General features: G+C 37.9%; 1 long non-coding RNA gene across 2 annotated transcripts; it reads right to left on the bottom strand.

Moving 5' to 3' along the window:
- Positions 1-36,177: 36,177 nt before the first annotated feature.
- On the bottom strand, positions 36,178-99,039 carry LOC134510569 (uncharacterized). 2 transcript variants are annotated; one of them, XR_010069660.1, is made up of 5 exons: positions 98,780-99,039; positions 86,685-86,777; positions 50,587-50,784; positions 47,462-47,598; positions 36,178-36,653 (listed from the first exon to the last, which is right to left on the bottom strand). It is a non-coding gene; the product is annotated as an uncharacterized LOC134510569 (long non-coding RNA). The 2 variants fall into 2 exon arrangements; XR_010069661.1 differs by having other exon boundaries at positions 47,462-47,595.
- Positions 99,040-144,179: the final 45,140 nt, after the last annotated feature.

Raw genomic sequence — 144,179 nt, 5'->3', positions numbered from 1 at the left:
ACCTCCTTGAAGAAGCTATAACTTTATAACTGCCTAGTCTAGAAGGTGATTTACACATATTCTGAAAAATAGGCTTTGTTTCTTATGCTTATTTAAAGCGATAGCTCTTAGTGTCGCTGATGCTAGCCTCTCCACAATGAGCAGGCAATGTCAGTTGTCTCGTTCACAGTAGGCACCATGTACTTGGATTTTGTCACCTGGGCAACAGTGCACATATTTCTGTTTCCAAGGGCACTTCAGAAAGCAGTCTCTGCTGCTGTTATAAAGGACTTCCTACTGGACTTTCCCCTGTTTCTGTGTTCCACCAACTCATGCTGGTTCCAGTAATTCATATTCTCGTATTTTCAGCATTATTTCACTCAACTTGAAACCTTTTTTAGGAGGTGTAAATCAGAGAATTCTGCGCTATCCCACTTTAAAGCTGGAACAAGGAACTACAGAGCTAGGTCTGCTGTCTTTTGAAAATTTTGGTGAGAAGTTCATGCTGGGGTATTGCCTGTTATGAAAAGTCCTAGAGAAGCTGTCAGAAATGAAAACAATATGCTCTGATGGAAAGAAGAGTCTATAAAAATACTGTACAGTCAAAACTGTCCAGTTCCAATGACGGTTTCTGATGGTACTTCTTGACTATCTCAAAGCAGATGTTTTGAATACAGAGGACCGCTGCAGCTCTTGTTATTTAGCATTCTCAGTCTGCTAACACCATAAAGCCACCCTGAAGTTGTTTTAGGAGCTGTTTAAACAAACACTCTGAATTTGTAGACTCACATATAAAACCACAGAAAAATTATAATTCTCTATTACACAGAAGAGAATGTTTCTATAAGTGGTTATTATCCAGATGATAGAGTTCCACGATGAACTTCTCGTCTTAGCATAAATTTGCACCCTACTGCAAGGTACATTCAGTGTCTCCTTACCAGACACTGAATTAAGGCTTGCAGGATTCGACAGCTCATGCCTCTCTGCCCTCTTTGTGGCTGCTGCATGCAGCTAATTCCTCCTGGGAAAAGAAGCAGGCCATCAGTTTGTTTACCATCCAGTAAAGATACCTGGCAGTTTCCTTGCACAAAATGAGCTGCTCTCTTGTCAGGAAGATGTTTGATCCTCTCACAAGCTCTGCCATCTGTTGAATAAATATAGGCATGTGAAAGTTCAAAGTGTTACTGTGCGTAATAACAGGCAGTGGAACGGTGCATAGTATCGACTGGTGGAATTAAGACACATACAGTCCCCAATTATGCCAGAGTTACAATGCTGCTGGGAACAAGACAAACTCTTTAAAAGAGTCACCCCCTCAAATTTCTTTAAAGAAAAAAAATATAGATCGATATTTTCTGTTGGCTATCACATGGATTTTGTACTTAACTGCCAATTTAGCTCTGCCAACACAAAATTCATTCACAGTCTGTTTAATTTACTTCAGCACACTGGACTGACCTAAAAAAAAAATCCTTAAAAATGCAAAGTTAAAGATATACTAAATTAGAATGGATGAAGTGGCAATTTTCAGTTTGTTTCTTAGTCCCAGACAGACAGTGAAATCTTTTGCGCAAACTGTTTAGTACTGATTAATGTGTTTGGGTTTGTTTCCATTTCAGCGTTCACAGAAAAAAGCACCTCATATTATTCTGCACACAAGCAAAATTTTCTCTAGCCTTTTTTGACACTGTTTGTAAATATTCAAGTAGATGTTTTTTTATTGTTGATATAAACTTACTCATTATTATTTCCAATAGTAAGTGGAAAAATTTTGAGAACGAATGTTTCATAGACATATCAGTGTTTAATATAGCTTATGAAGGCATTTTCAAAATACTCCTGTAAGACTATGTTATTACATTATGAGCCTTTGTTGGGCTAGGAAATGCCCATAACTTTGAAGCTCTGATTCAGCAAGACATTTAAACACTTCCTTTCCATAGTCCGAAATGAGAACATGCCTAAGAGATTTGCCATACTGGCTCAGAATCTGTCACCGTTAAGCCGTTATAAGATCTTTTGTTGTTGTAGTACAAGTTGTCACATAATAAGGCGAGAGAACATTAAAATGAATATTTATTATACCTCTTATAATTAATATTATGATATGCTAATGTGATTTTCATTGTCTTTGTGCTTTGTGGTTTTGCAGAAATACTCATATTTTCAGGACAGGGTTCTTGAAAAGATGCAATGGCAGTATGGTCCCAGCCCTGGGAAAGATCACAATCCCATTATTAGTCAAGAAGCAGCAGAAATCAGGGGGAAGCTTATAACAAACAAGGTGGGAAAGGAAAATAGGAGACAATTATTAGTTTAAGGTGGGGTCACAGGCTACTAAAAGTAGGAGTTATCTGACAACGTAGAAATCTGCATGTGACACCTAAACAGTCTAGCTGATGGAATATTTTAACTGGTGTATGACTTTCCTCACAAATTTTACCCAGGTTTATTTGCATATCTTCTAAATTAGTTGCCTATGTATCCTTTATTGTCAAGAGAGAGGCACATCCAGAGGCTATTTATTTCCACACTAAAAACGGTGCATAAGATAGGAGTCATGGATTGTTCTCAGCAGCTGCCTCTCTCTTTCCACTGACTTAAGAAGAGCACAGAGGACTAATTAAGTTTAGATAAGTTGTAGACAGCTGAGGTTGGCTCAGCAGAATATAACCCTTAACTTGCAGCTGATTTTAATTATCTGATGATTGAAATATCAGTGACTACTCTGTTCTCTGATTATTTCATTGACAGAGCAAATGGATATCTGATTCTTTCCCCTACAGGTGTGCTTTAAGGAATAACTCTGCCATAGTTCACACACATGCCCTTGCGATAAACAGATATGAGTTGTGACCTGTGGAGCTTTGTCAGTTGTTTGCTAATAGATGAGGATTAGCAGACAATAAGGAGAACTACTGATACATCCTAGCAAGAAGACAGACCTTACTACAGTATAAATCCAGAGCAAGTGGTTGCTTTAGTTCCATACAAATTTATAAACTATATCCTCCAAGCTATTCAACACAAATATATATCTGCAGGCTCCAGAAATCCTTGTAAATCATCTCAGTTCTGTCAATGCTCAAAGTACCACTCGTGAGGAGTTTGTGACCCCATTTTCGACATTAGTTTGTTAAATAACTTTGGCTAGTCATTCCCCACCACGCATTCCATATTTTCCCACCTGTATGGAGGATCTAGGAGTCATTACTTCTGTAACATGCCTTAAGACCTTGAGCTAAAAAGCGCTTTTTAAAGGATAAATATGATGTTACCGACTCAAAATACTAACCTGCTCATTTTCTGCAAATGCAGGTGATGTTCTCAACCTTCAGAGCTAAGCAGCTCATCGCTAATGTAAGAAAAACACCAAAACCAAATATAAAATATAAGATTTTGCTGCTGTAATGTCACCAGAGTATTAGGGTGGTGGCTGTGTTCTTGATTCAGGCATAAAATATTGACAGCTGTTGATTTTTAACAGGATTTGGTTGGGTGGGAATTTTTTTTCTCTTTCCCGGAGGAAAAAGCTAATGGTCCTTAAAGCAAATTTTATTCCTCTGTGGCCTGACTCCATTATTTTTCTCTTGGCTAAATTTTATTTGTCTGCTGATGGGACACACTTTAAAAAATGATTATGGTGTTGATATTCTTGCAGTAAAATCTTGCATGCTGTTGACACATGACAAAAGGGATAAAGAGCAGGGAAAATAAGTTTAGTGTGAAGTGAAAAATGATTTAATATTAAGCTATGTTGTTGCTTTCTGTGGTAATCTTTTTTTCTGGTTCATACAACTGTCAACGCAGATGACTATCCTTATACTTTTATGGCCCAGATTGTCTAAAATTTCTTCCTGGTTTGTGGCTATTATGTTGAGTCTGCACTTTGTTATACCCAATATTTGCATATGCAATTCACTTAGGTAGTTATACTGATCCCAGGGAAACGTCCAGTGAACATTTGCTGTGACTGAGTTTGAATGAATAATGAAATGCTAATGGAAAAATGTGGGCCCACCTGATAGCAACTGAACTTTGCTCACCATAAAATGGGCTGGATCAAAGGTCTCCATAAAAAAATTTGTTCCTATACCATATTTAGAACACATTAAGATTTGACTGTAATTTTACATAGGTAATACAAGTAAATCTCCTAAACCTGCTTCCTTCAAATTTTATCATTTGATTCCTGTTCACAGGGAATGAGGGTGGTGTACAAATCACTGGGTTTCCTTCTCCTTTTAACTATAGCACAGGAGAAGGGGAAGTGTAATGCCACCCTTCCCTTTCCTTATTTCTTCAAGATTTGTGAGCTGATAATAATTCAAAATTGCTATCTTAAAATTCAGATTATACAGGGAGGGTGAAATCTAACCAATTCCCAAGTGATTTTCTGACCGAAATAGCAACGATGGTTAGGCACTGCCTATTTTTTATTTGTCATTGATATGCTATTCAGATTTTTGCATTGCTTTTTTAAAAAAAGAAATAAAAGTGGCTATGTCTACACACTGTTTTACAGCCAGACTACTGGTTCATACATGTGGGCTTGTTCTTCTCCCAGCACCATACCTGGTAGTGTATAGCTGCATTATCTGAGAACAGTGGCCAAGCTAGTCCTACTGTATGGTTTGTCTCATAAGCTTGAGTGTACCAGCATGACAGCGTGGCTGCTGCCTTCACATCTCCCAGGTGTCACATTCCAATAACAGGAACAAAAAAAAATCCCTTCACACCAGCAGAAGATACCCTTCAGCAAGCACGACATGAAGGAGGCGTGTGTTATAGCTGCCCTTACCTTCCACTCCGTCCCCCACAGATTGTGGCTAAAGATGCCAATCCTCCCACTTTGGTGGGAAGTGCTGAGAGGGTGACTATTGAAATATTGTTGTTTAGTACTAGTAGGAAAAAGCCTTGGAACAGCACAACATGAGATCAAAAACTTTTCAGGATGATTACAGAGAAACAAGAAAGGGAATACATCTTTCTCTGAAGGGAAATTAGCTAGCGTACCAAAAAAATGAAGCATAAGGGAATTTGCTGTACGTGCCAACCGCAGGCTTAAGACATGGATTGCAAAGGCACAGGTGAGCACAGGTTGGGGAGGAGTTTGGAGGAGAGGCTTTAGTTTCAGGCATTCCTTGGCTCTGTGGACTCTCTCAGAGGCCAGGCAGGAGAGGGACAGTAACCGTGATGGCAGTTCTACAACCCCCAGCATCAGCCGAAGTGACCTGCCTTGAAAGAATATAAAAGAATATTTGCTTCTCAGTAGCTCTTAGTTATCCTTGCCATGTCTTACTTAGGTTGTATTTTCTTTTACTATCTACGTAGCAGCTCAATGAGCACCTGGAAGCACAGGAGCTGTTGGGAGAAAGGAGCACGGCATTGCTAAGCTCTGCCCTTTCTCTTCTCCTGACTGAGTGGGAGCTGAACTGCTGAGCCACTCTGCCCTCTGCAGAGACACTGGCAGCTTCGGGCAAGGCACAGTTCAATAGTTAATTTACAGAAGAGAACAGCTAAGAGAACGGCTGAGCCCCAGTAGCACAGCTGGCAATGGACTTTCAGCCCACTGGAATTCAGTCGTGCTTGGTCAATGCAAAATATTCAGAGAATCACTTTGAACTACTGTGCCTCAGTCATGCATGAGGCAGAGTTTAAAAAAAAATATTGTGCTACCTCATACTTATTCTTATGTTAAAAGGGTGACTTGTGCTGGTAAACGTTATTTAAAAAAGACAATTATGTCAATATTTTTTTCCTGGCAACTAGGTACAAAAAGACAAGCTTCATTCCCAAACCTCCAAGTGATGAGTGAGTGGTATTTCTGTTCCCACATAATTCAATGATTTTTTTTATTTAACAAAAGCCATCAGAGATGTGTTAGCATGCCATCCTGATGTCTTTTTCAGAAAGGAGGGAAGGACAGTGGCCCAAACTTATCCTGAACTTATAACATCTACCAACTTATAACATCTACCATACAGGTTCAGTCAGTGACTCCTTGTGGTGATTTGTATGAGTCATTTTTCTTCATAAACTGGCTGCAGCAGCTAAGCAGGTAATCCAATGATCTGCGTGAGATATTTTTATTATTCACAAAACTTGGGGAATACAAGACCAAAAACAAGCTACAGCTGTTTTTGACTAACTGTAATTCATGCATTGCATTACAATAATGTAGTCTGTTTTACAAGAGTAACATTTCAATCCTCCATTAAAAGTGTGCATTTCTACTGTAAAAATGACATTTGCTCCTGACTACCAGGGGTAGCACATTTTCTTTTAAGGTAGTCCATTGCCTTTTAGTAGGAAGTAGTATCAGGACCAGTTTTTCTCTTCCATGTGCTCTAGACTTTGTGGTTTCCCTCTATAATATACTTAATAATACAAAAGACCTCATTACACTGAGGTAAGGATACCCATAACATAGGATTCCCTATGTTGTACCCACATTTTTCTGAACTCTGGTTTCATTAATTTACTCCTTAAACTACCTGTAAATCGTTCTGCTTATGTCCCACAAATAGTTGTAGCTGTTTAAGATATCGTTACTCACCGTCTGATCAAGTTACATTTGGAGTCATTCCAGTGAGTTTAGACTGTTAGGGCCTTGCTCAAATCTGTTCTGATTTGACAATGTACTTCTGACGGCTGGTGTGTTCAGACGCATACGTAATATTCTTGCTAGTAAATTTTAGCCATCTGTAGTCTTCTTTGAGCTATCTGTAAAAGCCTGATAAGCAGCTCCTGGCTAGTCCTTCCTGCTAAGTCACCAAATAGACTCTCATTTGTCTGTCTGATAGAGTGGTCATTTGTTTTGGCTTTTTTTTTTTAATCAAAACTAGGTTAGTTTGCACTTTCCTAGTATATTTGGATTGATTTTTGATAAAGGGTGTGCAGTCAGTGAGTGGAAAGAATATTCCTTTTCAAGAATTAATATTCTCTTCATCTTACTCAGACTGTTGTTTAAGGCTTCAACTGTAGTAGGTCAAACAATAATTTCAGCTTCTCACAGTTGTTTGCCTCCTCCCTGTGTGAAATGTTGATATGTCATTACTCTTAATTTACAGATTTTCAGACTCTACAGTCAGTGATCAAATCAGATTATATTAATTTTTCAATTATAATTTTATGCAAGCATTTTATTAACTCAAGCTACATCTGGAACTCTTGGTAGTAAGTGAGATGTGACTTGAAGTTTCCTGATAATAAGGAAGATGTATGACAATATTATTTGATCTACCGCAGCAGAAAAATGCAGAACATTAATTATACAGCACTTTAGATATTAACCACATAATCACAACTTTTACAGCAAGATTCCTGCCTTTCCATTTTCAGGTGGCCTTTTTAGCTGTGAGGATGATGCAGTTAAGGGATCTTTCAGAAATTAGTTACTCCATTAATGGTAAAAGAATCAACTTTTTCTATCTCTAGGTTTTACACTGAAATGTGGACTGATGTAATCTGAATGAGGATCAAAAATGACAATTTTTTAGGTGCTTTAGGAGAGGATGAATTCCCTCAATGAAAGAAGCTCCATACATTTTCTGTGGTGGATTCCTTATCTACAATAATAATTTTGAACATTTTTGCTAATCAGAACAATGTTTTCCATCCTATACCTTGCTAAAAGATAATTCAAGAATAACAGTTACAGAGTTGTCCACCAGCACAGAAGGGAGAGAACAGATCCTTACTGTTAAAATTTCTAAAAGCTCAAAAACTTGAGCTTCATTTTTCTCATCTGTATATTAGTGTGTATTGCACTGCCTAAGACGGGTGGCGTGAGATGTAGTTGCTATGTAAGCAATGTTGTGATCCTCATATAACAGTAGGAGTAATAGCTATTATATGCAATAGCAGTCCCGAGTGACGGATGTATTAACGTCTTTTTACCCACTCCTCCAGCCAGTCGAATTACCAGTGTTTTGTGTTTCTAAGTCAGGAAGTGTGAGAAGAATCTGACCTTCCTTCTGCTGTAGAAAGAATTTTAAAAAGTGGAAATTATTGTTCTCGAAGTGTAATGCTACCCGAGTTGCAGGTTTTTTGCTTCCAAACTAAATGAAATGCATGATCTGTTGCCTAACATCTGATTACAAAATGTGTTAACACCTATCCACATACAAACCGTATTAAGTTTAACCTAGTTTTCTCTCTGGGACAAAGGACAAATTATATAAAGCAAACTCTTGTGTAACAAATACATTATGTTCTCTAAAAGCTGCCAGTCTCCAATACAGGCTTTACAGCTATGAAGAAAGTCAGGCAATACTTTCTCTGGAAGAGTAACAGCACTAAGCACCCTTGATCTTCCTGGTTTTCAAATGTATGTTACAAATGAAATCACAAATATAAAATAGGTACAGCATCATAAGAGGTAGAGTAGAGAGTAGACACACTCTCCAAACTTTTTATATATTTTAAATATACATATATATATAAAAAGATAAAAACAGTTTTATCAGGAAACTTCTGTGTTTGGCCAAAATATGTTTCCTTACACCTCTAGGTAAGGAAAACAGTTCTGCCCATATTTAAAAAAATAGAGAGGGTGAGAGAGAAATGTCCAGTCTTCTAGCTGAGAGAAAAGTTGGCAGGCATGAAATCCAGTCTTGAAAACCAGACTGTAAATAGAAAAGAACCTGAGATCTATTAGTTTTATAAAATTTCGTCCTTTAATATCACACTTCAGGAACCCGTCCTTACCTGCAGTTACTTAAAAGCCTGGCTCACAGTACATGATTTATAAACTGATGATAGGGTATTATAGGCAGAACAGAAGAAACACTCGGGGTTTTTTGTAGCTGAATAACACAGAGCAAACATTAAGTAATCCATCTAGTAAAGGACAAAGATGTCTGAAAGTTAGCACCAGTCTGTGACTGTTTGGGTCTGGACCAGCAGTCAGACTTTCTGCTGTTTCCTAAAAATCCTTCCCAATGCAGTGGGTGGGAAGAGTTAGGGGAGTAGTATCCCAAACCAATCAAGAACCTCAGCAATGTACTACCTCGGGGTGGCCAAAAGATGTCTCGAAAAGAGGTCTCATGGCCTCAATGGAGTTTAAATAATCCATCCCAGGGTGTAAGAAAGTGCTGCCATATGCTTGCAATTCTGTTTTAGTGGGTCAGAATCTTTCTTTCAAGGAAATTAGCCTATACTTTTTTTCCTCTGGAAAAATGTCGCCAGAATTTCAGTAGTTGAAAATCTTTTCCATCCAAATTCCCTTTGAGTTCCTTTGGCAATAAAATGCATGAAGAAAGTTTCACAGATGATGAAATACATACACCTATAATTTAAGATTATTACACAGTTTAGAGAGATGCTAAAACGGTTACTTACTGATGGTTTGGTGAAATATTAAGAAATGTGGCTTATTTCCTGAAGAAAAGAAGGAACTGAATTCCAAAACAAACTGCAAAATGTAAAAGAGCAGCAACTGAAACATTTATTTACTCCTCATGCTGTCCTCTTTCTCTTTTCTCTCTTCATAATTTTTCTAAATCACATTAATTTCTTCAGATGTTACAATGCTTTTAATCATATATGTTCCATTATTTGTACATTATTTTCATAAATAAATCTACATCATACCTTGTGTAAGGATGGATCTCCGGGAATTCTTTGGGATTCTGTGTATTTCCAGACTCATTCTCTCCCTTTGCAAATATATTTTTTTTTTTTTTAAATAGAAAAGTATGGCATTGCAACACTTAAAGAGAAAATAATGTTAAAATACTTGTGTACCCTCTGTAAAGTAAGAGTATCCACAGGGCTCTTTTGAAAATAATAGGTTTAGGGAAATTATCCATTTTCTGATAAGTTTAACTTGCTAGTTTAGACCACAATCTCACAAGACAAACACATTATTTTTTAAGTGTTAAGTAAAGCATATGCATAAATAAAAGGAAATAACTTACTTGAGATCAATTTAACTAGAATAATTCCATAATATAGGCAGAAAAAGATAGTTCACTAAAGTACAGGTAAAAATAATATCTAACTGCAATGATAGGGTCAATTTTTGTATTTCTGTGTTGTTTCCCATGTGCTTTTATCTGGTGGGGGTTTTTTTGGCATAGAATCAAAGGGTAGTTTAGGTCAGAAGGGACCTCTGGATGTCAGCTAACCTAGGCCCCTGTTCAAAAGAGGTCTAATTAAAACCTGCTTGCTTAGGGCCATGTCCAGATGAGTCCTGCACACCTCCAAGAATGAAGATTTCGCAGCCTCTCTGTGCAACATCTTCTGTGTTTGACCACCCTCATAATAATTTTTTTCCTTAGATCTAATTGAAATTTTGTGTTGCCCAAGTTGTGTCTGTTGCCTCTTGTCACACCGCTGTGCACTGTGAAGAAGAGTGTGCTCTGTGTTCCCTACATCCTTGCATTAGGTATTTTGCAGACAGCAAGAAGATCCCCCCTTAGCCGTCTCTTCTGAAGACGGAACAGATCCACTTATCCTCTTCTCAGAATGCCTCAGTCCCCTAACCGTTTCATGGCTCTACACTGGTCTTGCTCCAAAATGCTGATGTGATTCTTGTCCAGGCTCAAGATCGAACAGTCACTAGTCAGTCCCTTCTCCTTTAATAATATCTTTGGTTTTCCTCTGCTGCTGATCCCTGCATCCTTGGAAATTATTGGATGCTTTGTGCCACATTTCTTCCATATAAGCTGTTCAAACATTGAGTATTGAAATGTCCCTGCACATCTATTACACCTTTCCTATGAGTTTCTGCATTCAGAAAACAGTTTTTCTAAAAGACATGGCAATGTTTGACTTCTGCACTGGTGGAAAGCTTTTCTGTGCTGCAGAGTCCCTTCCCCATCACCTCCTTCACTGAACCTGGAATGCCTTTAGGGTCAGATGTAAACATTCTGAAATGAAAAGTTAATAGAAATTCAGTCAGATTTTCTCTGATTGTAGAACTCTTACTCAGCCCAGGGGAGATAAAACTTATCTTAACTCAAGTGGTTAGAAACAGGGAGTGCTTTTTGTGAAAATTCCACATGGTAATAGGATAATAACCATGCCTGTAACACCCACAGTAAGCTCCAGCTCCATCTGTTGCCAGGCGGACACTCCTGGCCTTCTGGTACCTTCTTTCCATGGTTTCCACATTAGACAAGTTTCTTGACTGTGTTTTCATAAAGAATTGAACTACTTTTATTTTTATTCCTTTTTTTTTCCTGTCTGTCATCCACATACTGCTATTCTACTCATCAGGAGATCACAAAGCCATAACCTCCCATCTTATTAACAATAGAGCTAGTAATTATTTAATACAGAACACTGACAGGCATCATTACACAACAAGTGAGTTCACATTTTAATCCCTTAACACATCATTTATCTTACTCATTTACAAATCCACATTTCACAACCCCTTACATATTCTTTTATCAGTGAGTTATTTCTTTGAGCATTAACTTTTTGGTTATTCACTAAAACAGATACCTGGCATTTAATAAGGCCTACATATCCTTATCAACATCCATAATACGTCTGGTGATGCAGCCTTTTACTAGGATAAAGGGCTTTACTCTTGCCAGGCTGCATTTGGGATGGGAAATATAGTCCATTAATCAAGCATCTATAATAGCAGCACTGACAGTGCCAGAGCAGACAGAGAATAAACACCCTATTGACTCCTTGAATTATTTGAGAACAGGAACAGGTCAGCACAAGGAGGTCTCTGAAATGACTTTTCCTCTTTTGTTGCATTTCTCCCATTTTGCACCACCTTTGAGTAGTTGTCCCAAATAATGCACAAAAAGTCATTCCAGATCTTGTACTGGAATGAATGAGACGAGTAGGAACTCGAGGAATTCAAGGTCAAGCCCAAGGCAAAGATTAAAGCAGAAGCTTTGTTTTTCATTTACATTTTAGCTCCACCTCAACTGAATCAGATGGAGCAACCAAGGCAATCAGCTACTTTACAAAATTAATAGTCAGAAACAATCTGGCTCACTTTGCTGTGAGGGCAAATTTTTCCACACTTGATTCAACAGAGAGTATATTTGTGGAGAGAAGCCAACCCAATGCTTACTTTTAAGGACTGAAGAAAAAAAAAATATTCAAAAGTTTGACATTAAACCTTTAGCTTTATATTATGAGAACTGAAAGATATAATGAAGTGTATATGTGGCACTGTGGTTTGCAGCTAGATTCTGAAATTCCCCAGTCTCTTTTATGTCACCCATCATTGCATAAAAATGCAAAAACTTGAGAATTTTGGGTGAATTTTTTGCTGCTTGCTACCCTGAAAGCTAAAAATTTCAGTCTCTACTTTAGTCTGGAGCTCAGTAGAACAAAGTAATTGGTTCTTTCCCACAAGATCCTACACACACTCAGCCTCTGTACATGCTGGCTTCACGTATCCTTTCCTAATATTGCCTTGTAAAGAGACACATACTCATATACCTGCAAAGTGTGACTGAGAAGAGTATGATATGCACATTTTTTTCCTTTGTGCATTGCCCTCCTTAATGTTTTACCAGCCCTGCCAAAGCCAAGTTCTGACCTGCTCTTAATTTAGGTTAGGCTATCAGGACTGCCCAGGACTCATCCTTGCAGTCAGAAGTAATCACAGTAAGACAGCACTAAAGCTATGTATCATTACCATCACCCAGACTTTGTGTCTGGGCTTAAGTCAGGCCACAGGAAAAGAAACCAATAGGCTTGTGGTTCTTGTTTCTGAGTAGATTTGAGATATCGAAAGTTTGGTTATATTTTTGCAAAGGCATTTTGGTTTGGAGAAGCTTCCAGTAAATCCCATTAACAAAGAGAGCTCCAAGAAAAAAAATAGGCCAGTAAAACCTAAGATAGTTTAAATGCAATTTACCATGACCAGCCATATGATTTACACTATTAACTGTATCTTCCATCATTCCAAGAACATGCAATCTAAATTTGTCAACACTGGGCAAAAATAGTGCATAGCTATAGCCAAGTCATTGGGTACAGAAATATTGGCAAAGTTAGAAGAGCACATCCCATTCTAGGATCTTGAGTCATGTAAATATATCTGTTGGTAAGAAAGCATATAATTTTAACTAAGAATTATATATATATTGTAGAAGTATGACTTTAAATTAATTCTGTGTAATCCAATTCTTCTTTCCTTATTGGTAAGATGCCAAAAAAGGCTTATTAATTCCAGAGAGTGGACCCAAGATTTCTTGACGATCATTCCTAATATTGGTGGACACAGGGATGCTAAAAGCAAGCTAATGGTGAACAAAAATCATCTAAAAGCCAATACCAACATGGGCCAGCATCAGCCCTTGCTGATCTCTAATACAATCCATGGATGAAAGCCTCTTTAATCTTACATTTCTAATGAGAAACAGTATTAAAGGATAAATTGCACAGCAGATATTCAGCTAGGGACAAATCTTCAGTTCCAGGGAAGATTCAGAATACCTCCACGTGGTCTTAGACATAAAAAATGCATCGAACAAAGTGACATTTTAATTACAAATGTTCTTTCAGAACCAAAAAATAAATTGCCAAAATGATATTTGAGACAAAACCAGTAGCATAGGTATGAATAATTTGTCATTTTAGAACATACAGTATTCTTTATTCTTTCTTTTTGCCATCAGCAGCAGGGCAGGCACTGTTGCATTCACTCGCTCTTTGCTTTGCCAGTGAGTCACTCGATAGCCATCTGCATTCCTCTTGCTGGGTCACTACTTGCACAGTGGTAGAAACTGTACTTGCGTTTTGATGGATGTTTTGCACACGTATAAGATCCCACTTCCTGGGCAACCTTCACATATATATTGTAATGATAAGAAAATTTACAGTCTATGTAATCTTAGCCTCTCAGAATCTCTCTCATGTATAGCTTTTTAAGTACAATTAATTTAAGAATGAACCACTTATTCTCACACACTGTATGAATTTAAATTCCTTCTGCATCTCTCCTGAGCCTAATACAATGTCTTTGACTAAAATGTACATTCTGAAAGGAATCCAACCAAAGTTCAGGATCTCACAGCTATTCCAAATAAGTTGTTTCATTAATTAAGCAATCTCTCAGTTGGAAAAGTATGCTTAATTTCCAATTTTAATTCCTCAGGCTGCTCACCTTGTGCCCTTGCTAAGCATGATGGTACAAAGGTAAAAGGAGAAGTAATAACTCTTAAAGATGGTATCAGCATTGCCAATCAGAGCGCAGAAGGAAATTGTAGCTAGAGAAGAATTTGTGAGGAATAGAGATTATTAGTCAGACTGTGAAATTTAGGTTGCTTTTCTTACTTTATCCACCAAATTCTCAGGTAGACTTAAGAACTCTATTTAACTATTTTTATTTTTTTGGTTTTGCTTGTAACACTTGAAGATAATCCCCTTCCTATAAAACAATAGCAAGTATTTCAGAGTCCTTCACGTACACAATGCAACAAATGCCAGCATTTAGTTCCCTGTCTTGGACTGTCAGCAAACTGGAAGATTACTGCACTTACTGTTTTTGCTGGGGTATGTGGCAGTTTTGAATGTGTCCTTTCACAAATTATTAAAGAACTGTTTCATATAATGATTTATAACACACTGTCAATTTGCCACTCTTTCATTTTGATGGTCTAAGTAGTTTTGTTAAACTAAACTAGGTAAGGAATTGAGACAGAAGTGGAGAAGAGCGATCAACTCACACAACAGAGCTGCGATACAGCTGCAAGACTTCTAAAATCCGTGGTCAAGGCTTTAATATACTCTGCTCTTTTGTACAGATAAAATTAATGCATAGTTCTGGCACAACTGGGATCAGAAGTAGCACAATTGTCTGCATGATCAATATGATCACTCCTTAGTGAATTTTTTTTTTCAATTGAATTGGGAACTGAGACCTCATTGGATTAAAAAAAACCAAGTTCCTGGAAGTGGTGATGAAGCATGTAGTTATGTCTGTAAAACCCTGAATTATACAGTTAATGAACACATTTGTCCCTGAAAGTAATGACTGGGTGCCTTTTATAGGGAATATTTGACTGCTCCCTTCTTTAGTGTTTGCTTTGCAAAGACATGCAGAACACGACCTAAAGATTGAAGGAGGAAGTTAAGTTAATAATATTTTTAAATGGTTTCTGATTTTTATTTCTCAAACAAAAAAATCAAGTTGCTTGTTCTTTGAACTTCCATCAATTGTCAATGTTTTACTAAGAGTTTTCCAGGACAGTCAAAAAGGAAACTGGACCAGAACAATGGGTAACATAAGCATTTATCTCCACTACCGTGCATGCTGATAAGGAAAAGCCAAGTAACTGCTCTCTCTCATCTTGTTAATTTTCTGTTTATTACCTCCTGAAGTATTTTGCTCCATTTAACACAAAGAATAAGATATTTTGGTCTGTAAATTTCCCCTTCTTGTCATCTTATTATCCCATCTGCTTATTCTTTGTCCTGCACAGAAGAAGTAAATGCATTTTTAATTGGTAACAATGTTCTTTTAGATATTTTGCATCTTTATGTCCAAATTTTTCCAAAGCCAGGGGGCAATGGAAATTTTCTCATAAGATAGTATAACTGCATATCACGGAGAGCACCTCTTAAGTTCAAAAGACCTTTCATGAGTGAACAGATACAGTATTTGTACACTTGCCTGCTTTAACTGAACCAGAACACAGTTGTTTTCATTTTTTAATGAGTTTTGACATCTAATAATAGCCCTAGGTGCCTTAAATTTTAGATTTACTGTGTCAGATATCATTAATGGACTTGGATCTCCGAAAGTGGATATGCAGCACAACGTGGATAAAGGCCTCTGCGATGCCACCCAGGAACTGGTTATGCTGAAAATTCCTCTGGTGAAGGGTAGGAAAACATCTCTCCACATCCCTGAGGGGCCTTGGCCTCTCAGGCGTGCTCAGACCATGCTTAACTTGCTTGGACAGCCTCAAGCTTGGTTTAAAATACACCTGGGTGCCCGCTGCCTTTTGGGTATAATAGCCCAGGGGAAATCTAATACGCCCATCTTCAGCATGTATGTGCCTAAAGCATGCTGGCTTGATGGGAGTGGCAAATTTCAGTCCTCTTGAAATAAACTCAAGTTCATCATCTCAGCTCTGAGATATTCAAAGTGTCTGTCCATTTTTTTGAAACCTATGTCAAAAATCCAAAATGCAGTTGTATCCCTAGACCTTTCATTCTACTAAATGTATAGTTGATGCCATTTTTGAAACTAGGATAATTACTGTTGCTATGTAAACTATTACTAAAGCTCGATTATTTTCATGGGATTCTTGTGTCTGCGACCCCACAGTCCTGAAGCAAATATAGTGTGACAAAGAGGTGCTCCTCTCCTCTGTTGATCACCCCTTTTTCAGTTACTCTAAAATGTCTTAACAAAGTTCAGTGCGTAGAAGATAGAGGTGGTGTCTGGGCATTCAAGGTTCATATTTACAGTATCAGTACCAGGATTTTTGAACACCAATTGTTTTCAAAAAGGAGTGAGGATTGTCTAAGTGCTGCCTAGCTGATTAGGACCTAAATCAAAACCGCTCTTAGAATATAAAACTGCATAATACAGCATCAGCAGATTGGTATTTACCACATCAAGCAGTGGAATAAAATTATTAACAATGCCTCAAAATTTTTTTTATTGTGTACATTTGAAATAATTCAGATTATATAAAGCCTAAACAGAGCTAACAACATGGTACACATTGGGAGCGTTTTATGCTTTCAGCTCCAAAAATACTAAGAGACACTTTAAATGGTGGCTTTTCATTCTGTATGGCTCTGTTCCACAGCAGAAGAGGATAAGTTTGCAGATCCAAAGGCAGAAATTCTCAGGACTTCCTGCCATCCAACACAGTTGGGTACTGTCTTTCTCCTTTTCATGATCACTAAAGAAGGTTAAACGGTGATTCACTAAGATCATGAAGGAATGCCACCATTTCTTCAGACTAAGCTGTCCTGAGGTCCCCTGAGAGCTACCTTTTAAAACAGTTGTGACTACATTACACAGAGACTGGCCATAGAACACTTCTTCACAGGAAAGAAACCCAAATAATGGTTTCATTAGAAAGCCATAAGTTTATGACAGGCAAATCTAAATAACTTAATGAAACGTCAGGCTATTTAAAACTAATTTATATTTATAAGGTTCTTGAGGGGATACATATTTGGTATACAACAAAATTTTGACATTAGCCAAATATTTATGGGGAACTCTTAAGGAGTTTAACATTCACCTCAAACCACCTAAATGGTGTTTCAGGAATGCATATTCAGTTCATATGTGCAAATAAAGAATGAAGGACCTCAGGATATGCGTGCAAAAATGGCGATGCCCCAAGTCAGCCTCTGCTTTTGAAGATGTTGGTATAAATAATTGCTAAATTTACTTGGGGCCCTCAGTCTTTCTCATGTTGAACTGCATTTCACTCCATGATTAAAAAAAAAGAACACATAAAGCACTGTCCTGTGTCATCTTGTTCCCCCCTCCACCAACAATTTTGCCAGAGGTATATCTAAAATAACAAACTGAGGGCCAGAGTACAGTTTCAAGCAGTCTCCCACATTGTTAAGATTCATTAACTGTTAGTCTTCTGCCTGGCACAAAGCTTGTGTTAGGACTTTCCCAGACATACCTGAGTGTGGTTCAGGGCATAGCAGAGGCCACATACTGTTCACAACACACAGTCTAGGTGAAGGCAAAAGAAAAGACTTTGCCTGTACAGATGTGAGCAATACAGTCTTATTTTGAGTGAGGGAGTAGCCCTTCATCTGTTTTATTTACCCAACCTCTAAGGGCAGGTCTACATGAAGGCCTTTTGCACAAAGACCTGAGCTTGCAGTGCTCACACTCAGACTGGCTGAAATTATGTCTCTTCCGTTAGTGTGGTGCCCTCTTGAGCTAGTAAGTCCTGTTGAGAAGCTGTTAGAGTGACAAAGATAGCCCTCAAAGAAATAACAGCCTTTAAAAATGCAACTTCCCATTCCTCAAATGTGAGATATAACAGTAGTGCAAAAAACAGGCTAAGCAAAGAGAACCTGAAGGAACCAGCCCCACCTTATTCTGTGGCTACAGAATGAGCAATAGTTGAACCAAAGTAAACAGATTGTGCTTGCCCCATCTTGCTGTAATACAGATTGTACTATGCAAATTATCTTTAGGCCCACACACAGATACACTAGTAAGAATACAGGAATTATCATCCAGGACAATCTAATTTACTGTTATTGAATTAGCTTAAAACTTTCACAACTTTTAAAGAGTTTCTCATCTGTGAAGTGATGTTGGAATATAAACTAATATCTGATGATCTATGTTCTGTGAACACGAAGGAAGCCCAGCATGCTTACAGCATTGTGTTTAATATATTTAATAACTTTCTTTTTTTTTGTTAGTTTTACTCAGATTTACCATTCCACTTCCAAATTTTCTTTTGAAGAGCTTTGCATTTTAAAGGTTATGTGTATGAGAAAGATACAAAGAGAAAGTTAGAAACTTAGGGATTTCTTATTTGTTTGAATCTCTATATTTTCTCTTACTAATACTGTAGTCTGTGAATTGCCTGCAATATCTTAGTTTTAAAAAATTAGTTTAGTCATGGCAGGACTACTACTTCCTTGTAGACTCACTGAGGCATTTTTAGCTTTCCCTGTAAATTCACTCACACTCTAACAGTTCTCTGTGGACTTGTTGGGGCACATTTTGGCCATCATTAACTGTGACGGGGAGTTTTACACCACTGTATCGCCCATTATCTATACATCCCTGGAACATGGATTTGGGTGCACACGAGAGAGCAGGTGCAGCCAGGCAGGGAGTGGTAAGGTGGGTGGAAGGTCTTGCCTCATCATTTCCCACATGATACAAAGCCTACATGGCATGTCGGAAATGATGTAATTGTGGGTGTGTGTAATTTGCTACAGGTTTACTCCAGCACCAAACTAGTATTTAGGTGCCCAAATGGTAATTTGGGCGCCTAGATTCAGGAGAGTGATCCAAAAAACCACACCTAATGTGTTTAGGTGCCCGACATGGCAAAGTAACTATTTTTGATCTCATCCTAAACTGCTACCTTCCAGATTGAAGGGAAGGCACAGAGAAAGTGTTACCTCAATGCTGTGCAGCACCTCAGAGAGATACCTCAGAGGTAATGCCCAATGCCTTATGTCCAAGTCACAAAGTAGGACACACAAATCAGAAAAGGATGAAATGTCTTTCTTCTTCATGGTCACATCCTCCTTCTCTGGCACCTACTTTCTAGTAGAAAGTTTGAGACATTTTTTTCTCACATTGGGCTTAAATATTCCTCCTCTAAATTTCATTCCAGTGCATGAATGAACTCCCTCTAATTTCTACAGATCTTTCTACATTGGAGCATGAGGGGCTTCTTCCTGGTGTTACTTTAGTGGGAAAAGTATTACAAATCATTCACCCCATCGTCAGGTGAACATCATAAAATAAATACCCTTTTGTGAGGAAAAAAATATCAGTTAACTACATGCAGAAATCAAAATACTCAGAGCCCAAACGAAAACATAGCTCTGGACTGCTCTGCAGTTAAAAGAGATGATGGAAAGATAATGATGTGGGAGAGGAATGTTTCTTTGTGGAATTAGATTTGGTGGAATAAGTTCAATAACCTAAAATTAGGACATGGCTCCAGCTGGAGGAGAAAGAAGAAAATTATATTAAAGATAAAATTAGTGTGTGAAGACTATTCAAAGGCACCGAGTTTCTGCAGGAAGATTATTTTTTAGGTAGAGCCTAAAGAAAGAAAAATAGTCAATGGTCTGTAACATAAATGGAGACCTGGGAATGGAAACTATCACAGAGGGATTTGGGATGCATGAAAAAGGAACAGGTTATTCCTGGCTCTCCTGACGAAAAAGGAGGGACGAGTACTCAAACTTTAAAACTAGGAAACTACATCAACATGGGTTGGGTTGTTTTGAGGAGCAGTTAGGTCAGATGGCAAATTCAGAAGGAAGGAAGAAGGGAAATGATCTATGTAGTGTGGCAGACATCGCATTCTAGTCTGGGGAGTACAAATGAAAAGTGACTACATTTCAGTGACAAGTGCGTCTTTGTGTGTTTAACTGTAGTGATCTTTTTGCTATGATTTGACACTGCAAACTAATACATCTACTTCATACTCATACACATATGCACAACGTATGTGTGTATACACACCCAACAATACAACTGTGTATTTTTACATGTGTGCATATATATGTACAACACATAAACATATTGTGCTTTCTCTCCACCAGAATTTTTTAGAATTTAGAAGCACTTCCATATATATTCTACCTCCAACACATGTATCATCATTTTTGATTTTTTTTAAATCTGGGTAGAAAGAATTAACTTGGATTTCTTTTAAATTAATTGTTGGTTTATTTCTTGGCAGTAGGTCAATTAAATTTGTTCTAATCCCCGTTTGCTTTATCTCTACTCACTTTTACACAGTTGCTCACACTTCAGGTATATATTTCAGCAACAGTAATTAATTGATACAAAACGTTCAAATGCTAAACTAAGTGGTGATGAGCAGGGACAGATTTTGGCCTGAAACTGAAAATCTAAGCAAGCTAGCTATGCACAGCATGGGAAAGGAAGATACACTGAAACAGAGGGCAGTGTCTGTGGAACTAGGAGTATCTAACTGCATATAATCTGTCTGTGTGAATAATTTTCTTATATTGGGTATATGTAGGTTTGGGTGCGAAGAACTGAAAGAAATGATAAGGAAAGTTTGAAATAGCTTCTACAGGTGCCCATCAAGAGACAGACCCCAGCCGGGAGGAATTCACTCTGTATGATTAAGATGTTACAGAGATGGGAGGTGATGCGCACTCTGATGACACCGGTTCCTCTCTGTGATGTGAAGATTAGGAAGTCGTAATCCTGGACTAGACAGCCATGGGGTAGATGGCTAAAATTGGTCAAGAAGAAAACATTCTTAACCCAGCTCTTTAAAAAACACAGAACCTCTTTAATTCATAACATCAATAATCTGAGACTAAAATTTGATATAAAAAAATACTGCCAACTTTCATCTTTTTAAAATTTGTTCTCCTCATGAGAAGAGAACAATAGCATCATAGAATCATAGAACTGTTAGGGTTGGAAGGGACCTTAAAGATCATCTAGTTCCAATCCCCCTGCCATGGGCACGGACACCTCCCACTAGATCAGGTTGCTCAGAGCCCCATCCAGCCTGACCTTAAAAACTTCCAGGGATGGGGCTTCCACCACCTCTCTGGGCAACCTGTTCCGGTGTCTTACCACCGTCATGGTGAAGAACTTCTTCCCAACGTCCAGCCTGAATCGTCCCATCTCGAGTTTTAATCCATTCCCTCTAGTTCTACCATTATCTGACATCCTAAAAAGTCCCTCACCAGCTTTCTTGTAGGCCCCCTTAAGACAAAATCATGCTGCGAGTTACTTTCTGAGGGCTGCAGCATACGTTACCCTTCTTGCTACAATATTACTGAAAGGATCATAGGGATGTGTAGATCAAATATTCCAGGCTAGAAAGCCAACAGGTGTCTTTGATAGTGTCAATACTTCCATTATAAACCCTTTTCCACTTCCCAGGAGTGGCTGGCTAAGCCACAAGAATTCACCTTTGCTGAAAGAATATAGAAATATTCTCAGGAATTATTTCCCTTTTATTGTTTGTTGAAATGTTTTGGCTCTACCTAAGCTAGAAGGTTTTTCGTGCTGAAGAAAGTAGCTCTTCAGTGACTATAATTAAAACGTTAAAATCGATTCAGAAAACATTCTCAAAGTAACAGAGTCTAAGCCAGCTTCTCTTGGTCAAGTCCATGACTTGTGCCATCAGTGGGTGTATGTAGGCCAGTAGAAAGGGCTTTTGACAAAAGTACACAATTATTACCTTGTGATGAAAACCATCACACTGACACGAAGCTGGATTTGGGAACTTTACGGGGCTTATAGGTGGGCAGAGGTGGAACATTGGATGAATCAAATTCCACACTTCATGTGATGCAGTCACACTGGGTGAGCTACAGATTTCTCTGTAGTGTTGGTTGGAGTCATATTACCAGTAGATGTAGAGGGATTTGTTTTGTGGCTGTGATTCCAGAGCGGATTTTTGTGCAGACCAGCATACATGGCACAGATTGTCCTTCTGCAGCACGTATCATGAGACTTCCAGAAAATCCTCTCACACAAATGCTTTGAGTGACAAAACCAACCTTCTGCTGACACTGCATTGTAGGTAATGGAGCCTACTTTTAGCAGCGATGTGTGAAAATTATCCTCCAGGCACTGACCCAAATTGGACTATCCACATTAATAAGCAATCTACTGGCACGAATGAGGGATCCACAGCATGGCCTCATATTGTCCATAATCAAAATTTTAATAAACAGGTATTTTGTCAAAGTGTTATGATAAAAAAATAAGAAAATTGTTAAAAAAAACACCACTTAGATAATACAGATTCATTTTGAGGGGAGTAAATAGTGTATCTGTGATTGGTAATGAAAATAAAACCTTTGGCTAGTTTAGATAACAAATATTTAAATGGAATCAATAGTTTTTCGGAAGAAGATTTGTTTTTCAAAAGACAAGTACTTCCCATGCTGTACTGTTTTGTATCTAGTGGAATGCTCACATTGTTTCTATTCTTATAGTTAATTGTTAGGAGAAACCCTGTTTGTATTTTCACGGCAGTAACTGGATGTCAGTAAGAACTCCTCAGGACTGTTTGCTTGGCGACCTCTTGGGCTTTTTAGCTAATGCACAACTAAGATAAGAATAATCAACTTAAATATTTACATTGGACATTTCCAATGGTTAGTTCCAATTTACAATTTTCCAAGGGGCTGGAAAAGACACTGCACTGTGGATTGAAGTGTGTATCTTGAAAGCCTTTTAGTTGTTAATGTTCCCATTCACAATGTGATACTGAAAACCCTTAAGACCTTAATGACATACCCGAAAAGGCAGGCAGACTTGTGGATGTCTACGTGCGGCTAATGAAATAGCATTGTTGAGAACAGAAAAACGCTGCAGCTCAGCTGCTCAGGGTATCACAGCCCTCTTTATTTCTGTATTATTTTCTTCCTGTGAATGTTATTACCCCCATTTACTAGATCTCCCTCGTAAGCACTTTGAACGAGTTCAGTAGCAGCAGATTTTACATCAAACACATTCAGAATTTCAAACTGACTAAAGAGACCAAAAGTTCCTTATTTTTTAGGGGTTCCTTATTAGAGAATAGATCACATAACAGACACTTTAAGGTAATTCTCAAATACCCCTTGCGTGAAGAAATCAACCTGTACAGAAACACAACCAGAACAAACAATGAACAACAGTGAGTGCTTGGCACCCAGGTCTCTTTGCAAAACAGAACAGTATTTTTGGGACACCATATAAGATTTGAAACATTTGAGCTTTTCAACATTGTACTGCTACAAGCAGGACATTTTTTCAAGGTGAAAAGGTATCAGAAAGGAAAGAAATTTAATTATCGGATAACTAGGAAGTGGACACACGTTACCAGATGGTGCATTAACTTCCATTTTTTGTTAAATGTCTTTGAACAATTTAACCTGGGCATGTAACCTACTCCTACTCAGAAGGAGGCTGTATACAGCTCCGCAGTGCAATAATTTTGCGTCTTTTCTGGGGGTGCTACTTCTTAATACCCTTGTTCATTCTGACTGCAAGGGGGCTGAGAGTGCTCAGCCATGTGGGGTAGTGTTTCAGCAGGAATAGATATCTCATTAATTACCCCAGAAATGGTGTTTGCTTCCGTTAAACTCAAGCCCTTCTGTGCATTCTTAATATCTTCATCACCCTTGAAATGGGCAATTCCAAAGCTACTATCTTGACAGCCAGGCATTTTCTTATGTTATATTTTTGTCCTCTGAGTAATTAAATCTATTCCTGTACACAGCATCCCTGCTTTCATTGTCTTACAACATGCAACATATGGCCCGATGAATTGAGAGTCAATTTGTCTGTATTCCTTTGAAAGCTACTTGATATCCCATTCCTCCCAAATTATAACAAACAGTAGAGTATGTCAGATTGCAGATTACGCCTCCAAACAAAAGCTAAATTGGCCCATCACAGTAAGTGACATTTGAAGCATTTATAATATTCTGGCTGAATTCTGACTTGAATACCCCAACTTGTAGTGGGCCAGATTGCACTTTGTAAGGGAGATGTTGTTTGTACTTTTGTGTGCCAACGTGCCCTTTAGTGAGATGTCATTGATGTTGCTCCTCAGAGTTTTAGTCTGCACTACAAAAGTTTACATTTTGGTTCTTATTTCATTACAGGTTTCTTAGAATCATACAATAATAGAACAGTTTGAGTTGGAAGGGACCTTCAAAGGTCATCTAGTCCAACCCCCCCCTGCACTGAGCAGGGACACCTTCAACTAGATCAGGTTGCTCAGAGCCTGTTACAACCCGACCTTGAATGTTTCCAGTGACGGGGCATCTACCACCTCTCTGGGCAACCAGTGTTTCACCACCCTCATTGTAAAACATTTCTTCCTTATTTCTAGTCTAAATCTTACCTCGTTTAGTTTAAAATCATTACCCTTTGCTCTATCGCAACAGGGCCTGATAAAAAGTTTCTCCCCATCTTTCTTATAAGACTCCTTTGAGTATTGAAGGGCCACAATAAGATCTCCCTGGAGACCTCTCTTCTCCAGGTTGAACAATCCCAACTCCTATGCTGAGAGCTCCAGAGCTGGATGCAGTACTCCAGGTGGGGTCTCGCCAGAGCGGAGGGGCAGAATCACTTCCCTCGACCTGCTGGCCATGCTTCCTTTGATGCAGCCCAGGATACAGTTGGCCTTCTGGGCTGCAAGTGCACATTGTTGGCTCATGTCCAGCTTTTCATCCACCAGTACTCCCAAGTCCTTCTCCTTAGGGCTGCTGTCAATCCCTTTATCCCCCAGCCTCTATTGATACTAGAGGATTGCCCCAACCCAGGTGCAGGACCTTGAACTTGGCCTTGTTGAACCTCATGAGGTTCACATGGGCGCGCTTCTTGAGCCTGTTCAGGTCCCTCAGGATGGCATCCCATCCCTCAGTTATGTCAACCACACCACTCAGCTTGGTGTCATCTGCAAATTTTCTGAGGGTGCACTTGATCCCACTGTCTATGTCATTGATGGAGATATTGCCCTGAGGGACACCACTTGTCACCGATCTCCATCTGGGTATTGAGACATTGACCACTACCCTCTGGATACAACCATCCGACCAATTCCTCCTCCACCGAACAGTCCACCCATCAAATTCATACCTCTTCAATTTAGAGAGCAGGATGTTGTGGAGGACTGTGTCAAAGGCCTTACAGAAGTCCAGATAGATGACATCCGTAGCTCTTCCCTTGTCCACTGATTCAGTCGCTCCATCATAGAAGGCTACTAGGTAGGTCAGACAGGAGTTGCCATTGAGGAAGCCAAGCTGGCTGTCTCAAATCACTTCCCTGTCCTTCGTGTGCATTAGCATAGCTTCTAGGAGGATCTGTTCCATGATCTTCCCAGGCGCAGAGGTGAGACTGACAAGTTGGTTGTTCCCAGGATACTCCTTTCTACTCTTTTTAGATATGGGTGCAATGTTTCCTTTTTTCCAGTCACTGAGGGCTTCACCTGACTGCCATGACTTTTCAAATATCATGGAGAGTGGCTTGGCAACTACATCAGCCAATTCCCTCAGGACTCTGGGATGCATCTCGTCAGGTCTCATAGATTTCTGTACTTTCGGGTTCCTCAGGTGGTCACGAACTTGATCTTCTCTTCCAGTGGGAGAGACTTTTCTCCTCCCAGTCCCCATGCTCAAATCTGAAAGACATTTTTCTGACAAAGAATAAGGTCAAACTTTGGCAGAGCTGAAGAGAAAATGTTATTTTACTTTGTTTTCATCATTTAAAATGCAAATTGTTTTATTTTGGCAGAGTGTGTACAGATGATAATGAGATCACGCAGTGACCCAAATTTAGCTGTTAATGTCTAGTAAATATGTAGAAATTTAAAACAGGAAGCCTGACTATTTTCAGAAAATCAATCCAACCAACCAACCAATGAACCAAATATTCTGTTTTCAGGGCCAATTTTTTTTCTGCAATACTGTCTATGAATCCAGTGTTGTCTTTACTCAAATCACTGTGAGAGATTCTTTCTCCATGTCAGAAGCTGTGATGCAGAACAGATGCTGAGACATAATAGAGCCATCCATAAATCCTTAAACTAAGATCTGTGACCAACTATACTCTCTATGTAGGAGGCTCAGTCTGTGTTCATATATAGTTTCCTCACTCAGATGCCAAATCTGTGTCCCGTTTCTATCCCGTTGTGACTGAGAGGTGGAATGAAAACTACTCAGTTCCAAAAGAGTTATATATTACCCCTGAAAGCCCTCTTCGTAGCTCATTTCTACCCCTAACTAGTGAATTCATGATAATTCAGCTACTTTCTGGAGACATGGACGGTTGTGCAAGAAATACAGTTGTGTACAGTTTTTTTTTTTCCTGTTTGAATCTAAAACTTGACAAATTAGGTCTATTCCCAAAGCTCAAATTCCAGTATTAAAATAAGTGAGCTGGAACAGAATCCAGTGTATTAATATTAACATGAGAACACCAGGCATTTTGTCTTGCATCCATATTCCCAGAGGTCCAGTCTGTACTCTTGGCATAACTGACAGCTTAATAAAGTAAGTCCCTCCTCCCTATTCATCTCAACTAGCTCAGAAAGAGGAAAAATGGTCTATGTAATTAAGGATGAACTTACATAGCCGGTTAACTCTGATGCTCTTGTCTTGGGTTGTGATCTAGATGTGGAGGACTCTAATACAACAGAGCATCAAGACCCAAGCACAATTAACTGGATGACTGATGACATGTTCGCTTGCATCCGACTGGTATCAGCACTCACACATAAGTGAGTCTCTGAAGGCCTAATATCATGGTTGCCTTGCAAACAAATGTTTGTCTTAATATGAAGTTATAGTTGAAGTCACTATTAGAATACGGTTCTGCAATGGGCCCAGGTGAAAATGTAATTAAAAATACTGTAGTTTTAAGGCAGAGCATTGATGCTGCTGAGCATTGATGTTGATGAGTTAAAGCTGATGATTGTGAGAGAGATGAGAAAATAAACAGGAAACTTAAAACTTAATGAGACACCATTTGAGAAACAAAAAAATACATATAAAAAATAAATAAAATAAATATAAAGCAGCAGTAGTAATGGTAGTCTCTTGCCATTACTTTTCCTGCCAGGTTACTCACTTACACGCTCCACTCCTAAATCCATCTCTCAAGGCGGTTTTATGTGGTATCTCTAAATTTGGCCTGATAGTCACCTGTTTCAGTCCTGTTTTGATTTGTCCATAAGGACCAATCTAACAGGTATCCAGTAAGTATCCACTAAATCCTGAAGATCTTACTAACAATACTTCATCCCTTGAAGTCATCCACAGAATTAATTTGACTTAATTATCTATCCTCGTTCAGAGAAAAAAAGTCAGGGGTAAAAGCTGTTCTCCAGATCGTCTAAATAATAATTTCAACTCCCTCAATCTTCAGCTTGGCCTCATCTTACCCTGAATCTTTTCTAGAAGAGACTGTTTTCAAACTGTCTTGAAATATCCATGACCGTATTTTTCAAATGCTAAAAGGAGTGCAGTGCTAACATAAACACTGGCTTATCTGGGACTGCTCTGAGGATGTATGTGATTTCCTGAGCATATCCTGAGCTTGTATCTGCTCACTTACCAACTGATAAGTAACATGGCACTTCTGAAATGAAAATAACAGCATTTAAATAGATCCCTTTAAAACAAGAATACTAAGATATAAATATATTTGAGATTTCTGTCCCAAATCTGTTTTGTATCTGCATCTGTTGTATTGGAAAATTAGAACAAAAAGAAAACACGCACACAGAGGTGGAATAATGCATAGAATGAGATGAAATATCTGTTGCTCGGCAAAATGACCAGCAATGACAGATATAGTAACTACAAAATCCTGTGTAGACATTCGAAATCTTTAACACAGTAAGGGAGGTAGTAGAAGGGGTGAATAGGAAAAAATTAAGAAAACAATGTATGGAACAAAGTAGCAATAGTAACTTCCCGCCCATTAGATCCATGCAAGTGTTTGATTTTGCTGCTTTTACAATGAATATTACATTAAGGTCAAGAAACTACACCATATTTGATTTTAGCTGCTATATTTACTGTCCAGTATTTTGTGTCAGTTCCTAAGCAAAGGTACAGAAGAGTGAAAGCATAGTCAGATAATTGTACATGTGAAAAATTTGAAGTAAAATATGAATGTACATATTTATTTCTACCAGGAGGCTTAATCTCCATTTGCTTCTGGATCACTAGTGTCCTGCAAAGATTTTCATGTTTGCAGGCAGTCCAGTTAGGCAGATTATTTAGATGTGTATTACATAGGTGCCTGGAGCCTTAGACAGACCTGTACACAGACTTTAGAGCAAATACTGGCATGAAAGCAATTTAAAGATTAAGGCTGCACATTATTACAATGTAATAATAAGTATAAATGTAATGAAACAAGGCTCCTGACCTCTAGGATGGTGTGAATACAACCACAAATCATTCTTCAAACATCAGTAAATATGAACATACGTATCATATGATGCTGCTATTTATGAAGACATATATTACTAGCAATTTTACCTGCTTGCACTCATCAGGAGCCCTTGTGAGATGGAAAGCAGCTGTGGGTGCTTTAAAACTTAATATGTGGGGGTAAATTTGGGAACATCTAAAATGGAAATTAGAGTCTTACCTTTGCAAAGAAGTTAATCTGTAGGCTGACATCAGTTAATTTGCTAATTTACATGTCAAATTGCACAGGTAAAAATCCTGTTTCTGTCTTAAGGACCCCTGAAGCATTCATACCCTCTGTTTTAAGTGTTTCTGATGGTTTCACATTGGGATGGAGAGGGACATAATATGAAAAATTATATTTGAAATAAGAATGTAAGATACGGTTTTGGCTGCTTATGGTACTACATACAACATGGAGCAAAATACCCCTAAGAAACATACTGGAAGAATAAATTAAATAAGTGTAGCAATCCACTAATACAGACAAGCACATGACAACTGGATTTGTTTTTAGGTTACTCTGAAAGCTAGAAATCTTATTTCTATTAAAGTTATGTTTCAATTTATCATTTTTACTTAGCATATAATTGTGTCTAATCATTTCTTATTTTACTATGTTTGGTACCTGTGACATTTCACAAACACACAGGATGACAAATTCTCTATTTGGGGTAGTACGCAATAAACAGCAGACGGTTCTCTTGAAAAGGAGTTTTATTGCAAAAGAAAATGGAAAACACTATTAGAGTGAGATCAGTATTAGAGTGAGAGACAAATCAGGAAGAGATATTCTGGGCTAAAAGCACTGAAGAGCCATGAGGAAAGAATCTGGGAGCTTATATATAAAGAATGTGTCTCAGTGTCTCAATGACAAAAAACCTTTTAGGGAAAAAAGTCATGCAAGAGACAGACTTTTATATCTCATATGCAGTACCCTTGGAAAAGGGAGTTCAGAAGACTAGCCGAGAGAAACAGATCACTTTTAGTGCAAATAATAAATTCAGCTGAGGAGAAACACTGATTGTTAGAATATGATTGACATTGGCTCTGGAGGCAGATGTCCTCCTGCCCTCCCAGCTGGAAAGGCCGGCTGGGTGGAGCTCCTTTAGAAAACTGGCTGCTGTCATTGTACAGCTAAAAGAAGAGTGGACACACAGAGGTAAATTTTCAAAGCAGTGTGTTTATTAACTACCCATTGACAAATACAGGCAATTGTTAGTGAACCTCCTGCACATCCCTTTGAAAACCTACCCGGTTTGTCTGAGATGATATCTCACCATTTATGCCAGAAAAGGTGGCTTCCAAGATAGAGGTGGGCCTTTCTTGACAATGGATAAAATGGGTGATCTCAGGAACCCTTCGCCTTTTTAAAAAGCCGTGTGAGGTCTCCCATACTACAATTCACATTCAATTTAGGTTTTTTTCTCTTCTCGCAAGATCAAAGAATTTTTTCTTATGTCATCACACATGACATGGGTAATGAAAGGTTTGAGAAGCTAGAACTGACAGTTTCCAGCATGGCCTCTATCTAATTCTGTAGCTTTTCAGTATTCTCATTTATACGGGGGCGAGAGGGGGGAAATGATTAAGAATACTTCACCTGGCAGTCCTTGAACACTCACCATTGTGAGCTGAGAACAAGCATAGCCTCACTATTATTATGCTTTACCCATGTATACTTACAATGAATAGAGCAGCACTCTGAGTGTTTCTTCATTATAGCCATGGTTTGCTTTACAAAGTGCTGGAGAATGTACGAGCTAGCTATAAATCAAATAAGTGAGAAGTTTTGGATCCCATGCAAAAATCTCTGTGAAGTAAAAGTTGCACAACAGAAATCGATAAATTCAAACTTTCAAATCATTCCATTAGCATGTGGTAGGACACATTGCTGTCTGAACATAAGTGTTGACTGGCTGGCTGGAACTTAGTAACATCAGATCATGGCTAAATCTCACATGAAAAATGACACTGTCATTATTTAAAGGGTTGATATTATTTAATGTGGGGATTTTCCCCTTCTTTTTCTTTTTGTTTCTGGCAACGTCTCTATGGTGTGCAAGCAATTATACAAGACCATGTGTAGCAAAACAACAGTCATCAAGGAGTGAAGACGATCACCAGTTAAAATTGTGCACTACACTGTCATACTCGGCAGAAGCAATTCTCTGGCCTCTACGTACATTCTTCTCGTTCTCAGTATCACAGGAGGAAAGAATAATGAGGTATACATTTTCACAACATCCACCAGCTTAAGTGTGATTCGGTCCATTACATTTTGGTTGTGTTTTTGAGGAGCCTGTTTTAATTGTGCTGATGAGGTTTGTAGTGGCACAGCAAGTGCCACTCAAATTTTTATATGTGCAAGGTTAAATTGGTCTGGGCGTATCTCCAGATAAAATGGTCTTTTCATTTGTATTATGTGGAACTGACCCAATATGAGGCAGCATGTGAGATGAAACTAAGAAAAGAGACTGGATATATTGTGTAAATACAGTAATAAGAATTCCAATGTGGGTGAAGACTGTGATCAGTATTGTGTTATATGTCAACTAGATATCTGCATTTCTATTAAAATGCCTACAAATGTTCAGAAATCTTTTTGTTTCATACTGAGATGGGAAATAAAATATCAAAATACTTGATTGAAAATAAATGGTAACAATTTGGGAATGCCACGACGCTCAGCTTTGATTTTAGTATGAAATACTAAATTGTTATGTACTGATTCTCTGCTTTTGTTTTGTCTCAATTTGATATTGATTGCTGTCTTTCACAGCTATTGTAGTATTATGAAAATATAGTTTCATTGCTGCATGGCTCTGTTTTTACCTCCAGAAGTGGAGTCAAGTTCCCATGATAGATAAATTTCTTGAAATCCTGTGGATCCAACATGTAGGAAATTTGAGACCATTATGGGAAAAGAAGACTGACAGGAAACCTAAATGGAAGAGATCTTGGAACAGCAGAGTTGTTATGAGACCTAAGTTTCCTTAACTTTGCTTGGTTATAAACATTTATAGAAATGGAAAAAATTTAAATCCTAAATTTTCAGTTTTAAAAATTTGGTCTGTTAGAATATCATTTTAGGTAAGAAATATTTGAAAAGAAAATCCTAATCCTTGAGTTCCAAAGTTTAGGTTGCTTGCAACAGTATGCAGGTGCACAAAGAATGCCAATTACAGCTTCATTACAAGCCAGACAGGACTTGTCCTTTACAAAATGATATTCTAGATAGTTTTGAAAACATAGCATAGGAATCCTGGAAATACAAATAGAAAATTATCTTTTAAAATTAATTTCTCATTTTAGTGAAGTTCTTCAATATCACAAGATAATTGAGTGGATGTTGTTAGCAATGTGAAAAATGGTTTTGAGGTAGAAGGAAGCCTGTTCAGTCAAGGATCTTAAAAAGAAAAAAAATCCCATTGTTACATTGAAGGAAGAGTTGTTGGTTTTTTTTTTGGTGGATTGATAGCTGAAAAGACACTGAGGGTGTTGTTTCTCAAGAAACTAGGAATCTTAGAAGACACTTACTTAGAGTACAGTCACACAGCTGCTAAGGAAGCTGGGTGTATATAATAAATTTGTTTACCATATACTGTTGCCTTCTGTGATGTGAACACAAGAAATTTGAAGAAAGAATACTTGGTTTCTCATGTTATATTGTTTAAAAATAATATGTTTAGTTTGGGGAATGAACATAACCAGAACATCTTCGTTATCTCTTTCCCACTTTTCATCCCATAAAGCTGTTTCCAACAACCTTTCTTTACACGTTTAAGTTTCTTTTACAGAAGCTAATTTGAGAATCATTGGACAGCTCCCAAGTCCTCATTTTTTCCCTCCGGTTTCTTCGTGGAAACAGCTTAGCTGAATAATTTGACATAGTCTGAACGTCAGTGCAAACATCCCACAAATACTGAGTGACTGTTTAACCTAAAAAACATAGAGTGTACTTTGAAAACTTTATTAGCAATCTTTCACTCTCAAGTATTTTTATAAACTGTTTCCCAGTGAAAATGAGACGGTCCCTTAAATTGAAAAATGATTAATTATACAAACTACGTGACAGAAATGTTTATCTTTATAAAAGAAAAACATTTACAGAGCGATTTCAGTAGTTTATAGTAAGGAAAGATAATTAATAGTTTGTTGCTATTCTATGATTTTTCAGTGAGATAATCCATAGCTGGTGGTGTGGGGAATAGCTTCTATTTCTCAGTTCACCAAACAGAAGAAACCTCCACTGAGTGGTTTATCTTAATACCAGACATCTGTCTGTTTTTCATTATTCACATGGTAAAGAAGAAAGATCTTTGTGCTGCTTAGGAGAGCCTTAATGTAGCATATAGTCTTAAAGTAACAGCAGATACAGCAGGAAGCTTTTCCACCACTCATATCTTGCACTTAATGCACACAGGGTTAGTGGAAAATCCTTCAGAACTGTGATAAGTGTTGTTGTGAAGAAGCCTTTTGTAGAAAACAACACGGTGTTCTGAAAGCCTCGGCGAGCAGGACTATCTTGGGAAGGGATGCATCCCAGCAAGCGATGTGTCCTGTGGTCCTAATGCCTGCGCTGACACAGTGTCTCCTGGACAGGTGTGGGTGAGAAGCCAGATGTCCAAGTCCCTGTGCCGAGGAGTGAATGCCTGAGCATGCTCTAGTACTGCTAGTCAAAGTCACAGTAAAATTCAAGTCCATGGCCCTTGCGCTCAAGTTATGACAGCCTCTGGCTTGAATGTCTTTTCAGAATGGGTCTCCATGAGGACTCTTTCCTCACCAAAGATGGAAGGGGAAAACAGCTTTTAGTGAAAAATAATAATGATTTTGTCAATATGTGCCTCAGCACTTCTTGCTGGTCACCATAAGCAGGGCAGTAGTTACAAGTTCCCTCCTCACTTTTCCTCCTCTCCAAATGTCATTGTGCAGCATGATGTGATGTGATGACGTGACTCTCAATCTCCTGAGAGGAGAGGAATCCTATTGCTACCTCATCTACTATCTTCACTATCCCCTATCCTGACTGTGGCTGCATTTAGCCCCAGTGATTTCAGGTTAAACAAAAGGAATTGGATAAAACCCCTTTGAAGACTGGCTTACATATTCGAACAGAGAATGTAATGAAAGCATCTGCCTACAGGGCCAAGTGCACAACAAAACCATGAGGGTATGTCTATTGGTTTAAAGCAATGAACAAAAGTGCTTGGATGATAGAGAGAGAGCACACAGAACAATACTAAAAGTATCAGTAGTCTGCTTTCAACTAGATGACAGTCTGCAGTGCTGGTAACATTTTGCATGCAGAAATGGATAGCAAAATACAGTTCAGAAATGAAGATCAAAACCAATTAGAGGTTCAAAAGCTTTCTGTATGAGGAGGTATTGAAAACATTGGAACTTACTAGAAAGGTGAGAAATCAAAAGAGACCAGATAAAGGTGACTAATGTAATAATTGATATCGAGAAAATAAATCAGGAGTTCTCATTCGGTTTTTACAATAAAGTCATTTCCAATAAAAGAACAAGGGGTATTCAACGAAAGACAACAGATCTAACACCTATTAAAGAAAAAACCTTTTCTTTATTACCTTGTGAAAATCATTGTAACAAAATGTTACTGCGGCCAAAGGCTTAGCAGGATTCCTTAGCAAGAAGAGGTAGATGTTGTATGGGAACATCTGCAGTAATGCTAGCTAGGAAGGTTCATTTTTGAAGGAAGGTAAGCCTTTCACTCTTCATGACTTAAATAAAGGCATAGGAAGAAACTTTTCACTTTGTGATGACAATTATTTAATAGAAAGATTTCCTACAATTTCTCCCAAAGGACTCTGTGTTGCTCATTATGGTCTGACATGAAGTGGTACTCACGTTTCCATGGAACAAATTTGCCACAGAGCTAGCTGTTCACTGGGTGATCAGGCCAATGTGTCTTAAGAAGTTATAACCTCTCAGATGGGAGTTACTGACCTTCAGGTCACATTCAGTAACTAAACTTTGTGTGCTCCTAGTCCAGCACAAAATACTGCTTTAAGGGAAGGAATTTTCATGTTACATTTTAGCAAATCTAGTGACAGGGTTACTCTTCCTTGCAAGTTACTTCACTGGGATGAATGTCAACCACCTTCACACAATGATCGAGAAGTGCAAAGCTATTTGACCCTCCTCCCCTCTTTTCAAAACCACTTTTTTCCCCCAGTGGTTTATCAGTTTAAAAGTGCTGAATCCTAACTCTGAGTAATTCTGAGTTAAAAATTCTCTATTGGGTTTGCATGGTAAGGTTTTGATAGTGGGGGGGCTACAGGGTTTCCTTCTGTGAGAAGCTGCTAGAAGCTTCCCCTGTATCAGACAGGGCCAATGCTGCCGGCTCCAAGACAGACCCACTGCTGGCCAAGGCTGAGCCCATCAGTGACACTGGTAGCACCTCTGGGATAACATACTTCAGAAGGGGAAAAAACTGCTGTGCAATGAGTGAGAATATGTGAGAGGAACAACTCTGCAGACACCAAGGTCAGTGAAGAAGGAGGGGAGGAGATGCTCCAGGCACTGGAACAGATATTTGCATGTAGCCTGTGGTGAATACCATGGTGAGACATGTTGTCCTCCTGCAGCCCATGAAGGTTAATGGTGGAGCAGATATCCACCTGCAGCCCATGGAGGACCCCATGCCGGAGCTTGTGGATTGCCGGAAGGAGGCTGTGGGAAGCCTGTGCTGGAGCAGGCTCCTGGCAGGACCTGTGGACCCATGGAGAGGAGCCCATGCTGGAGCAGGTTTGCTGGCAGGATTTGTGACCCCGTGGGGAACCCATGCTGGAGCAGTCTGTTCCTGAAGGACTGCACCCCATGAAAGAACCCGTACTGGAGCAGTTTATGGAGAACTGTCCATAGCATGGGGGGGACCCCACAGTGAGGCAGGGGAAGAGTGTGAGGAGTCCTGCCCCTGAGGAGGAAGGAGTGGCAGAGACCATGTGTGATGGACTGACCACAACCCCCATTGCCCGTCTGCCTGCGCTGCCTGTTGGGGGAGGTAGAGAAAATTGGGAGTGAAGTTGAGCCCAGGAAGGGTATGGGGAAGGTGTTTTAAGATTTAGGTTTTTTGTCTCATTACCCTACTCTGATTGGATTGGTAATAAATTAAATTCATTTTCCCCAAATTGAGTCTGTTTTGCCCATGACGGTAACTGGTGAGTGATCTCTCGCTGTCCTTATCTCAACCCATGAGCCTTTTGTTCTATTCTCCCTCCCCTGTCTAGACAAGAAGGGGGAGTGATAGATAGAGCAGCTTTGGTGGGCACCTGGCATCCAGCCCGGGTCAACCCACTATAAATTCAGACTCAGACTTGCTAGTAATATATATATGCTCACAGAAATGTATGTAGCTATTTATATACAACTGTGTATTTACACATACATAAGTATATATGTGTGCATGTGCATATATACACGCACACTTATTCACACACAGAAGATATATCTTCAAAGATTTACCTTCTCTATAATTTCTTGTAGGCCATCAATGAATACCATGAATTTATACCATAATTCAACATCATCAATATGAAAAGTTACTTTATGATCCCTTATTAGGCAGCTCCTCCGAACACAGGGCTGCAGCTGACAAGTGGGGTTTTATAGAAGTAGGGTGTGCAACCTGAATTCAGTAACCTTTTTAAAAAATCACTCTGTCCCAGAGGAAGCAATTCTTTCTCTTGCAAAATCAGCGGTACCAAGAAACAAATGTTGTCAGGTGACAGTTACATAGCTTATTTGTTATTTGGTTTATTTTGAATGCTTGTCTTTTAATTTTTTATTTCTCTAGGGTGAATCACTACATGCTGTCTGAGGTGGAAAACTGGGCTTTTTAGAGTAATAGTATTATAATAAAGCTCTTTTTTCACATTTTTTTAATCTGCACACAATTACCTACAGAATTTATTCAGCCAATAATACTCAGAAAAAACGCTACACCTATCAAGTCATAAATACATGGAAGGAGACTCCTTGTTTTGAGTTCATTTTGGGTTCAAGCCCTTATTTCCCCGGTGGATGAAATTCAATGACACCTGAAAAAAAAAAAAAAAAAAGGTTGCTATTAAAACAAACAAGCCTCAAGAAACAAAATAATTTAACATTTAATCTCTCTTACCATAGCAAAAATACATGCCCAGAGTGCCTATGTCTCCTTTCTAACAACGCAAGGAGGTCTCAAAGGATGTTTACCAACCCCAGGAACAGAGAGTGAGAAAAGGTGTCTTGATTTCTCCCTGCAAACTCTGGTTAGCTGGGAAGGAAAATGGGAGCAGGAAAGCCTACAGATTTGGAAAAGTACGTCGTTAAACTTTTTCTGGAGCCCAGAGAGAGGACACTGGATAGGGCAAGTGTGCTGTGGAAGAGGGCAGTCTCAGGGCGCCCTTTGTGGAGAAGGTGCTGTGACCCCTGGCAGGGCTGTGTGACATGTGGGCACTCCTGGAAAGGGAATCTGAGTGCAGGGAGGCCGAGAGGCAGAGGTGATGAGGAGCAGGGGTGGTGAGGAGCAGGGGTGGTGAGGAGCAGGGGCGCTGAGGAGCAGGGGTGGCGAGGAGCAGGGGTGCTGAGGAGCAGGGGTGGTGAGGAGCAGGGGTGACAAGGAGCAGGGGTGGTGAGGAGCAGGGGTGGCGAGGAGCAGGGGTGCTGAGGAGCAGGGGTGGCGAGGAGCAGGGGTGACAAGGAGCAGGGGTGGTGAGGAGCAGGGGTGGCGAGGAGCAGGGGTGGCGAGGAGCAGGGGTGGCGAGGAGCAGGGGTGTCGAGAAGCAGGGGTGGCAAGGAGCAGGGGTGTCGAGGAGCCGCGAGGCCAAGAAGCAGAGGTCCCTGAGGAACAGGGAGGCTGAGGGGCAGGGCTGCCCGCGGAGCTGCAGCCCCTGGGCCAGAGGAGTGATTACATGGCAAGAGGCCCCACTGTTCCCTGGCCTCCTTGTGAGCAAAAGGCCAGCGAGGGCCGGGAGGAGACCGCTGGGGCCCAGCGTGTTGCTTTTCAACTCCACATAATCAAACACATCATGGCTTGTCAGTGCAGGCACAGGCTGTGAGGGGCCGCCAGTTCAACATGGCCGCTCCCCCCTTCTCCTGCCCAGGAGCTGAGGGTGTCCCTGCACGAGCTGGCCTGGGCTGAATGGCCTTGCTGCCCCCTGCCCTGTGCGTCCCCCAGGGGACAGCTGCTGCTGTGGCTGCGGAAGTGCTTCTTGAGTCCTCTTGGGCCAGGAGCCAGGCAGGTGTCGGGGTGGCTGTCCCCATGCCCTGCTCCGGCCATCCCACCTGCCCAGCAAGAGACTGCGGCTTCTGCTCGTCACCTCACACGCCTGCTGTCCCCTGCTCAGGCACGGTCTGGGCTGTTGTTTTTTGAGTTTCACCGTTTTTATATTTTAATTTAAATTTTAAATAGCGTTCAATGGATTCTGTTCCCTCTTTCTATTTCCTGTTATAAAATACGACTTTGTGAATTGGTATGCACTACTTGTTTAAAATCGACATTCTCTATTTTCCCTGCACCCACATCACTCAAGTTAAAAAAAAAAAATAAGGCCAAGTTCTCTTCTCAATTCTCATTTATTTTTTATTAATTTCAAGTGTGCAGCACAGAGAATAACAGAGCAGCCATGCGGTTTGCTAGCTTGAATTTACATGTGTGCAGGAAGCATACTGTACGAGAGACCAGACAGCGGGGAGTCGTGCATTACCTTCTGCATGAGCACTCTAAAGCCTGGTTTTTAATGGCCAGGGGCTACTTCAAATGCTTTCCAAAAGCCAAAAAGTATCTCTGAGCATGACAGTCAAGCTAAAAGTGTGGGTTTCCATAAGGCTCTGAACATCAGCACAGCGCTGAATTTAATTTGTACACAGGAATGGCTGTGCTTTGGGGTTGTTGGTAGACCAAAACCAAAGACAGTTCTGGTGATTACCCTCAGCCCCAGTAGGTCAGGTCATTGTGGAGTCATGCTGGATGCTTCTGAAGTGAAACAAAAGATGAACAGCACAACAGATGTGAACGATTGAAGTTCCTGATCTTGCTTCCTATGAAATTAATGAGACAATAGCTAGAGAATACAGGAGAAACAAGATTAAGACTTAGGAAAAGGAAAGAAAAAAGAAAAAATAAGCATTGGCACCATTGTGGTTGCTTTATCAGTACATGGGTCAATGAAGACTAACGGCATTCTTGGGAGATCTATTTTCTTGAGAGGTTCAGGGTTTCTCAGGTGTAGGAATGTGAAGATTACCATGTTAAAGCTGACTTTGGACTGTTCTAGGGGCCAGTGCTGAACAGTGGTGATGAAAAAGAATTCATACAAATATACAAGTGTTCAGACCCTTTGATACCTGGGAAAATATTTTTACTGTACTTTTATATTTCTCTTTTTTCTACCAGTACCAGTATCTTTTACTGGTTTGCGATGCAGAGCATAAAGGTTTACAGCCTTTTCCCTTCGCCCACTTCTTTTAATAATTCTGCATAGTTTTTTTCAGACAAAGGCCACATCGGTGGAATGCATGACGATACAGTGTGAGCTAAGTTTATCATGACTAAAGATGCATCAGTCTGAAATATTAACCTAGCACTGCCTTCAAGGCAGTGAATAATTAGTTTAACCTGGCAACGAACAATATAAACTTAGTCACAGAGATGGTTGGTGTTATCATCTTATGTTTTTATAATGCAGTAAGGACACCAGGTTATCATGATTATAGCAGCAGGAGAGTTTGTAGAATGAGCTCATGTATAAATACTTGCTCAAAAACACTGTGAACATTTATGAGGCTCATTATTTATCATTAATTATTTAACTGCAGGTCCCCATGTGGGCAGTGAAATCCTGCTGATTTACTACTTATCAGGAATAAATTACCGCTTATAACTTGAGGTTTTCATGATTTTCCTTTTGTCATCATAAATAAACTTAACTAATAAGACTGTTTCCTTCTCCCTATTAAACTGACGGCTGGCAAGAGGCTTTTTGGCTAGTGACCTAATATTAGACGAAATATAGGATAAGTGAAAAGCTGTGTATTTTTGTGAAGTCTCGGATTGTTTGCAATAGATCTGAGAACTCAGCAAGGGATCAGTATTTGCTTACATTTATAGCGTATTTGTACAGGACCAGATTTTTGAAACTGCTCAGCAGCCACAATTAAAGCCAGATTTTTTTCTGAGGAGCAGTTTCAAATTTGCCAGCTAACTGAAGTTATTTTAGTACCTAAATGAGGACCAATAGCTAAATCCCCATTTCGGCACCACTCTGATCCTCAAAATCCCAGCTCAGTTGCTGTCTAACCCTTTAGGTGCCTTTGTTGCTGCCAGCAAAGTCACGAAAGATGCACTATGGAGCACATATAGAAGGAAATCCCAATATCCTGAGACAGCTTTCAGTCCTTCTTCAAGCTTCAGCCTCAGCAGGATTTGAAACCCACATAGTCTTTCGTGCATCTTTTGGCACGTTTCCTGATAAGGAAGGCAAAACCTGACGGACAACCGTACTCTACAGTAATACACCTCAGACAACTGTCACCCAGAGGTATGCAGATGATTTGCCCATTTGCACGCATGTGTGCATGTGTGTATGTAGAAACTTGGTTTATCCCAAAGCCTAGAAGTCGGTACACTCTGCAGCCAAGAAAGCAGGTCTGCTTTGCTTAATTTGTCCCAGATGCTTCAGTACTCAGCTCAGTGCTGAACCTCGTCAGGACTTGCACCCTACCTGGTAAGCACACCTCTGTTGCAAAAGTGATGCTATGGCTGTTAACATATCTATACACCTGGCTGCAAACCCCTGATAACCCAAGAGGTGTTTGAGCAGCCAAAGCCCACCTAAATCTCTGACCCTTTTCAGACAGGCTTCTCTACTATGACTACCACCACCTGTGATGGGCCCTTCAAAGTAAGAAGTAGGCAGGTTTTATAAAAAGGCTGAATTTTATTTCTATAGAACAGAAGGGTGTGTTTTATCTGATCCAAATAATGTGTTTAAAAATGTGATATCATTTACATTTATTTCCTTTTATATATATATGAAATGTGTATACACACAATATACACAGTATACATATATTTTCACGTGCACATACATTGTATATTTTTAACTTATTTATATATACACAGACACACACATATATATAGTAGTGATTAAAATGAGGTGGTATACGATTCTATACCATTCTGATCCCTCAGATGTCAATGGTTTTTGGGCATGGGTGGAATACATTTTGTATTCTATTCCAGATTTTCATGCATGGCTTCATAATTCCTGTGTCAACTACTTCCTATTCTGATGTAATGTTCAAAAAACTTAGGCCACAAATTCATCTCAAGAAATTTCTCATATTATCTATAACTTAAGAAACCAAGGAGTAAAACAGATGTTGCATTTTAATAGTGTTATTCACATATAAATTAAAAAAAAAAGTGTTTTTTTTAGTTTAATAGATGTTGTTAATAATAAATCAAATATTTTCCACGTGACTCAGTGGCATATTACAACACTAAGGAATGAAATACCAACTCTGCAAAAATTAGTGCCTACTTATTTAGGACAGTTTACAGGATACTTGGAAGCTATGTTGTTCAGAATATTTTATTTTTTTTTTTATTTGTGGATGGTGATTTTAAATCTACTTTAATTATATACCTGTAGGAGGAAGTGGCAAGATTTAGGTAATTGCACTAAAAATGTCGTGCTTGGGACTAATTATGTGTATAAAATTGTATGCTGGTTTGGGGCTTCATTCAAAAATGTGCCCATAATATGTTACTATGCTCATCTCTAAAAATATAGTGAACATTGGCAGTATTATCCCAAAGGAAAAATATTTCACCACATTGTACTGGAAGACAAGATTTTTACAAGCAGACTTTAATATAGTATTTGTGATAATTCTATTGCTGAATTTAATCTGTTTTCTTGCTGTTGATGAAACCTTCCCTTTTCTTCTGTTAAATTCAAAATGCATACACAGCTAAGGGGAAGCATAACCTGATATATGTGACTTTAGCCACTTGCAAATGCAGGGGTTTTAGCCCTTTCTGTACTCACATGCATGCTGATGTGAGTACCTCTTTCTTATTACCTGTGAAGACGCACATAGGCCATCCCTGTAGAGTTTCTCCTCCCACCACAGTCAAATTGATGTGAAAGGTCTTGCCAGTGGGTTATTTAAATCCTGATATTCTGTTCTTGCTTGTCAAGAAGGCTGGGTATAAATCTCTTGGCACTTATCTTCCTACACTGCCCACTAACATTTCCTACTACTTCTGTCTGTCCTCATGACATTTCCTGGAGAACTTAAACTGAAACTGCTAATTATTAATTTAGGGCTAGATTCTGGCTCCTACAGCCAGAGGCATGCTGGAGGGAATGTAAAGGGACTCAGATTTGTTATATGCATGTTCCTTACCACTGAGATACTTGCACATCCACTCCTTGGCTCATATTAGGAAACACTCATGATTCTTTTTAATCAAACCTGTCCACACCAGTTATGAGTTCAAATTACAAATGAAAAAACAGTCTGTTAAAGCTTGAAATTATTTTTTTCAAACACATATATACATTTGCTCAGTTTGAACAATGGATTGCATTAATCACTGGTATATTTTTTTTAACATCACAGAAGGGATTTAGCTCTAGGAAAGAAATATTTCATCATCTTGAAGCCCAGTAAGGCTCAGTGTTATTATGCCAGTATAACAGGTTAACCAGGGCATAAAGGTGAAGTGACTTGCCTAAGGTCATAGATCAGTGGCAATAGAGCAGTGGCAGAGCTGTGAATCAAGTACAAGGTCATTTAAATCCCTGAAAAATGCCCTGCTCCATAAGATTTTCTTCCTCCCTCTTGTCAAGAATAAATAGTTTAGGCTTTCTTTGGCAGGCAGAAAGCCCTCTACTCTTTCTCTTAATGTATTCCCAAGATAAAGTATATTCACTGAAAGGAAAACTTTCAGGCCAAACAGAAAGTGACTTTGTTCAAAGTACCCTCAAATTTCCTGCAACTTACACATTGACTTACACATTTTTCCAAACCGTCTTATTTGTTAGGTAGACAGTTCTTATTATTTCCTTTGTCTTCAAGTCTCTTTGTCCAGCAGTGTCCCTTCCTACTTTTCTGCTGTATCAATTACTCCTTCCATTGGCAATCTTTCCTATAATTGCCTCTTCCAGCCACACCCTTCATGCATGTTTTGGCAAATCAGAGGTTCTGGTTATGCACAGCTTATGAATTTTGAGAAAATAACCCCCCATCACATATAAAGAAACTCTTTGGCTTTTACCATCTTCCCCTTTATATTTTTCTCAAGAGCACCCTCTGAAAAGGTGCCCGCTCAAGAATTTCTTGAGGGCGAAGGTGAAGAGAGAGTGAAGAATTTACAGCTGAATGTTGTACATTTTATAACAGCTAAAATGTCAAACATTTATACAATTGTATATATTTCCCTGTATTCTCTTTTCTCCCTGCCATATGAACAGCCAAGGGACCTGATGTCTACGTAGCACTCACTGATATTTTTTGAAATTTAAGATAAATATTTTTAAAAAATTAATTATTATTGTTCAGTGACACGGGAGGAGAAAGTAGTTTTGCTTAAAAGTTGATGCCATAAAATGGAAGAGTGTGTGAATGTGTCATCTTTTATCAGAAAATGGAGCCTCACGTGTCAGAGAAGAAATACTCAGGAATCTAATCTAACATATAGTCATTGCTATGAATCAATGGCATCGTGATAGTGTGGTGAGGTTTTTTCTCACTGGGAAAGAAAGGTGTATAAACAAAGCCTCGGGGATGTCAAGCAAATACAAAGTGGGTACCAGAGTTGCCCACTCTTCCCTCAGTCCCTGGACCCCGTGCAAGGCCAGGATGGTGGGTTAGGGGCACCTGGGGATGCCCGGCTCCACCAGAGCAGTATTGATTAAGAGATCTGGGTCACTTGAATGGCGAGTGTGTGTCTAGGTCAGAGGGATTAGTAGATAGAAGGAAGGAGCTAGAAGAAATGTTTGATTATCTATTCTTTTTGAGGAAGCACAACCAAATTTCAATTTTGGTTTGGAATCTGGGGATCAGTTTGTTTGTTTTGTGGCTTCTGACTGTTCCGGCAGAAACTTCGAGTGAAATACTTTGGGTTTGTTTTATTTTTGTCAGCACAAAACTTTTCATTTTACCCCTGTTGTATTATCAAGCATGTATTTATCTCTCCAGGACTAACCTATTGTAATGATTTTATCTTAAACCATTGAAGTTGAAAGCACGGCAGAATATTGCTACCTGGCTACCTAGAATTTACACAGATAGCAACAAAATAAATGGTTTGTATTTAGTGGTGTTGACTTGAAGCTATAGAGTCCCTAGTATTTTGAAACCTACTTCAGAGGCTACATCTCTCCTAATGAGACAAAGCCACGGTTATGGATAGCCAAACTGCTTAAACTATCATTCCTCTGGTATTAATATAAATGGGCATTTTCTCAGACATTTTTTTGGGGGGAATTATTGAACATAGAAATTTGCCAGAACAGGTGAATCACAGAACGCATTTCTTCATGCGCTGCTTAAAAAAAAGCACTTCTAGGGAAAAGAGCTGATTATTCTGTTTCTCCATGTGTGATTTGTATATATATATAGAGGGGGAGAACACTGGCAAAGAACAGGAAGTATTTTTTCAGGTGCTTAATACATCACAGAAATAACAAATTGAGGAAATTACTCACATTAGTAAGCTTTTGCATGCTTGGTGCCACATGGTTAACTATGCTTAGTTTTTTATTCCAAAGCAACCACAGAATGAAGTTTACATTGCTCCTTTTGATAACATTACAAAGTTGGCCTTCATTCTCCTTCTCACAGCCTGAGCCTTGCACAATTATTGTCAACGAAGCACTAATGAAACTGTAATCTTTTATTCTGTGTGTTTGGATTGTATCAAAAGCTTCTAATGATGGAAGGTGTTTAGAAATGTCTATGCCTGTTGAATAGGGTTGCATGAAAATGCCCCTTTCAGCAGACAAAAAGAAAGCAATTGGACCACACTGTAGGTACTCCAAAAGCCTCAGCCTTGGCTGGAACATAAATTAGATGCCATCGTTGGGAAGGTGCTCTAGGTATGGATACAGCTGACAGCAACCTTTACAAACCCCATATAAAACCCTCTGTTGTACAAAATGTGCCCCCATTATTAGGCATTTTGAAATAAGTTTTCTTTTTCCTAAGTGATATCAACAGAGCCAGTGATTCAGAGCCAACGGTTTTTAGTTCTAATATTTAGTATTTATTCATGTTGCTTAATTACTGAGGAAATTCCCATTAGAAGGGGAGGCAAAAAACTTGTTACATCATTTTTGTCTAAGCTTCAGCACTCAGAGAATAATTTCTAAAGCTTGTAGTCTATGGTGAGGAGTTCTCTAACATGATATGTTCAGCTCCACCTGCATTTTAAGAAATACTTACTCTTTGGTCAGATTATCATTAAATCTTTCACAGAGTATACAGGGTAAAACTATATGAGCTTTCAGAGGCCATAATGAGTCAAACAATAAATTTTGAGGAAACGGATTTTTTACAAATCCAGGCTAAATTAGAAAAGCATAACATCTACCAAAAACTATGAAAAAAGTTCAGAATATTGACTACTTCATAGCTTGTCCCACAATCTATTAACATTTTAAGCTGATTAGATCTCCCTCTCCCTTCCCCCCTCAATGAAGTAAAATGTCTTATTTTTGACAAGAAAACTTACTAAAATTAAAATTTGGGTTGACCTAAGAGAGGTGTTCTGATTTAGCAATTTAATGGCCAAAGCGAAAATAATAATTTATTCTCATGGCTTTAAAATGTCTCATTTTCGCATTGGTCTCCAATGTTCTATAGAATAGCTCTTTGCCTCATGTGAGATACCTTGTAGCCTAACAAGGAAATAAAAAAAGTAATGCTCAGAATTCATGCTTTAGTTCCATTCCTAACGATAAAGTTCTCCAGATGTGAAATGGAGACAAGCCACTATTTGTACCAGAACTACAATTTCTCATCCAGAGGGACTGACAAGTCTCTCTGTCTGAAATCCCAGATGGCTTCTCTGGAGCTATGACTTGCACTAAGCTTAAACAAGAGGAAAGCAGGAAAAAAGTTTAAATTGCAGAGTTTTTTATTCCCAGAGGAAAAACTGTAATAGAAATAGCAACAATGATAAATTAGATTCTCTTGGTGCCATGTTGGGCATTGGCTGAACATATCCTCTAGAGATGCCAGTTACAGTATTGTATTTACATCATGTCGTACTGCGGAAAGAAGTTCATACAATTTCTTTAGAAACTAATTTTTTTTCAGCATACCTATATATGTTATTGATACCTTTTGCTCAGACATCTTCGCAGCTTAGTCCCTGGTGGGGGCCAACTTGTGAAGGCCTCATTATTAAAGACCACTATGTTTGGAACACTCTTCTTGATCGTTTCTTACCACAATGTCTCTATTCACTACTTGAGAATTCAAGCTTACTTCCAAGCCAGAGTTTTATACGTGTCAGCTAGATTCACTTGAGGGTAGACCTCACTCTCTAGCAGTCTTTCTTACTCCATCCCAGCTTTGCTTTTGCTTCATTTTTGTTATGACATTACTGAAGAGTCTTTGTAACTAGCTCTTCTAAATGGTATGCAAGGTAAATTGTGAAGTATCCCCCATTATACTCCTCTAAAGAGAGGCAGATGGTGTTGCTGCTCCTATGATGGTTTAGTAGGTTTTCCTTCACTTTGATCCCCCCCTGTGCTTTCCCAGGAGTGGAGCAGGAAAAAGAGCTGTGTCTGTCGTATGTCCCGAGGTTGGGTGGTGACTGCTCCTTACAGGTCCCCATATTCTTTGGCTGGCATTGTAGAAATTTCCCCTTGTGGTTTCTATAGTGGTTTCTGTTGTAGGGGAAAACTGTTGCAAAGGGATTAGTGAAGGATTTGTGTGGGATAGGAAGAGGGGAGAATAAACTGGTTTCCTCATCTGACAAAGAGCAGGTCAGGTGCAGTGAAGCAATAGGTTGCAATTTCCAAAAGGAAGGTGGTAGAGAAGGGTGTAGTCTTCTTCTGTGCCTTGAAGCTTCAGAGCAATTCTGTCTTGCCAAAGCGTGATACTCTGAGTTGTGCCTACACAGCATGACTGAGCCCTGACATTCAAAGTTGCTCTGAGCAGGGAGTCTGTCCTTGTTTGATATATTAAATGTTGTGCACTCTGTATTCTTCCATAAATAATTGACCAAGTTTTAAAAGGGAAATACTTTGTGAACCAGCGAAAAAAAAAAAAAAGATATGAAAATACCAGCAAAAAACAAGGAGGAGTTTACTCAAAGTCTGTACAGCTAGGATTTATGAAATGCAGTTAATAATACTATATCATGTAAGAACATGTTGACTGACTGGCCTCCCTGGATCCAAGTAATCTCTTTATATCAGACACTACTGTTTTTGGGGGCCGGGGAGAGTGCCTTTCTGCAGTCAGTGTGAAAAATAAAACATGCCAAATAATTACAGTAATGATGCAAGGAGCTGGGGATGCAACATAAAATTTCATATTAAATCAAAGTGAAAAGTGCCTCTTGGCCTGGCCCGCTAATGCTTTCTGCAACCGTAAAATTTGGCTGCAATTGTGCAATACAATACTGGTGAGAAAATGCAAAGATTATTACCATGCTCTCTTAAAAGACAAATCCTAAAGCTGGACAACCAAAGTATGTAAAGCAATGGCAATTTATTTCCCCAACCAGCAGAGAAACATGAAAGTATAGAAAAAAAACCCAACCTCCCAGACCCCTATGATTATAAAAAGGAGAGAGACATGTTTATGTAAATGGTGGAGAAATCCTAAAATGTTTCACCTGGCAAATGTCCCGAAAGAGGAGGGCCCAGAAACCATTTTTCCTTGTCTGTCTCTTGGCAGGAGGTTTTCTGGCTTTTGTTTTGCACCATGGAGATTATACTTCTTCATTTTAGTGGAGTCCACAAGGCAACCCTGCTGATAAAACCAAACAAATGCCAACCTCATCCTCTTGATGTACCGCACAAGGCGCACACAAATTTGTAATCAGAGTAATGAGTTCAATGTCCCCAAGGTCCCTCTGACCTTTCTATCTCCCTTCTCTGGCCTCTCCTATGGTTCAGACAACTAGAGTCCAAGTTTTCTCCCCTCCCTCATCCTTTTGTAACACACAAAAAATTGCACAAAAAAGTACTGTTATTTTTCCTCCCAAAGCCAATAACATTATAAAATGGACTTAAAAATATAGAAAGCTTGCCTGCTGCTGATCTTTTTTGCCTTTTCTAAACTATGCATGCGCACATAAAGGCATACATGGTGTTTTCTGGACAACAGAGTGATCCTGAAGGACACACAGGTTTTCAGGAAGAGCTTGGTAGCTTCAGGCAGGAATGATCTACAGCTGTACTCCTTCCATCACCTCTTCACTGCCTTGCCTGCAATGACTGTATTGCTGTCTCAGTAAATCTAGACAGTTGATGTAAGTAGACAAAAAAAAGTGTGGTCTTTTTTTTTTCCTGATAAAGCTGAGTAAATTAAAGTTCGTTCTTTATTGAACCATTTAAAATTACAGAAGTCTTAGAGATCTTGTTGCTGGTGGGATTGCTGGCTAAAGACTGTTCCTCTTAACAGTCTTTTTTTTTGCCTTAAACTTGCTATCACTTTGAAAGAAAATACTTGACTATTATCTTGAATATACATCCTCTTGAATTCAGAAGTGCTTGTCAACCTCCCAGTAATACAGTATGGTGTACCTTTTTATCTATACTTGCTTCAACAGTATATGGCTTTATTGAAACATATGGAGCTTATATTTGATAGTGGTTGTGGAGAGGCTTGCGAACCTACTGCGAAAAACTGCTAGTCAGCTAAATACAGTGTACGAAAAATATTGTAGTTTTGTATAGCTAGATATTGCCAGTATAAACACTGAAATGTGCAACTGCTGAATCTCCTCCCTCATTTACTCTGCAGCTCTCACTTGCATAAGTAATATTTGTTGATGTGAACTCTCCAGAGCTACCAGGAATTTGACATGAAAGTTGCTGTAATGAGCTGCTAATGACATGCTTAGCAGAACATTATAAACTGAAGTAATTGGATCATCAGCATTTTGGTTTTATATTATTATCGATAAAGGCTGATTAGAAGAGGAATGTGTTTTTAGTTATTCACATATATGATCTGCAGAGATCAATGTTTATTCTTTTTAGCGTATATACTGGGTTGCCTAATTGTCTTACAGACAAAACTAACCACACTTTAATTTCTCTTATAAGAATAGAAAGGGGCTTTGAGGAAAAAAACAATTGAGAGGACAAAGATGTAGTTGGTCACATCCAGAGAAGAGTGGTCAACAGCTAAGTGTCTGGATGGAGATCAGTGACAAGTGGTGTCCCTCAGGGGTCTGTGTTTTGACAGTCCTGTTTAATATATTCATCAATGACATAGACAGTGGGATCAAGTGCACCCTCAAAAATTCACAGATGACACCAAGCTGAGTGCTGTGGTTGCCATGCCTGAGGGATGGGATATCATCCAGAGGGACCTGAACAGGCTCAAGAAGTAGGTCCACATGTACATTGTGAGGTTCAACAAGGCCAAGTTCAAGATCCTGCACCTGGGTCGGGGGAATCCTTGGATATCAATACAGTCTGGGGGATGAAGGGATTGAGAGCAGCCCTACCAAGAAAGACTTGGGGTTACGGGTGGATGAAAAACTGGACATGAGCTGGCAACGTGCACTTGCAGCGTAGAAAGCCAACCATATCCTGGACAGCAGGTTGAGGTAGGTGATTCTCCCCCTCTACTCCACTCCCATGAGACCTTACCTGGAGTACTGCATCCAGCTGTGGAGCCCTCAGCACAGGAAAGACCTAGACCAGTTGGAGCAGGTCCAGAGGAGGGCCACAAAAATGATCAAAGAGATGGAGCACTGCTCCTATGGGGGTAGGCTGAGAGAGCTGGGGTTGTTTGACCCGAAGAAGAGAAGATTCTGGGAAGACCTTATTGCGGCCTTTCAGTACTTAAAGGGGCTTATCAGAAAGGTGTCTGTTGCGATAGGAAAATGGTTAATGCTTTTAAACTAAAAGAGAAAAGATTTAGACTAGATATAAGGAAGAAAATCTTTACTGCGAGAGAGGTGAAACACTGGCACAGGTTGCCCAGAGAGGTGGTAGATGCCCCATCCCTGGAAACATTCAAGATCAGGTTGGACGGTGCTCTGAGCAACCTGATATAGTTGAAGGTGTCCCTGCTCATTGCAGGGGGGTTTGGACTAGATGACCTTTAAAGGTCCCTTCTAACCCAAACCATTCTCTGATTCTAGTTCAAAAAGACATTTCTGACTGAGCCACTGTCTGTGTCTACATTTGCCTGTAATGTTGCCTTACAAGAACAGATCTGTAAAATGAGATAGAGGGTACAAAGGATCCATGTCCACACCATGGATTTCATGGGGATTTATTTCAAGCCAGTTTTAATCTAAACTGGTGGACTGAATCCCCTTCAGGTGCAATTAGGTGTGATTCTGGAGCATATCTTCACATTTAGTTTTATCCCCAGAGAATCCAGATTGCTCTTGCTGATGAGATCACTCACTGATAGGAACAAATGTCAATGATTTTCAATCATTTGCTTTCAAACACCCTATTCATCTGAACTAAAACAATAATTGGAGACACCCATGAAGGGGCACATAGTATAGCAACACCACATATATACATATGTTGTGTATATAGCAAGACAGAGTATGTTCATACTACACATTTATCCTGTGCCTGACTTTGAACTTATATCCTAATGAGCCTTGTGGCTTACTATGTTTGGATTGGGACACTACCTTTATTTGCTGTCTTCTTGCTGAGATTGAATCTGGTTTGTGAAGGACCTGTGCAATCATTGTTCCAGTAGAGAAGAATGACATCTAACAGATATGTTTCAACCACAGGTTGAAAGACAACTTACCCAACCAAGCAGACACCCATTTCATCTGACAGGCAGCAATTAGCACGTTGCTTCTTAACGGTCAGCTGGTTGCAAGTTTTGTGTGGTGCGCTGTCTGTGCTCCAGGTGGGAGAGAACTCTGGCTCCCTTGTGGGAACGGGCTGCCTTCTGACATCTTACTCTTAGATTTTCCAGTGATGTCCAGGGTCAGAGGAGGCACTAGAGCAAAAGCAAAGGGATTTAGTCAATCGCTCATAAGTGAGGACCTATGCATGTAATTAAATTACAGAAAAAATGTAACAAAAATAAAAGAAAGCTTCCTTGAGACTTCTCTCTCCCTTCTGAATTTTTTTTCAGCACTGGTTAACAGGTCAAAACTGCGAAGGTATCAGTAACTAAAAGGAAAAGCACTCAAAATGTTGGATCTATTTGCAACCACCACTTTCATTTTGACCTTTGACAAATAATCTCAGTTTACTTCTGCTATTACTATTCTATTTATTAATCTTATTTAAAATTGTAACATACCAAACTTTGCTACTTCCTAGCAGAGAACTTTTATGATACAGACTGTATGACAAAAGATGTCGTATGTATATCCACATCTTTTTGCCTCCTACAGAATCTCCCCAATAAAGGTAAAGTGATCCCCAAGTAATAATAGTATAATGGACACAAAGAGTTAAAACATCAGCAAATAATTCAACTTCCCACTAAACATTTGAAGTTATGCCTTATCACAAACTTACGGTGTATTGCTACTATGGAGATTTTTTAATGTAGTAGATGTGATTAATTATTACAGGAAGCTGCAGAATTTTATATGAAGTTTTTGTGGCCTGCTAAATGAAATTAATGTTTTTCTGATTAACGGGTTGCAGTTAATCAGTTGGATAAAACTTCAGGGAGTCTATAAAAGAAAGCTGGATTTGAGAGGGTTTGTGTTAATCATGATGGGAGAACTACAGCTACTGTTCATTTCTATTATAAAAGATGATGACCAGTAATTTAAGAATAATCTGGCTGCTAAAACAGGATAGAAAAAATATGAACTTATGTCTACTATATGATTACCTGAACTTTTCTACTATCTTAAAGCTTTGTAATTCTTGTAAAAACAGAGAAGAACAAAAAAAAAAGGAAAGAAAGCAAAAAAAAGGTTCTGTTAATTGCAGTAATACTCTGGTAGTAGTAGAAAAGTTTAACGTCTATTTGTAAGTGAGACTTCAGCCTACGTACATGATATCATGTTGCTATTCAAATTATGGATGGATTGGAACATCTTAAAAGAAAACTATAATATTAAAACTACCTCCAAAACTGCCTATTGAAAACAAAACTTTCAGAGAAGTTAAATTTATTTGAGGTTCCAATTTTTTTTTCGTGAGGATAGACATGATATTTTCAAAAATACTGCAGAATAATATACAAAAGATTGGTCCTGCACCTAAACACTAAAAACTCATCCAAATATGTTTTTATTTCTATTTTACATTTTTTCCAGGTTTGAGACAATTTGTATTTTAAATCTTACTTTAATCTCAGTTTTCTAAACTAAATGAAAAGTATTTCTGTAGAACTACATAGAGCAGAACATTGTTGCTTTCACAGAACATTGGGCTTCAATATCGCAACACATGTAGGATGATATGCACTCCTCCCATCATAAATCTTGATTATCAAAACAGTTTGTTTTGAGATTGCCTCCAATGACTGAAGCAATCGGATTTATGTCCTTATTTAGAAGTTGAGCTGCGTTATGTGGGGACTACTCCTTTGTGGGTGTTTGTATAAGGCCTGTGCTGGGGACATTTTTGGTTTCTATAAAAGAAAGTCTGCCTTTTAGATCTCTTTCCAATGCCTCTGCCACAGCTTAAGCAGCACATTTGCTTCTCTGTGCTTAGATGTTCAGAGTGATTCATTATTCCACCCATCCAGTTAATTCCCCCAGCTCTGGTTAACTTGGTGAGCTACTTGGTGATAACACCTCTTTAAATTACATTTGTAGGCATGTTATGGAGTCAAACCATTGAAATAGGTCAGTGCTTTACCATTGACTCTGTTTCAAGCTAAGAAACATCTCATTAGTACCTTAATGCTCATTAGCAGGGGTGAACTAGAAAATTTAGATCCTGAATGCTGAGTTGAGGGGCAGTCAGTGATTTAACTGGATGCATGTCAGGAATGATAGGTTTCACTAGGTATTGCTGCTGCGTATCAAAAAATGCCTATAGCAAAAATTCTTAAAGTTCAAAATTCACTAGAATACAGTGAGAGAAGGTTGGTTTTTTCTATTTTTCTATTGGAAAAAGATACTAAATATTGTGTAGAAGTCAAAAGCTTACAAATCAATAATTAGCTTTTGAATCAGTACAAACATGGGGGAAAGCCAGTGGACAGATCAGAAAAAAATTATTATTGTGTTCACTATGAAGAGATAAGTGGTCTGGCTTTACCAGGTTCAATGGATATAGTATATAAGACAATTTAACTATCAAAGAACAAACAGGGTGAATCGGACCTTTTGCAACATAAATAGAACACCAACCTTATTAATCTGGTTGTCATTCTGGAGACTAACATATTCCTCCAAGTTAATAGCAAAATGTAACAATTTAATGTAATAGATCTACACAAAACCCAGTGTTCACTTTTTATCTTCACAAGAAAAAAGCATGGAACATACGATGAGCCAGGAAAAGTCCCAGTGCAATCAAGGAGTGTGTGTCAATACAATGCTGATGTAGTTCAGTTAAACAGGACTGAAAACAGCAATTGTTTTTCACATGGGTATAGTCCGATGTATCCAGATAATGCTTTGCTGGCATCCTCAACTATATTTTGTGATGTTCTCATTTTGGATTTGAGTCTTCCCATTGTGATCTGAATCCCTGACAGACATTGGGAAAAGATGAATGGGACACAAGAAGTGTCGGACAGCTTTTCTAGAGTAAAATCACCTTCATTCAAAACAGATATCAGTTCTTTCTGCTACTGCAAACTTCCTTTATAAAAGCAAAAAACCTCACCTTGACCCCTTCTGCCATAGGTTCCCCCACTGACACTGGAGGCCTTATTGCCTGTCTTCCTTACAAGGCAATTAAAGGCACTGGATTGCAAATAAAGTCAGTTGCTGAATGCTGTAGCAAATCCTCTACTGTCTCTACTAAGACATAGACAGTGCAACACATCAGGAAGGCATTTGTGCTAGAAGGAAGGAAATATGAAACCAGATTCATAGCTGCTGCTACAAGAGAAAATATCTCCCTTTATTGCTAAAGGGACATATGTCCTTCTGTTGTTGGAGAATGTGGCCCATGAAACCGGGTCAGGGGGGTTATGTGGATCCCATGTAACAGGAAGGGTGACCAGAACACATATCCCATGCAAAGTAATTACGTTCTAGAGAAAGCCTGAGAGCATCCCATCACCAAAAGCAGCATTGCCTCTTGGTTAGAACTTCCACACCTTGGCCAGCAATGAACATTTAACTCCTGTTGCCTACCTCAAGGGTGGGTACTCTAATTACTGAGCAAGTGGGTGGGGGAATCTATGAAGGAGGGAACCATTTTTTATGTTGCTGATTAGGGAAATACACTTGAGAACACATCTCCAGTCAGCCTGGTAGCTACTAGTTTGTGAGTTAACAAGATTTGGCAAGTGCCCGGTGTTCAAGAGCATTAGATTTAGTGGTGAACATGTTCAGAAATAGACCTCTAAGCAAAAAGAAGTGTGGTGACAATGTGGGTACCTATGAACATCAGCTCCAATATTAGGCAATTACATCTGAGAACAGGATATTTGATAAACTCCTTTATGAGGTTTGTGGATTTGATTCTAGGTTAACTGCTAGCATTGCATATTTGTTAATGTATAAGCATGTTATACTTAAAGATACATGTAACATATGTAATGCCAGTACTGTATACTATCAATAATACTGTATATAAGGACGTAGATATAGATTTACATGTATAGATACAGAAGCCAAAAAAGGCAGAGATCCAAAGATGATAACCAAGCACATCTGCTCAAATAGTTTGACAAATGTAGATAAGCATGGTGGAAATAATCAAAACAATTTATCTATGTGTCAGCTCATGACTGCATTTGAATCAGACAGTGTATGGGGCAACTGAACTCTAATATTGTCTTTTGTTTCTGCAAAGTAATAGTTTGTTTCAAATCAATCATATTTAACCATTGAAGGGGTATTAGTATGAACAGATGGAGATGTGGGATTAAGAGGCTAGGAAAAAGACTCGATACAGGGAAATTATTATTCTTCTAGTGAACAAATGAGGTTTAACAGCAGTCAAGCTACTTTTATAGCCAGACACAGTGTATTACATTTCAATAAAATTAACATGGAAAGGACAGAAGATTTTTCTTTCTTGCTTGCTTTTTCTTCTTTCTCTTCTTTCGTTTCTCTTCTTCCTAGAGAGGAAATTAACTATTTTCACAAACTAACAGAGGAAATACTGGGCCATTCATAATTTCAGGTAAAAAAAAATATTCAAGGCTGGATGCTTCCCTGACATTGCCTTTCATCACAGAAAGAGAACCGGGTCTAGTACAGGGTAATGTTGTATGGCAGTCTTGGAATAATGATCTTTTCTGGCCTTAGAAGTCCTTGAACTTGCCATCTACAGTATTTTTATTTTCTTCAATTCCCTTATAAGCTAGAACTTCTCGCTCTTTAGTGAAATGGGAGAAAGCCTGAAGAAACTGGGCTTTTTTGACACGAAATTAACACATGGACTTATTTCTGCAGCCCTTGTATGAGATAATCCTTTTTTTAGCCACAGTTCTGAGACAAAATACTCTCTTGTCTAATTGCTAGAATATTTACCCTGGAGATGCTGGTTCAGATTCCCTTGTATGAAATTGAAAATAACCTCAGTTTCACAGTGCAACCAAGCATACTAGCCACTAAGCTAGAGAAATAAAAGAGGAAAATTCACCTTCACAGTTTTTATGAGAGAACAATGGCCAGCCATACTAACTCTTGGTGAATATAGGTGAAGTGGAAATCATTCCTTCAGCTGCAGACAATAACACCTCTTTTCCAAAGATCACCCTGTTTTTATAAGAAACATAAGATTGTTATTGTTTTTTAAATCACCTTTTGTGAATCATATTTTTAGGGCAAAACTACATGGCCAGATAGGTACAGAGAAGCTGCTTTTCTTACTTCCCAATTTGACCAGATATTTGCTGCCTCTAGTACAGGATGTGAACATCTGTCTTAGAGCCATGTTCATCAGAAAGACAGAAATGAGGGGCACTGCTAGATGCTGTCCCTCCTCAGGGTGGGAAGAGGCTGGGTTTTTTCCCATCAGCGTGTATTCACATATGCATCTGCTTAGATATCTAACTGTCCTCAGCCATCACATATGGAAAACCTGTGCTTATTTTGGCATGGTAGACTCCATTCTACCATGATGGCAGAACTTCTAAAAGTTAGATCTTAAAATGTTTTCTATTAAATAGCTATTGGAATTCTATTCCAATTCAATTCTACTAAATAGCTATGGAATTCTTTTGAAGAAGCAGGGTTAGCTTCTCAGTGAAGGGAAAGGGGCTACTCAGTTTCCTCTCAGAAGTGGGATTCTGATAAGCAGCGTGTTTGGGGTCATGGGTGAATGCTCTTCACAGAATAATAATGGGAAGGTATCTGCTACCTTGTGAAAAATTAGGTGTACAACACAGGCTGGGACTAGTTCAGTAAAATTCTAGCCTAGTGTATGTCAGAAATGAGGAAAGGACAGATCTCAGCAGGATTTCTGTAACTTAGCCAGATTTCATTAAACTAATGGATGGATAACTTCTAAGTGATCAATTTAGCCAGTTTGACAAAAGAAATTCATTACCACCTGAAAGCGTAAAATGTCAAAATTTCTACAGGCAATTTAGGTGAAATTCTTTACAACTGTGCAGTCATGCACAAATCAGTGTCCTTGCAGAGGGCCAAACTGTGCTGTTCAAGGGAGGTGTGTGCCAACACAGGGTCTCCAGCTGGACAGTGGAAAGCTCTTCTGATGCTGCAGTCAATTGTTTTCCATCTGGAGCACTGAAGGAAAAGTCAACCTGTTACTGCTTATGTCTCCTGATCAGGATTGACCTGGGGGGGCTGTGACTACATGTTACCCTAAGAGTGAGCTTAAAAATTTGTTCCACACATACCTTCTTTTTCCTGGGATGCCCACGCTAACTAACATTTTCAAAAGTCTTCTTTCTGCTTTAAATCCTTTTCTCCTGAATTTAAGCTGTCAGGAAAGGAAGGTAGTCATGATAGAACATAATTTGCTATTCTTTGGTATTTTTCACAGAAGGAATATATTTTTATAGCATTGTTCTGTGACATATCGCTCCTCCAAACTGCATGTAGAAAAAGAAAAAAAAAGGCTTAGTCTTGTAAAATGTTGATCAGTCTTCTGTGAAGTAGATGAAGCTATCTGTTTGAATGAAGACTGCTTGTAGGGTCTACTGCTGAACATGTATATTCTCTATCTTCAGTTCACAGTTGGACTGCAGAGTAATGGGTACTTCTTGAGTAAAAGACTTTTAAGGATTGAAATGTATCTCAGCGCGGAAAAGACCAGTTAGAACCCCTGAGATTTCCAAAGAAAGAAACCATTTTACTTGCCTCCATTTTCTGGCTTTGAGTATGTATCCTTTCTTAAAGTTAACTTGTTCTAGCAAGCAGTGTTTCTTGCCTGAAAGCAAGCCTTGCTCTGTTTCTAGGGTTACCAGAGGAGTATTTTAAAAAAAAAAAAAAAGTAAAAAGAAAAAAAGTAGCAAACAGACCAGGCCACTAGTCAAAAGTTTCCAGGTCTGTTTTGCAATTCAGAACCCAAGGGCTTTTGATAGGGTCTAAATTTGGCAAAATCAGCTTTCCCATCCCTCTCTAACTTGATTTTTCTGCCCTCTAACTATTTTTACTCCAAGTTTTCCTCTGTCTCTTTGGATATAGAGAAAAGATATATGGATAGGAGTCTGGGAATAGGATAAGAAAAGTAAAACTTCCTGCAAAACTGTAATGTTGTTATGCTGAAGGCAAAACCAAGAACATGACACTGGAAATGAGTATATATCAGCATAAATGTATGGGGACTATATAATCCATTAATTCATATTAAGGAATAGGTCCAGTATGTTATCGAATTCACAGACAAAACAAGAGCTGTGGTCTCATCTGTATTTCTTTAGTGTGCGTGCTGTTTTACTGCCATGCAATGGCATGGAAATGGGTAAGGATCTTATTCCAGTGTGGAAGTAACAAAGCTGATGTCAGCCATCTCAGGTAGTTTCAGCTACAGGTGTTCAGGCTGGTGAGTTTTATACATCTCATTTGTAGGCACCCACTATTTGATTCAAACCAAGTGTAGGAAGCTGAGGAAGGCAGTCACACCATTTCTCGAAGAACTCAGCTGCCTAAGTCAGATATGTAGGCTTCCCTATTCCCTGTGACAGCAATGGAAACAGTTAGAGGCAGTTCAGTATACACAGACATTTAAATCAGGTACCTAACCTAATGCTTAATTTAAACAGCTTTTTTGTAATTCCTGGTGGCACCCACATTATCTTAAAGGAAAACTGACTATCTGACTCTCTTCATTAAAGTGTAAAAATGAAGTTACACAGGATCAATAGTCCCCTTTTGCACTAGATTAGCACTTTGGAGATGTGGTTTTTTGCTGGGCACTCTGGCTTCCTACAGTACTGTAGCATTCAATCTACTATGTAGTAATTGTTGGTTTCTTTAAAAAGGTTGTATTTTTAAAATAATATCATTATTGGCACTGGCATTTAAAAAATCCACCAAGTCTCATGAGATGATTAAAAAAATTATGAAAATTGGATTGGATGGCCACTTGCATAATGTTTCTTTGTCCAGCAGGACTATACTTTGGCTTGACTTGAATATAAAATGTACAGAAATATCTGCAAGGCCTTAGGCTCTTCCATGTGGTTCAAAATGCAAATTAAGATTAAAATCTTCTTTGTGTGCTATCTTTTTATTTTACTGAAAGGATACATTCTGCATTCATAACAAAATGAATGTGTTTCAGAATAAAGTTGGGGGAGTACTTTGTCCCTTCTTAACAGTATGTTGATACTATGTTTTCCACATTGTTTCTACCAATGCTTGGAAAAATTAATTGGAAGAAATACATGTATTTATTGTGTGAAATTGATTTACTACCTGAAAGTTTTCAGACTTCTAAAGAAATGTTATTAACAACTTTTATCTTCATACAAATTTAAAAATAGTTTCAAGTGATGATGTAGATTTATTTAAAAACTTTGCTGACATTATGACTTCTTTAAAAACCTTTGTTTTTTCACTGAAAGATATGCAGGAAATCCATCACTAGTGGATATCTCTATAGGATTCTTGCTTGACTGGAGTCAAGTCTCCAGCTGCTGTGAGATTTAATAACACCCTGGTTATGATATCATCAAATAGCAAAACCTTCTGGACAGCTGGAACAATTTTTAGTCTAATGCTGTAATTAGATACATAGAATTGTCTTCGTACAGAAAATTACTTAAGGCTCAGACAAAATACAATGTACCACTTACTAGCCAAAGGTCAAAGAGCTTGCTTCCAAATCCGCCAGCCTGTTCTTTAGAAGAATTGTCTGGGAACTCTGGGTCCTGGATAGTTTGACTGAAGAGCTCATATGGAAAGACAAAAACTACAGTTTCCAACTGAAATTATTTTTCTTATCATGACACCATATTTATACCATCGGACAGTAGTTCAATGCTTTTCTCCTAGAAGGAGATCTTTACCTTAGTTTGGATCAATTTCATGGCAGATACTTTAAGATACTGCTTTCTTTTTCTGAAAACAAATATAAATATTTCACAAGAAAGTGCATGCAGAAATATAAGCTTGTGAGCTGAATGATTAAAAACACATCTACATGTCTAGGATGATTGTACCCATTTGATATCCAAACTCGCTCACTCCATAAGCTCCATATCAAGTGAATACAGGATGAGGCCCTTGCAAATAGGTCATGATTCTCAAAGACTCTTACTTGGCCAATTTGGTTCATTAGTTATTGAATTATTGATGTTCTTCATATACCCTTGATAAAAGTGTATCGATTCAGACTGATTAAAGGTGCCATTTGGAATGTGAATTCTTTCACGACCAAAATGGTGTTACATAGCACTATTATTGACAAAACTGAATTTGGCACACAGATAAAGATTGAACCAGAAGTCCTTGAATGATTAGAAAGACTGAAACTGTAAAACTTGGCAAAATCTTAATTTTTTTAGGAATTAAATCTGAAAGTGTTTCGTAAAAGAGGGGGATTTAAATCTGTTCTTCTAAGTTCAGAAGAACCTAGCTGCCTATGAAGTTGGCCTGAGTTTTTAACTGCTACATTAATCAGAAAGGAAGCTATTCAAGCTTCTTATGCACTGCAGTATTATTTTTACTTTGTCAATAGCTACTTGAATGAATACAAAATGAGTTAAAGTGATTTGGCTGGGATTCAGTAATGCATGGGAAATACTTAAGATGCAGTCAAGAAGGCTGCAATCAAAATTAATCCAAGTAAAATAAATAGCCATCTCTCTAAGTGGCAGAAAATATAGTAGAATAATGAAGAAAAATATGGGTGCAGAAGATTAAAAGGGGACCCTTGAACTAGACAGCTAATTTCTTTATACAAGGTGTCATACTCAGGCTGCTGAATGAAGACTAAAATTTAGCAGGATTTAAAAAGTGATCGTTGTTTCTCTCTGTATAAAGAAAAAACAACTCCCCCCAAATTAAGAATCAATTTTCTGGAAGATAGAGAACAGGGGGATGGAAGTGAAAGTGGTTGATTTCACAGAAGATGAATCAAAGAATGGTACCAAGAGAGATGATTAATTAAGTTTTGATGGGAGTTAGGTATGTTTCTGAACGACTGCACTGAGGAACAAAGAGAAATGACAAAGTTTAGTATATAAAACACAGAAAACTTTGGACAGATATCCTTTCTTCTAAATTGCACATAGCCTGTTGAATTTGTGACATTGTTTGTAATATGAAGTGCAATATTTAAGGTTCGAGGAGATTCATCAAGTCTTCATCAATTCTTCATCAACCTCTTAAATCCACTCTATCTCCCACATTGTATCCCATCATTGAGATGATGACAGATTCCCATGTAAACCCTGCCTTATTTACACCACCTGGTGCCAGAGAAAATGTTTCTGAGAGACTGACTGACTGACTGGGAATAGAGGGTGCCCCTAAACATTAAAGGGAGAGTTTGTATATAGATATGAAGCTGGACATCCTGGGTGGAAAACTCTGTGCCATAAAACCTAAGTATCATGGTTTGTTATCTGACAGCTGCATAATATCCCAGCAGCTTTTTCCCTCCCAACCTACCAGCTGTCCAACTAAAAATGGAAAAGATTCGTGTTCCCCAAAGACTAGATGATTGGCAGGCAATCCAGGAAGGAGTAGTAGGGCCCCACTGTGACTCTGGCATCTCTAAAGCAATGAGAAAGAAAGTGGTGAGATCACAGGGATACTCACTCTGCTGGGATAAGGGCGATTTCTCTTACCCAAAAGGTTGAGCTATTCATGCCCATGGTAGAGAGCTGGGCTGTGATTTCTATTGAAATTAAAGAAGAAATGCACTACCCCAAAAGGTATATAATTTTCTGATTTGTACCCCAGAGATACATGGTATAGTGGATTATATATGTTCACTATATAGCAAACAATCAGATATCACTTTGACACAGTGTATGTGTGTATTAGTTTCAGGAGGGTAAAAATATAAACTCACTGGAGTCTCTGATTTCCCTAGGTAATAAAGTTATTCGGAGAATATTAGTTGACAGCTACACCCACTTGCAGTCATCAATTCTGCAAGGGCTGGTATGGAAGTTTAAAATGCCAGTATTCATCTCTTTCTCTCCCCTAAGTCTTCATTATAATGTATCTCACTATTTTTTAGAAACTTTCAGTCTACTTTTTGGCAGATGTGACAGGCGGCTGTAACATTGATACCATCAGTGCTGTTCATCCTACTTCTTCTCACAATGATTCTTAGCACATATTAATTAACAGAAATAGGAAAGGTGCAATCAATTTATTTAATGCAGTTAATTAAAAAGAACTTGTAAGCTGCCATCAGATAAAATTTGGCTTGTGCAATTGCAATTCTACGAATTTTAATGAAAATCTTTTCATTTTTTTTTAACATAAATGTGCTTCTTTCATTAACCAAAATATTTTAGGGCACATAGGAGGGAAGCTTGAAAAAATCTTAAATGGCTTAGCAAAATATAAAGACACCCTGTAAAGGCAGGAGTTATGTTTTTCAAAGCTCGGTGTTAGGTAGAGGGAGGAGCAAGGAGGGAGAAAAGGCTTTGAATGCATGTAAGAACTGGGTTGCCTTTTCCTTACATTTGCTTACCTATTAGTAATATTAGTAACATTTTAAAATATGATTTATAAGATATACTTATGAAATGTTACTTACCATATGCACAAATATGCCACAAGGTAATTAAATCACATGCGTAATTTAAAATAATTGAGCTAAGTACAGCTGGAAAGTTCAGTGGGACTAGTAATGAAATCCGTAGCATAGTATTTAATTACCTCCTTGTGCGATCCAGCAGAAAAAATTTGGCCTTACAAAGTGATCTAAAGGTCAGGAGATTCAGTCTGCATTAGATCAAAGACAGTTGCAGGCAGATCAAGAAACACAGCTAAAATATGGAGGTAGTTTATTAAAATGAATGCTTTAGCTAATCTTGTGTGGTAGGGCTAGAAGAGGGAGAAAGATGTTTCTTAATGGAATCAGAGACCATTTGAGAGCTTTGCAGTTCACTTTCTATCCACCTAAAAGGGAGAACACCTCGGACGGTGTGTTTGTCACAAGAGCTGCTTGAGATTTCTGTTCATTTCTCTGTTGGAAAAAATATTTTGAAAAAATCTAGGTCCTGTTAAAAAGACTCTTGTTTTGAAATTTAAGATTTTTTGTCATTGGAATGGTCGGAACTGAAGCGGTGCATTTAAAAATAAGAACAAAAACCCTCTCCATCGATTAAGTTAAGAGGAGAAGACATGAACAGTAGCGAATATTTTCTTAAGTTCTGAATTTGATGTCAATGCTGAATGGAGATTGTCCCAAATTTAAGAAAAATATTGAGTGGTTCTTGCTTCCTGCAGGGATAGCAGCTTCCAAGATTCCTACCCATTTGCAGAGCACTGCATTAACATGTCCTGTTGGATACCAGACCTTTATCTTCCCAGTTGTGGCAACTTCTCTGTTTTGTGACAGTTAGCCCATAAATTTCTCGGTGTCAATGAAGGAGCAATGACTTGGCTGAAAAACATGACTTCATTTATTTCTTGTTATCCAGTGGAGAGTCTGCATGTTACAAACTGGAGGCCAATATCTTTTTCATCAAGGAAATATGTTCTGTAACATGTCTTATACTATTCTCATTACCTCTTTTCTACCATGATCTTTGTTTTGCTTATTCCAAGCTTCAGCCTGTTCATGTTCAACTTCTATGATCCTCATAGAAAAGTTATGAATAAGGATAATCATCACAGAAAAGTTATGGATTTTTGCAGTTCACTGATATAATCAGGCAAAACTAAGGAAAATAAATTTCTCTCCTATATACTTCAGCACATTCTTAAAAGGCAAAAATTCTGTAATTGAAATGGCACTTGTATTGTCCAGAGGAAAAGACAACAGAGGCATTTATGTATTGTTTTATCTCTACTAGTGTCTCTACCTGCCAATTGTGTAATAGTTTCAAAACATGCAATGGATTTGAAACCATCATAAATAGAATTTCCACATACTTTTATAGTACTTAATTGTAAATACATTTTTCATTTTAAAATCACAAAGGAAAAAAAGAAGACTGCTTTCCGGCACCACACAAAATATTCTTCAGTTCATGACAATTACTTGTACCCAGTTTGTACAGAGTGTTAGCGTAGTGGTTCAGGAAGAATTTTAGAAACAATTGACAGAAGACAGAAAATGTATTTAAGTTCCCATAAAAATGTACTGTCTGATAAAATTGTAACAGAAATCTGGAAAGAAATTAGTACAGTTGTTATGGCAGAAGTAGAACAAAATCATGGACATAGATGAGAAGAGTTTGATTTTTTTTTGCTGTAAAAAGCATAAGAAATGAATTCAGATGAAGACGTACACTAGATATTTCAGAAGTGAGGAAATACTGTTTTTCAATGGAGTAATTCTGAAAAGTGAAAGGCAAGTGAGAAGAAGGTGGAGATGGTGAAGTGTAAATTATGAATTCACGAGTGGAAGGAGAGGGAAAATAAGATTAGATGATATCAGCTTTGTTTTCTTCTCTAAATTTTAAATGTGAAATTACTACTGAAATGTATCGATAAAATATATCAAAATTTTTACTGGATGCTTACTTTGACTTCTGTGAAAGGGAAGTTTCTAAAATCACCAGTGTTACCAGTTTCTTTGGAACTGCTTGCTATAACTACATGTGTGTAAGCGGGTTCCTGTGGGATGAACATGTTTGCATGTATGTACATAAATACTACATTGCCATAGTGTGTGCATCAGTTTAATGGTACTGAATTTAGTAGAGCTAAGCTGGTTTATAACAGCTGAGAACATGGTCCATATATACTTTGTGCAATTATGATGTCTGTAATAACATAGTCTACTTTAGGCATGTTTTAGCTTAGTAAACAAAGCTATGAAAGTAAATGCAAAAGCGTATCACCATCGCAGGCTTGGAACTACTGAAGGACTGTTTTATTCTTTGCATCATAAATATCTCTTATATACTAAGCTAATCCCTTTGGACTGATGCAGTGTGGCAAAAGAAAAGGACCTTGTTGTATTTAGTCTAAAAACCTTAAATACCATGAAAAAATACAACATTAATGTTGAATTTTCTGTTTTTAGAGTCAACAAGTGAATTCTGTAATTTAAGTCATACATTTGTTTCTTAGAATTTATCCTGCTACTTTATAGCCTTTGGAAGCAATTTGGAAGTGTTTGGTGCATAATAGTCAATAAATCATATCAGGAAAGAAGAAAAGCATCTTTGTTCTTTAACAAACAAGGTAGAGGCTGTAAAATGACGGCATTTTTAAAAGCCAAAAAAAAAAAAAACCCACCCGAAAAATAATTAGAGTTTCAGGATCTGATTGTGTCAAACTGCAATGAGGTTAAAGGAGTGAAAAATTATCCAAATATAACTGCCATAAACTGTTGATTTCAGAAACAGACCAGAGCATTATTCACAACAGACTTCTTTCCATTTAACTCTTATCTTTACATTATGTTATGTCACTGATGAAATAGAGCAGCCCGTGCAACAGTCATCGGGAAAGCAACATTTTAATTGCAAGTAAATGCAAGTATGTTAAATCTAATCTCCAAAGAGCAAATATTTACCAAGAGTTTATGATCACAGATAGACTTGTAGAATAAACGAAGTGTACAGTATCTGCTTGTCTACATATGTATTTGACTTTTTTTGATTTAAAAAACATTAGACTACTGAATGCAAGTACAGCACTGGCTCAATGCAAACCTCCATTGCTCTCCGATCCTGCAATAGTAAGGACCACACACACAAAAATGTATTATTCTTTCAAGAGAGAAACATTAGTAAAAGAGCCTTCAGGATTTGAAGACTTTATGGGTCTTTGTAACATTTTAAATAAACCACATACATATTTTGAGCTTTATTTCATTAGATGTGATCTGTGGTTTGTTTTGTCTATGTAGATGGTTACATGAATTTCATACTACTAAAAGAATTATATGGTTCTGTTGGTCATTCAAATCAGAAACAAAAATCATATGAAAATTATCTGCTTTTCAAGTTTGTTGAAAATTATATGACAAAATTATTAGTATTTTGAAGATAGATTTGAGTACTGACTATTATGTATCATACCCTGGATGTTATATATACATATATATACAGCACCTAATTTCAGAAAAGATGGACTACAAAAGCAGGCGCAAAGAGGATTAAGTCGTATATTTTAAAAAGCTGGGCTTAACTGTCCTGAACAATTATAAAAGCAACACAAATTAGAATGACAGGAATTTGTCTTTCTTCATTTAAAATATTTGGAATTGAAAAAGTTATTGAGACAGCTGAAATTACATTTATTCTTAATAATCATCACATAGGATAATCAAAAGTTTTGGAAAACAAAACCAGTTTCATAGACCCTACTGTTTTACAGGATAATATTGACAATGTGCTATTAGAGGAATTAGCCTGAGAATTTAGGAACATAATGGTAACTGCTGTGATGTAGTTCAGTGCTTTATCTGAATACTATAGGGGAATTCTTCTTCAAGGATGGAAAATAGCAATTAAAAATTTACTGTTATCTCTTTGGAAAGAAGACTAAATTCTTATCAAGCTGCTAGAATTAAGGCTATCACCAGATTGAAATCTTTCTAATCCAATTTGACATTTGAGGGATAGATGACTCGGGTTCCTATTATTGTGCTGTTAGGGAAACAACATAAAATGCTGAATTAAATTAAAACCAGATATTTGGTAATTGATGTAAGCAAAACACACTGTCCTAAAACTTGGAAACATAAAGTTGCATGGCTTCACTAACCTCAGCAAGATACTCAGAATAACATTATTTATGTGGGGTTTTTTCTTTGATCCTTGTACACAAAGACCAATCATAGATGGGAATAAGTAAGCTTGAGAAGGAAACTGGTATAATTTATATTTTATTTGCTCCATCAGCTTGTCTATCATTACTAATTTTGTTTCCCATCGGACTGAGATTTTACTTAATGCTAAAAACCCCTAAGATTCTGGTACAGTGAGTAAAGAACAGCAATTCTAACACCTTTTAACATTTATCCACTCTCAGTATAAAACAGTTGGATACTAATTTATGTGCTGAGAAAATAGAAGTTTTAAAAGTAAAACTATTTCAAAGTAACAGCATTCCAGGGTGACTTTCCCTCTCCCTTGGATAGGTTATACGACGACAATGCTGAATTCTGCTCCTCTGACTCAAAAGGCCAGAATACCTTTTAACTCCAACCTTTCCTAGCAATGGCAAATCCACTCCCTGGAACAGATAGGTGAGATGGAAGAATCTCCAAAGTTCTACTCCTCCATCATAACAGTGGCAGTGCTCCCGCTGGCATGATGCAGCTCCAGTCACCTCTCAAATACAGGCTCCAATAGAGAAGCTGGTGCCATTTTGCACAATTAAACCCATAATCGTTGTGTGACCCACTGAACGGCAGTGACCAGAGACTTTGTTAGAGCACGAGACATCTATAGCACAGAAACAAGATTAAATGCCCAATCTACAAGGCCATTTCCATTTTGAAAACAAACTGATGTTGCAGAACCATGTCTTTCAACCATGGACAGTCATACATCAAAGGCCACACTGTAACTCTCACATTGTCTCCAAAATTTTGCTCACATCTTTCTAAAAGAGTCAAAACAACCTATCAGTTTCTTCATGTGCTGCCTTATCAGATTACCTGTTCCTAGTGATGAAAAAGGGGCTAATAACCAGCTTCACTTTGTTAGGAGACAGAGGGAAGACAAATTCCCTACTAGTAATACTGCTGCTTCCGTGGATCCCATCATGCAAGACTCCAGGTTGTGCTCATAACCCAGAAAGTGGTTTTAGGATAAAGTAATCAAAAATGAACATGTCAGGATCGCAGGACCTAGGGTTTTGCTGTGGGGCAATATTTTTGTGATGAAGTTCTCCCAGTCAGTCAACAAATTGTGTTATTACACAATACATAGTTATCATAATTGAGGAAACTTTTTTTTTGTTACACAATCTGTTGACTACCCTGACTCAATGCCCGTGAGGGAGAGAGTTAATTTTTCATGTTGGCTCCTTCCACAATGAGTTACTGTGAGTAACAAGGAAAGGGGCAGTGAGATTTGTGCTTCTGTCTGAATTACTGCAAGCTAGAAATATAGCCTAAAAATCCTGTCTGCTCTTCATTTACCTATTCCTAGACAAGATTCCTATTCCCTCTCTTTCAAATTGCTGCTACCTCCAGGAAAATGCCATATGTCATCTGTGCAGCCAGCCTGTCTTGTTGGTCAGCTAGCAAGAACAAACAAACGCTAAATACACGCTGGTGACCTTAGGAGTTTTCAGCAAGCTTCATTACTGCTAGATCTTATTCTCCTGCATTGTTAGTCACTTCAGACACTTCAGGTCAAGGCAGTGAATCAGCGTAGCTGGCTCCAAGCTGGAGCGTCCTGCCAGCCAGCTGCCGTTGTGTGATTAACCAAAGGCACTGCCAACACAGAGGCACCAGGCAGTCTACTGGTTTTGCAGACTAAGGGTGGCAGTGGTTGTAGCACTGAATCAGTCATCCTTCTCTGTCAAGCGGTGTCACTTAAACCACACAAACTCCCAGATGATGAAAACCAGACTGCGCTATTCGAAGGCACGTTGTGTTTGTTACTACTCTTTATCTCCACCTGCTGGAGTTCATTCCAAATATTCCCAATTCCAACCTCTTTCTCAAAAGGCTGAAGTACAAAAACTATAGACACAATATGCAAATACCAGCAATGGTTATAGCAATGCCTTAACTCGACATGAATAGAAATTTGAGGATATGGGCAAAATAATTTCAAAATGTTAAAATGTTGCAGATTGACTTATGCTGAACCAATACTTCAGCTTTCCCTTTGAAAGAAGTTTTAATTTCTATGTTTATGTTTTCCTGTTACAAAGTAATAGATAATTATTGTGATTTATAAAATGAAGAAACCAATTCAAAACAAAAGATACCCAAAGGGGAATTTTTTTTGCATTTGAGGGGGATTCTAGTTTCTGCTAGAACAGATTATGATTTAACACTGTAAATTTGCTCCTTAAATTTTAAAAGATAATGCTCATTTATGGATATTTATAATATTTAAAAGCAAATAATATGCATAATTAAGAATTCTTTTTAATTGGATATGTTAAGAAAAACTGAAATTTCTGTCTGTATTTAAAAAGATCCTAGAGCTTGGTTAGCTGGGTGTACAGGAGTGTCAGTAACACTCTTTAAAAATAAGTAGGAGAAAGAGTTTAATTCATTAATAAGGTTTCTTATGTATGGGACTTTGTGTGAAGAAAAAGTAAACCGAAATAATAAATTTTTCACATACTCTGACAGAGAGATATCTGTGGTTTATTTATCTCTTGTAGAAAAGTGAACTCCATTGCATAGGCTCAGTGCTTTTGAATTTTCCATTGCCTCTGCCGATACATTTTTTAGGACACGATTTTATCATTACAGTAGAAGGTAGCTGTTACAAGACATTATGGTCATAAAAGGAGAAGACATTTAGTATTGATGGCTGGGAAGAAGAGTAGCCTTTAATCCAAGCTTCATATTTACAGTTGGTTCACCAACTGTATACCAATAGGTTCAATCCTGTTTGCTGGCTGGGGAGGCCTAATTTTTCTGCTTCATGGACCCAGGCACTAGGTTGCTATGCAGAATCACTGCAGACAATATAATATTGTCCATATTGTGTTTTCAGCTTGACTGGAAGCAACTGGAAAGTATGAGAAGTGCTCTGACTACACATAGAAGACATCTCATGACTTGGTGCATCCTTGTTGATTCTGCCAGCTGTTAGGGCATTTTGGGGGAGCACAGAAGGAATTATGATTAAGGACATAGGTAACATCAGAGCTGAAAACATGATGGCAAAACTAAATGTATGGATTTCCAAAGTCTAGAAATGTTGCAAAATAAGTATCCTGCATAACTTCTTTTAGTCATATAAATATCATTGGTTACACATGTTCTAAGTCCCATAGAAAGTGGTCTGAGTTTGGCTCCAAAACCTTTGTAGAGCAGTGATATCATTTTGGGCTTTTTTTTTTTTTTTTAATCTTGCTTGGTAGGAAAAACGTCAGTATACATGCTGAAAAAAAAGCATCTTAATAAAAGTTTGCCCAGGATCAGTACTATATCTTTGCTAAGGAGACACAGAATGCTGACAATATGGAACCTGATTAAGAGATCAGCATTAATGAAGAGATCATGAATATAGATTTTTAAGCAAGAATGACGGCAAATTTCATGAACTTTTTCATCTTGTCAAAAAAACCCAAGAAAAACTGTCATAGTTGGAAAGAGTAGCGATTATTAGGAAGTAGAACATATTCTTTTCTCTAGAGTCACAATATGGATTCACTCAGAGATTCGGGTTCAGGAGAGCTTATCAAAATTTATTGTCTCTGGATCTGAATCTGTAGTGAATTAAACTCTTTGGAGAACATGTTCAGCTAACACAGAATAAACGATATCAATCAATCAAGTTTTTGTGATCAGGAAATGCATTATACTATAGCATTCATGTATGAGATATGTATTTTTCATAGCACATCATTCATACACTACAGAACATTTCATTTTGTTATGATGAATCATTTAAAAAAGAGAATCTGGAATGTGATGTTACAGAAATTCTATTAGCTTAAATGTATTCACATCTGTAAAAAGACTTGGGAACTTCAGATAAAAATGTTTAAATAAGTGCAAAATTTTCCATTGAAACCACTTCATCCTATATAAAATACAGTCCCAATTATATAAAAAATAGATAAAGAAGATAATTTTCAATCTGTAGATATTTATAATTTCTAATCAACCCTGATAATCTAAGCTTCTTTCTAGGGGCATTATAAGGTACATAAATTGTTTACAAAACTATAGCAACTGCTGTAGGAATTCTAGGAATATTATTAGTTTAAACATATGGCTTCTGTAGTTTAGACCTTCTGTTTCTACAAAGTCAGACCTTCAATGTGTGCATTTTGTCCATATCTGAAAATGGGACTAACAAAGTCAAGTCTTAGTTAAATAAAAATCAGAGGATCGATTGACTTTCCTGAACTTAGGCATCCAGGTTTGTTTAAGTTTTGTGCTGTCTCATGCCCCGCCTCCATTTGACACTTTCAATATGTTATTGTGTCCCTGATGTCTTGTGTCCTGGCCATAAAATCGGATCTTACAGATGATTTAGAGACTCTCAAATGGCACTAGGTGCTCATGTTTAAGCATCTGAAGTCTCTGCTAGGTGCATTGTTAGGCCATCAGCCAAAGAAGGATTCCGTTTAATACAGCTACAGTTAGAGGATTACTTGTAGTCTAAGTTCTTTATATAGTCCACAGAGGTCAGTCATTCAGTTCAGTTACCTAGAAATTGTCACCTAGTGTCAGCATGAAATACTTTAGGATATCTTGCCTGACTTCCACATTTTTCTCTAGAAGAACATGGGTTTTCTGTGAGTCTTATCTATTGATCCTCCATGGATATCTTGGATTCTCCGGGGCATCTCCAATTGCAGTAGAAATCTATGTTTCAGCAACCTTATCCAGCCCTTAGTCAATTCAGGTGATAGAATCTGGACAGCCACTCAGCTGATCGGATGTCGGTGTCCACACTGGGTTCTGAATAGCTCTCCAGACACCTCTGTGTAGGCACTTACAGTCATCTGTCTTCAGATGTGAACAGAGTCTCACCTCCTATATTTCTTTTAGAGGTAATGGGATCAAGAGATATTCGATGCACATGGCAGTTGATCCACATGGCAGTTCATCCGGAGGGAACTTAGATGACTTCATCTTAGGTGGCTAAAGTTAAGTGAAATGAATCACACTCTAAAGAATGACATTAGTTGAAATCCTGTTGTTTTTTCCTTTCTATTAAGCAATTGAGAAATGAAGAAAAGCAGTCAGGAAGGCAGCAAAGTGAAAGTGAGCAGGGGGAGAGAGAAAGAGAGAGAAAAGAAAGAAAAGAATGAAAGAAGGAAAGAGGGAAAGAAAGAGGAAGAAGGAAAGAGGGAAAGAAAGAGGAAGAAGGAAAGAGGGAAAGAAAGAGGAAGAAAGAAAGAGGAAGAAAGGAAAAGAAAGAAAGCAGGCTTCTGACTCTTAAATATCGACAAACACATGCACACACACATTTATGTGTCACTATGCATGTGTGTGTATGTATGTTTGTGTGAGTGTTTGAAGTCATCATAAATACATGAAAGCATCTACCATTTCGAAACAGAAATAAACTCTCTCACGGAGTCACAGAATCACAGAATGGTTCGGGTTGGAAGGGACCTTAAAGATCACCTAGTTCCACCCCCCCTGCCCTGGGCAGAGACACCTCCCACTAGACCAGGCTGCTCAAAGCCCCATCCAGCCTGGCCTTGAACACCTCCAGGGATGGGGCATTGACAGCTTCCCTGGGCAACCTGTGCCAGTGCCTCACCAACCTTACAGTAAAGGATTTCTTTCTGATATCCAATCTAAATCTACTTTCTTTCAGTTTGAGGCCGTTACCCCGTGTCCTATCGTTACACTCCCTGACAAAGAGTCCCTCACCATCCTTCCTGTAGGCCCCCTTTAGGGACTGGAAGGCTGCTATAAGGTCTCCTCGTAGCCTTCTTTTCTCCAGGTTGGACAGCCCCAGCTCTCTCAGCCTGTCAAATCATTCAGGGTGTGTAAAAGCTTTGACCTTGTATTAGTGTCCTGGAGCTATTTACTTTATCTGTATCTTAAGCTTTTTGTTGAACAAGTGTCTCCTACTTCTACAAGGAACTAAAGATCATTTAACTAGCTGACATCTACAACATTTATGTATTTAACTCTAATGTGCTTATTAGAAGCATTGACAAGTTTATCACTTGCTACTCATACTATAGTGCTCATTAATGTTTAGTGGTAGTATATTCTTGTTTCATTGTAACTTATATGTATTGGTATTGAGAAGAAAAGCAAATTTGTTTGGGTTACTGTGCAGACCTACAACTAATGAAAATATCTGTGAAGTCTTGAATATGGTAGATGCTAACTATAACTAAAGTTTGCAGTATTGGAGAGGAAATGAGAGTAACTTGACTGAAAAGCAATCCAGAAAAGGCAAATGCAGAAAGATGTATAGATGTAACCTATCCTTCAACTACGCGCATACACAGGTGTATGGAAGAAAGGTTCTGCTCTCCCACCTAAGCACAGGTAGTATTGACACACTTTCTACTGTCCTGTAATCCAGACCATGTAACCTTACAAAGGAATAGAACTGAATTATGACATTTTGGGTCAATATCTGACAAATGGAAATTCCCTGTAGTTTATCAACCTTTCTTTCCTTTATCAATTATAGGCAATTATTCTTTTCAGTTATTAGATCATGATTGTCTTTTCTTCCTTCCTTTACTAAAGTGCAGTCTTGCTGAAGATATCAAAGGAGACAGGAACACAAAGAAGATAATAGTAAGGAAGCAGTAAGTGGAGGTGGTATCACTTGTTAGAGCACAGATTATAATTGGGAAAAAAAAAAAGAAAGAAACCTACAAAACATCTTTGGGAGATGCTGATAACTAAAATTTATCTCTCTATTGATAACCATGGGCTCTATAGAGAGATACTGATTTTATGGCAGAGTAAAATCTCCATCCCTCTCCCTCTCAACCCCTCCATGTTCCACAGGATACTTTTCTTTCTCTTTTCCCTGGGCTGAAACTGCCTTGCCATCTCTCTGCCTCTCTTTCCTTTTCCTCTAATTACATCTCCCCTGCTCCGCAGTCACCAACTATCTTGTCTTTCAAAGATGGTCTAATTGATACATATCTAACTAAACTCTGAGCCATTGGCCCCTACTAGTATTTAGTTTTTTAACTTATTTCAGACCTAAAAAAGGGACTGTGTATCTGAAAGCCTGTCTAATTTCTCCAGCCACACCAGGTGGTAGAATAAAAAGTACTGTGTCTGCCTACAGACCTTATCTTGCTTTGTTAGAAGCCTCCTATGGAGCACCGGTGTGAGTTCAGAATTCCCTCTACTTGAACCTGAAGTGCTGGGGAGCAATTTTTTGACAAAGCATTATGACTCATTAGTGACTCAGAAACTGAGCTGGCCTAGACATCCCCTGGGGGATTTATATCAAGGCATTCAATATGATTGATTCACGTAGTACTAAAAGCAAGAAGTTCCTCAAGGTATCTGATACCCTAAGAGCGGCTTCTTAAATTGTCATCCCATATGACTCTGCTATGGCTCTCCTCTTGTTTGATGTTGTTGGTGTCCCTCCCCTTAAATGCCATCTGCTTCTCACTCTCGGAGTTGTTTTTCAGATATAGAAACTGCAGAGAGTATAACCAATAACAGCAGTAAAATCTAAGGCTATGATATTGCTGTCAGAAGTGAATGTTATAGTTCTTTGCAAAATAACATAGAATATTTGAAGAAAAAGAATGGAAAATGATAATGAATTTATAATTAAAAATAAAGCAAATTAAGAGATGGTACAGCCCATTAGGTTCTTCTTTACTTAGCATTAAGGAACAAAATAGTTGTCAAAACCTAATTATTTTTGTTTTTCTTTTAGAAGCATCTAAATATCATAACTTATTTAGAAAAGTCCTTATTTAGCAGGGCAAAAAACTGAACAACCAGATATAAACCAGGGGAATAGGTTTACTTTGCCTTAGTAATTACCCCTTTTAGCTAGTTACTGAAAAGAAAAAAAAGTATATGCGTCCTCAGTAAGTATCATAATACTCATACATTTCTACTAAGAGGAGCGATTACTAGTCTAGAGATCTAAAATGAAGGTTTTGAGGTTCCACTGTCTTTAGACCACAACTACTGCTGATTATCTGCACCTCCAGGGCCTCTTGTGAATCCTTTCAATGCTCATAAACTGAATGTGGTTTGTCTGTAGGACTCTACTGTAAATCTAATCTGAATGTGTTCCTGAAAAAGGCAGGAACAGAAATACTGCTAAATAACAGGACCTGCCAAAAGAAAAGAAACAAGATCACCATTTCACAATTTCATTCCATCTCTGCAATATATAGGCTGACTTTCTGGAAAGACTTTTGCAAAGATGACAATACAGATAGTTTAAAGGGTTTTTAAAACAGAAGTTCTTGTTTTATTTTGAGAACAGTAAGCGGAGTTATAGCTGGATTTTAAAATCATAAAAGATTGTCAGTTTATCTATACAAATATGTATATTTTATGCCCTTGTCCCTACAAACAAGAAAATATAAATAAATTACAGGAGCCTTCATGGGGCTCAATTTGCATTGGACAGCCGTTGAATGAGGATGAATCTTATGAAAGTACAGCTATATGGTTCCTGCTGCTAATTCAGCAATATATAGGCACTCAAGGTTTCCATCAGAGCGAGATCTAGTTGAGACTAAAACTATATCAGAAAACATGAAATAATGAGTTATTGAAAGCATTGACAAAACTGGCACTGATTTCAACACGAGTATCATCTGTCTCTTTTATTGTCTTTTCTTTTATTGCTGTTCCTTTTTTACTAAGGTTTAATTTGGTAAATGGTAATATAAAAGATTAACACTTTCTTAAGCAGTAAAAGAAGGTACAAAAACTTTATTTCACTCAAGGTGTTAATTTTTTTATGTTGGTCTTATGTCTTTTCACTAGTATCATGTGTTATCATACAAAGGTGTGTGGTTGCTTATGGTAGACTACCTGTGTTTCTTTTCATTGCGTCATTGCCCTAACTCACCTTGTGAAAATTAAATTTATGACTTGATGTTCCAGGTAGTCAACACTCCACTGAAAGCAAACATTTTAATTCCTTGCCACCTCTGAAAATCAGATGATAAATTTAATTTTGGCAAAGACAATTAGGAATAAGTAAGGTACTGGAAGCCTTTATAAGGTCTCCTTCTCCAGGCTGAATAACCCCAATTCTCTCAGCCTGTCTTCGTAGGAGAGGTGCTCCAGCCCTCTTATCATCTTCATGGCCCTCCTCTGGACTGAATCCAACAGGTCCATGTCCTTCTTATGTTGGGGGACCCAGAACTGGACACAGTACTGCAGGTGGGATCTCACCAGAGTGGAGTAGAGGGGCAGAATCACCTCCCTTGACCTGCTGACCATGCTGCTTTTGATGCAGCCCGGGATGCGGTTGGCTTTCTGGGCTGTGAGTGCATGTTGCCAGCTCATGTTGAGCTTCTCATCAACTAACACCCCCAAGTCCTTCTCCTCAGGGCTGTCAATACATTCTCCACCCAGCCTGTATTTGTGCTTGGGATTGCCCTGACCCACATGCAGGACCTTGCACTTGGCCTGGTTGAACTTCATGAGGTTTGCACAGGCCCACCTCTCAAGCCTGTCAAGGTCCCTCTGGACGACATCCCTTCCCTTCAGTGTGTCGACTGCTCCATTTAGTTTGCTTATCAGCCTGTACTTGCCCAGGTCTTTCTTTTTCTCCTTTTTAAAAATGGGGGTTATGTTTCCCCTTTTCCAGTCAGTGAGAACTGCATCAGACTGCTACAACTTCTCAAATATGATGGATAGTTGCTTGGCAACTTCATCTGCCAGTTCCCTCAGAACCCACAGATGAATCTCACCAGGTCTCATGGACTTGTGCATATTCATGTTCTTTAGATGGTCTTGAACCTGGTCTTCTCCTACTGTGGGCAATTTCTCATTCTCCCAGTTCCTGCCTTTGCCTTCGGTGACTTGGGCAGTGTGGCTAGAGCCCTTGACGGTGAAGACTGAGGCAAAAAAGTCATTGAGTACCTCAGTCTTCTCCATATCCTGGGTGACCAGGTGTCCCATTTCCTTCTGGAGAGGGCCCACATTTTCCCTAGTGTTCCTTTTATCACTGACATACCTATAGAAGCTTTTCTTGTTGCCCTCAACATCCCTGGCCAGATTTAATTCTATCAGGGCTTTAGCTTTCCTGACCTGATTCCTGGCTGCTCAGACAATTTATCTGTATTCCTCACAGGCTACCTGTCCTTGCTTCCAGCCACTCTCTGTAGGCTTCCTTTTTTGAGTTTGAGTTTCTCCAGGAGTTTCTTGATCTTCCATGCAGGCCTCTTGGCAGTTTTGCCTGACATCCTCTTTGTTGGTATGCATCGCTCCTGAGTTTGGAGGAGGCGATCCTTGAATATTAACCAGCTTTCTTGGGCCCCTCTTCCCTCCAGGGATTTATCTGATGGCACTCTGCCAAGCAGATCCCTGAAGAGGCCAAAGTCTACCCTCTTGAAGTCCAGGACAGCGAGCTTACTGTGCCCCCTCCTCACTGCCCTAATGATCCTGAACTCCACCATTGCATGGTCACTGCTGTCAAAGCTGCCCTTGAGATTCACATTCCCCACCAGCCCGTCTGTGTTGGTGAGAGCAAGGTCCAACATGGCACCTCTCCTCATTGGTGCCTCTATCACTTGGAGAAGAAAGTTATCATCAATGCATTCCAGGAACCTCCTGGATCACTTATGCCCTGCTGTGTTGTCCCTCCCAAAAGGTATCAGGGTTGTTGAAGTCCTCCATGAGGACCAGGGCTTGTGAACTGAGGCTGCTCCTAGCTGTCTATAGAGGGCCTCATCCACTCGGTCTCACTGATCGTGTGGCCTGTAGCAGACCCCCACTGCAATGTCACCTGTCCCTGCCTTCCCTTTTACCCTGACCCCTAGGCTCTTGGTTGGCTCCTCATACATCTGGTATGTATGAAGGCAGAGCTCTGTGCACTCCATCTGGTCATGGACATAGAGGGTGTTATCCCCTCCCCGTCTCCCCTGCCTGTCCTTCCTGAAGAGCCTGTATCCTTCCATTCTAACACTCCAGTCATAGGAGACATCCCATCAAGTCTCTGTGATGCCAATCAGATCATAGCCCTGCAGGCGTGTACACATCTCTAACTCCTCTTGTTTATTCCCCATGCCACGTGTGTTTGCATAGAAGCCTTTAAGTTGGACCCCCAAGGAAGCTGACTTACTGGCTGGAGTGGCTGCTGTTCCTTTGTGCTGCAGTCCAGGCCCTCTCCTGTTGAGCTGTTAGTTAACATATTTACAGTTTGCACAATAAGCCTTGATTTAAACAGCATGAAAATCTTGGGCAAATAAAATAGAAAAAATATTAGCTACGTTAGTTACAAGAAAGTAATACATTGTGAACTATGCTGATTAAATGTACAGATGATATACATATCTCTCAATCAAAATCAGAAATGAAGTAGAAGTTGGAAAAAGAAGGCTCTCCATTTTATAGAAGGAAGTTAAGCATGCTTACGGCAGATTATGGCATGGTATGGCAATTCATTTACACAGTGGCTTGGTTAACACAATACAGTCTGAACTCTTTTGAATACAGAACTGTTATGTGCATAAATCAGATTTGCGTGAGTAACTGTCCTCCCCTATCCAGTTGCCTATCTGTACGTATGGCTGATTTTTTTTTTTTTTGGATCATTTTAGTACACTTTCCCACCATTTACCACTTGTAAAATAATTACACAGTTCATTTCTACATTCCAAAACTACAGGTCACTATAGTGTCTGAGTATGTATCATATGACTTAAAAAACTCAGACATGTGTAATATTTTCTACAGCTACCACAATCAAATAATCTTCCAGATTCTGCTTTTAAGTATCAAAAATTAATAAAATATTAATTCAACTTCAGTTTTCAATGCATATTGAAATGCTGCCAATAATTACATTGCTTTGTGAGAGCATTCAGAACGGAAATTACTATTGCAGATTTGTTTGAAAAATAAACCCTGAGCCAAAAGCTGCAGACTTCATTACACAAGTCTATGGAAGTGTGGGTTTTTTTTTCCTCCCCATTTCCTAGGGGTTCTCACTGCGCAGATCCTCAGCACATTTTTAACACAAGACTATATTAATCCATTTTTGTCTTATTTCTCCATGACAAAAGTAACCTGTGTTATGTAGAGATAACATGGCAATCTAGCATGCAAGGTATGTAGAAAGCAGGAAGGTACCACACATACAGCAAATAAACCAGATGCTAACTTAGCAAAAATTCTAATGCCAATTGTATGTGCTTTTACAGCAAAACACCACTGCATACTTTTTTCATATGTTTCATTTTGTCTTGTGTATTCTGTGTTAAAACAGCCCTCTACAGGCTTCACTTCAAGGCTATAAGGAAATGTCAAGAACTGGAAAAGAGACACTGTGCAACCTATTCAAGAATAATGGGGCAAGAACCAAGTAGTCAGTCTAGAAAGAAATGGCTTTGAGTGGACAGCTACAGATTCTTAAATCCCTTTCAATAGTTTCTTGTTTCTTGTTTGTTTTTTTTTTTTTTTAAATATATATTAATTTTCCATTAGGGAGTTCATACAGGGGGCCTACAGGAAAGCTGAGGAGGGACACTTTATCTGGGAGTGTAGTGGTAGGACATGAGGTAAGGGTTTTAAACTGGAAGAGGGCAGATTTAGATTAGATATAAATCTTTACTCCGAGGGTGGAGAGACACTGGAACAGGTTGCCCAGAGAAGCTGCAGATGCCCCATCCCTGGAGGTGTTCAAGGCCAGGCTGGATGGGGCTTTGCGTAACCTCGTCTAGTGGGAGGTGTCCCTGCCCAAGGCAGGGGTTTGGAACTAGATGATCTTTAAGGTCCCTTCCGGCTCGAACCAGTCTACGATTCTAGGATAACTTAGAGCTGGATCAAATAATAAAGAGTGAGAGAACCTGATGAGACTGAAGAAGTTAAGCTGGTATCATTCTTACTGCGTATTATATGTATTGTTGTAATACATAGATGTTACACAATTCTAAATTTTAATCCAGCAACAATTTCTCTTTTTAGATGTGAAGGGTAAGTGGGTTTTCACATTTTTGACTGAGAATTGAAGGTTGTCCCATTATGACATCTAAGGTATGTGAAGTTCTGAAGAAAATCCAAAAGAAATTCTGCAATGTGACTTTGGAAAAGTAATCAAATGGCTATCTAATCACTAAAGTTTTTTCTATAAATTAGGAATGAAGTGTTAAATTAGAAAAAAATTAAAAAATAGTGTATTTTCAGTATAGAATTTTTTTTTTTATTTCAGGATAGTTTCAGTTCTGAGCATATTGCAAAATTTTTTGTCTGTGCTCCCCCCTTCTAGTGAATTTGTGCTTCTCAGGCACTACCTGTAAATAACAAACTACAGATTGCTCTTGTGGTCCTATGCAGCACACACATACTTAAGGTAGTCTTCACCTTGTTACTTCTATGTGTGTTACCACAGTGTAAATGCGACAGCACACCTAAATTACTTTTGCATAGGTACTCTTCGAATTCTCTTACCCATCAGCATCAGGGGCAGAGAGTTATGTTTCGGTTTGCTTTCCTGCCATGATCAAGGGAAGCAAATAATATAAAATACTGAAGGTTACACAGTTTGACTTATTCTAGTCCACAGAAAAAGGAAAAGGATGATCTACATGCCTCAGCATGGAGGTGTTTCTCCTTGTTCCTGTGGTCTTTCTGCTGAATTCCACTGATTTTGATTTCTGAATGATTTTAGTACACACACACCCGCCCCCAAGTTTAAAATGTGAACATTTGTATAGCATTATCTTTGGTGTCAAATGTCAGGGAAACTAGTATTATATTACACACTGGGCTGTGCTCCATACATATACACATTTCACTAGATAAAACAATATCCCCTCTACTATGTAGAAAATTGCAAAAATTCCCTCTTTCTATAAATGAAACCTGAATTTTGCAATGACAAATCCAGAATGAGATTACAAGAATTTATTTGTTCAAGAGTTTTTTAAGCCAATTAAATAAAAGACAGGTGTTCAGATATTTTCATGAATCTCGGAGAGATCCTCTGAGAAACAATTCACGCTCTGAGTTTATGAGGAAAGATGGTAAATACATTTTGTCTGCCCAGCAAATTCAACAGAAAGTGTACAGTGGCCATCTGAAGTAAATGCCCTGTCCAGATTCCCCAAGCTGCTGAGCAGTGTGCTCAGAAGTGACAATACTGAGTTCTGCCACTTCCTTAGAGTATTTTGCTTCTTACTCCTTCTTCCTTGTTTTAGTATTTTCAACCTTGTCCAGAATTATTCAGACACTAGGTTACATAGATCGGGATCCTTAAATATTTTCACAGGACTAGAAGGAGAAAGAGAAGTCAGTTTTGCTGATAAGAAATCATGTTTCAGATGCCAGAGAAGATTAGAACATGATGAAGAATGCTGGAATGGAAAATTAATTTAGTGGTATTATGGTAGTTTTGAAGAAAAGGTTAGGAAAAAAGAACATTACATTCAAAAATAAAGCCTTCCTTTCACAAGTTGCGTAACTTTATGTAGAGTTTTATGCCTTGTCCTACTTTTGGCTTCATGTATAAAATACAAATTGATTTTGACTCGTATGTAGTTTTTAGGATTAGTGGAATTTTTTCTGCTCCCAGTCTCCGTTACTTTCCAGTAGAATACTAAGAAAATTAGACTCATCACTGTTGCCAGTTTGACAATTTTAACCAGGAAACATTTCTTGCCTGTGAGCTCTAATTTCAGCAAATTGCATTTTATATTTTTTGCTGCCATGCTGCATTTCTTTATGGAAGCCTACTTTGCCTGCCCTTAAAAATCACCCCTAAAAATTACAATTGGGAATGAACTGACAGAAATACACGTCTTGCTTTAAATGCTGTGCTTTGAATAATGTGCAGGGCTGTTGGTGAACTGGTCGCCACAATACTTTTAGTTATTGAGGGTGTCGGGGTTCTTTTTGAGTGTTTTACAAAATCCGAATGTCAAGACGTTTTTCAGAAAATAAGTAATAGGTTAATCAACTTGAAAAAGAATATTTGTTGCTATATTTAGAAAAATAAATAGCTATGTTGTTTTTGAAAAGCATGTTATTTTGTTTATATTTGCTTGCTTTCTGCGCATGGTCCGGACATCTGTGAAGGTCCAGAAGTCATTTGGGTGTTTTACACAAATCTTTACATAGAGTTTTACATACTGTCATAGACTCTGGCTCATAGGTTTCCTGATTAGGAATTCAGAAGGGTACTGGGAACTCTGTGCTCTCAGCCCGGGCCTTAGTGACAGAATCAGGCCACCAGCCAAATCATTTTTACCTAGAACTTCAGCAAATGTGTATATTAACTAGCTCTTCCTGGTATTGAAATGCAGCACTTCCTAACACAAACAACTTATTATTGTCATCTGCCAGAAAAAAAGGAAAAAAAACCCCAACAAAAAAAACAAAACCAAAATCCTAACAATAGCAGCAGCAGCTGGAAAGGTAGCTAAAAATATATGTTTAACAGTGTATAAATAATCATCCTGCACACACAGACCGTGCTGACAGTGATGCTGACAAAACTGTGCCCCTGATAGTTAACAGTTTGAGAAGAAATATCATATATCTGAAGTTTTGGAGTTGAGAATCTTTTTTAGAAGTATTGAAGTTTCTTTGAATGTTAATGCACAATACTCTGAACTGATTTTGATCATTCAGTTTTAGTGTAATGCAAATAGTAAGCTATTGTGCTTCTTAACGTAAATTGTGGACATAAGATAGGCTATTGTGTTTCAGAGCAAAGATTTGTCTAGTTCTGCTTGGATAATGCTTGCCTTGATAAGAATAAGGACAAAACAAATACATATAATGTTATTCTTCAGCTATTTTAAAGTCGAGTGATTTCCTGACAGTAAGGTGGTTTGTCTACTTATAAACCTCGAGGAATTTCGTTTCTATTCCAGTTTCCCTTTAAGTACACATAAGCTTTCTGTATCCTCAGTGCCCCTTGGTAAGGAATTCCAGAAGTCTGCCCTTACCTGTGAGAAGAATGACCACCTTTCATCCATGTAGAGCAAGGATCCCACCAGGTTCGTCTGATAACTTCTGAGTCTTCTGGAGGATGAGGCTGCGAATGTCTACCCACGTCTATCAGACTCCATGCCATTCACAATTTTGTGAGTGCAATCTCTTTTTTTTTTCCTACAACTATTTAATCACTCCTTTTACAAAACCTGTTTTATACCTTTTAAGGTCCTTTTTGTTCTTCTCTGGACCTTTTTTAGTTCTGATAAATGTTTTTTGAGATGATGCATATAGTGTTCAAGGTGTGGGCAAACACATGGCATTTTGTTTTGTTCTCTGTCTTTTTTATAATCGTTCATAATATTTTCTTTTGAGTATTGCATTAATACTTTTATGGGATGATCTAGCATACAGCCCAGTTTTACTCCTGAATTTCAATGATCTACTTAGAAACAATAATTTTATGTGTGCAGCTGCAATTTTTATTTTTTTATATGCACCACTTCATGTTTATCTGCACTGCATTTCATCTGTCACTTAGGTGTCCAGTCACTGAGTATTTCTATGGATTTCTTCACAGACCGCCTTCCTTCTTACTACCCCGAATAACTTGGTGTCATCAGCAAACTGTCATTTTGCAACTCATCTCTTTTTTCAAATTTTTTGGGAATACGGTGAATAGCAAAGTGCTTGTGGCACTTCCCTTCAGTGTTAGGAAATAACCATTTATTCCCAACTTCTGTTTCCTACCTCTAAGTGAGTCCATTATCATGGTATTTTTTTAGTCATTATCTTGTTTTATTTTTGTCTTTTGTCATCTTTTTGTGAAAGTGAGCCTACACAGTGTATTGTAATGCATTGAAGAGCTATCTAAGCAGTTCTAATTTCCTCCGTGGAGAGGTTCATACTGGGTTTAAGTTTTACAATGTTAAAAATATTAGCATTCATCAGTATTAAGATTTTTTCTCTTGTCATACAGCCCAATCGCTCTTCATACCTGAAGCTTTCTTTTTGCTGTTTGTTTTTTTTTTGCTGTGAATCTTAAACATGACCACAATAAAAGTGGTGGGAAATCCTGATACTAGCTTTTGCTTTCTCCAGTTTTAAATTTCATCTAGTTTGTGATTCTTTAATTCCCGTTTCAGCTCCCTGCTGTCCATTTCTACAACCTCCCATTCTCTCAGCAGCCCAGAATTCTGGTATAGATCATCTGTCGGATTGAAACTCACTCCCACCTCTATATTTGCCCGTCATTTGCTGAATGAGGCTGGGTTTGCTTGGCTGGAGTGGTAAAAGCAGGGCAAGGACATCTTGTTTTACAGCCTCTTGACCTTACCTATACATATTTGCAAAACCAGAAAAGTACAGAAGGAAAGCAGCCTCTGTCTTTGTAAATTACTGTACAGGATATGAATCTCCAGATAATTCTTTGTTCCACACCTTTTTTTTAACACATCCTTGCCACCAGCCTCACTGTCCATGTCTCCTTCTCAACCCAGTCACTTTTATTTTCACAACACCTTTCTCCCGTTTACTTTCCACTCTGCATTTCTATTATTTGAAACTCTTAAACTTTTGATAAATTAAGCTAACACACCCAGCTTCCCCAAAGCCACTTTGCTGACTTCACTTCTATTTTTTTACTTTTCTTTTGTTTGCGTTTATAGATGTCAGCACCTCTGCAGCACAGTCTGGTTTTTGGCACACTTTTGCATAGTTACTTTTGCTCTATGCAAGATGGGTGCTGAAGGACTTCCCCATTACCAAGGCTAATATAAAAAGTTATTATGTATGACCAAGTTGGCTGACATATTAGTTGTCTGGGGAGTTAGAAAGGAAAAAGCCAATTTAAAGTTATATTAAAGAGAAAATTAATTTTAAGATTCCAGAATGGATTAAAAGTAAAGACTGGAAAATTAATTTACTTGGATTAGAAGTAGTTGTTGGGAAAAAGAGTTATTTCTGAGAGGAAACCTTTGTTTACTCTTGACTAATGAGGTTCAGCCTTCATTAAAACTTCATTATGCTTAGTTTTTAAACAGCGATTAGAAATTCCTGGCTAAAAGAAAAACATACAAGGCCAGCAAATATCAAGGAATACCTGGAAAGGCACTAAGTTCCTATCCCATCCACGCACCGAAGTCAGAGCTGACAACTAGATTCTGCTCAGACAAGAGCCACTTGAAATTAGTGACAACATGGAGACATCACCCTCTGACAGTGTTCCTTTTGCAAGAAAAAGATGGGAAATTTGGTCCATGAGTGAGTAGAGAATCCTTATGAACATAGACTGTGATATGATCTCTCTGCAAAATACGCTGCTTAGGAGATTATGATAATTTCTTGCAGCCTTGTCAAAACATGACAAAAAGACTGAAAGAACCTCCAGGATGGACCTCTAAAATGGGCTGCTGAATTTGGTGAGATCAGGCACTCAGCATTTCTTTGATGAAGCGTTCTGAAGATGTCACTGAAAGTCTAACCCATAACTTCATAGTATGTGGAATCAAACAAGTGTGAAAGTATTTGTTACTAGTGATCTGCATGGAAAAGAGAGTTTGTTCCTGTCAATGAGCAACAGTGAGGCAAAGTGAAATGCATCTCTCACTTGAGGGGGAAACTATTGGGAAAAAGTTGCTAATGAATAATTTTTATAAGCTAAAGACATTTTAGAAGATGGAATAACAGGGCTTTGTGGAAAAAAAAAGTTTAAAGATTTCTAATGGATTAAATCACTTGATATTTATACATCAAGGTTTTAACATGTATATATACACGTTTATATTGATCCTGCATATACCCTTCTGTGCCATGCCTGAGTATACTAACACAGGATAAGCGTACACACCATTCTACCTCTTTCATTATGAAACATGGTAACTTGACAGCAAACCCCACATTTACTGCTATGAAAGAATATGAAAGAAGGAAGAAAAACAGGCTTCTCCCCCCGCTTCAGCAAAATCTTTGGCTCACTTGCTACAGGTAGAATTCACCACTCGTAAAACCAGACTCCAGCTGTTGGTCCAGTGCATGCCTGCCCCAAAACCTTGAACTGAATCTTCCAGCTCTGGGTTCGTGTCTGTGATACCCCACTCATCTCAACACAACTACATGTCTGCAGTTAAGCAGATAACAGCCACAAGTAATCTTGGAGTGGCCGTGAGGATAATGCAGCTAAGTCTAAAGTAGACACCTAAGCTTTAGATACCACTGGTTATAAAGTGAGTTTGGACAGCTGGAGTGTATGTAGAAATGTACATCATGTCACTGCACAACCAATCCCACCCAAAATACTTGTTTCTTTAGACCAAGATAACTTTTTACTCTTCTGCCACACCTAAAAGGAATTTTCTTAGTGTGTGATTGTAGTGTTGAAGACATCGAGGTTAATAATGAACATCGACTGTAGTTGACTGTATGTACCTAACTCCACTTCTTTTCATTAAGAAATGTTATAATATTTTGACAATATACAGTGCCATATTTAGCCCAGTCTTCCTACATTAGATAATCTATTGAGGATGGAAAAACTGAGCAGAAAATGTCACAGGCTTGGCAAGGCGACACCTAGTGCTGTCCTGAGCTGCCCGATTTCTCTATTCCTGTATGAAAGACAAGTGGAGGATTCCTCCATGAAACAAGTCAGTGGGAATGTATGGGCGCAAGAGTGAATTAAGCCTCCTCTTCCTCTCCAGTTTGGTGCTTACATAAATGACTCAAGGCTGCAGATGAGCTGAATATTTGCACTACCATGTCCCTGGAGTAGATCTAAACCTGGAATAAGAGTTTAACTCTCACTTCATTATTATTACCTTATCCAAGGTATTTTAAAAGCATTTTTCTCCCCCCCAAAAAGAGTTTTTTCTCCTGCTCTGTGTTTGTCTCCACGGAAGTATTTTCCCTTGAAAGAGTAATATATACAACATGACAAAGTTTCTTTGGTCCCTTTCTGTTGTTTTTTTTTTCCTAAACATATCAGTGTTGATAGTGAGGCTTAGCAATGAACACAAGTCCTTTTATTTATTTTCTGGGATTAACTCACCCTAAAGATAGAAGTTTGCCCTAAATGAACACTCAATGCTATTAACTAACAATTATGACTTGCCAAAATTTGAAGATCTTGAAGATACTCAGGGCTCAAGATACAATATAAAATCTATACTTTGGCAGTAGTCATTTAAAAACAATGAGCCCTACACCATATACCCCAAAGTGTGTCACATGTTGCTACTGCAAACCCCAAGCAAAATGAAGTAGCTAGAGCAAAACAATTCCCAGAAACAGGCTGACATCTTGATAATGGTGATACCCAAAGGGGAACGTGAAAACGAGGTATATTATTCGTTTTCTGAAAGGAAAAAAAAAATAAAAAAGAAAACAAAAACAGACTAAGAAGGCACGATGAGTATTGAGAAGTAAGCCATGTTGTGATGAAGCACCTAAAAGACTGTGGCAAACAACGGAATATTGAAAAAGCTAATTCAAAGAGGTACTTACTTCGCAATTTTTTTCCTTTGAAAATTGAAGACTTGTAGGGCAAATACGATTTAAAGCGTTCTGCTGCTCACATATAGTCTTCCCTTGTGGCATCTGTTAACAACGAATTGTTGCAATTACAACTCCACCCATTATTAGAATAGAAATTTGTACTAACTGTTTTTCAGCCAGAACAAGGCTTTCCAATGACAGAAGAAACAATTGAATGCAACCTTTAATGGGACAGTATTTCCTCTCAGAACACCATGGGATATGAGGTCTCCCTCTGTAGCTTTCTGTTAATTGCACACAAAAGACTGCAGGAGATGGTATTTGTTTAAAATTGTTGCTGGCATTGCAATAAGAGATGCCACTCCTAATTAAACTGGAACATGTTGTAATTCTGCATGGGAAAGTGGTGATCCTGGAACATTTTGGGGTGACGAATGCTAGCAGTAAGAAGACACAGCATGGGCAACAAACACATGAAAGAATTCTAATTCATATCAAATAGACTTCCAAGAATACATTTTCTGAAGTAGCTACAATTTTCGTTAACTTGAGTTAAAAACTCAAGTTAAAAATTCAATGTTTGACCTTGCATTTAAGCAGACATGAATATTCTTGGCTATATTCAGCTTTGGTGAAACAACCTAGATTTCATAAGAAATCCATATTGGGAGTGATTTGTGTCCTTTAGCCATCTGTGAATCATTGTCAACATCTACACTTGTAAAACCACCAATCCAGTACTGCTATTTTAAGGAAAATTTACATGTTCACCAGCCTTCAGCATAAGAACAGAAGGTTCTTTAGTGTCTAATATTAAATCAAAGGGCAAAATTCAGAATTGAGGTAGATTGAATGCAGTCTCATAATTAAAGCAACAAATTAAATTTCACATCTAAATGTTTTCTTTTGGAAATTAAGGGGAAAAAAAAGAAGAAAGAACACAAAATTTCTTCTTCAGTCAACACGATTATGCTCATATCTTTTTTTCAGAATATGTATTCCTTCATCCAAATAAGAGAAATTACTCTCCTCCTCCTGAAAACCTTAGCAGGTCAGAGGCTGCCCTTGTAGATTAGTAGATTACTTAACTATATAAAGTGTAGTATAAAGGAAAGATAAATATAGACCTTCTTACATTAAATTTCTTCACCACATCAGTGGAATATTTTGTTTCTCACCAGAGCTCAGAAACGAGCCTCCAAATTTCTTGAAGGTCTGGTCAAATTCAGAACAACATTACTCTGTCATCAAAAACTTTCATGATTTCTTAAAACAGGCAGGACAATATGATTGACAATACAGAAGGATACAGATGAAAAATTGCATAAGAAGAGCTGTTCAGGTGTAAGAGAAAACAATTCCCATTTTGCTATAGAGGGAAAATAGTTCAGATGTATCATCTTGGGATGTCTCCTGTTCCAGGAACTCATTTAGCTGCTAGATTTAGTAATTGCACAACAAACTTCAATCTAAGCTTTCCACATGGAACTCAGTCTTTCCTTTACAGTTTCTCTGTTCCAGATATTATTTCCCTCTTGCCACCTGGTGTAAGCTCTTCAGAAGAAGTTTAGTGTGCTCCTGGGTTTTAATCTGTTTGATTTCTATGAAGTCACATTTTCAATAAATTAAAAAATCTCAATTAACATAATCCAAGATGCCATTCCATAATATATTTCAACAATCCACTTCAAGGATTAGGAAAAGCAAATGAACTGCTGAACTTGGATTAACTTTAAAAAAAAAAAATCGCTATTTTCTCTGTCATTTGCAAATGGTGGTCATCTGTTTCACCACTTTTGATACTAACACCACTTTAATTAAAAAAAAAAAAGAGAAATGCTCCATTAAACGTTGTGACAACTGCTTGTGCATTTTTCCTTACTGTGTGTGCAACTCTTTTAAAATGTTAATCATGAAACAGTATTAATTCAGGCTAAGTTTTTGGCAATGCATGCTTTGAAGTAGGTTTTAAATCTTGTAGGTTTTCCCCATTCCCTACCCACCCCACCAGCGGCCAATATTTTGTATTGTGCCAGCATGAAGTCAGGGCAAAATGTGCCTCATTAACTATTTCACCTTAATAAATAACAAATATATTTCAATAATGTTCCACTTAGAATTGCAGATTTTCTGCCTCCTGACTTTCCAGCCCCTGTTATGTGACAGTGACCTGAGTTCAGGCCTGTGGATTCTTGTCTATCGCTTCACCCAGCTGCCATCCCTCCCAGTTGCTGAAAATGGGGACCGCACACCACACAATTAACAGACTTGTTTCAGGCACTGCGCAAAAACAAGTCACACTAAGAAGACCCGGTACAGGAATTTTACCATGTAACAGGCCTGTTTTGTAAAAAAATAAAAACAGAGCTTCCGGCTGTGGTACTTTGTGGCTCTTGGACTACAGTGGCAAAACACAAGAATCCCCATAGCTTGGACAATTTAGTATTATGTAGTACAATCTAACTAACAGTAATAAAAAATAGCAACCAATACAAATGTATGTGCATGTATGTAATTAATACCTCTGCCAGTTTCACAAGAGTTGCAACGTGCAATTTCAGGTTATAAGAACAAAATTTCCCTATGGACAAAGACACATTTACTCACAATCTAACAATTTATAAAATAAATGTTGCTACAGGATTGTCTCCTAGAAGACTTGTCACTAGCACACCTAAAACACAATCCTGTCTCTTTTGAAAATACAGTGCCCACGTTATAGTTTCTGTGGCAAAATGCAGCTGCTATTTAAATTATCTTGATTTGAAAGTTCTCTTCAAAACAGCTTCTGTATTCCTTAAGAGCTTATGTACATTTCCTTAATAAATAAATATATGTCACCAGGAAACAACTTGCCTCCTGAGACAAATCATCATGTTTTTAAGAGAGCTTAGAGATAGAGAAATGAAGGGGCAGAGTTGAATCATCACATATTAACAGCAGACACAATAAAAATTGTGCAAACACAAGGCTGGTTAAAATGTACTCTTTGGAGCTTTGCAGAATATATTATGGTCTGCAGCATAATGGCTTCTGCTTTAGGTATTTCACAGTTCAGCACAATATATTTCACTGAGGCAGGAAAATGCTAACAATGGACACGTATATACCAAATTAATTTCTCAAGGGACAAGCCTTCAGCCCAGACTACTCAGGCATCGTTCCTTCTAGACTTCAGCTAATTAATGTAGTGCAATTTAAGAAAAGGTGGTAGGGATCATATCGATAAGTGTCAATAGTGTACATTCAAAACATCTATTATTTCTCCTCTGTGTCCTTGGAGTCCTGAAAAAAAAAACCACCCAGCAATCACTTATAGTTAATTGCTAAGCAGAAGACAATTAAAAAAAAAAATCACAACAAACCCTCTTCTCTTTTGTTGCTATTTTATCTGTATTCCCTTCCCCCACTCTCAATCTACCAAAAGCGTATAGAGATCCAGGAAATACTCTTTTTAATCTATTAATTGAAACACTGTTTCTTCAGGAGTTGGATCATCATCTAATCCATTTGGATGTTCAAGAATTGTTATTTTTAAGTAGGTTTTTTTGTGTCCGTTTGTAGGATGCTGTCAAAAGTCTGGCTTGCACTGAGCATCCTTCATTCTCACTGGTTTCAATGTAGAAAGCATTACTAAATTAGGACACCCAGGAACATTAAAACACATAGGTGCTCTAAATATTCTATAAACTCACATCCTATAAAAAAAGAAACTTTACTGAGACCTAGCATCTAGATTTGTTTTTTCCAAGGTTAAAGAGTCTCCTTTTGTCCTTTACTGTGGAGACTTGTAATACTTTTTGTTTAATTAAGTGACAGAATAAATTGACCAAGGCGATCAGGAAGTGTTTTGATCCAGACTATTGGAATGGAAACTATACTCAGCTTTCCCAGTAACTTATAAGCCAGCATCCTTCTCCATTAGATCTGACAACTACAATTTACTCTGGACCTCCTGATGCAGCTTGTCACTACCAACAGGCCAGTATGTACATGGCCAGGGGTTACAACATACTGATTCATTAGGCTACAACCATGAATCTGCCACTTCAGAGAAAAGGCCCATCCATCTCTCTACATTTAGCTGTCATTCCTACCATGAATGTAATGCTATTACGGAGACAGCCAAGTCCATTGCTCATGCCAGATGTTGTTAGGAATTCAATCCATCCTATCTGTGAACACTAGTCCCTTCAAACAACAAGATGTTGAGTGAATTACATATTGAGTGGTGAGGTTTTTTGGCATTTAATTATCCAGCTGAAAGGAACATGCTTAATTGTTACTGCAGTTACTGGTTAGCGACTAAATAGAGGAATTTTATGAAGCGATGGTAGAGCATCGGCAGCTGAATAAACGTTTCACAGCACTGCAATGGCTATGACAAAAAATCTTTATGTCTTTACTGAACACAAATGCCTCTCTTGTTGGGTAAAATGAACAGGTTTTATTTTTGTTTTTAAGTAAGAAAACAAGTCATTATTTCAATAAGGCAAATTCATGTTGCTCAACCTCCTGCTAACCAGTTTTGGCCCTTCAAGCAGGAATGCTGCCAGGGTGTACAGGGGTAGGAGGATAGTGCCAGTTATTTATACATTCTCAGATATTCATGCCCTGGTAGCCAGGGAAACGTCTGCTGGGACTGCTGCATTCAGCAGAAGGGGTACGTAATCCTCTTGGAGATGAGAAGTCCAGAGACATAGGACACCACCACGTCATCTCTCCTTACGTCTGCAAGGCAGCAGAACCCAAGACCATCACTTCACATACCACATCGAAGCAGCACTCTGAAACCAAAAGGGAGTTAAACCTCATCCTTTCATTAGGCTGATTAAAACTGTCCACATTACAGAAATGGTCTGTACTTGGCTTCTGTACTTGGCTCAAGCTGAAGAAAGAAATATTATGAATATACATGATATTTTCAGACTAGCTAATAATGCTCTGCATGAATGTTCTATCTTGTAATATGCCCATCTACATTTCAGTAATAAAGCCTTGAGGAAATTGAATCAGGGCTTGAGACTTTATTAATTTACTTATGTAAAGCTTCATTCTTATTTATGAACATAAGAAAGCACAATAAGCAGCTGAAAAGGTAACAATTTCTTCCCCTAGATTTTATCTGGGAAATAAGACACACTCAGTATGACAGAAACAGAATTTTCTAAGAGTGAACGTGGACACTGCCTTTGGGATTTTTTTTTTTTTTTTTATTTTTTATTTTATCTGGCTTAATGATATGGTCTGGAATCTAGGAAATAATCATCTCATTCATTCACTAACAAGTAAGCGATTCTTGGTTCATTTACCAACTTTACTTTGTTTCCAGATAGAAATAAATTATTTGTGATCTTTATATTTCTTTGATGAGGCCAGTTTGGCTAACGCTGTTGAAATGATCATATTTAAAGGAGAAAAACAAGTGTCTGGACTGACTATCACTGGAGGTTTTTTTGAAAGTTGTTAGACTAAATTTAGTGATAATTTAGCATAGTTTGTCAGAGCTTAGAATGAAGAGGACTGAGCAGCTTGTGTGAGATTTTTTTTTGCAGTTACAGATAGAATTACAAGGACAATGTCTGATAACTTGATCTAGTCTAGGGGAATGTTTTTTTCTGCTCTTGCTCTTTATTTGGTGAGACTAGTGGCCTTCAGAGATGAAGGATCCCAATTAGCAGCAATAAATGGCTCCACTAGATTGGCACTCTTGCACATTAAGACCTAGACTTAAATCATTTTACAGATTCCAATGGATGTCACTCACACCAGCACAGGGAATGCTGTTCTTTCTTCTACCTTATCACTTCTTGCAGAATCTTTATACAAACAAGAGCATTGCAGTCAGCTGCATCTGCTACTCTTGTAATCCTGCTCTCCTAATTCTTTCCATTTTAAAGCTACATCAATGATCAGTTGGAATTGGCCACATCTAGGGGCTCTGGTTGTTAGATGTCAGTTCACTCCAGCTTGGTAAATACTAAAACACTTGACAACGGACTCACATGTCCCCTGCTAAGTATTAAGAGTTAATCTGTTGACAGCCTGATACCTGACAAAAGAGTGGGAACAGGTATTAATATAGTTAACTATTTAGGGTTAATAATCCATTTATACAGTGCCTTCTGCAAGAGCTGATCTTGCAAGCTGGAAAGCAAAACCTTCTTTTGCTTTAATGAGTTGTAGACCCACCAGGTGCTGAGCCAGGACAGCTATGTACTCTACACAATACAGCCTGCAGTGCTAATCTTTATTTATTTGGTTTTAAAAACCCATAATAAGCATCACAGAACCTTAAAACCGTTTAAGTACCTTATATAAACACAGCACCTTAGACAAGTGTATATAAGCATCTCCATGGGTTCCTCAGTGTACGAAGTACAGCAGCAACATCCAGTATGATCTAACCTGCAATTTGGCTTCACTGAGGCTCACATACAAACATTTGCACATGTGATATTTAAGGAAAGGACAGAGTCACAGTAGGACAGTGTTTCAGCTCGCAGGCAAAAAATATGAGGGAAATGAAAGAACCGAAAAAGCATATTTACACTCACATCCCCTGTGAATCAATCTACAAGTTTTCAGATTTCTGTTCCACTCATTATTATCCAGTCATTAAATCTGGCTGGAACTTAATGTGCAATGTTATGTTACTTATTGCTTTGTAATGCAGGCAATTGATACAGTAACTTTTGCGATTTTCCCTTTTTCACCATGCTTTGCCAGCTTTAGTGGTTATATTTATTAAATGTATTTAATTTTTTTCTATTTAATTATCATCTGCAGTTGATTTAGGTGAAATGGGAATTGTAAGACCATGGGAGATTTTTTTTGGCCACCACATGCAAGGTCATGGAAATAAAGGTTAATAGACCCTGCTGAGTTCCTCAGTATCCGGTCTCTTGGATTCAGGTCTTGAAATAATGATATATTGTTGACACAGACATTTGGGCATTGATTCACAAACCTCAATTATTATGGAACATTTGATTTCCAGTCTTCCAGTCATATGTGCTGATATGGGCTAGTTGTTTCTCTGCAAACAACTAGAGATACATTTTTGTCAACTGAAAATTTAGCTCATATTATCCATTTAGTCTTTGCCTTTAATTCCCGCAATTACTGTATCTTAATTGCAGAGTATATGGTGTGGCAGTCTGATAATGCTCTGAATATCTTTTTTTCTTTCACCTGGGAAAAGGAGAACTGTCTCTGTAAAGGACAGCATAGAATCCTATAATAACAACGAAGAAGCTATTCTACATTAATAAGTATTTCAATAGTAGCTAAAATCACACTGTGTAGCCTACTGCAGTTCAGGGAAGTTTAAAATTATTGGGTGTTTGTAAGACAAGATGCCTTTAAGAAACCGAGCTTCTCACTATTATGGTTAAGAGAATATTATTGACCCAACGTTCTGGACACTTACCATTCTACTCAAAGTTTGCTTGGGATGTCCATGGGAAAAACTATTCTGCATTTTCCAGGCTGAAAGAGGGACAGCTTTAGTTTGTATTATCTAAATGCAACTCCTTTCCTTTCATTATAGAGCAATGTAAATGCCTCACAGAGCTCTTTTCTGTTTGCATGCGTTTTACTTTATTACATTTTGAAGCCTTAGTTACGGACTAGGTATTGCATACCTAAGAAGTACCATTAATAGGTGATTCCTAGTTGTAAAACGTATAGTTATTCCTAGTTGTAAAATGTATAGTTGAAGAATTAGCAGTGTTACATTTATTTTGAATACCAGTATCGTCTCATGGTTTTCAATACGTACTTCCTTCTCCTCAGTTCTTATTATACAGTATGAATATTAGAAACAGAGCATTATTGAACATTTCTTCAATTTTGTGTTCTTAGTAGCTCTCTTTCAAGTGTTTAACTTTTGCCTAAGATCTATTTTCTGTCTTGTACCATATGAGGCAATCTGCTAGCAATGCACAAACAAATTAGACATAAATAATTCTTGCAATAAGCAGAAATCTAATCAGGTCACTTCAGTTTAATATGGCAAACACTGCCAAAAATGTCCCAAAAGCAAACAAACAAAAACTCCTAAAGAAATTGAATCGGAGAGTTATATATGAAAATCAGGTAATAAACCACAGATAGAATCTAAAAATGATTTATGAAAATTATATCACTGAAGGGAGAGGAGATGTCCTGAAGCTGTGGATAGATTTAGGAATGGAAGTCCTATTGTTTTTCATAGGGGTTCAAGTTTCTAAATTTCCTATGTGCTTTAGTTATTCTCCCATCCAATAAATTATTTACAAATTATTCACTCAATTCCAATTAACTACACGTCCCATATATAAGTATAAATTAACTAATGCTAGTGTCATTTGAAACTCGTCTTAAAGGCTTGAGATTTACATTTTAACATAAGACAATTGATGATTAGCAATTCAGGTTTTTGTTGCTGAGGTATTTCCTATAAACTTGGCTAAAAAAAAAAGATTAATATGATCAACACTGAATAGTCCTGGGGTAAATATTAAAGCAAGATTTTTTTAAATGCAACTTCATGTGTTTACTCATTCAGTGGTTCATTTGATTGGAAAAGACCTTTAAGTCCAACTGTTAACCTAACACTGCCAAATTACCACTAAACCATGTCCCTAAGTACCACATCTACTGTCTTTTAGTACCTCCAGGGGTGGTGACTCAGCCACTTCCCTGGGCCACCTGTTCCAATGCTTGACAGCCCTTCTCAGTAAATTATTTGTAAACCTAGCCCTACTACATGTGTTTCAGTGAGTTTCATGAGTTTCAGTGGCTTGTGACTGGTGTTGCAAGTCTGGCTGCAGTTCTTACTTCTGAGAGTGTAGTTGCCATTAGGATGTTCACTGTGCTTAACGTTTGCAGCTTGACAGAAACCGAGGCAGAGACAATGTTTTTACAATTCAGAGTGATGCTGCTTCTTGTCCTCTCGTCAACTGTCCAGTAACCGTAAAGGGATTCCAGACAGGTAACTCCAATTTATATGACTACAGTGACCCTCTGCAATAGTTCAGTTGGATTTCATCCTTTTAATCCAGTTTGATGTTTCTGGCTGCAAAGATATGGTCAGCAATTTATCTCGCTTCATTTTCTGGCTACCAAGAAAAAAGAGTTGACCTTTAATAGTTCTTAAAGATGAGGTAATTGAGAAATTTATCCTGTCATGTCTCCGGTTGATACTAATGAGAAGCACTTTGGCCTATTTCTTAAAACCAGTATGGAAATAGCCCATACTATGCCTGAAAAATAACTAGGGACTTTGCCTGTTGTGGGATGTATCAATGCACAGTCTGTCTGTAGGAACACACAACAACCCTGATCCAGCAGAACCCCAAGTCGCACCCTGGCCTTTGATCATTCAACAGGTTTAGTGAAATGCCCATGCCTTTTCAGGATCAAGTCTGTGGTCTGATACTCTGAGGTGAATGGGAGAATTTAAATTTGCTTTGAAGGGCTATGATTGTGCTTTAAGCACAGTCAGCATCTGTATTATATGTATTGAATAATCTGACAGTTCTTCTCCAAGTACTTGGGACTGAGACTGTAGTTTACTAAAAGAAATCTGTCCCTTCTGACAGCTGCTGGGGTAAATAGCAGTGGGAGGACCTATTTTGTGAAAGACAGGTCCATAATAAATCATTCCTCCTGGTCGTCTATCAGCTGCAACTCTACTCAACTAGTGAAAAAAGCATATTTAATCAAGAATTGAAATTGGGACCTCAAATAACGTCGCAAATGGAATGCATATGTTCAGCAAATCTGCTTTAGCTGTTTAATTTTTGAATATTGGTTTTATTTTTTTTATTGCAAAGTGTAGGGCCTGAGCTTCTAGCTAATAGTTAAAAACTGGTCCGTGCACGAAGACATAAATGAGAAAAATGGGTGATTAACCTCAGACTGATAGTTATGAGCTAACGTGGGAAAACTGGATTTGTATGCTCCATTAATAGTACTACTTGGTGTTAACCATGATGTTAGTTTTTATACTAAGCCACTTGTCACTTCATTAAGGCTGCAGTAGGAATCTAGCTATGGTTTTCCATAGCCTGAGAGCAGTGTGGCAATTAAAAGACGCTTGTGGTGGAAAAGGCCTGTATTTGCTTTTTGCTATAGAGTTCATAGTGGCAAGAAAGTGTTGAAAAAAGAGCAGGAGGGTGGGCGGGTAGCAAGTGAGACTGGGGGCACAAAGGAAAGAAACCTTTCAGAGAATTTGCAAGGAGTGAGAAAATATATTCAAATATATTCAAGGTAGCAGTGGCTAAATGGCTACAGCCCAGATGACAGGACTACAAGTGGTTCCCTTGGAAACATCCTTCTATTCAGAGAAGTAAAAGAGTGTAACTGGCTTTTAGGTCATGCAGACCATATTTCCACTAATACAAAAATACAGCTGAAAAATGTGAAATAATCAATATTATCTAAAAATTAAAAAAAAAATTAAAAATCCCATTTAAATCCCAAAGACTTGCATCATAGGACGCAGGTTTATTCTGCCACCCCGATTTGGTGCTGTATGTCACATAAAATTAGAACATAAAGGCTGTTTTGAGTTAGGGCCTCTTATCTCTTATTTGGATATGTGGGGGTTCAGAATAACACCGTCTGAGAAGCTCTCTCTGTTCCTCTGATCTGTGGATTGTGTCAAATATGTTCTTTTTCTAGCTACCAGCTGCATAGTTTAAATAGTCATAAGAGAGAAATCTAAGATATATATCAGACGACGTGTTTCTGCATTTGGCCCTGTATATATAAAAACCAGGAGGGTTATAACACTTTCTAGAGAAAATTACAAGCTGAGAAAGTAGAAAAATCCTTGCATTTGCTGGGGAAGGGTATGCTTTCAGCAATCTTTCAGCTTTCTCCTCAGGGCTCTATAAATGCACCTCATTTTTGAAGGAAATGTTAATCAGTGAACAGGTCATTTATTGAAAAATAATTCTATCCTGTTCAGTCCAAAATTATTAATAATTAGAATTTTTTCGTGAATAAGATATACTATTTTTTTGTGAATAATCACTGTTATTAACTTAGTTTTGTTGTTTCTTAAATAAAACTTTTATTGTTGTCAGGATGGATTTATAGCTACTGAGAAAACTGAAGAAAAAGAAATTTCCTGGCTTATAGATCATATAAGATCCATCCTCTGGGTCTAGCAGAGGGAGAAGAAGAAGATTTGAATCTCTCATATCCCAGAAGCATAGGATGAGTTTTTCTAGATGGGTTGAGGTACCTGAGGAATAGGCTAAATTAGCCACTATGGAATTCTTTGTGGATGCGTCTGGGTAAATACCTGAATTAGGTCAGGCACCTTCCACATCGCCGCTGGCTGAAATCTTATTCTTCAGCTCCTGTAGTGTCATTGTATTATTTCATTTTGAGTATTTATTCCTCACTGGAGCTATGTAGACCGAAGGACAATTGTTTTCCACTCTATTATGTGACTTTGTTGAATCTACACAGCACTTATTTATACCTGTCTTTCTAATAATTTTTCTCCTCTTCGAATTATCATCAAATTAGACCTCACTTCTACTACCTTTACTGTATGTATTCATAGGCAGGATGTTCACTGAGAACAGAAACCACCTGTGCTTCCTTCAGAGTGCTATGGCTTTGATTTTTTCTTGCCTGAGTACATTGATGTGAGCGATTATTTATCTTAGCTCAGCAAAGCTCTCTCTTGATACAAAATACATCCAGAGCATACTGTAAAGCAGAAGCGAAAATTTCAATTATGGCATCTCTTTCACCAGTTTCTTCCCCCCATCACCACTTGATACCTACTATGTTTCAGATCTAAATTTTTTTTTTTTTCAAAAGCAGTGAATGGTACATGGGTAACAAAATATAACACCAATAAAAACAGTGATAGAATTGCCAGTGTCTTCCATGAAGGCCAAACTTTCATTATTTTGTGGATGTTTATTCAGGCAAATATCCTTCAAAAGCTAAACATGTTTTGAGTTGAACAATATGGTTGATACAAGACACTTTCTACACTTCTTCAGGAAAAAGTGATAGTTTCATTCATGTTTAAAAATGTCAAGACAATGAAAAAGCAGCTCAGAAATGATGAATAAAGGTAAATATCATACCTGAAAGAGAAGAAGGTCACCTGTGGCTGTCCCAGGGTTTGGTGGAGAGCTGAGGCAGAGAGGATTTATGCTAATGTCCCTCTTGCCATAGTCCTGTGATGTCAAGTGTGTGGTGGTCACAATGACCTAAAATTTCCTGGCCCATCTTCTCTGCAGCTACTTGTTCCCAGCCTTCATCGCAGTTTGTGGTCTGCTCAGTTTGCGGTACCACTTTGTGGGCTGAATAAATGATCTGATCCGAGATTGCTTTTTGAGAGACAGAGTACAGGGCAGTAGGGAAGAACGGTAACCAAGGAGAGGAATACTTAAATGTAGCCCTCCTATAAAATGGAAATACATCCTGACACAAAAGCAGCATTCTGTAAATATATGACAAGCTAAAAAAAGGAGAATCACTGGCTAATGAAGTTGCAGAATTGCACAGCTGAATAATGCTCATGGTCTGGAAGGTCCTTCCAGTACTGGCAATGAGAAAGGTCAAATGTGGTGCCATTTAAGGTTAAGATGGCTTCACAGTGAAAAAGAGAAGATTTTCTTACTGTGCCAGTAAAAAGAGAACAGATTTTCTTTTCTCAGACTGTGACTTACTATAAGCATTTGTAGATTCTTGCTGGGTGAAATCTTAAATTCCATCTAAATTAAACATTCATCTACTTGACAGTTTGTGGTGAATAGCAGCTTCTGTTTTCTGTCAGTATGAATTATGCATGTTTGGAAAAAAGCTTCCAAATTTCAATTAGTGAATCTTAATTTTCTTTCTTAGACCAGATGGACTTTGTTAACAAAAGGATTGTATCTATATCTAATGGAACCTCAAATTGTTTTAATCAATTTCAATTGAGATAAATATTTGAAGCATTAAACCTGTCTCCACTATTTTTTTAACAAAGTCGATTCTGGATATCAACAGCACACTGCTCAGTTTATTACTTTTTTATCCAATTAGAAAGCAGAATCCCCATGCACTAATTGGCAAGTACATAAAAGAATCTACATGTTGCTTAAGCAGCAGAGAGGCAAGGAAGTTTAATTAAGTTGTAACAGCCAATTTGTAACTAATTACATTTGGTGTTAGATGGTACTGGTTTACTGGCATAGAGGGGGGAAAGTTCTTGTGCAGCGTATTGCAAGTCCCAAAATAGATAAAACATTTTTCCTATAGTAATGCCATAAGTTTTAATGCTGAATATTTTACAACCTTTTTGAACTCTTTAATGTTTTTGAAACACTACAGTACTGTACATATTGGAGGCTCTAGGTTTCCACCAAATCCCATTGTGTTCAACAGGAATTGTATATTTTTTCTCAGACTATGCATTTTTAATTACACAGTTCAATTACTTCAGCTTGTTCAATATGTTTAGTATGTTCATCTACCTGAATACCTTCAGCAGTTCTCTCTTTTGCTTGTGAAATACTATTTAGCAAATTTATATGAAGTTGTGAGTAATGTAACATGCATACCTAATTTGTTGAAATTTTGTTAAATCACAGAATTTTAATTTGTCTTATTTTCCAGAATTCATCCAGCAGATACTTGCGAAGTTTTTGCAGGTACTTCGCTATCCAGAACTGAGAAGTATTCATTTTGATTGGATATATACTTTTAACCTATAGCTTGACAGTACTTCTTAGATTTACACAGACTAACTCTTAAAATGAGTTTTTAGTGTGAATTTTTAAATTTAGACATTAAAATTCTTCATTCATTTTTTGTCCAGAAATATATTTTGCTGTCATGAACAGGTATGAAAATTAATATTTTCTTGACAATATTTGTATGAGTAAGTATAAACGAATCTATAAACATTTACTGCATTCTTTTGGTTAAGACTGCACAGAGTTTTCACGTCGACTCAAAGAGGTGCACTAATTCTCATGTTCACTAGTGGCCTGAGCAAAATGAGTTTGTGAATTTAATACAGCTCTGTGAGTTTCCATCACGTAGATAAGTCTATGAAGGACAAGAACGTCAAATCAGAGAAATTAAACCTTGAATAATAATGATTACAGACATATCTTCTAAAAGTAGCCACTAAGGAAAATTTTCAGACTTATCGACAGTTTCTGTAACTGTGTTATCTAGTGTCTATAAACTACATGCATGAAATTAAAGAGATTCATTCACAGCTAGTTCCCTTCAGAAAGAGTATGCAACAGCCAAAGAGGGTGTTCCTATGGCCAAGCCTGAGGACTTTTAGGCTCCTGACACTGTTAACAGAGAAAGTTACATTTAGAGGCAATTCAAAGAATTGAAGTGGGAATCCTAATTGCTGCCTAATACAGGTATTCTGAATAGCCCCTTGAAAATATCCACCTTTCTTCACAGAGTATAGGGAGCCTAATCGCTGAGGTCAGGCTCCTAAAGCTAACAGGTGTGATTTCTTCCACCTATTCCTAATAACTACACACTGTGGCAAATACTATAGTGAATAGGCGACAGACAGAAAGCTTTCTCTGACTGCACAGCAGATGTTAGATCATTATTTCTCATCAGGAGAATGGTAAAACCAGAACAAAATACTTTTCTGTAAAATTTGTAAGTCTTCTTTATAGTATATATCCTATATGCAGGCATACAGAATATATAACACTACATACAACCGTCAATAACTGCATTTTCCCTCACAGCTTTTCATGGCTGTATGGATCAGTTTGGCTTCTTTCTTGCCCAGACTAGTATGATATTTTTGTCTATGGTGAAAAAAAAAATCCATAATCCCTTTTGAAGACTAATAACATCTGTTACGGTTTTAGATTATATGGAAAGACATTAATGGATGCCCAGCATGAATTCCAGTTAAGTATCAGTTTGTGTAAACAGAAATGTGACAAAAATAAAAGTAACACTAGCAGCAACACATCTGTTTAAAGAGCTAATGCAGACTGCAAGTACTTTAGGACAGTAATTTAGGCTATTTTTCAACATTTCCTGTTTGACACATAACCATATAAGATATGTCAGAAGCTTGATTCAGTTGAGGTGATGTATACCAGCTCTTTCTTTAGGGAGAACAAAGCCATGAGGCACAATCTTTGAAGGTCTGGGGGGCAGTGAAAGGCTCAGTATGGGCTGTTAATTGTGATACATTGCTTCTCTCCTCTGGAAACATGTTCTGAATGTCTTACACTATTAACTGCTCTTTTATTTGCTCAGCATACATCACCTCAGAAACAGCAAGTGATCCAAAGCCACAGATGAAGAATACTTCTCATATTGAACTGGAATATCAAAAATTGAGCCACTCCTGAGCCTGCTGTTGTAACAGAAACAATTAGAAATTATACAGCTATAATAGGTACAACCTAGTCCAAAATATGTGAATAATGTGAGTGGCCAGCTGCTCATTCAGTAGCTTATTAGGTTTGCTGAATTAGGCATAGTGTTGTGAAAATATGGATCTACTGCTTCCGTGCTCCTCAAAGTTATGCATGGGAATATGGAAACTTGTGGAACTCAAGTTCTAGTTATTTGTTGATTTATACCTTGCTGCATCAGTCTGTGCAACAGAACTTATGTGTCTTAACAATAAGTTGTTTAAAATATTAAGTACAAAATGATAAAAATATTCTAGGAGAAAATAGTTCGTGAGGAAAGGCTTGTAATCCTACTGCTTCCCCCTCTGTAAATTACGGCTTTTTGTGTATTCAGTTCTCTTCAAATGAAAATATGTGGGGTTTAGGATTTGGATCTCCAAGTCTAAGTGTGTACAGTAACTCTAGGGTGACAGGCACCATCTATCTTTGGCTTTTCTTTTTTTTTTTTTTTCCTAGTATTATTATGAAAAATAATAATTATTTATTTATTTAACAAGTGCTGGGTTTGTGTTTGTGAAGGAAGTCAGTAAGCAGAAGGTGCATCAAACTGAGAAAGCATCTACTGATCAAGTACAGTAGGTTACACTGGTGATATTTAGACGCCTTCTATTTCTACCCCATATGAAGCGAGGCCACTTCTATGAACCTACCTGCTCAGAGTACTTCTATCCATATGCGTGCACTCAATGTAAAAAAAAAATCCCATTTTCTAATCATTAAAAATCTTATTATCAATAACAGTGGTGCCAGGCTTTCTAGATCATCACCTCACCTGTAACTGAGGACTATCTGCTGCAACATTTCTCCTGCTATGCATGAGAAGGATAGAGATAAGACCTCCTGTAGGTGTGTGCTGTGCAGATCATTTGTGCAAGTGCAGTAGGTGTCTGGCCTCCCTGTGCAAATCAAGTACACACCCAGAAAACCTTCTCCATACTGGGAGTGCCTTATAGGAAGATATGAAAGGCATGGCACACCTGAACCACAGCTTGCGCTTAAAGGACCTCTGGGAATTAAGATGATCAGGCAGTAATCAGGCCATCAGATACAGCATAAGTACAACTCGGAGCTGGTAGTGGAAGTTGGTAATGGAAGCTGTGGAATTTACAGCTTTCATAAAACCTGTACACTTCATAATCAGGGAGCAAAAAACTTATAATCAGATTACATTTGTAACTGAAGCACAAGCCTCTCCTTTCTTAGCTGTTTGTTTTGCTGTTGCATACTCATCACTGCAGCAGTATTTTCACTGCAACATCACATTCTCTCATGCTCCAACTTAATGCAGTATGTTTATAACATTATGTACACTACAGACTTTATAAAATTTGGGTGAAGTCTTGATGAAAAATACAGAGCCCTTCTTGGGATAAGTGATGAACCTTCATCTCAGAAATTCTTAGCCTCATGGGACTGATCTATTCCTTATTGAAAGTCATTAATGAGGTTCTTACTGATGTCCAAGGTGATAAAATGAAGACATATGGTTTTGATTGCCAGGTTGCACATAACAATAACTGGTATTTTATTGATTTAAGAACACAGTCCTGTTGATGAAGCACTATGTTGAAATTTTTCAGTGTGAGATCTCTCTTTTCTTGTCCTTGGGCATTCTGTGTGACAGGAGCCAGCGACTTCATTCCCCAAAGATTGTCTTTTCTTGTCCTTTCCTTTCTGCATTTAACTATTGACTTAGGACACAGACTCTTTTAGTTGAAATATTTTGCATAAATCTCTCTTTTAATACATGTCTGGTCTTCATTAAAGTTTCTAGATACTAGCATAGTGTAAATAAATAATACAAGGAGAAATTGGGATTGAACTGATTACAGGTTATAAACCCATTTTTGTGAATAAATGTTGCCAGGATCAACATGAGGTAGTGGTGCCAAATCCGTCAAAGTACTGACATTAATTAGAAGCAGATTTTACTCTTAATTTCTTGAAAGAGAGAACCATGGCTTATTACACATTTTGTATCAAATGTACAGCATTTCTATTTTCTTTATGAAATCATCAGATAAGCACAAAATGTGAGCAAGGTTGAAAAAATACATTGAATGTATTTAAGTTAACTATTATTGAATAAAATAATAAGATCAGAGATGGAATGGCTGATCAAGGCCTGGCCTCTTGGAAATAAAAAAATCAGTCAAGTACGGAATTTAAGATTAGCCAGTAGCTTGGCATATTGGTAACGTTAAATGCTATGAATCCTGTTAAATGTTGGCAGTCACCTGAATTTTTACGCAGGCTAAACTGCAAAAAGCATTACGCATTTATTTTATCCAAGCTTGAACTAAACAGAAATTCTTATTTAGTGAAGTTCATCTCCTTGTGGGACAATGGGAAATGACAAGGGGAAAAAATGTTGTGTTGGAGTTTGGTGTGCTTCTGTGCTCTTCTATCGGAGTGTTTATCTCTTTATATTGGCTCCTTGGGAAGGAAATAATAGTCAAAGGACAAGCAGAGTTTACCAGCAAGAATAAAACTAGTTATTTAAAAATATAAAGAACTTTTTAAAAATTAGGAGTCATTAAACATGCTCACATTAACAGAGCACATGATTATGTTTTCCTTAAAACCAGGGACAACGTTGCAGCATCTGTCACACAGAGAATCTCATACACAGCAGAACTGATGGACAAGCTCACACTTTTACCCAGCCAAGTGCAGACCTTGTTAATTTTTCATGCAACAGCTGGCTCATCTGGCACATGGGATCAGAGTGAGACCTGCATTTTGTTCAAAAGCAGGACGTAAAGGGTGAGGATAGAGAAAATACCTCTTTGTGGGATTCCTGTGCTCACAGGAGCCCTCCCAAGGTATAAGTCTTCAATATCTGATATTCTTCCACTTCCCTAGCTAGACATGGAAAGAGGTAACTTGAAAAGTTTATCCTGTCTGAGTAGATTCTCGTGTTGCAGCCTCTGAGATCTGCATGGAACTCCAAAATGCTGTTTTGACAAATGTCTTTTAAAAGTAAGCCACTTTCTCACAAAGACTGTTACAAATTAGAGAAAACTCGATTCACAAGAGCTTTGAGAAAAACAGGACTCTGAGAAGCTCTTCTGACAGCAGAGAGGGCTTTGTGTATTTTGTTAACCTTTCAACATATTGGTTACAAGATTTGCTGTAGCCACTCTGCCCAATTACAAAACAAAACAGAGCCACAGTAAAACTGTCTGCCAAGTGTTGTGAAATATAGAAATGGAAGAGCCAAACCCACAAAGATCCCTTAAGCAATACAACCTCCAGGATAGGTAGGTATGCAGACATCTGGAAATATGAGGAAACATGCCTTTAAATTTTATGAGTTTATGACCTGATTTAAAAAAATAAAAAGGCAGAATAATGGAATATTTTTAGAGTAATCAATCTATTTATGTCATAAAGGGAATATAACACACATTAAATGAAAAAATACAGTTGGAACAAACTAAAATATTTTTTTCAGCCCAACCTGAAAGTTTACTAAGTAGCTTCACCCTTAAAAATGAATGAATATTGATTCTATTTAGATGTGTTGGAAGCCTGGATTCATAAATAGTAATAATAATTATACTGCCATACATTGAATATATTTCTCTTCTATTGCAATCGAGTGAAATGTCACGTTATTAGTCCAGAAAAAACAAGAATCGATCCAGAAGTCATTTTAGTCCTAATCTGTTGAAAGTTTTATTTCTTCTTCACTTAAGTCACTGAAGAACTGTCTACATTTGTGAATACAAGTGGGCAAAATACTGTAAACCTTTATTCCACACAAACGAGTTCTCCCTGTAGAGAAACTCAGTTCAAACTCACCATTAGACTGAGCCCATTAGATTAGACACTTTAAAATGGGCCAAATTACTTACTTACCAGGGGGAAAACCTGAAACGTTAGTGACAGCAGTAATGGAAACACTGCACTAAACTAACTACTCCCACTGTATTGGGCAATAAGGAATTTTAAAAAAGTCTCAGTGTTTACTCAGAGCTAATGAATGTTAGGATAAACAAGCAGACAAACCAAAAGCAATTGTGTTTTAAGTCAAGTTAGTGTATTTTTGACGACAATGATTTTAAGTTGAACTTTGTACAGATAAAGAAATACGGGTTGTGTTTCAGTGACCTCCTTGTGGTCAGTCCTAAAGTGGACAGGTTTCATATCCTCTGGGGGAGTAATCAAGAATTACTCAGTGTAAACATATTTACATCGGAGAGGCTAGTTCAATACACTGTAATAAATGTAATTTTTCTTAGTCCACAGAAGTTTTTTAAGACTGTAGAGAACACCCCCTTGAAATTAATCAAAAAATGTTTTAGGTAGGGTTGCATTTGCCCCAACATTTGCCAATAACTAGTCAACTTTTTATGTTTGTGTGCATACGAAAGTGTAAAACAATCACTTATTTATCTTATTCTCAGAAAATGTAACATATGCAAGATAATTAAATTTGTTCCTCTTATAATGAAATTTATCAATCTAAAATATCCACTCCTGAGTTGTTGCTAAAAGACAGCCTATGAAAGAAGTTGCTCACTTCAGTTGTATGGCCTTTTCCTAAATACAGATAATCATATTCAGCTAGGCTAAATAGAAACACAACAATCCTTGATCTTTCTTCGAATGAGTTACCTGGAATAATTTGTTCTTTATATCTTACTTGGCAATTGTCAACAAAGACAGCTATAGCGTTAATTGCCTTATCATGCTTGCTTACTCCTGCTGGAAGATTTTACATTCCATTAGAGAGTCCACAAGCCTTGGCACAGATTTCTGGGTTTATTTATATAAGATCATGAAAACTGGTAAACTTCTTGTCAGAAAAAGTATATGTTACCATATTTTATCTTGTTTAACAGGCTTGCTGCTGCTTCAAATTCTCTGTGGGCTATGCTAAAGATGATAAAAGAAACATTTTAATTACAGCTTGAACTCAAGCCACTTCTTCCTTGAGGTACACTGCAAAAAATTCACTGCTTAAATGTAAATGTAAAATTTGTGAATTACCTTAAAAGATCTTTCTCTCTAAGCATAAAATTAAATGATGGACAATACACATAATTTAATCTGTATGTCCATCAATTTGGCTGTTGAAGCAACACCTTGGTGATTCAGCTAATATCACAGGAAATCTTCTTCTTATACTGTTCTTTGGCATAATAGAAGTACTATTTGGGGTTGTTTGGATTTAAATGACTCTTATTTGGACCTATTACTGCTGTCACTGAATTCTCTGCTAATTTCACAGTGATTTCATCACACAATATTGGGTCCTCAGATAGGAGTACCGTTATGGTAATGGCATAGTGATGAGCTCTTCCATTGTAAATAATAATATGAAGGCAGAAAGGTCTGGTATTTTCTGAAATTTTAGATAAAGCAAAAAATACTAGAATAAAGCTTTAAAGCAAACATATACTGTTTTAATCAAACAGTCTGCAGAAATATAATAATAAAATTTTAGAATAGGCACTGACAACCGTCTAATTTCATTTTATTTCTGAAAATTTTTTGAAGAGTGGCAGAGTCACCTCTGTACTCATAGGCAAGGACTCTGAAATTTGAATGGACAGTAATCTATGAACTAAAGTTACTGTCTTTTCATCTGTCCTCCATCAGGAGAAGTGCATTCATAAATGCAGCCCAAGCATTCTGCTTTGGTTAAGTGATAATATATGGAAAGCGACTGTTTAAATGTGAGGCAGATCCTGCAAGAAGCTTGTTGATAAAGTACTCCTCAGCCAGCTGTACTTTCATTGTCTCTTTTCAGTATTTCAGTACACCACAGGGTATCAGCTCCTCAGCAGGAAGCTGGGAGTGAAGAGACCATAACTAGATGGCTTCATGACTGCCTATCAGCCACTGCTAGCAATATCACATCTCTTGTGCTCCTAATTGAAAAGGAACGGTTATATAGCACTGAGAGTTTACAGGTTTGAAGATAAATGCCTGGTCCACTACAGGTGGAGTAAATATTTGCCTGTATCTGCGAAAAGGAGCTCGGGTATACAATTTGGGAAAGTTATGTTCAATCAGTTTTTATCAGGATATTGTTGGCAGTTGAACTCATGACCTGTCACGGGTTGCGTGTAGACACTGCAAAGGAGATGAGGAATGACCAGCAGGCTTTTGGCATGGTTCATTAAAGATTGGGACATCAAGACAACTGCAGTTAAGCCAGGAAGCCCAGTATAAGGGGAGGAGATTAATATTTTATCGAACATACTCAATTGGCCAGGTCAGGTAAGCATATAGATTTTTTTTTTTTTAATTGAGGCATTTCATACAAATTCCATGGAAAATTTCCAACCTATGCAGCAGGAAATCTTGCAGAAAAAATGTGTTAATGAGAACTACTTAATCTCTCTTGTAAACAGTAAACCAAGAACTGAAGAATCCTCAAGCCTGGTTCCTTTTACTTTTGAAGTCTAATGGACGATTTACTTTTGAAGAAAGCTAAATAATGGTTTGCAACCAAATATTTTGGTATAAGAAATTTACTTCCCCTAATATACAGTAAAAATCAGAAATTTCTGAACGATCTTTACTTTCTTTCCTTGTAGTGTTATAACCTTTTAAAATTTTGAATATCTATTATCTGAATTACCAATAAGAGGAAGAATTTCAGTAGCTATATATATAAATCTAAAAAACTGAACCCCTCATAACCTCAATGAATTTTAAATTTTTTTTTGTATGGTAACTATTTTGAAAGTGAATTTAAAAGTGAACAAATGAAATAGGTTGAATTGTAAAGACCTGAAAGAATTAATCAAAAAGATCTTAACCATTTGCTCTGACTCTACTATTCATTACAAGCATCCTAGCATTAACATAAGATGTTCAGGACAGAGCAAAGTAACAGCTGGAAAAATCTTGGAACACTGAATTAGTCATTTCTTATTGCTTAAGGATTTTAATTTAATTTTTTATTTGCAATATAATGTCTGGAACTAGCTCTCCTAGCTGATGTCCAACCATTCTACAATGTAATGGATCATATCTTATATTAGTATGACTACAACGAACTTGAATTATAGATGAATACCCAACCAACATCTGGTCCAAGTGATACATAGAACAATATTTTATAACCCACACAGTGCTCTCTGCTGCTAATACCTATTAAGTTACATTTTCTGGCATGTAGATTATATTTAGTTTTAGATTACCTCATAACCTTAATATGTGTTCTCAGTTTTCTTCACTGTCAACACAGACAAAAAAAAATGCTTATGCTCTAAGTCTCATTTTCATCACCTAACACTTCTTTAACTTTTTTTTTCTTTTCTTTTTTTTTTTTATTTTTTGCGTTTAATCTTATAGGGAATATTGCTTAGTTACAAAAAAAACCACAACAAAAAACATTGTTACCTTTTCTTGACGATCTTGCCAACACTGATTATTCAAAATTCAGATTTTTTTCCCTAAGTAACTTTATGTGTTCTCGCATATACATATAGTGAAAGGCATAAGTAGTTCCCTCAGTACTAAAAGACATATCAGTAGGTTCAGGATAATGAGGCTGATTCAGTAAGACTAGACCTTCAAGCTACATTTTCCATTCAATGAATACACATTCTCCTTAAAACTACAATGACACATGCATGAATGAACAGCAATGAAGTGGTTAATTCACTAGGAAAAGAAAGAACAGCTGTGGGCAGCTTATGAAAAACTATGTTTGACCTGTCCATCATGGAGACATTTGTTCTTTAGTGCTGCAGGTGGCAGAGTTACTAAGAAAATCAACTTAATTCAACACAATCTTTGGAATGACTTGCTTTCTTGATGGTTTTCTGAACAGTGCACCTCTATGTCAAGTCATGATCATTGCTGCAATACTTAAAGATCCTGACTGGGAACCAAAAGATCATTGCAAAGAGGAGCATTGTGAAGGAGACATTATGCTCAACATCTTTTAGCATATGCAAATACAAACTAGAATGTAAGATTAGGACACAACTGAAAGAAGCGTTTCACCATTATAGAAAATAGAACCAATAAACACACCGTTGTTACTAGTTCTAAACTATTATCCTTACTTTCTAATAGCTAAATCTACTAAAAGACTTTTCGCTGATATACACTTTCTGTAAGTTTAAAAATTACTTACAGATTTAATTTTCTTTATCCTGTATTCACTGAAATTTAAGTCATGCTTGCTATACTTAAACAGTTAGTCTGCAGGTCCTCAAGCAGAATTCCTATGAAAATCAGTGGCATTATACCAGCAAATAACATGGTCAGTTAAACACTGTGGGAACTACAGCTTCCAGTTATCCATAGCTGCTGACAATGTACACTTGAGGAGCTCACATATTTCAGACAAGCAAAAAGCAAAATAGAATTTTAATTGACCATGAGACAGGAAGAAGAGAAGTAATATGTTCCCTCAAGTCCTCTCTTAGAAGCGGCTCCAAAAGGCAGCAGAGACACCTGGCAGGTCTTTTATATTTTTCTGCTACTTATTGCTGACTATCAGTCTCCTTTCTCAATCTGCACACCTAAAAAGACCTACTCACAGCGGTAGCAGAGAGAGAGAGAATATACAGCGCATACATTGGAATATGAAGTCGGAAGATAAGAATCCTTATTACTTTAGACCAATGACTACTGTTACCCTTCAGATGTCTTCAGGGACTCCTGACAGGGGTCCATGCACCACTATCTGAGTTGCCAGTGTAGTGTGGCCTTAATGGATCTGGCCATGAACAGAGGAAGCTATTGAGTTATCTGAGAATGATGTCAAAACTGTGAAATTTGGTATAGTAACTATATTTGCTTGCCTCTCAAATATGAGGATCGTGTGAGTTATAATTTTGTTGAAAACATTAAACAGATAAAAAAATTCAATTTGCTTGAATATTTTTTCCTTGCCTGGTTTTGGATGCAACACAAAAATAATCCCATTTTAAATGGAAATTAATTTAGTGGTCTTTTTCTCCATGAAGTAACTGGGACAAGAGAAACCATTTTAGTGGTTCAGGGATAGATAGCTGGTAGAGTTAACCTGAAATACGTAGGGAGACATAAAAAGTGTGTTTTCAGCCAGAAGACTGCAGGTCAGTTTATTATTGTGTTTACTATTTTAACACCCAAGGGAAAATCGAGAGGATAGTCTTTTGTTCCAATGTACAAGATGCCTGCCCTAGAGAATTTATCATATAAATAGACCTGATAGATATAGCCATTAAATATATGTTATGATGTAACTTTGAGAGGTCTGTTTTTTCCTAGGTACAACAAACTTATTTCAGTCCTCTCAAAATGAAGTTTTACATTTTGTTTAGATAAACTACTTTGCACATTTTATCTCTTTCTAAGAAAATATTTTTATTTTGCTGCTACTTCTGGGGTTTCGCTCTGGGTTTTGAATTATGTTTGTGGATTTTATGGAACTGTAACTCTGAAAGGAAAATGGATCAAAACAGCGTAAAGCAGGATTGATCAAGTGTTGCAGTTGCTGGCATACATCCAAATATTAAAGCTTGGAAATGATTGCAATTTCATTGTACTGATATACACAGAACTGGTAATTATGGGGTTAAAATAGGAAAAAAACACATAGACGTAGGGAATAGGACACATTCTGCTTTCACACAGGTGATAATGAAAATTCTTTAGACCTCCACAGGTGTAATTTAGTCAATTAGAGCACAAATTGAACAATTTCCTGATTGTTAAAGCAAATAACTAATATTATGTCTATCCCCTGAGCCATCAGTTGAATAAAGAAACAAGTAATTATCAGCTCATCAACCTAAGGGCAATTTACCAAGCCTAAAATAAACAAGTTGTAAATCTCCGTATTCTAATAGTGACCAAGTTATAAATAACTTCTTTTGTATGAATAATGGGCAGTCATTTGTAAGTGACAGTGCTGGACAACTCTAGGATTACCTTTCCGTATTCAAATGTAGACACAAACAAATTGCTTAGAATCTAAGTAAGTGCAGAGATTAAAATAGCGTGAGAAGAGCTTTTCTTTTCAACTGCAGATGTTAATCACAGGTAAACAAAGATCTTATGAAAACCTGATCTGCTGTGTATCAGGTTTAAAGAGACAAAAAGGAGCGTTACCAGGTACCTCTTTTTTCTCTCAAGATACCTGTTGGTTTTTTTTTTACTTTATTTAATGTTTTCTTCAGATGGGGGAAGAGGCTTTACCTCATATATATGGATTTATTCGGTCTCTAGGACGACTGGTATAACCACACATCCATCTAGTAAGTCTGTTTGTTATGTTTCATCGAGTTTGCACCTCTGTGGCCAAATAATGATGTATCCCTTTCCCGCATATATTTGTTCTGTGTTGGTTATAACTGAATCTTGAGATTCTCTTGTCATGCTATTGTTTATAAAACAGTCCCATAAATATAACACAGTATATCGTATAATCTGTCATATCACCTCAAGAGCAAGTTTCTCCTCACCTTATGCTAAAAATCAATGGCGCAGATGCCTTTGTCATCCAATCACCTTTCATTTCTGGGGAAAGAAATAAGCCTCTGTGAGCTGCAACGTATCACTTCAAGGTCAGAGAATTCAAGCTGCAATGAAGGAATGTATCATATCTATTAGAAGCTTACAAAACTATCTGTTCAACTGTTATACAGCCCTATTAAAAGCTGGGAGCACACATGGCTTCAACATGTTATCAGATGCAACCATCATGGTGCGGCATTCGGTTGTGCATAGAAATCTGGACTCCACACTACCAAGGTCATCTGGTTACACCGAAGAACAGTTACGCTGTTTCTTCACTCCATGTCTCAGCGCCTTTTCCCTCAGGTGGGTGAAGCAGAGATGTATGTTTGCACAGTAGTGCAAAAAACCCACCACGAGTGGAAAATTCCAGTTAGATGTTCATGCTCTTTTCTTTACTGACTTTGTGTGCTATTTTAAGAAGTTAATAATGGACACGTTTTCAAAGCTGCCAGGCACTTTGTTTGCCACACTGGGACCATTAGGAGGTAGTGGATGCTTTTTAAAAATCAGGGATTTAGAGCCCAAATCCTTTCTCGGTTATTTTGGTGCAGTCTCACATACATAAGTAACAGCCATAATCAAATACAGAATTACTAAAAGAAAAGAAAGAGGAGAGGCTAAAAGGGTGAAAGGTCTCTACCTGTAGTCAATTCCAGTGAAAATGTTGCATGCTGACATATCCTGTAATACAGCTCTTCAACATACTTCAAATCAAGTCAGAACTAAGTTAAAGCTTGATTGTAATTACTCCTTATTTCTTTCAGGAACCTTGTACTTACAAGTCTCCAAGCATCTTGCCATTTAATAAAGAGACAAATCAAGGGCGGGGTTTGGAAACATCAAAATTCAGGTATATGTGTGTCAACAAGGTGTCTAAGACCCTGCTGGTATCAGTGGAGCTCTAGTCAATACAGTCACTGGGCTTTTAGAGCTATTTAGATCACCCTGAAACAGAGGCCTGCGTTGGCCCAGACTTGAACTTTCCCATCAGTTGTACAGGACTCATGCTGCTAATTTACTGAAAGGTATGAAAGCTGCCTGAATCTTAAGCACAACTGGATCTTGAAGACAAAACGACTAAATGCCTTACATAAATGGGAACAGCTGTGGTGATGCATATGTTGGATGATGATGGTGAGTTTTTAAATCACCTAGTTCTACATGGATATTGAAATAGTGTGCTAATGAAATGAATGAAAGCACAGGTTAACAGAATGGCACATAGCTTCATTTACACTTCAATTCTCCTAAAGCTATTTTAACTACCTACACACATTAAGTAACTAATTGCAATTCCCAATCTACTTTATTGGCAATTCATTTGAAATGCAAGTTGGTAGGGCATGCTTTACTATTCACTAGAAAACAAGGAAGCATTAATCTTGCTTTATTTGTACCTGTGAGATCTCATGCCAACATTTTCAAGTGTAAAAACTCATGGCATATAAATTAAGCTTAGCAGAAATAGAAAGCCACCTTTTGATGGAAATTTGACGTTTCCCATACATGCTGGTCCCTAGGCAGTTTGTATTATTTCTTTGTCTCAGTGAAGTGCATTAAATAACTGTATTTTGAACGAGAGCTTTCAGATGAATATATGCTTAAAAAGCAGAATGTTGAGGATGTCCATTTCAAATGGTTTTATGCTGACAAATTATGCTGTCAGGTTTGCTAACATTCTGCCACCATCTGGTCTTAAGCTAAGCCTGCAAAAGTTGCTTAAACAGAGCAAGAACAGAGGGGAGTAGGGAGGAATTTATTGTCCTTAGTGTACTTTAAATTTTTTGAAAGCAAAAAGGTGTATGTTCTTATTTCTTGAGCACCATGAAGACAGGTGTTCTAAAATAGTATGTTAAATTCTTCCTTTAAACATCTCATGCATTTGGAGAGTAGATATTTAAATAGATTTATTAAACTATCCTGTAGTATAAAATGAAGGAACACTAACTGACCTTTGTTGTAACTCCATTAATATATTTAATGACAAGAATTAATTTGTTCATATTGATTTTCCTATAATTATTCTACTCTTTCTTCACCTGTGACAGGAATGATGTGTCCTTTATCTTAAAACGAAAGTTGAAGTTGTTGTGTGATTTGTTTCTTACACAAGTTTTGAGAGTAACTGCTGAATCAGAGATATTTTATTTCACATAGGACAGTGAAACAGAGACCTAAGAGTAAAAAACCTACGCATTTCTTTTTACCTTTTCTTTGTGCTTCTATAACCTTTGCTCTAGTGTTAAAATAAATTACCAATGGGCAGAATAAAGCTATGTAGGAAAAAAACTAATTTCTTCCCCATTAACAGTAATTAAAACAGTGGAAATGCAAAAAACAATAACAAAAACAAGACTTGGGCAGCATGTAGGTAAATAATTTATTTTATTTAGGTTCCATTTCTCTGTTGTGTGACTACCATGGGTAACGCAGCCAAAGACTGCACTTGTCTTGCAGCTTGAATAGTTAAGAAACTAAGAACTTTGATAATGTTCCACCCACCACTTTTCTCAATGCCTTTTTTTAATACTTTAACACAGTTTTTTTCTGATATCGGTTGCACTTAAAATAAAGAAGCATGAGTTTGTGAATCTTAGGAATCTTCAGCTTAATTTCCTGTTCAAAATTGTTCTTCCCAGAGATCAGCTTTTTAGGGAGCACTTTATCGCTCTATTGCTTTTCATTTGGTTTATTCTTCAAATTTCTTTTCTTTTTTGTTCTCTGAATCTCGACAGCCTAGATCCAAAACACGATCATGTCTCCAGTGATACTGTGACAATGAATACTTTCTAGTTTGTGAGCTTGTGAGCACTCAGGTTTTTTGCAAAATGTAGAAAGATCGACGGAACAATACCAGTAAAGATTTGTAATGTTGACAGTGTATGTTGTGAAGAAAATGAATTTTGTTATCAAACTTTGAACAAGTTCTACTTGTTATTTAACTTACTCCAGGAGAACTTGTGTACTTATCTAACAGGTTACTTGACTATTGATTGGCCTACAGCTGAACTTTGTGCCACTGATCACAACCCTTTGAGCTCAACAGTTCAGCCAGTTTTCAACCCACCTCACCATCCACATATCTAGCCCACACTTCATCAGGTTGTCAAAGAACATGTTATTTTAGACAGTGCTGAAAACTGAAACCTTTACTAAAGCCAAGACAAACAACATCCACTGCTCTACACTCATCCACCAAGCTAATAATTTTGTCACAGAAGGACAGGTGGTTGGTCAGGCATGATGTCCGCTTTCTAAATCTATATTGTCTGTTCCAAATCAGTTTCTTTCTTGTCCTTAATAAATTTGGAAATGGTTTCCAGAGCTATAAGCTCCATCACCTTCCCTGGTACAGAGGTGAAGCTAAACAGCACGTAGTTCTACAGATCTCCTTCTTGCCCTTCTTGAAGAGTGACCTTACTTTCTTCCTGTCCACAGGAATCTCCACATACCACCATGACCTTTTCAAGATGATTGAGAGGGGCCACTCAATGGCATTGTCCAGCTCCTCATGGACTTGTGTATGTCCAGTTTATTTTTTTCTCACTTCCTTGTCCAGGTCTCCAGGACTACACCAGTTTCTTCTTTGCTCTTTTCTACACAGACAGCTCAGCAGATCACATTGCTATGGTCTCCACACCTTCTGTCTCATTGCTAAAAATTGTACTTGATCTTACAAATTCTCCTTTTGGGCAACAAGTTGCAATGTGTGCCTCTTGTTATGAGCTCCAAAGGCATTGTCTACTAATGAGAACTAGTTGTTTTACATCAGAACTAGTTGTGCTTCAGCAGGTATCACAGAGCTAAGAAACTGAGCTCCACATCATCACTGTTCAGTAAAATCAGGTTATTTTATATCAACACATGTTTTACTCCATTGTCATTTTCACATACTTAACTGAGTTATTATTACTTTTATTAACTGTGGCAGGACAAAAAGAGACTTAGAAGCCCTCAGTTCCCAGATGCTAAGAAGAGCACCAGCAACATAAATCATCATTACTACATCAAGAACTCACAGAGGCATCAGGACAACAACAAGAGAATTCAGACAAGTAGCGACCAAGAGACCACCAAATATGTAACCACAATATCCCAAGAAGCTTGCAACCAAGACAAAATTAATTATTCAAGTATTCAGACTGCACAGTAAATATAGAGCTCTGGTTTGTATTTGTGTCTAAATGAACACATTTCCTGGAATTTCTGGGAAGTGATATTGATTCCAGGCCTTTTTTAGAACTTAATATAGAAAGACAGTTTTTCCTTCCTATTGAGCCAAATCATACATTTTATTTCACAAGAGATGTCCTACCTGTTTTTTGAAACATTCATTTAAAGTTTTCTGGTGGCTGGTAGTGATCATCCTTTGTATTAAACATTTTTACCAGTTTCTGCTGATGAGAGACCTTCTCTATTAGGTGAACACCTTTGCTCCTCACTGCTCCATCATGTTTGTATGACTATTAACCGTGATTTGGCAAGTTATGCTTTCTTACACTATGGTTTGCAATTTTGGATGCCTAATCAGGATTATTTTTGATCTGAACAAATCTTGACAGTTACTGCTTTGCATGCCTAATCTTATTCATTGGCTCTACTTTGGTTGCACATGCTCAATTAGAAATGAAGAAAGAAACAAACCAGTAAAGCTAACCATTTAATATGTGGAGTACTACTTCAGGGCTGTGGTAGGCCTTAATGAGGTATTCTTCTAGAGCTGTGGTAGGCTTTGCACTCAGCGTGTTTTACAAATAACTCTGAATTAGACAAAAGCAAAAGTGATAGAGAATAAAGCCCCCTGTAACAAAATATACTTTTATATGTATATTCCCTAGACAAAACCTGATCACACTGGCAACCGGAGCATGCTCTTGACGTGGTCAATCTAATTTTGACAGCCTCAGGACTCCCAGGATAGGCTAGTAAATTGTGAGGCCTCAGGATCAGGTGATAAACTCAGTCATTATAAAATCCTGGCATCCAGTGAAGCCTTTTCAACTTGCGTGGTCTTGCCTATCAATGAAGATTATATATAAGACTAATATTTGTTTTCTTCTCTGACCTAGTTAAAACCTTTCTTGAAGAACGCTTTGTAAGAAATCAGGTAGTATGATACTTTCTGACAGGATACAGGAGAAAATTTTGTGATATTATAGTAAGTAAATAAAATGTCTAGTATGCAGGAATATGGATCTTTACTCATATTGATTAATATACTACTCCATGAAGCAGCTTTATTGATTAATGGAAATGTAAATGGAAAAGCACACTGTTTTAATCAAATTAGAAAACAAGGGACACAGAAAATTAAAATGCATAAAAAAGGTCCTGGATATATTTTGTAGTCATTCATCTTTTTCCATACCTAATCAAAACATAACAAGCTAATGTGCCAAGAAGACATAAGATTGATTAACACCAGTAAAAGGACAGGTATGTAAATCCAATCTGCCCAGACTTCCTACAGTTGAGAATAACAAATCTCTTCTTGGAGTTGTTGATCACACTCATTCATATGAGTATAACAATGGCTGCATTAGGTCAAATTAAAGGTCCACTTCACCTGTTATTCTTGTCTCCAATACAGGTCAGTAGAAGCGGGAGTTCAAGCAGGAATAAATTCAATTAAGAGGTGCCCACAGGCATGTGAGGCTGATATTGATGCCTGGTACAGAGGGACTGGTAGGAAACTCCATCTGAGGATGTTAGTGATGTGGTATCCATATGCAAGAAGTACCTCTGGGGAAAGCCGGACAGAAACTTGGAATGTTGTGGGGAAAATCTGGCAGCTGTGGAAACGCTTTTGGCTTCCTAGTCCTATCATACCTCCATGACTTACCAGCACCTCTCAGTTTCCCAGACCCCTTCAAGGAGTCTTGAGCCTTAATATGATGGTTCTGCTTTCAAGGTATTTGGTTTCTTTACAGTGCCAAGATTTGAGAAGGGTTATTCTTACCCTAGCTAGAATAAAAAAGCCATCCTGTAAGGACACTGGATATAACTCTATATTTAAGGTCCAAACAATATTTTTAAAATCTGTGTTAGCATATCAAGAAAAAGTCTGGTATATATTTCTGAATCCCTGGATGTAGTGCTTATGAGTGAGGAGGAAAAAAGTGTACTTAGAGAAAACAAAGGAGGAGTGTGAAGCTTAGAATAATAATTCTAGAATTTCATATAGTGAAATATATTTTCAAAAGACATTAAACTGAAAGCAGTTGAGTCTAGAAATCTCTAACTTTGGACCAATTATTTGAAAATAAGCATTATAATGAATTTTAATTAATTTTAAAGTTATTAACAACATTATAAAGACCTAAACTGTGAAATAGACTCTGAACAACAAAGCAAGACATCGCCAATACTTCAATTTCTGAAAATAATGGAGATTTTTTTCTGTTTTAATTAACCACCCAAAGTATGGATGGATTTTAGTCTTGAAGCTATAAAGTAGAAACGGTTGGATCTGCTCCTATAATCTGGGGTGCCTGAAAGCTGAACGCTGCCTTAGCATCATATGTCCATGTCCAGCTTGTCCACATAGCGACTCCATGTAAACATAGCCTGGTGGAGCAAAGAACTGGAGGTGATTATACATAAAACACTACGGCTGTTACACACACATAGAATCATAGAATCATAGAATTGTTGAGGTTGGAAGGGACCTTTAAGATCATCGAGTCCAACCTTTAGCCTACCCTGACAAGAGCCACTTCTAAACCATGTCCCTCAGTGCCCCATCTACCCTTTTTTTAAACACCTCCAGAGATGGTGAATCCACCACCTCCCTGGGCAGCCTATTCCAATGTTTAATAACCCTTTCAGTGTAAAAATGTCTCCTAATATCTAATCTAAACCTCCCCTGACGTAACTTGAACCCGTTTCCCCTCGTCCTATCACTTGTCACCAGGGAGAAGAGGTCAGCCCCCATCTCTCTACAACCTCCTTTCAGGTAGTTGTAGAGGGTGATAAGGTCTCCCCTCAGCCTCCTCTTCTCCAGGCTAAACAACCCCAGCTCCCTCAGTCGTTCCTCGTAAGGTTTGTCCTCCAGGCCCCTCACCAGCTTTGTAGCCCTTCTCTGGACACGCTCCAACACCTCAATGTCCCTCCTGTAGCGAGGGGCCCAAAACTGAACGCAGTACTCGAGGTGGGGCCTCACCAGTGCCGAGTACAGGGGGATGATCACTTCCCTAGTCCGGCTCACCACACTATTCCTGATACAGGCTAGGATGCTGTTGGCCTTCTTGGCCACCTGGGCACACTGCTGGCTCATATTCAGCCGGCTGTCAACCAACACTCCCAAGTCCTTTTCTGTCGAGCTGCTTTCAAGCCATTCTGCCCCAATCCTGTAGCACTGCATGGGGTTGTTGTGACCCAAGTGCAGGACCCGGCACTTGGCCTTGTTGAACCTCATACCATTGGTCACAGCCCATCGGTCCAGCCTGTCCAGATCCCTCTGCAGAGCTAACCTACCCTCAAGCAGATCAACACGCCCGCCCAGTTTAGTGTCATCTGCGAACTTACTGAGGGTGCATTCAATCCCTTCATCCAGATCATTGATAAAGATATTAAAGAGAACCGGCCCCAGCACCGAACCCTGGGGGACACCACTTGTGACTGGACACCAACTGGATTTAACTCCATTTACCACCACTCTCTGGGCACGGCCATCCAGCCAGTTTTTTACCCAGCGCAGAGTACACCTGTCCAGGCCATGAGCAGCCAGTTTCTCCAGGAGAATGCTGTGGGAAACAGTGTCAAAAGCTTTGCAAAAATCCAAGTAGATAACATCCACAGCTTTTCCCTCATCCACTAAGTGGGTCACCTTATCATAGAAGGATATTAGGTTTGATAGGCATGACCTGCCCTTCACAAACCCATGCTGACTGGGCCTGATCACCCTGTTCTCCTGCATGTGCCGTGTAATGGCACTGAGGAGGATCTGTTCCATGACCTTCCCAGGCACCGAGGTCAGACTGACTGGCCTGTAGTTCCCCGGATCCTCCTTCCGGCCCTTCTTGTGGATGGGTGTCACATTTGCTAACCTCCAGTCAGCTGGGACCTCTCCGGTTGTCCAGGACTGCTCATAAATGATACCAAGTGGCCCGGCGAGCACCTCCGCCAGCTCTTTCAATACCCTTGGGTGGATCCCATCCGGCCCCATAGATTTGTTCACCTCCAGGTGCTGAAGCAGGTCCCTCACCATTTCCCTTTGGATTAGAGGGGCTTCAGTCTGCTCCCCATCCCTGTCTTCTAGTTCAGGGGTCTGGGTGCTCAGGGAACAACTGGTCCTACTGCTGAAGACTGAGGCAAAGACTTCATTAAGTACCTCAGCCTTTTCCTCATCCTTGGTCACTATGTTGCCGGCCCCATCTACTAGAGGACAGAGATAATCCTTAGTCCTCTTCCTATTGCTAATATATTTATAGAAGCTTTTTTTGTTGTCCTTGACAACAGAAGCCAGGTTTAGCTCCAGCTGGGCTTTAGCCCTCCTGATTTTTTCCCTACATAGCTTCACTACCTCTTTGTAGTCGTCTTGAGTGGCCTGCCCTTCCTTCCAGAGGCCATAGATCCTCTTTTTTTCCCGAAGTTGTAACACTAGCTCCCTGTTTAGCCAGGCCGGCCTTTTTCCCCGACGGCTTGTCTTCTGGCACATGGGGACAGCCTGCTCCTGCGCCTTTAAGACTTCCTTCTTGAAAATCACCCAGGCTTCCTGGGCTCCTTTGCCCTGGAGGACTGCGTCCCAGGGGACTTTGTCAACCAGGCTCCTGAAAAGCCCAAAGTCCGCCCTCCGGAAGTCCAAGGTAGCAGTTCTGCTGACCCCTCTCCTTGCTTCTCGCAGAATTGAAAACTCTATCATTTCATGGTCACTGTTCCCAAGACAGCCTCCAACCTTCACATCCCCCACAAGACCTTCCCTATTTACAAACAACAGATCCAGCAGGGCACCTTCCCTAGTTGGCTCTCTCACTAGCTGTGTCAGGAAGTTATCCCCAGCACATTCCAGGAACCTTCTAGACTGTTCCCTCCCTGCTGTATTGTATTCCCAGCAGATGTCCGGCAAATTGAAGTCCCCCACGAGGACAAGAGCTCGCGATCTTGAGACTTCTCCCAGCCGTTTATAGAATATTTCATCTGCCTCCTCATCCTGATTGGGCGGTCTATAACAGACTCCTACTACGATATCTGCCTTGTTAGCCCTGCCCCTGATTCTTACCCATAAACACTCAACCCCGTTATCACCATCATTAAGTTCAAAGCATTCGTAACACTCCTTAACATACAGGGCCACACCCCCGCCTCTCCTTGCTTGCCTATCCTTCCTGAAGAGCCTATAGGCATCCATGGCAGCACTATAGCTATGTGAGTCATCCCACCACGTTTCTGTGATGGCGACTACATCATAGTTTCCCTGCTGCACGATGGCCTCCAGCTCGTCCTGCTATATGGCTATATACATGGCTATATGGCTATATACACACTGTTAAATATGTATATGGTTTCATAACCAGCTCAATGGAATATAAAGAAAGACCATGATACTGAGAGAAGAAAGATGAGATAAAGGGAGCTAAAGCAGACTTCAGATCAGTGACTCTTCTCTGTCACCCAAACTTATATTGCTCTACTCAGAGACCCTCAGATTTGCTCAAACTGGAATTAGGAATTAACTTTCTTCTGATCTATCTTTCCCTCTCAGTACAAAAGTGACAGCCATAATCTACAATTAGAGAGCTCCTACAGTAGGATTAAACCATAAAAACAGTTTTAGGATTGTGTCTGTCACTTACGGCTCACAGCAGAGGTGCTGCTGACCTTCTTATCTAACTCTTCTTCTGACGTATTTTTTCCCCTACATCTCCCTGCCAACACAAGCCACACAAAATGTTCTAGAGAGTCTGAAGTGACTGTCCGCAGGGACACCCAGAACTTTCAGCAGGTAGCTATAGGTATAGGTATTGCTATAGGTAACTTATAAGATGTAGTGTGATGGAAAAGGCTGAAAACGCCATGTGACCCAGGCTTTCCAGGGGGTCTGTAGAGACCCACCAACCGGATTCTCATAAATCTGTTACTGTAAAATCATTTTGTCTTGTTTGCTTTTTGAGTCAAATGTCCTGGATACTTTTTATTCAATGCACGCATCCTCCTCATCTATAATACTGGTAGTGATACTACCCACTTCAATAAATGCTATAAATGGAAGCTGCTTCCTGAAAAGAAACTGCACCAGGGGACTTTATGCCCTAAATTTTTAACAAAAAGAAGTGAAACAAATGATTTTCACCCTGAAAATGTTGCTTCTTACAGTAATTTCTCAGCACATGATTACAAATATAATTAATTTTCCGAGGGATCACAACATAAATCAAAGAATTGATTAAACCATATTGTTTTTTACATGAAAATCCTATTGAGAAAAAATCAAATGCTGAAGACAAAAGGTAATTTTGGATCATACTGTTTGCTTTCAGTTATTTTCTCTTACCAATTCAAAAGATTTGAATTGCTTATTCAGCCCTCCTACTTAATAAGCTATCATTTTGAGTCTTGATAAGAGCAAACACATCATCTTAAAGAAAACTTTCTGAAAGTCAGAAACAAGCACAGAACACCCAGAGGCAAGAGGTCTGTAGAATCTTTAAAAGGTAGCTGGAGGCTAGAGCTAAAGCTCTGGAATCTGATAACCAAAAGCTCTAGTCTGACTAATAAATGTTTAGGGGATAGACATGTACTCCGCAAAAACCGCCAAACATCAGGCTGAAAAAAAATTAGTTGAATTTATTGTATATTGTTCTTAATATTAGTTCCTTGTAATGTGATTGTTCCAGAGACTCAAGAGGTGTATAATAGCATTAGAGAAAGGGGGTTTTAACCTGCAAAGACATATTATTTTTTGTGCTTGATGGTGGGTAAGTGTTTGAAAGAATGCCACATTTCAAAAGTGAACCTCACTCCGCTAGAAAAACACTGCAAGTACCAACTGTTATGCCAGTGAGCTGGATCATCACTGCCTTTTCAATGTTTCCTTCAAATGGTGCTACCCTTTCAAGTCCCATTCTGATTGTTCTTTCCATGAACTAAACAAAACAATGAAGGTAAATTTATTGAAGACCATGCAACGACTTCTTCTTCTACAAAAAGTAATTTGTGGTCAAAATGCCTTAATGGTCATACTTATGAGACAGAGATTTAGAGAGTGATTCGGGAACCATCTCACTAGGGAAGTCATAGGGGAAAAGGGAAATAGGACTGAACATCTGGTTAGCACCTTTTTGTGATGCCTGATGGAATGGTCATTGCATCAGCCTTCCTACTAGAAATACTCAGGAAAAGGCTGACAGACACACATTTGTAGGCAAATCTTGTAAAACAATTGCGGTGACTCCCCCTGGCCCATATCTTGTTTTCCCATTTCCCTCTGTGAAATTTTCCCAAGAATCTTCATTTCTAGACTATCTTCCTGTTGCCTGCATTTCATGGGACTCAGAGCTGGTATGGTTCTGCTCTAGTTCAATAGGTGGGGATCTGCCTCAGCTTTGCCAGCTCTCACAGTGGAAAATTGTTTTTACTTTTGGTTCAAACTAATCTACCAGGCCGTTCTGATACTAACTGGAGTTTTTTCAGTTCACTTGCTGAATTTTGAGTGAACTGCTACAGTAAATTTTTTGAGTAAGAATGGCAAGGTTGCATTTTCTGACCTTCTTCTTAAAGTCAGTTTGAAACCTTCTGTCTTTATGAGTTCAAACATATCTATGTCTGTAATACAGGCAAATAATCCATTCAACAAATGCTATATTTGAAGATCAGAAGCTACAAGCTGTTTGGATGACAAATGAGTGTGGATGCGATGTTGAAAACACCTAAATGTAATTTTTGCCTCAAAGGTAAGCCGTCATGACACGAAGTACACATAAGAAACAATCCAAATGAGTAATAAGAAATATTTTTATTTGGGTATCTGATGGAATATAGTGCTACCTGAAGAATGTACTTCAACTTTCATAAACAAAATGAATCAGAACATGTCAAGAATTTTTTACTAAACAGTTTTGCACTGCTGTTTCAATTTTTCATGTGCAAAAAAATGCACTTTTATTATAACTAACAGTCTTTGTGAAAATAGGTCATCTCTGGCTAATTTATCAACTGATAAAATTTGAAAAGATATTTAAAGTTTTTGAAGATTTTTTATGATATTTTGCTGAGAGAAAAGAAGTCTTACATTTCCAGATAAGTTGCTTATAATACAGTATTATGTTTATGAATGGCTAAAATAAAAATAAGATATTAAAATCCCTAAACAAAAATATTCTAAGTAATTTGAACTGAAATATTCTTAAGAATATATTCAGTGAAGTAGTTACGCAAATCACTGACTGAATCAAATAGGAGAAAGGGAAGCACAGCAAAATTAAAACCACAGTAAACAAGTAAAATGCAGAAACCCACAGGACTGATGACAGCTAGAACAAGTGTGCGTCCAAGAAGCCATATGGGGTTTCTCTGCTTCTGTCTTTTCTGGTAGCACCAAGAGAGCTACTGAGGAACAGCGGGCTCAAGTTCTGTCTGTAGCCCAGCAGGGTTGCTGATAATTTCTGTAATCCTTACACGGGGTGCTGAGGAGGAGAGACGTTGCTGCAATCCTGCTTTCCTGAGCAAACATTTGTGCATGTAAAAGGGGAATATGAAGGGGAATAGAATTGCTCCTTCTGGACGTTTCTGCTGCTTCTCGTCCCATCCTTTTTTTCCTTGCAGCTTGCTATCAAGTGTATTGTCAGGGGATAATGTGGGCTACGTCGTCACCTGCACAGACCAGAGTACCTTTCAGAGCTGTATTTGCCTTCCACATAATCACCATTATCCACCTTGGGGGGATTTAAGAATACAGTAGACTGGAAAAGTTTTTTCCCATTACATTTTCACAAGGAAAATATCAATTTGTCAAACCTGAAGGCTTTTATACACATGTATATTTATTTCAGTGAAAGTTTGGTTAGGAAATTTTCAAAAGAGCAAATGTGGTTAGCTAGAACTTGATCTTCGCTTGAACTGACTAAGAGAAAGGGAATGTTGGTTCATGTCTTTGCCTAATGCATAATCACCTGATTCAGGAATGAGAGTCCTCTAATGACTTTGAGAGAGACTTACTTCAGAAGAGGTTTTTTTCATTTCAGTGAAGAATTAAGTTACATTAAAGCAACAACTTAACACCTCATATTTTCTTAGGTTGGATTTGCAGTGCTCCTATACTACTGAGTCATTTCAAAATAGAGGTTTATTATCATCTTAAAAGCAAGAAACAATGCATTTTTAATAAACCTTTGCAAGTTTTTTTAATATATTTTCCTTTTATTTTACTACTTTACCAGATGAATTATTTCCTCCTCAAACCTCAATGCAGAGCAGATGTTAAGACTAACTGCTGTGATATTGTTAGAAAAAAAAGAACGGCTGCTTTGCTTTTGCACAATATTAAATTATTTTTACAAGGTAAATTCTAGGAGAGTGACATTTGATGTCAACACTGTATAAACAATAGCTGCCCTGCAATTGCTAATCTATTTCCTTCATTACTGCTGATGTCCTGAAACCCACAGAACACCAGAACTGACAGAAAAACAACCCATTTCCTCCAAACTTTCCTGCTGAATAATTACTTCCTGTGTTTATCTGATATGTGCTTCCTGTGGGCAATTTCCATATGTTTTCCCTGTGCATGGGATTTTTTAAGAACTCCAAGAAAAACCAAATTTTGCCGAGTGCTCCTCAAACTAAGAAGCTGAACAGATTAACACGAGACAGAGAGAACTTTAAATACCTTTGAAAATATTTACTTTACAGATTTTTAAGACTATTTTTACTAATAATTTCGTCATAAAAACTTACATTTCACTCAGTTTTTACAGGTGTATCAACTTTGCTTATTTATTACTGCTGTTATAAAGGAAATAGTTTTTAGTCTTCTTCCTTGTGTACACAAAACCTTTATTTCAGCCCATTAGTTCTGAAAGAAACTATTGTGACATTTAGATACAAGAGAGAGCTGTTATCTTTATAGGAACTTAAAGAACTTCATATGTTTTCCCCTTCAGTTGTGTGGGATGGTAGGAAAGTTGCACTCTTTTGAAAAATCCTCTTGCTAGCATGCCTGAGACATCGTCACAAAGCTGACATGGGACAGGGCTCGGGGACATAGATCCTCCTCCATTTTTCCCTGTCTCCTGAGGCATTCCGAATTACATGAAGAATACAGATATGGTGTTTCTACACACACTCATAACACTAGTCATTTTGTCTAGATGCCTACGTGCTCTCTTCCTTTAACAACCATGCTAAAAGAAGTGCCTATTTAAAATAGTAAGTTTTATTAACTGTTGATGCTTCCCCTGCCATGTCCCCAAGCTGTGGTTTTGTCTCTGGTGGTTGTCTAACACAATTTTTTTTCAAGAAAACTGAAAAACTTGTTGATCCCACCAGGTATTCCTTGTTTTATGGGTCTTGTTGTTAATGTTGCTAACTGCTGTGTGTGAAAAGATTTTTCACTACTATTTAGCAGAATTGTCTTTGGTATATGTTGGCCTCCAAAGGCTTTTTTGCTGGGAGCTATGGCTTCTTACACATATGAGGAATATGTGAAACTCACTAGTGACGTGAGAATCTCTGTATGTTACAAAATTTCTTTGGAATTCTCCCAGAAATTCTCTGACAAATGATTACATCTCCAGGTTGGGTGAATCTTAATGAATAGGTAGGTAGTCAATTCAGATGCTTATCAGATGGGAGACTTGAGCGTTTCTAAACTCTGAAGTTCTAGTGTCTTAGGTGGGAAAATTCTGATGCTGGTTTATGGAGATAAATGACAGACCAAGTGATTAATTCAGGTATTTACATTAATCCTTCATCAGAATCAGTTTTCAAGTAAAAAAGGAATGCATGATTCATCTTTTAATGGAACGAAACTGTAATTTTGCAGTACCTTTGCTAAGACATGGTTTTCCTTAATAGAATGAATCACTCTCCATTGTCAGGAGGACATCCATTATTTGGAGCTAGAGCACAGATCAGTCTAAATATATTTAACTATGTGTATACTTGGCTTAATGTATTACTTGAAAATAGTCTTTTACTATATGTTAGTAGAACTTTCTAAGCCTTAATAGTATAGCCATGTTGGTTAAATATTTGGTGATACTTGCTTTATGTAGGAGAAAAGCCATAGTACTTTCAGCAACGTGTCTTGTCCTGTAGCAGTTTCATGATGCTCTTTAATTGTGCTGAGTGCATTCAATGGGTGAAGCTTGTATCTGTAGCAGAGATTTTCATTGTGAAAGGACTTGTACTGTAGAATAAATGGAGAAAGCTAAATCAATTATGAGAGATGGCTGTGTTTTCAAGAGGCAGACTTCATTTGGAGAATAATGAAGAAGGCTGAAAGTTTCTGTACTGTGGAGAGGGGGCACTTGGCTGATCCTGAATGACAAGACCAATTACTCAATGTTTCCAGCACTGAGTGGAGCTTCAGCAGAGGCAGTGTTTTGATTAGATTCTTCCACCATCTACCCAGTACAAACTGGAATCCTAAATATGCAAACTTCTTAAATTATATTTAGAAGGGGAAAAAAACTCCTTCAAATTAGGTTTTAATTTAAGAAGCAAAATCCTAGTGTAACTGATTTAAATTAAAACTCAGTTATTGTGCAGTTCTTATCTTTATGTTGTATTAAGAGGGTACAGTGAGATACTATTGTCTCAAAAGAAAATTGAAACTGTGGCCTAATTTTAGCATTGTAAAAAGAAACAAATGGATTTTAATATTTTAAGCATCTAGACTTGAACAATGAATGAATCTCATTAATGTCTGAAGGGTTTTTTAGCTGTTCCTCTTGCTGACATTTCTCCCTGTGGTTTCATTTTAGCAAACCTTTATCTTTAAACACAAATCCCCAGGACAAATGCAAGAGGAGATGGATTTGATACAAATCTAAAAGTACACATATCTATCATTAGGGCTGAAGCCTAAATAAACAATATAAATTGTGCAGTGGAACATAAGATTAATTTCTGTGTTTCAAGGTTCTACTTTGGTAAAATACCTTGTGTGAAAAAAGAAGAAAAAATAAAACAGGATTAAAAAAATTAGGTCAACTGAATCTGGGATTTCAAACATTAATATCCATCATTCATGGTTGCATGGTTATTTCATGGGATCATTACCTTGTAAAACAGCAGAGCTTAAGTTGTTTTGACTATATGTTTTTCTATCTTAACATATTTGGAAGTCTTTCAGATTCAACTTTAGAACTGGTGTACATAAGTTGATAATACTTAATTCGGTTCAGTTACATCCTGTACTTTGGCACTTTCATTTGAGGAATACTATGCCTTCTTATCAATACTCACACAAAATAACTTAATGGAGGTTCTAAAAATTGCATCCTTCACTATGGCCTCAGGTATGTCTTTCTTGGATTAGTAGATTTTCTTCCTTCCACTAGTTTTTTAGTTCGCGTTTTTCTGTAGTTAAAGAACAAAATGGATATCATGTAAGCATAAATATATTTCCACTTTACCTTTGCCAGCTATGTTGACCTAGTATGATTTCTGTGTGGCTAAAATGACATCCAGCTTGATTAATTTTATATCAAGTCAGGTATCTTCACACTAACCTGTTCAGACCTGGTAGGTATGAGTGAAGGTATTGGGGTGGAGATACTGCAGTGTAAAGTAACATAAAAATGACCCTGGCTTTGTCAAGAAAAGTCACTAGTGGCCACCATCAAGGCTGAACAGATTATATGTATAAGTTGTGACATATTATTCAGTAAAGGTCAAGTATTTAAAACATGAATCAAAGGCTGTATTTCTTGTGTGAACTTCCATGACAGTAGAAGTTACTTTTGAGATACAAAAAGGTTGTAAACATAAAGTGACCATCAGTAAACTCTTTTACATACTTTTTTCAATAATTTCCTGCTCAAGTCTGACTTTTTTTCAACCTGAGTTTGCTGGCCAGTCTCATAAATTTTACATGCTAATTTTTTTTAATTTAATGACTGTTTTCTGTCAATACGCAGTAGTCTGGGCTCTGACACTGGGACTTAGAAACATTTCAAAACATTTCTCCTTTTCTACTCTACCCCCAGCCATAAAGCACCTTGGGAAACAGCGAAAATTGGACACAAGTACACCACCATGTTGAAGGACATTAGACTAAACAGGGAGTAAATTTATATATTCCGTGTTCCAGGCAAATTCATCCACCTAAGGCTTAAAATCATCATTACTACCTTCTCTGGAAGACGTTCGATAGAGAAAAACAGTCTTTTGCTTTGGATAGACTTTTTCAGAATGTGTTATGAAATAGATGGAGGAAAAATGAATTTCTGTTTTCTGAATGGTCTTAAAATACTGTGCTACTGGTCTGGTCAAAACCAAAATACCTAGAGAAATGAGCAAATGTAGATATAGGTTATAAAAATATCCAGAAACCAAGAGAATGCACCTTGAATTAGCCACTGAGAGGGCAATTTTGTACTTATGAAAAGTTTAAGCACCTTTTTGAATAAAACCAATGTTACTTTTCAAAAACCTCTGTACATGCAAATGGACAGAAACTTGTTTCAACTTATGAGGGAATAACCTTGCAGGCTTTGCTCCTGCAAGGGCCAGTAAACAAATAGGATGAACAAGTTTACTTGCCCAGACTTCAGATGATGCTGTGTAGCTTACACCTATATAAAGTACTTGCTCCTTCAAGAGGAGGTACCTTTGTTCATGATGTCTACTGGGAACACCCATTGGCCCTTGCCAGCCTCTCAGTTATGTTAAGACACTGCCTGGAAAGGTCAAGCATTGTGCCAGGGGACATGCTGACAGTTAAGCAGTGTAAATAATCATGAAGATCTTCTTGAGCTTTTCTTTACCATGTACGTGCTAGTAGTAAAGACCAGGCAGAAAGACTGAGTTCACTACAGGACCAGGAAATGAAGAGTGTAGCACACGCCATAACTGCCTCAAGCAGAAACCGCATCTGTTCACACCTAAGCTGTGAATATGTGGAAGAACTGACAAACTCAGGACAGCAAGGGTTGCTGAATCTGTCCGAGGCCACCAGCACGCATTGACTCCATCCGTGTAACTCAGATCACACACACGGACACGGTGGCAACTATATGCAAAAAATACAGGATTAAATATATACATCTGAAGCAACAAGGGAAACTGAAGGAATTTCTGAAGATCAACCAGAAGCCAGTGGTGCATCAGTAGTGTGGTACTAATTACATGTTATTAACAATAAGTTTGATTCTATTAATGATAACAGTTTAATAAAAAAAAAACAACACAACCCTAACAACACCATAATTTGTGTCTCCCCTGATTTGCTCATTTGTCAGGAAAAAGGGAATTTACAAAAAGGATACAGTCAGACATCAGAAATCCATTTTTTATCAGGAAATGTTTAACACATTTAATACCGCTGCTATTACCAAGCCATTTAATAGGATTAACAGCGTGACAAATTTGGCCTATGTATGAATACATTCCCTATCATGACTTTTATTAAGTTGTCTTCATTGTCAGTTGCAAGAAAATCTAGGGAAAAGGTCTTGAGAAACAGGCCGTATATTGAAATTCTCTTGTCTCTTTTGTGATCACAGAAGTCAAAAGATGCAAAGTATGGTTTATTTTTATTATTATCACACTTTGGTCAAGAACCAAAGGTTAAGATGTGTCTTTTGGAATGACATCATGTATGCAGTGTTTTTTACTTATCTGAAATGTCATTTGTTGTGTCAGTATGTTTCAATGCACTTTGTCTCAAGGCCTGCGTTTGTTGGTGGATACAGTACTGTATGCAGTAGATACAGCATTATGTGGATTGCAAAACAGCTCTGAGCCAATGTTTTAAACTGTGGCAACACAATAACCATGAGTTGAGCACCAAAGAATGTGGCAGGTAACCACAAGCTATAATTCTGGCAATTACAGCAATGATATTTTGAGAGACTGGATGGCTGCAGTGGTATTTTTATATTCTCTCTTAAGGTCTCCCTTCAAAGTTAACTGCTCAGTTTTGCTTAGCTGGGCTGGCATGAGTGTTTAACTTATACTGGAAAAGTTATTCCAACCCAGCAAGATGTTTGACCTGCATGTCTTCTGTTTGTTTTCTATTCACAGGCTAGTATGTCAGTGCATGGAAAGGAGATGCAAAACCAAGATTATGCATAGGATCTAGGATTTAAGGATGTTTTTTTGCTTCATTATTTGTATGTTTCTTCTAAAGGTTTCCATGGTGTTTTATTAACATGGGCAGAGAAGGTAGATATTCTGGATTCTTCAAAAGAAAGCAAGAAAGCTGGCATTTTTCTCATAGCTGCGCATATAATGCATTACTTCAGTAGGAAAGGAAAAACAAAACAAATGTTATTACTCAAATGACAAGTGAACTGCATAGGCTGCAAATATACTTAGACAAATAAAACAAACTGGCACTTGTGGAAGAGGTGTTGCTGCCACAAATTTAAGGTGGTAAAACACAGTTTAGCATATTCATAGTAGTTTGGCCTTAAAGACAAAAATTGCCTCATCTAATTTTGGCTTCAAGTGATCAGATAGAATGAAAATGCGTAAACAGAACAACTAAGTAAAAGCCTCATTTAAGGTGATGTCAATATCCTCATCTGTGAATGCTCGTGTATTAGCACATGGTTATTTGTATCAGCCATTTTACGGTCCTAATGGCACACCTACTGTCTCTTTTGCACCTCGTGTATGGCTCTCCATTTCCTCCTCCCCACTTCCATTTATTGAAAAGCCTCATATCTAGCTTTCATTTATTGAAAAGCCTCAATAGCTTCTGCTTTCTACCACCTCTAATGACCAACTTGCTTTTGTGTCATTCAACTTTGTTCAAGAATTGTAACTGCTAAATTTGAGCATTTCTGTTAAACGAAAATCCCTAGATAACTTTCATGGGTAAACTGTTATGCACAGTTTATTCTTAGCAGATTTTTTAAATGAAATATGACGTTGATCTATTAGTTGGATACCTTAACCTGGTATTGCTTGAGTATGCTGTTCATAACATCCTGTATATGTTTTTTTTGCTGGTGCTTGTCTAAATATTAAAGTGAATATTACATTTTTTTATATTTATTTAGGCTAATATTTATTGTTTGATGGTCCAGGAAAGGCATGATGCACCATACCATTATTTTTGCTGTAAAAACATCTAGCTTATTTTTTCTCTTTTAGTATCTATTTTTTTTTTTCGTAAAAATTACAAGATTCAGTGCCCTGAATATATATGAAGATGAGTCATCATAAATGATGACTTGAGAGTACTGGCGGATGAAAAGCTGGACATGAGCCGGCAATGTGTGCTTGCAGCACAGAAAGCCAACTGCATCCCAGGTTGCAACAGAAGAAGCGTGGCCAGCAGGTCAAGGGAGGTGATTCTGCCCCTCTGCTCCGCTCTCGTGAGACCCCACCTGGAGTACCGCATCCAACTCTGGAGACCCCAACATAAGAAGACACGGACCTGTTGGATTGAGTCCAGAGGAGGGCCACAAAGATGATCAAAGGGTTGGAGCACCTCTCCTATGAGGACAGGCTGAGAGAGTTGGGGTTATTGAGCCTGCAGAAAAGAAGGCTCCAGGGAGACCTTATAGCAGCCTTCCAGTACCTAAAAGGGGGCCTACAGGAAAGATGGGGAGGGACTCTTGATCAGGGAGTGTAGGGATAGGATGAGGGCTAAAGGTTTCAAACTAGAAGAGGGTAGATTCAGTCTAGATATACGGAAGACATTTTTTACCACGAGGGTGGTGAAACCCTGGCCCAGGTTGCCCAGAGAGGTGGTAGATGCCCCATCCCTGGAAACATTCAAGGCCAGGTTGGACGGGGCTCTGAGCAACCTGATCTAGTTGGAGATGTCCCTGCTCATTGCAGGGGTGTTGGACTTGATGACCTTTAAAGATCATTTTGAGCTCTAACTGGTCTATGGTTCTGTAGTGCCTCAGCACAGGTGACAGAAAGCAAAAGGTAGGATTCATACTTGCCATGCAAAGGCACAGATACTTTTGGTTCACTGAGGTGAATCAGAAGATAAACCAGTTTCTACCTATGTCTTTTGTTCTGAGGTATCAGATTCTTTTGACTATCTATTAAATATGGCTACCAATGGGTTTGCTTTAATACAGTTTTCGTCCTTTGTGTTGTGGAAGTCTGGGAAATGCCATGTGGACCAAACTAGTATTGCACCTGTAAAATGAGATCGAGGATTTTAAAACTGCTGATTTTCTTTTCTATACTGACAACATGTTTTGTATTTAATTATAGCATGTTCAGTTTCTATTTTTAAGCATTGCCTGAGTTGAAATAGAACACACACATCAGTGTAGGTGTAACAATGCTCTAATAATTTCCACATGTGGTATTTTCCTCACTGTTATTTCTAAGACTGAAAAATACTTGACTCCCACAGCAACCTATCAATGATGAATAATTATAAAGTTGCTACTGATATAAATCTTGCTATGATGTTTCATATTTTAATAGAATATACAGACCAGATAGTGTGTCAGACCTCTGAATGCTGAAACAAAATGTCAGATATGAGAGTGTGCTTACCTTGAAATCTGTCCTCCCCTGGACACTCTGACATTACTGAAAAATCCTGTGTAATCAATCAGAGAGACAACAGAATTCCTGAAGCAGCCTCTAGTTTCTAAACAGGATCATCTGTCATTTCTCTTTTAAGATAAATATATTTAGAAACTGCCTTAAGTGCTATTTAACACTAACTTTCCCTTCTAATACCTAAAAGATTTATCAATAAGAATAAACTCTCTGAAAATGTTCGTCTGCAATGTCTGAAGGTAGTATCCTTTTTTATTATTTTCGTCTGGTGCTTTGTATTTTGGAGAATACCTTTAGGATCTCTCATTGCAAGAGAACTGCTTGCCATATCGTATCTTTAAGTCTAGATGAAAACTAGCTTTATCCTTTTTGCCACAATAATGGGGAATCTCTCCTTGCTTTAATTACAAGAAACAAGATAGGGCCAACATCATAAATAAATCAAATGTTGATTTATTTATGTGCTCAATTATATACGCTTTTAATAGTAGCAAAGTCAAAGTGAAGTAACAATATTTAAATAGAGACTACATTATACTGAATGAGTCCATCATATATTTAGGCAATGCTCCCAGCATCCTCTTGATATGAATCAGCATGGTGCTGAAGTTGATAGAGATATGTATTTATATCCATTGACCTTCTGATCCTGTCCATTACATATCATGTAGACAATTTTACATTTCATAAAACTTGGCAAATTCTTGTCAGTGTATGCAGTACATGATTTTCTAACTGTAAAATCTGCCTTGGAATGAAATATGCCAGAGTTAATCCATTGCCATCTGTCTTTATTTTGCTCACCCACTGGATCATATGCTCCACACACAGCATATTTTTTAAATAAGCAAACTCTCATTGACAAGGAAGACCATAATGGTTCTGTAAGAGACAATGTGGTCTGCTGTGTCAATAGTCCACATTTTATAGCTCCTGAATTACACACTGAAAGAGCTTGTTGCTTCAGGGGCTGAAGACTGAACGCTTCAAGAATGTCTGCTTGCATTTACTGGAAATTCTTTGATTTTCTTAAGAAAAAAGAGGCAAATTTAATAATTTGACTTTAAACTGAACTCAAAATTCTTCAAGATATACATATAACCTTATTTTTCGATATAAGTTCAGTCTTTTTTACACAGACATTCTGATTCTGACTTATTTTGAATCTTGCATAATAACACCATGTAACACTGCAAAATTAATTCAAAACATATCACAGTGTGTTGGTAATGATTCACATCTATACTGGAAAACTCCAAGAGACACATAGTGGAGCCAGACTCCATAGTGGTTATTTTTTAAGGCAGCTTAAAATAATTGGTACTGTTGTTTCATCTTGAATCGATCTGAAACTTGATCTGTGTAATTATTTATAAAATGCTAATAGGGGTGCAACCTAAGGTAATCTTGCTAAACTATGTTTATCCTCATTTGATCCAACCTTTCTCTCCTTTACCCTCCCCATTCCTTCTTGCTTATAATCAGTTTCCAGATCTCTCCTGTTTAAAAATTGTTATTCATAAAAGAGGTCACAGGAGACTAAGTGATAGTTGAAGCTACTGGATTGAACTAGAAATAAAGTAATATCTATGAAAAACATTGCCACAAAATCCCAGAGAGTGTGGGAATCCACTTTATTCCCAAACCTGACTGTCCTTCTCCTTCATCCGGTGGGTCAGGAGCACACAAACTGGGGAAGATTCTCCCATGTGATTTTCAGAGATGACTGAAAGTTTCTGGGTGGTTTATTCTCTGTGAGGATGGCTTTCCCCCTCCTAGGGGGATGAAAAAGGTCAGCTACTCACCTCCAAATGTGATTATTGAATTCTTTTCAGTGAAATTCAAAGTTTCCAATGGGAGAATGAGAGTGATACTTCTCTTCTTGGGTCAGATCAATATTTACCTCACCTCTTTGAATGTCAGAAGAAGAGATCAGCTAATAGAAAAAAACTTGAAAAAAATGTGAAGTGGGATAGGAAGACCATAATGGAGGAATCTGAAGTGACATTTGATTGCAAATGTTGATTGTTTTGTTTAGACTGTAAGGAAATCAAAGGTTTTGAAATTTCCAAACAGAAATGCATACAAAAATTTATTTTTTCTGCTCAAATATTATTTTCCCAGCCAAAAATACAGTACTTTTATACCTTCAGATTTTTTAAAAAAGACAAAAATATATTGCAGGAATTTAAATTTTTGAAAAGGAGTAAGTCAGCTAAAACTCAATTTTTCATATAATAGTATTTAGGTAATTTTTTTTTAAGAGACTTATTATTAATGCTCTGCCTATCATGTGAAGTCCCTTAGAATAAAGAGATGTTTCAGGTAGAGGTAGGAAGAGAGAAGTTTTGGGCTTAACCTTACTGATTAGGCAGTGATTGGTGTTTAGTGTGGTTTAGTGGTGCTGTAGCCTCCTGAGGTTATGGACATCTCTAATCAGAGGACCTCTAGTCAGAATGGGGTTGTATCTTCTCTGTATTTGGCTTTTGATACCTATAGATTTTATGTTACTGAAATAAAGGTTATCTCCATAAGCTGTGAATATCTGAGTTTGGTATTCCTTACTACAGTAGAGCCCCTTACAGTTCATGGTAGCAAATGGTGGTATATGCAAATGAAACACTTTCTCTGTATTTCATCCTTGGGCAATTGGCACATTCTCTACGTGCCTGAGCTACTTAGAGAATAAGTTATGTGGAAATGGATCTTACTAGCATCTGGACAAATGTGACAATGTTCATTTGTAAGGTACAGCAACCAAATCAGCTTCATCAATCTATGTTAAGCAGCAATTTTTTTAATTCATTTTTGGTCTTTGAAACTTGATGTTTCTTGGGAGTTGCTGGCAGGACACATCCTGGTGCTGTGTCTGAAAACGTATGTTGCATTGTAGCCTAATCCAATAAAAATAAAAATAAAAATAAAAATAAAATAAAAATAAAAATAAAAATAAAAATAAAAATTAAAATTAAAATTAAAATTAAAAATAAAAATAAAAATAAAAATAAAAATTCTCCAGATACCATTTTCTGTAAAGATGACCAGGGTGGTTATTTGTTAAATTTTTAGTCCAAACTGTATTTATATAATGTATTCACAAAGACAAGATGTAACATTTTGAATGTGTCTACAAAACAAAATTGTTCAACCTTTCTTTTTGTTCTAACGTATCACAGAATGTAGTAGAAAAGAAGTAGTAGAAGCAAAAGCTTTACTAAACATTTAAAGACCAGAAAACAATTTTCTATATAATATACTGTAACTATTATTCATTTTGATTTCACATCTTTTTGAGTTTATTCCCTAGGTACAGTCTTGACCAATACATTAAATTAAGTAGCTGATATTGTAGACAGATGTTAGCTCAAATCTGCTTGGATTAGTTTTCTTGCAGGATTTTACAGTTATGGACACATTATATGGATATCTAAGTTTTCAGAAACTAATGTGTTACAGATACTCTTTCAGCTTTTCAGGCCGCGTGTTTGAAAACGTTTCTGCATTGTGTCATATCAATTTGCCACTTGAGAACAGAAAGGGGGAAATGAAGAGTTACTGTCACAATCAGCTACTAGAACACACAATTTAATTTTAATATTAGAAGGTTACATTCACAAATGCTGCTGATTTTTTTTTTGTCAAACTCAGAGGAAACAAGGGAAAGGTGTTATGAGTTCTGAGCATCTGGTTTCTGTTTCTAACTTTCCTGCATTTCTAAAAGTGATTATACACCAGTTTATAGGGCCAAGGAAGAACAAATGATACGACAGAGTAGCCAAAATGAATCATTATGTTCCCCTTCTAGCTCCCATTGTTTTTTGAACTACTGTAGGGTCCAATTACAATTTTACTTTGAATACTTCTGGCTTTTCTTGTTCCCTGTTCAGGAAACAGATGAATAGGGACACTGTTGTTCATATTGTGGTAGGGAGGTAGCAATTCATCTTGGACAAGGCTGCAGTGACTTTGCAAATCCTTCCCCCTTACCCCACCCACTTCCAAAAAAATCTCACCTCTCAAGGAAACAAGGGTTTTGATAGAAGAAAAAAGGTGGGGAGACAGCGTTTTCCAGCTTCCTAGTTGATTCTATAAATGTCTCTCCTAATTACTGTATTTCTGTCTTCTGCATCAGAACTGATATGTTTACATTCAAGCAGCTACTAAGAAGAAGAAAACTTGAATGCATTTCAGATCTTACACTGAAATGCTGGAAAATTAATTTTTTTCATGCCACTTTTTTTTTTTATTAGTTCCAATGTTACTTGACTTTTAAACAATGTCATCTCATTAATATCTGTGGCATCTACTTTGGTTGAAATTGGGAGATCATGAGAAGGTAACGAGGTCTAAAGTCTGTTCTTTTGGGTCTGTTCTATCTGAAGTGCACACATGATTCGGTGTGTGCAGGGTTTTCTACCTCCCTACTTGACTGATTAAAGGCAAAATAACATAAAGGCTGAAACACGAAATGTTGATTCTTAAAATTGACACTCAGCTGTCACTTATACCTGGACACCAGATTTCAGCAGACGTATCCAGAACTGCCCCTGCCCTGGCCATGCCGTGCAGCTGAGTGCTCACTGGTGTCACTGTATTCATCTCCTCTGAGAACCTTCAGCAAGAAGCTTCTCTCGAAACAGCGCTGGTAGGCAGCCTTACAGAAAACACAGAAGGAGAAAGGATTTGTCTTTTTTTAATGAACCTTTTGCCAACTAGTACTGTGATGGGAGCACTCAAAAGAGGCATTGCAAATTCAGGTTCAACTTCTTTCTCTACCTGAAACAGATGTGAACACAATTCCTAGCATTCAGAGATCATCAGGCATCTTGGGGATATTCTTTTAATCCTGCCTTATACTTTGCAGTGAAAATCAGGGGCTCTGACAAATTTCCTTAGTAAGAAAGCAGTGGTTAGGGTTCATTCTTGGAAACAAATTGTCCTAGATTTAAATATTGTGTGCCAAAGTTCGTAGATGGAGGATGTAGAGCCCTTGTCTCCTTCCTAGCTTACAAAAGCTCTAATTTTTAAAATACAAAGTCGTTCATCTTAGCTCACTTCCTGCCCAAAGTGGAAAAGAGCGAAAGACTTCCTTTCTTGCTCCCAGGGTATGTTCCTGTGTCCATGATTAGGGCATCCTCCTAATAGGCTGGGCCAAAGGATGTTATCAAGCTGCCTCAGGTGGACATATGCCCCTCCTCAGCCTATTGGCTACTTTAGGTAGCTCAGCAGGCTGGTTTTATATATACCCCTCTCTTAGACATTAATTATCCTTATTTACTCTGTGGGTAACATAGGTTATCCTAAATAACAACGCAATTAAGAGCAAGAAAATAAGGTACTTACCCTAGTAGCGTGCAAATTAATTTGCATATTTTGTTCTAAAGTCATCTGCTTGAAAACATATTTGTATGTGCTCAATGTTCCACAATTGCCTAAAGCTTGAATACTGTGGAATTGCTCAAACAAATAAAATTAGGAAATTGAATAAGTCTTTACAACCAACCAGCCCCCCTGGTTTCAGATATTTAACAGCAAAGGTTAAGATGGCTGATGAATAAGCAGATTCAATATATTCCTTCTTTTGGAGACATTGCACTTGTACTTTTCTTTTTGATTGTTTATTTTAGCCTTGTGTAGTCTAGGATAAAATTCTGTGTTTTCACTTTACTAGCATAACAACCAAGACAGGACAGTCTAAATTGCTAACAAAAGGGCAATATCCCGAGGAAAGAAGAATTTGTATGGGGTGGGATGCCTTCTCCACAAAGATGACCTCGAGTAGTGCTCTTCCATCAACGTACCCCCAAGTTCATCTGTGGTCTCCTGCATTTCTTTGTTTGTTTGATTTATAGCCTACATGGTTTGTGGTTGCTTTATTTATTGGATGCTGAGCATATTTATCTAGAGCCTTTTTTATTTATATAATTCTCCCACAGGCTAAAAATCTATTGAGTCATATACAAGCAGTCATCAAGGACAAGCAAAACACTATTTTATAACTTTAAAAGTGAGGGTCTCAATGAAAAGCTCATCCAAATGGAGGGTTTGAATAAAGGTCTAACATCGTGCACAATAGGCCATGCATTGTGGCAGGTCTGAATGTGGAGCTTGAGTCCAGCTAACATTGACTGACCTAAGGAGTGACTCTGGAAGGCTATAGGAGATCTAGCAAGAAAAATAATGTATCACGGCACATCTGTGAAGCAGAGGAGTAAATATAGTTAGTGCCTCAAATACATGTACTTGGCAGTAGTGAAACTTCCTCCCCTTTTTCTGCACATGTATGTGACTGTGTTTACAGTGAGAGGAAGACACAACTGGACATCCTCTCATGTGTGATGGAATGCCTTATCGTGGTTTTCAACCCGCTACAGAAACACAAACCGAGATTTTTGGCTCTGATCAGGAGGCTTCTCTCTCCTGAGGCTCTCTGAGGCAGTACTTCCTAAGGTAGTACTTAAAAGTAGGAGCAAAGGGACATTTTAGTCACCACATCTAATCTGAGTTTGTCTAATTACCCATCTTTAATCTGTGTCTGCCTTAATGGTCCTTAGTTTTAGTGTTAGATTCTAACATCCCTCTACTCCACCTGGTCCTCAATCTACCCACGCAGTGGAGCCCATGAGACAACTGAGATGTTGATAAGAGAGGTCCTGGATTAGAGGACTTTATTTTCAGGCATGCCTGCAAAGTGTCAGTCATGCTGTTAGCACTAGATAATCTGAAACTGGCAAATGTGTGGAAATTAAATTTAAAGCTGGCACTTCATCTTTAATTCACTGTTCTGCATACTGTAATGATGTAATTTTACAGCAGTGTGAATTAAAGGTTGGAGTAGGATCAGACTTTAATCTGATTTATCTGTTTTTTGTCATTTTAATCTAGTTTAGCAGCATGTTTAATTTGGAAGACTTTTCTAGACACCTTAGGGAATTGCCTTGTAGTTCATTGCAGTATTTGATACTGAAATCTAAAAAAAAGATGTCGTCAGAATCTCCTTTCTTTTGCCTGATAGCATTGATATTGGCACACATTGCAGAGTGTCTGCAATAGCCATAGGCTGACTGAACCTTGGACCTTCGGCACCGAAAGCTAAAGCCTCAACTACACCGAAGGGAAACTTTTTGAACTAATAGCCTGTTAATGTCGTTGATGCCAACAACAGACGGTAAAACAATCATTAACACTAGGGCAAGGTATTACGTATCCATACTCTACCAATGCGATTCTGCTCATGTTATTTTCACAAGTGGACTCTTGCATGAAGTAAGGGCTCAGTATACTTTCCTAACTTCACATTTTGCTGTACAGGCTTCCATTTGAATTCAAGAGTAGATTTATTTATACCAACTACATGTTTTTTCCAGACCTCATTGTAGGTACAATAGCTCAAATCCTTACCCCATGATCTCACTGTATTTTATTCTACTATATTTTTAGATGGACACGGGGAAATTTATACATCATCCAGGCTGGATATCTGTCTGGTTAGATAGTCACAGCCACAGTAGTGGAAGGAGGGTGATAAGCAATGTTTAAAAATCAAATGTTTTACCACGTGTCTTGATCATAGACCTTGTCAATGAATATATTTTATCACTTATGGACTCATTGCTTTACTTAAGCTTGGACACCACAGGCCAGCCGAAGGGACCATAAAGCAAAGAATTGAAAGAAAGGCTGCATATCTTCCCGAAGCCCACCAAGCTGCTGTTCTTAGCTTCTTGGTACCTACAAAGCAAGATGAAAGCACCGCTGGAGACTGTAACCAAAGACATTTATGAACTTGTGTTGAAAGTAGCCTGTGACAATGCACCTTTGCACCACAGAGGAAGGGAACTAACATTACGTTTTGTGCCCCACAAGTAGAGAGACAATGAGTGAACTTTTGAAATGAGTGTGGCCTTCACAGGCTTCTTAGGATGAAATTATTTAGTACAAATTGTTCTATGAATACCTTAAAGCCACAGATACACTTTTGTAAGTCGGGGGTTAGTTCTCAAACGAAGGAACAGAGAAAAAAATTCTATGTGTGCTAGTTTGGATTTATTCACCAAGGCAAATATGGCTGTCTAGTTTCAGATGAGAGACAAGACTTGACTTTAGGTTGTGCTATTTACTCTGAACACAACAAAGTGCTATTTAAATATGAAAAAATAGGATTTTATATATTTAGCTTCAGGGACCAAGTATGAGGATGTTGGTATACCTCTTCCACTTACATCTATTCAAAGGCATTTTGTGCCCTCTGGTGACCATTTACAGCTCCATTTTGCAAGATTAGTTGCAACCTTTTTGATAAGAGGACTCTACCAGGACTATTGATAAGATTTTCTCCTCATAGTTTGAGGTTTGAGCTAAAATAATAGTTTATTAAAAAAAAAACAAACCCACAAACAGGGCTAGCTGTTTATACACTCTTTTATACACTAGATATCATATGCATTTGACAGATTTTCATCTGAGTCATGCTGGATTTCCTAATTCTATTTTGGTCCTGTAGTCAAAGCATCTAGAATTGATCACATCAGGTAAAATTGGGAAAGAAACATTAAGTGAGCTGCTTCATATAACTGAACTGCCTCTCAATGCAAAAAGAAGTTTATCCACGTACAAAAATCATATGATAATAACAGCACATCTTATAGTACAGAAAGTAAGATCATTTCCACACTACAAGATCATTAAAGACTTCTTGTTCAATATACTTTTTACATACAAGAACTTGACAAAGTCAATGGGTCTCTCGTATGTGAAGATTTTGTCCTACTGTGTCTTACGTTTAGAGGCCTCACTAGAGCCAAAATGTAGCCACATTTGGAAGTGAGTTATTGCACATTTCAAACAGCATGCAGAAAGAGTTGAAACCAGTCAGCAAAGAAAATCTTTTGTGGCATATAAATAGGCATATGCATAAAAAGAGTGATCAAATCAATAAGTTAATGTAGTAGTTAAAAAATTTTGAGGTATTCTAAAGAGGCATGAAATAACTAGAATTTAGCTGGCTAGTTGGAGTTGTCATCAATACTTTTGCAAAAGTTTTTATTTAGTAGTAAGAACTTCTCTATTTCATAAAAAAATAACCAAAAGGAGTATGGCATGTTGTCATTCCACACTGAGACACTGATCCAGCACTGCAGGGGGAAACCATCATAAACTGTACTTTCCCCCTGAGATTTTCTTTCGCCATCCAAATACTACCCTGAAGTAGGAGAAAGGACAATTGTCCCTTGCCCACAATACCATGACTTTTCTGTATCATTCAATGTTATATTTTTACTGGCAGTAGCCCTGATTAACAGCCTGATATGTCTCCCTGTGTGCAATTCAAAGCCCCACAAGGTTAGATGAATGGCTTTTGCTGATTTTGGTAGGTTTTGGATCAGGCCCTGAAGGAAAGCTGTCTGGCATACTAAGACTAAGAAAAAAACCCAACAAAACACAGGCAATATCTGTTCCCAAGTCTGCCATGGATATACTATCGCCTTTTGGGCGAGTCTCTCAATTTGAAAAAGTGTCAGTCTATTTAGCTGGGATAATAGTAGTTACTTAAGCTATTAAAATGTTTGGAGAATTAATTAATGTTTGTTAAAAGTTTGTGAGCGAGTTAAAGGTGTTAGAAAGTGCAGAGAATTTTAGTATTGTTAGCAGGTCTATTTTTAATAAATCCCCCTTGATCATAATTCATTATCCCTCTGAGAATTCATCCAAGGCTTTTTAGTCAACACTTTCTCCTGCAATCCATATTAATTAGCAATATTGGTCTGTTGGTTCTACAGTATTTACCATTTTTCCCTCTGGTTTCAGAACACTGTAATTAAAGCATTCCTAAGAGAACTGATTAATGAATTGACCTGAAATGCCTTATTATAGATCCTACACAAAACTTACTTTTAAAATATACTACAAAGTTTTGTAGAGTATAGCTGGAAATCCACTGGAGCCTGGAGCC

The sequence above is a fragment of the Chroicocephalus ridibundus genome, chromosome 2 (assembly GCF_963924245.1).
Source record: "Chroicocephalus ridibundus chromosome 2, bChrRid1.1, whole genome shotgun sequence".
Lineage (NCBI taxonomy): Eukaryota > Metazoa > Chordata > Aves > Charadriiformes > Laridae > Chroicocephalus > Chroicocephalus ridibundus.
The sequence above is the reverse complement of the archived record's forward strand: the minus strand, read 5'-3'. Positions and strand labels throughout refer to the sequence as shown.